The sequence below is a fragment of the Clinocottus analis genome, unplaced genomic scaffold, assembly GCF_023055335.1.
Source record: "Clinocottus analis isolate CAN_PGR_092001 unplaced genomic scaffold, fCliAna1.0.p SCAF_9, whole genome shotgun sequence".
Lineage (NCBI taxonomy): Eukaryota > Metazoa > Chordata > Actinopteri > Perciformes > Cottidae > Clinocottus > Clinocottus analis.
In genome coordinates, this window is record NW_027176251.1 from 1445001 (window position 1) to 1567500 (window position 122500).

A 122500-nucleotide genomic window follows, 5' to 3' on the forward strand; every position below is an offset into this window, starting at 1 on the left:
AGATTTTTATTTTTGACGTGGTGACGAGTTTCAGATGTAGAAACCAGGACGAGCTGGCCCTCTCGTTGCACAGAAGCTGTTTAGTGGCGTCTTAGCGGTTTCCTGCTTTAGAGTCTCTAGACACAGACGTACTTTATGGAGTGGGGTTTGCAGGCTTTAGGACCCAGCGTGTAAATGGACCGCAGGTCCTTTTCGTCCAGCGGGTGGAGCGCAGCGTCCAGTAACGTCTCCTTTAACGGCGTCTTGATTCTGTCTTTCAGGATGTTCCTTAAACTGAACTGTGGTAGAGAGAGAGAGAGAGAGAGAGAGAGAGAGAGAGAGAGAGAGAGAAAACAGACAACACATTTAAAATGAGGATTGAAATGGATAAGTGAGATGTTTGAAAACTAAAATGTGCAGCGAAGCTTCAGAGTTAAGAAACATGAACTGTGTGGTTGAGTGTATGTTGCGCCAAAATGTAGAGCTTTAAATGCTCTGGTATGGAGATGCTTACATGCTCTGCATGTAAGCATTTAAAGCTCTACATGCTAGAGCAATGCTAGAACATTTAGAACTTTAAATGCCTTTAGAGTTTTAAATGCTCTACATATTAGAGCATTTAAAGCTCTAAATACTCTACATGCTCTAGCATATAGAGCATAGACCATGTAGAGCTTTCAATGTTTCATCTGCTTTATATGCTATATATGTGTGCATGTAGAGCATTTGGAGCATGTAGAGTATGTAGAGCATGTAGAGCATGTGGAGGGCGTGAAAGCTGATCCCATGACTCACGTAGCTGATGAGGAAGACCAGCAGGGCGAGCATCATCACCACGCTGGCGAACAGGACCAGGAAGGTGTCCGTCAGCGGCTTCTCCGGCGAGCACTCTGAAAGAAGTCGCTGCAGGTCAGACGTGCACGGACAACACGATGAGACAACAGACTTCACTGTGTGCACAGTGCAGCGCTGCATAGTGCACGTCATGCACGGAGCAACACTAGGGTCAGATGTTTGTGCAATACTGTTGTATCTTTTATACTTTTAATTACTGTTTTACTTTAGGTTTATTGTAATGTTGTGCGTGAGGAGGACTTTCACTGTACAGAATAACTGTTATCTGTGCATATGACAGCAAAATATATTAAAGTGTATATATATATATATATATATATATATATATGTAATATAATATAATAAAACATATTTTTTATATTCTTGAGGGCTTTAGTTGAGGTCGATTTAGCCTTATCTTTTCACCAGCTGCTGACACTCGGAGGTGTTGTTGTTCTGGACTTCATCCTGAGTAATAACTGTATATCTTTATTCTCCAAAACATCACAACATGTTTCATAAACGTGGCGCTCCACGTGTCTCATGACGCTCAGGAGGATTTGTGTCACCAGAAGCTGTTTTTTAAACGTCGCAAGAAAGTAAGGAACTCTGTGTTAAAATATTAGATTGGAAAAGAAGTTATTGATGTTTTTAAAAAAGCAGGTGTGCTTGACTGGAGCTTCAGCCAATCAGAGAACTGAAACCAAGAGTTTATGACTTTTATCTAAATTTAAAAGTCATGGAAATCCATTGGTCAAAATGTGTATAAACCCTGCGTTGACGCAGGGCTGTATAAACTTTTAACCACATTTTCATGACTTTTAACTCAATTTCCATGAGCGTATGAACCCTGTGAACTGGTGATAAACTCTTTAGTTGTGGGTGTCTGCAGCATCTCACCTCTTAGTGTCAGGACCACCTGGCCCTCCCGGTTCTGCTCGCCCACCGGCGCCGCCATGTGGCAGGTGTATGCGCCACCGTCTGTGCACGTGACGTTGGGCAGGAAGATGTCGCGGGACTCGTCCAGCAGCTCCACCTCGCGCTGCACGCCGCTGTACCACCGCGTCGTGCCGTTGGGCAGGTCTTTGGCCAGGAGGCCGCTGAGACGGGACGCCGGCGGCTCTCCGTCCTGTGACATCATCAGGTGACATCATCAGCGCCGCGTTACATGTACAACTACGACAGTAACAGTAAGGGTACTTTCACTGTTATGTTACTTTATACTTCTATATATTGTGTAATACATAGAATTAAAAAAAGAAAATAGGACGATGAATGTGGAAATAATAAGAGATATACAGATAATAAGAGATACATATATTTGTTTTAATATAAGGACAAAATGTAAGAATAAATAAAGGAAAGGAAAATGTGAAATATTCATAAAAATAAAATACAAGAATAAATAAGTAAATATATAGATTTTTAAATAATAAATAAATATTGGAAATAAAAAAGAGAAAATGATAGAATATCATGATGAATATTATTTTTTTAGAAAATAGAAAGAGGAATAGAAAAAATATGAATGAATAAGTTTTAAATGGGAAAAAGAGAAGATTAATTATTTATTAATTTCTGATTTTTTTCTCACAATATTTGATTTATTCTTTTCCTTTATTAATACAAATCAATCAACTAATACATTATTATGTAATATTGCAGATTAAGATGAATCTTAATTGATCACAAGTTTGTAACTTGTAACAAAGTACTTATACACTATGGTACTTTTACTCCATAAAAAGTACTTCTTTCAGCACTGACAGTATGCAAACTTCTACCACCACTGATGAAGGCAGTATTCAGATTATTTACTCAAGTACAAGAATCAATCCTACAATGAAATACTGCAACCAAACTAAAACTCATAAGCTGAAAGTAAAATCAAAAGTATTACATCTCAGAGACTTTTACTTTTCATTTAGATGCATGTTGTATTGCAGTAACATGCAGAATTTGTAATGGAGTATTTTCTAATGATTTGTCTACTCATACTTAAGTATTTCTCCCAGCTCTGAGTAGTAATACCTTTTTAAATACTGACTAGTAATACCTTTTTAAATACTTCCTTGTTTTACTTGAACAATACATAAAGAGCACAACTATCATTACATGTTAGGCAAGCTGTTTCAAGTCAAACGGAAACAAGAAGTGAAAGCATTATTTTAAACAAAGCCACCCACGCCTATCACGCGCATGCACACTGTGGAACAATGGAGTTCACCTTGTACCACCGCACGGCTCGGTACTGGACCCCGGGCCGAAGGGCAGCGGGGCACCGCAGCGTGCAGTCCGCTCCGAGCACGGCCTCCACCTCGAGCTGAGCCTCCGCGGCCACCGTACCTGAGCAGAGCCAACAGAGGAAGGTTAATTATAGAAGTTTAGAATAACCGCAGACAGGAAACTCCTGTTGTTGGCACATCATGTATAAGTCATATTTTAGATTGAGTTAATTCTAGAGCCCGAGAATGAAGCTAGACAGGCAATCCTTTCTTTTGTTACACATTTATACGTCATATTTTATATCGTTTGGTCTGTTTAGACTGAACTGCACCACGACACGAAAGAGACACTTCCTCGTGTGTGAAAAAGAAACCGATACTTTGCATTAAATTACTTCAAAATGTGTGCAGTCGGCAACAATAACAATAATGCCGCGCGCGCGCGTGTGTGTGTGTGTGTGTGTGTGTGTGTGTGTGTGCTTAACAATAACAATAATGCCATGTAAACAGGTAACAAATGCAATACATGTGTATATATATATATATATATTTTAAGCGCATTGTGGCAGTCGTAAGATACAAATGTCGTAAATTAGTCTACTTACTAAAAGACAGCAGCAGAGCCAGGATGATATCTGCAGACTGCATCATGAGGAGGGTGCTGATGTCCAGATGGTGTGTTCGTGACTTTAAGTCTTTGTGACCTTTTATATTTTTGGAAAATGAAAGAGAAACAGGGACTTACTTTTATGGCAGAGGAGGCGGGGCAATTCGCAACCGAAATACTTCAAGCACTGTACAGACTCAAGCAAATGGGGGTGGCGGTTTTTTGTGGGGGTCAGAATGAGTCGAAAATGGGGAGCAAAGGCATGTTTCTGTTTTTTTAAAAAGCCATTGGTGAGAAGCGCAGGATCGATTGGAGGGAGTAGGAAGGAGGAGAGGGCAATGGCGAGGCTAAGGAATGAGCATACAGGGCTGAATAGTTGCCTCTACGTTATTAAAAACACATAATGATGGGAAGTGTGAGATCTGTGAGGTAGAAGAAACAGTGGAACATGTGTTGGTGGTCTGTTGGTGGTCTGAGATATGAGCGAAAGAGAGAGGAACGTTAAGTAACGGTCTCAGAGAGATGGGAGAGGGAAGTATTATGCATGTTCTAAAGAAACACTTCAGTGATGAATGTTGGTAAAGCATATTGGAATATTTAGAGGCTACACAGCAAATGAACAGAATCTGATACGGTAGTCTTTCATTTAATTTTTTTTTAAAATTATATATATATATTTATTTATTTATGTATATATATTATTTTTTTATTTTTTATATTTTAATGTTATTTGAATGTTTGTTTGTCTGGGATTCGTTGGGGTTAATATTATAGAAGTAGTTTCTTAGTCCAGACTCCAGATTAGAAGGTGGCGGTAATGCACCCGAACCGCCATAAAAGGCAAGAGAAGAGGAAGAAGAAGAAGAAGAAAAAGAAAATTCTCAACTACCATGTGGAAGTACAATGGCATTGATCCTTCTCTCGTTCTTTTTGGTAAGTTTGCAAACTTTCCAAATCCAGTCCAAGTATTATTATTATTATTATTATTATTATTATTAATATTATTATTATTGAGTTATTTTGTACAGTGTCAACTATCAGTTTAAAGATCAGTTTAAAACGAGAGATCGCATCGTGTTGAATCCACAATGACGTCCTCTAGTTATAACGTCACTGCGACAATATGTGTTCACCTCAAGCTTATGTTACATCCATCTTATGTTATTTAATTAACTATGTAATGTTGGTGACAACATGGTGTTTCATTTACATTGACATTTAAAGGTTAATAAGTATGTTAGTAAAGGTTAGAGTTACAGTAAAAGCGGAAGTGGTACTTTCCCCGGTGCTTCCTGGTAGTTTCCCAGAATCAGGTACTGTTGACCTGTTTGGAAATCCCCGTCATGAGGAACATTGTTGTCATTAAGTACTTAATTTGTTTATTTCTAATGATCACATGCTTTGTAAGCTCACGTCATGCTTGACTAATAAACTACAGCAAGTTCTGGAAGTCTCAAACAAGCATTTCTTTCTTTTATGTTGACTGTTTGTTTTTTTTAAATATTAATTTGAGGGGTTTAGTTCTCATCAAAACAAAAGATAAAAGTAGATTTTAGTCCACAAGTATTTATTTAAAAAATATTTTCTATTACATTTTTTTAAACGTCGAGATAGAAAATTAAAAGGTCTTTGAAAGTTGCATTAATAATGTTGTTTCTTCAGTGTCGGCCACTCTGGCATCCGTGAGCAGCGACTCCGGGGTGATGGAGAGCAGCGACTCCTACTCCTGCTGCAAGGATCCCACTATTACCTTCGACCAGAACTGCGCTGCCATGTTCACCATCGACAACAAGGTAAACGAAATGTTACGTTCATGCAAAGAGCTGCAACATCCAGACTACTTCCAACTAAAGAGCCATTTCACTTCATTTTATGCTCTTTTGTTCTATTATTCTTCCACGACTCGTCTTCTTTCATTCTTGAGGAAATAAAACATTCATTTTCAGTCTTTTCTTTGGCTATTTGTTCTGTATATTTCTCCTGAACTCAACCAAAGTCACCAATACTTAACGCCTCATTAGCACATTTAAACATTCCTGTCATAAAAGCATGAAACGAGAATCTCAAACCTGCATTGCTTTACATATTGTTCACATTTATGTTCTGGAAATGAATGAAAATGAGCGCATTTTTAATAAAATAAAGCCTAGTTTTCATATTCAAACATAAACATTTAAAAAAACTCAGTTTATTTTTGTATAGCCCAAAATCACAAATACAAGATTTGCCTCGTGGGGCTTTACAATCTGTACACATAACATCCCTGTCCCAGGGACAGGGAAAACTCCCCGAAATAAAGAGAGTATAACCCTTTAACAGGGAAAAAAGGGGAAGAAACCTGAGGGAGAGCAACAGCGGAGGATCCCTCTCCCAGGATGGACAGAAGCAATAGATGTCATGTGACCCGAATGAGCAACGTAACAGAGTTACAGCACATTACATGAATATGACAAAAACATTCATATAATAAGTAGTAGGCATAGACCATGATCCAGCCACTAATTGTGTTCCTTAAAGTGATGAACTTGAGATGCTTCATGGTTTCTTTCTTCTCCCTTTTATTAAAAACAGGACAAATGATCAGCTCTTTGTGTTTTTTCTCCCGGCAGCCGGTCGCTTCCTCCGTCACCAGCGACTGCATTGCTCCGTGCCAGAGTATCGAGTCCGGCCGCATGACGCTGGACCACTGCGTCAACGGGACGCTCATGCTGGTTTACTCTGAGGTGCGACGCGTCTGGATGTTTAAATGAACTCCTCTTTCTGTTTGAAGCTCCTAAATATTCACACTGAAGCTAAAGCTACCGGCTTGCAGGTTAAAGATAAATCCAAAGTACTTATACTCAAGTAAAAGTAGTAATACCACAGTTTTGATCGAACAAAAAGGCAGTATTTTCAATAACGTATTAGGTTAAAGATTTGTAATTACAAATGGAGTTTTGCAGAATAGCGAGAACTTAACAGAAAAAAAAAGATTTTGATCTAAACTTCTCTGAGCTAAATATTGTATATATGTTTTTTCTTCTTCTAAGGAAACACTTTATTAAGGTTACATCAATTTAAGTAGTTTTTTCCCCGTAAATGTACAACTTTGTGTGTGTGTGTGTGTTGTCAGGGGTCGGAGGTGACTAAAGAGAAGAGGATCTTCATCCACGGCGAGCCCTGCTCGGCTGATTCTATGAGAAACAAAATGGCGGCTGGACAGCGGGGTGAGTCTCGCTGTGTAAACGTCTCTGAGGGTTTTCAAATGGATTAAGCGGGAAAACAAAAAAAAAGTGATGGAGGATGTTTTTGGGGGGATTTTTATATTTGTTTTGCCACAACAAGATCTGGGATCTTTTATTGTAACTAACAACAAGAAAACTGCAGAAGACGCAAACAACGACCTTCACTTTAAGGTCACAACGACCGCTGGGCGCCGTGTTTCACACACATAGTAGAATCTGTTTGAGTGTCTCTATCTTTATAATATCTCCACTTTCTTTACTCTGATGTCAGACAGATCTTTCTGACTGCATTGACAAAAACACTGATTTTAGCTCTCAGAACACAGGAGCTGCTCTCCTGTTTGTTTGTGCTGTTGTGTATATTATATACACTACCGTTCAAAAGTTTGGGGTCACCCAGACAAATGAAAGTTCTCTTTTTCTGGCCATTTTGAGAGTTTAATGGAACCCACAAATGTGACGCTCCAGATACTCAACTAGCTCACAGAGCCATGGTGTTACAGTGCAACTTGTTGAAAATCAATGATTTTTGTTAGTTTTTATACAATTCAACAAATCAAGTTGGTCGAAAAGTAAAACCTGTAATTCATCAAATTTGAATATTGCTTTGTGGGCTTTGCGGTGGGAGATAACTTCTTTCATTGAAACGTTTGCTGCAGGGTCGGTGGGTTTGCTGCTGCTGGCTGTCGGGATCGCTGGATTGTTCGTGATCCGCTGAGTCGACAAAGTTCTTACGATCTTCGGTGGTGTTTGTACGTTCAAGATTCGGGATACTTCCATTCGGTGTATTTCGTTGCCTCCCTGTCCGTCCTTTGCACTTTACTCTTTAGTTGTATAAACACTACCTCGCCATGCAGTGCCATGCAGATGTTGTTATCAGTGCATTTCTTCATATATTTCTTTTACCTAAAGAGAAGAAATATATTAATCTGCATTTTTCTTCTGCTAAAGCTTACACTCTGTAGTATTAATTTCTGTATGTTCTGTCTACTGAAAGGGCTCAGACACAGTATTTAGGGAAATATCGTGAATGCAATTACACTAGAGCTTCTTTCAGGGCTGTATTTATGAAGAAACTCACAAAAAGCAGTGTTTCTAAGTTTAGCAACATATTTATTAGAACTTTTTCATGTATAATTAACGGTTAGTTCCAGACAAAAAGTTTTAATCAATATGAAAACACACCTACGAGTCCGTTATGACTAAATGTTTACTGCACTGCCAAAGCCTGAATGAATACAGCCACTGATGCCTTAAGCTAGCTGCGTGTTAGCGTACGGTGAGCTGGCCAGCTAACGTGATTTTGTAGGGCGTATGAATCAAACAAAACTTCTCAGAACATTTCTCGTGTCACGCATTTTAAGCTTTTCAAGTGTTGGTCGCAGTTTTAAACACGTGAGCTCAAACAAAAACTTTGTGTTTAAATAAGTGAGGCAACCGTCGTCTTTTTAGACGTCAGTCTGCTGGGCTTGAGTCCATCCAAATGGCGTGAAGGACAAACAATAAGACAAACGTCATCCTGTGATCAATGATTTATTGATCCCAGTCAGGAAAAGAGAGAATTCTCTCTCTGTATTTCAAAAAGGAAGCAGCGACAATCCCGCTCTCTCCATGTGAAGGTCAGGATTGTTTAAAGATGCTGATTTTAAAGGTTTATTGAAGAAGTGTGCATTAATTATTAACAGCCCATATCGAACCTCAAAGCACTGAACGAAAGTGAAGCAGGAACTTCTGACTGGAAGCCGAGGTTTTTTCACACATGAAGGCCAGTAAAGAAAATACCAACGAGGGAAATAGTATTTTAAGGTTTATTTAACTGCTACTTTTTAAAGTCTTGGAACAAATCGAAAGTCGAAAGCTAGATTGGGAAACTGCTGCAGAAGAGAAGTTGCAAGTAACTCAATGTGTGCTATAGTTAGAAACTGTTTGCAAATCATTTTAGTGATGTTTTGTTGTAGGTTTTTTTATCTGCCAAGGTGCTGACAGAATGTTTCAAGTTTACGGCATTCACTTGTTTCTCTTGAGAGTTTGAAGGAATGTTTATTTACACTATTTATGAGAATGTGATTCCTTCTGAATGAAACATAGAATACCTTTTTAAATCTTTATAGTCAACATAAATCAACTGACAATGAATTTGGACTGTGATGTGTGAGTCCTTTTGTGTACTTCTTTCTGTTTTCTTGTTACTTTTCTGTTTTAAAAAAAAAAGCAATAAAGTCTTGAAAACATTCTTTGCAATCTGTAATATTTCTTTAAATGAATGGAATATTTAATTTACAATGCCATGAAAATGTGAATATTTTGCCCAATTTGTATCAAAGATTTCCACTCAAAATTATTTTTCTGCTACTATGTGAAATTTTTAATTTTTTCAGAAGCTAAATTTAAAATCCCTCATTTTTGCTCAATTACATCTCCTCCACAGCGATGATTTAATTTGTACATCGGTCTTTGTCAGCTCTGTCATCTAGTTAAAAATTGTTGATGTGACAGCCATCAGCAGCTGATCTCAGTGGGATTTGAACGATGATTACAATTTAAAACTTAATTAAATTAAATAATGGATACAAATGTAATTATTCATTTAAACTGGAGTTTATTTTCTCAGGAGTTCAAAACAAATATTCATACTTTTAATACTTTGCAGTTCTAAATCAGAGTGATGATGTCACTTTGAAACATACAAAACAATGATCAGATTACTAGTTTACTAGCCAGATAATCATAAAAGAAGATTATTTAAAGATTCAGAAGTCTGGAACCGAAATATTAAAAGAACAAACTCTTTCAAACACTTCAGACTGAAGAAAGACAAAACTGTCAGTTTATCTGAAACATATTTCAGCGCACAGCACATGTTGTTGAGATACTTTACAAAATATTTACATCGCACTTTTTCTTTTTTTTTCATTGTGACTTTTGGGGAAACTGAAAATAAAAATAAACTGAAGGAAGAATGCAATGGTGGGGAATCCTTCAGTGGTTTCATAAAATTAAACAAACATGTCATTGTTCCTGGTCAAAGCTGTAAAAGTCTTTTCTAGTTTCCCTTTTCTTACGGAGCGGAGTCCCGCAGGGCGCGACACTTGGTCCTCTGACATTTCCAATGGAGGGTTGAATCATTTGCAGCTTTTAAACAAACTATTGTCTGAAATCTATTTCATTCTTTAGAACCTTGAAGTTGCCACCAGTTCAATCTCTTGACGTTTTATCTCACGGAGGTTTTCAGGTCTGTGCGCTGAGCGGTCCTTTCACCAGGCCCTGCTCTTTACGCGCCACCGGCGCATGGATGCTGCAGTCCCGCGCCTCGCAGAAACCCGGCACCCCCGCAACCCCGAGCGCGCCGGACTGGCCAACCGCACCGGGGAAGCCGCGGGGGCCTCGAGGGCCCTCCATGCCGGTTTTGGGTTCTGCTGGGTGACCCGGCAGACCTGTGGAGAGAAACATTACAACAAAAAATGTATATTGTACATTCTCAAAAAAGGGAAATTATATTAAACAATTTGTAAAGGACATAAAGTGATGTAGAATACAGGAATGATCAGGTAGGAATGCGTTTTATTTATTTTCTCTTGGGATCTTATGATTTATAAGTACCTTATTTATCTTACTAAAAAATTAAGATGTGTCCAATCTGTGGTGCAATATAATAACTTGCTTCCTATCAAAATAATAACACATTTTCAAGGTTTTTTTTTATCGTAAATGTTTTGTTCTTAATTTCACTTCTTCCATTCGGTCCAATTTATAATATTCAAAATGTTCCTGTCCCATAAAATACACAAAAAGCAGCCCTCACAGAAATTGATTGAGTTAAATTGAACGAAGCTGAATCATGAAAAAGTAATGGTAAAAATATGTAAAAATAAGTAGCAAATAAGGGAGCGTCGCACCTCTGGGGCCTTGTGGTCCGTCGGGCCCCGCCAGGCCTTTACCTGGATCACCTGAGCTGCCTTTAGGTCCCTTTTGACCTGTTGACCAAAGACCAGAGAGCTGCATTCAGGATGAACAGCTTCTTTTCAGGTTGGAGATGGAAAACAACGTGTTCAAAGTCTTCTTTTGCTCCCCAAATTTAGCGATTTTATTCCCCCTTGAATTACTGATTTCTTTATTGTTCCAACGATAACTGTGTTTGTATTTACAGACAGTTTATTCATTTTTGACAGTTCATTTAGGGCAAAGATCAAGGACACAGATGGAGTAAATGCTGTTAATTCAAAGGGATTACATCATCTGAAAAAACATGACATAGAATCTTAAACCCATGAAACATGGAGGAGAGGAGTGTGTGTCGTACCTCTGTCGCCCGGCGCTCCTTCCTGCCCCTCCAGGCCTCGGTCACCTGGAGACCCTCTGGACCCTCTCACACCGGCCTTCCCTGCTCTGCCCTGATTGGTGGAGCAGTGATGCTTTAATTAAAGTCCATGAAGTCTCACACACACACACACACACACACACACACACACACACACACACAGAACTTACAGATTTCCCCGGTGGCCCCGCCCCCCCAGTGGCTCCTGGCGGTCCGATGAGGGTCCGGTTGTTGACCGGGCAGCCCTGGGAGCACTTGGCCCGGATGGAGGAAGCGTACTGGGAGATCTGGGCTGTGACCACGCCCCTGCAGAGCTGCAGGACCTGCTCGTCCGTCAGACCGGGACCCTGCACGGAAACCACTGGGTTACCTCCTCTGAACCACACACACACACACACACAAACCACGAGGTGTACCAAACCATATATTTCCCTTGTAGATTACTTATGATGTTCAATACATCCAAATACAGCAGTTCTTTACTTTTCTTCCTAAAACAAGCTATGATTTACAGAGTAATATAACCATCGCTCCGTCTTCAGATTGGTTTTTACTGCACAAAGTGTTGCTCACAGAGGGCCCCGGGACTCCTTTGGGTCCGGCTTGACCTCTAACTCCGAGGTCACCGATGGCGCCGCGCTCTCCTCTGGTGCCGGGGACGCCGGGCGGTCCGACGGGGCCCGGGACGCCGACGCGGCCGACGCTGCCTTTCGGTCCACGCTGTTTAAAGTTGGTGAAAACAAACAAACAAGTAAACGTAAAAACCCCACCAAAGATCAACTTTATTTCACACTTTTTATTTTCCTTTTGTGTGTGTGTGTGTGTGTGTGTGTGTGTGTGGGCGCACACCTGTCCTTTATCTCCACCATCTCCCTGGCTTCCCTGTAAGGCGACAAGTAGAAGGAAGTAGCTCGTTAGTGAAGGGAACAGGAAACAGGAAACAGGAAACAGGAAGTGAAATGAGATGACAAGTTTTATCATCAGACCTTTTGTCCTTTAGCAGCTGTAGGGCCCTTTTTCCCTGCTGCACCCTGCAGGGAAAACACCAACAACAATATGTGGTGAAAGAGGAACAGCTGACGGCTTCCTCGAGTTACGTCATTAAATAAAGTCAAGTTGTTTCCAAAGAGATTCACACTCTAACAATAACAATAAATACAACGTCTGGACTCACCGTGACTCCGTCGGGCCCCGTCTCCCCTTTGGACCCCTGGGAGAAATTCATGTTGTGTTACCTCATGTCATCATAATGAAACATGAATATCAGAGTGCATTGTGGGTCGCGTTGAGCTCACCGTCTGGCCTGGCAGTCCCTGTGATCCCTGCGTACCCGGCACTCCGGCATCTCCTCGCTCTCCTTCGGCTCCCTGTAGAACCAACAGACAGAAAAACACTGATGACGGGATTCATGATGAATATATATATATAAATATATATTTAAAAAAATATTAAAAGAGTAGTTAAGAGTATTTCAAAGTATTTCAGAGTATTTAAAAGCATTTAAAAGGTCATTATTGTGAGTGAAATCAGTTCTCATCTGACAACAAGTAGGAACAAAAGAAGGAACTCAGTTTGACAGATTTCTGTTTCTCTTTTTATAATGTTAAACTATAAAAATAATAATTCATTTACTTTCAGGATATTGTCTTTTCTCGCTTGTTTTTGTGTCTTTTGCTGCAGAAAGGATCCTGATCATCATTCAGGAGGAGACCCGAACACAATGTTTGTCTCGTTCACTTAAATTCATGTTTCATTGTTAGTTTGTAGTTTCTCCGCCTGCTGACTGTCGGCCGTCCCCTCGTGTGTTCAGGTAGCGACACGCTGCACCTGTGAAACAACTCTCGCTCGAGTCTGGAATAAAACCCGCGACTTCAGAGTCAACTCACCACGGCGCCCGCTCTGCCGCGAGGACCCTTCACGCCCGGATCCCCCTTCCCGCCCTGCAGAAGAAGAACAGACGCCATGACGCTCACCTTTCAAAATAAAACTACATTTCATGTTCAAGCCGGTGATTTTCTCTCAAAATGAATCTTCTGTTGGATAAAGAGGAGAAGCGATTAGTTTCTCTCATGATTTTAACTCAGAACTGACTCAGAATCCTGAGATCAGACAGGAAGCAAAATGTATGGGCGAGCCAATGACAATGGAGAGATGAGGTCATTCATCCATAACACAATAGATGACTCGCTGGAAATGTAAAATCCACCCAATGAATACAAAATGCTTCAAATTCTTTCGCTGTGAGACGAATGAACGAAAAGCTGAGTGATGTCATTGTAACACACATTTCCTTTCATCTCCATATTGACACATATTTCAACTGAACCAGATAATAAACTGACCACCTACATTTAATGTTGGCTATATTTACAATACACTTTACCGTTGCTTAGACAGCAACGGTAAACAGGGGGAGTACTCTAAAAATAGTGATCTTGATTTTGTTAGGACACTCCTGAACATCACCACTGTCCCTTTAAGATATGAGTGTTTCTAGTTGCCGCTGAACTGAAGTAGACATTATTAAAAGCATGAATGTAATTTCCCGTGTGGAAATGTTCGGTACCTTATATCCAAACTGACCAGGTTCTCCCATCACGCCCGGGACTCCAATGGGACCCTGAGGAGGACCAACAGCAGGGTGAACACAGGAGCAGGGGGGCAAAGATGGCAGACAGAACCAAAGATGGCCGACAAAAAAGATGGCCGACAGAACTCTAATCAACTCACGTCTTCTCCGGGCTCGCCGTCGCTGCCCGACAGGCCGCCGAACCCTTCACCGCCCTGAGAGAGAAGAAGGGAAGAAAAGGCAACTTGAGATCAAATCATCCAATCAGATTGAAGTGTTTTTCATAAAGTTTGTTTCTGACAGGTTTTGCTTTCTGTTATGTCTTTGGACTTCAATGATTTAAAGTCTCTCATTCAATCTCTCTCTCTCTTTCTCTTTCTCTCTCTCACTCTCACTCGCTCATCTTCATTATGGTATTTGACCTTCTCTCATCACAGGAACTTTCACTTTTTGTTTACTTTTACTGCAGTTTTGGTTTCATATTGAAGTATGTTATGTATTTATTAATTGTTTATATGTTTATATGTTTTTATGTTGATGAGGACAAAAATGCAACAAGCTGAATAAGTCCTCTAAGCGACCAAAAATACTTTGGGAAGTTTTCATGTACTTTCTGTTCTTCCCTGGTGCTGCCCAGACGAGTTTCAGCAGAAAACACTTCCAGTATCGAGTTCTGGATGTGTGTGTATCATGCATTTTAAAGATTCCTAAAATTCAGAAGTGGGATTTTTCAGCCGTGTACCCAGCATGCAGTTCAGCGGGGTCAGCGCTGGCTGAGTTATTTCTTGTTGATCCTCTCACGACCGAATTAAACTTGAATATAAATACATCGAGACTCTGTGACACCAACGAGGGGTTTCACAGGATGATGTCATGAAGAAACTAAAACACACACAAACACACACTGAACGTACAAACACACACACACACAGACAGTATGAATAAAGTAAGTGTGTGTACCTTTGCTCCATTTGGTCCAATGGATCCCGGTTGCCCACGGTAACCCTGAGGACCACAAACATCCATAAATGAATAATAATAACATATAACCATCAATAAAGGAGGTTTTATTAAAAACAATAAATAATAACATATTACCATCACTAATACGTCTCAGGAGTAATCGATAAAGAAGTTTTATTAAAATCAGTAAATAAATAATAATAATAATTTCTCGAGCACCAAGAACAACTCACCAACATGCAAAGACATAAAACATCCCATAATAAACAATATAAAACATGATATTAGAATGCTTGAAGTGACTCTGACCTCACAGCTGAGAACTTTATGATTTAAATCTTTAAAGTCTTCAAAACAAATAACAATTGTAGAAAGTTTGATAGTATTATTATTAATAATAATATTTTATCTCTGAATAGACTCACGGTGTAACCGCTGTCGCCGTGGTCACCAGGAAACCCTGGAGCGCCGATCTGCCCCTGAAGGGAAAAGACTCAACGTCACTATGTGACTGCACTGTAAAAAATATGATTTATTAATATTAAATATACATATTGTCAATATGTGACTGCACTGTAAAAAATATGATTTATTAATATTAAATATACATATTGTCACTCTGTGACTGCACTGTAAACATATGATTAATTAATAATATTAAATATACATATTGTCAATATGTGACTGCACTGTAAAAACAATAGGATTTATTAATATTAAATATATATGATTTAATTCACAGTAATGTAGTAAAATCAATAGTTTGGCATTAATAAATATGTGAAGAGCAAATAAATAGGAATGGATACCAAGGTAAATAAATAAAGATGCAAATTAAACTCAAATATACATTTTGTCAAATTAAGTCAATTTGTTAATTTTTTTAGAATATTGATTTTGTGACATTTAAAGTCATAATCACTTAATTAGTTCATTAATTAACAAGTTATTTGTGTTATTTAATATTTTACCTTCAGTCCGTCTCGTCCCTGAGGACCCTCATGGCCCCGGTCCCCCAGAGAGCCCTGAAGACACAACAAGTCAACAAGACAACAAAACAAAAAGTCAACAAGACAATAACAACAACAGGTCAACAAAACATATATTATAAAATTATACTTTACTTGTAGATTATTATTCAAAATGTAGCTATAAATGTTCACAGAAAAAAAGCTTTAATTTACAATAACGAAGTAAAATAAAACCTAAATATCTTTCACACTTTCAAGAACAATAAAATCTAATCAATGAATATGAATAAAATTCAGCGTGAGTGTTTGGGGCTGGTCTTCACCTGGATACCTGGACCTCCCTTCGGTCCTGGAGACCCAGCGCCACCACGAGGGCCCTGAAATATAAATTATAACAAACAAGTTCAATAAATAATAAACTAACACTGATTTTACATGTTATTACTATAAGCGTGTTATTACTATGAGTGCATTATTGCTATGAGTGTGTTATTATGAAGGATGTTGTTTCCTTACAGTCTCACCGGGCCCCCCGACTCCCCCTCTTGGTCCCTCCATCCCGACGTCTCCCTGTCAACAGGAACAAGTCACATGTTGATTAACCAACTGCTCGCTTCATATACAAAGCAGTAATATTTATATTTAATATCTATGTTTAATATTTGACTTTAGGATAAGTGTACCTTCAGGCCCAGCTCTCCGTGGTCACCCGGGTCTCCTGTTAGTCCAGTTTCTCCCTGTTAGAAACAAGAGAGATATTATTACTGAAGAGGAGGAGGAGGACAAAGAGGAGGAGGAAGAGTAAGAGGAGGAGGAGGAGGGGAAGAAAAAGAAGAAGAACAAGTAATTTAAGTAAAAGTATCAGGATGCAAAATGTCTCCTCAGACATACATGTTTTATTATAATATAATATGTGTTTTTTTTAATAATATACTATGATATCATACATGTTTTATTATAATATAATATGTGTTTTATTATAATATAATATACTACACGTTTCATCACTAGCAGCTGCAGGTAGTTAGTCTTCAGCTCACCATGGCGCCAGAGAAACCCGACGCTCCGTCGTCTCCATCGGGTCCAGCGTCGCCCTGAAAGGTCAAAGGTCGAAAGATTAAAGGTCGAAAGGTCACACAAGTTTGTTTACTTCATGTTTTCTTGATGTTGACTAAAACAATGACGTCCCTACCAAGTTGTGTGTTTTGATCCTTTTAATAAATATATAAATGATCATATATATATATATGTGTATATATATTATAAAATAGACATATCAGTGTTGTGGTCAGGTGTTTACTGACCACTGGTCCGGTGTCTCCTCCTCTGCCCCGAACCCCTTTGGTTCCCTTGTAGCCCTAAAAGTAAACATGTAAACACAAACAGAAGGAACCTCGTTGTGTTTCAGGTTCTCTCTTTGAATGAAACGCAGTCGTAGTGTTTGGTTCTCTCAGGTTCTCTGAGGCTCACCTCTCGGCCTTGAGTTCCCGGCTCACCGGTTCTACCCTGCAGTCCTCTGGATCCCTGACAAAACATACATGTGATAAAACCGTAAAATAGATTAAACAATGAAACCAATCCATAGGATAAAAATAAAATAATACATAAATAAAATAAAGTAATTTAGTAAAATACTTTAGTATATCATTAAAAGTCATAAAACCAATAAACTAAGAAATCAAATCAAATGTCGGTACCTTTGGTCCCGCGAAGCCAGCGAATCCGGGTTGTCCGGGTTCACAGTCGCACTCGGTCGGCGCTTCCGGTCCGAGCGCCGCGTCGGACCCGGACTCCTCCGAGGAGTCGAGGTCCGGTCCCGCTGGAGGGTAATGGACCTGGACCACGAGAGGGGAACCACACTAAATACACACTGCTGATACTGAGAGGAACGCTGCCTGGTCCTGAACCAGTCTCAGTGTAGTCCTCAATAGACCTCAGTGTAGTCCTAGTGGTCTATAGTCTCAGTGTAGTCCTGGTCCTCTACAGACCTCAGTATAGTCCTGGTCCTCTATAGTCTCAGTGTAGTCCTGGTCCTCTATAGTCTCAGTGTAGTCCTGGTCCTCTATAGTCTCAGTGTAGTCCTGGTCCTCTATAGTCTCAGTGTAGTCCTGGTCCTCTATAGTCTCAGTGTAGTCCTGGTCCTCTATAGTCTCAGTGTAGTCCTGGTCCTCTATAGCTTCAGTGTAGTCCGCTAAAGGGCCCTAGTGCTGAAAGGGGGCCAGTAGAGACCTGCATGGTCTCTGTGTCCTCCTTGGCGTAGTGGGACTCGGCGGTGGTGGCGTAGGGGAAGGCCTCCTCTGTGATCATGGTGACCCGGGTGGGTTCTGGATCGTAGGGGTCGTAGTCCGCCTCCTCGCGCCGCCGGTCCTCGTCGTAGCTGTGGGTCGGCTCGGGAGGATACTCTGAGGGGACGAGAACGAGGGGCAACATTTAGACCTGATCCTAGTCCTGAAGGATCAGAGGATGTTTAGGGGAGAGGTGGTTTGAGGTAATTCATATATCTTTTCTCTGCCAGACTCCATTGATAAAATCTGTGATTTTTACCTCACAGAAGAATGCCGTTTCTGGTCCACTGCTGCCTCCAGTGGTGAGTTTGTGGCATTGAGTGACTTTTGTGAAACCAAAACTAAACCTTTTGAAAACACCGATGTCACAAAATAACAGAAAACAAACTAACAGGTGGAGGTGGCGGGAGACCAGCGGCTCCGTGTGGCCTGGAAAGTAAAATGAGTTGTTTTGTCCATGGAGCCTGGTGTCACGGTGCTCACCTGGTCGAGGAAAAGCTGAGCCGTCGTAGTGGTCGACCGCGGAGCCTTCGTAGGTGTGTTCCTCACCTTGAAACATACATCAGTCAAAATTATCTTCTATCTTTTGCACAGATACAACTTCATTTGCATATATTCAGCTCTAACAGAACATCGTTTCAAAATTAACAAGAAGCAACTTTAATTTTCCTTTTTATGGAATCAGAGCTGCAACGATTAATCAATTATTAAATTAATTGATAACTTTGACGATGAATGATGATGACGGTGATGATGATGATGATGATGATGATGATGATGATGATGATGGTGATGATGAAAGTACCTGAGTGTCCAGAATGTTCCTCCTGGCAGAGCGACGACACAACGAGCAGCGAGAACACCAAGAGCTGCGAGAGGAGCGACGCCTGTGGGGGAATAATACCAAATATACCAGTTAATATCATATTTTATACCATATACACCAGTTAATATCATATTTAATACCATATACACCAGTTAATATCATATTTAATACCATATACACCAGTTAATATCATATTTAATACCATATATACCAGTTAATATTATATTTAGTACCATGGTATTAAATATGATATTAACTGGTGTATATTTATATACACCAGTTAATATCATATTTAATATCGTATATACCAGTTAATATCATATTTAATACCATGTATACCACTTAATATCATATTTAATACATTTCATTCAGTAAAGCGCAGCAAAGTGGTGTAAAGAACAAAAGTGTTTCGGTTGCTCTGCGTCTCGTTTCTTGAGCACAAAGTCATCCTGACCTGCAGGACCTCCGGGCCCCAGAGGCGCTTACAGTTATAACGTTGCTGGGTTCCAGCTCGGTTCAGTATAAAACAGCTCGTTTCTCAACATGCATGTATGTATAAAACACATATAAAACATATAACATATCCACAGAGACTTACACTAAGTGCTTTCAACCGTGAGAACAAACAAAGAATTAAGAAAGTATGATTTCTTCTAGAAAGTCAAACTACAAAGAGCTATCAGTAAGAGATGTTTAAGGGCTGCTAAACTGCTGCTTGCCTTATTTCCCTTAAATAAAACATTTAATTGAAGCTTATAGAACACATATGTATGTATAAAACATATATAAAACATATGTGTAAAACATTTACGGGAAGATCATGATCAGGCTGTAAAACTTGAGATCTTAACAGACGTCTGCTGACCTTTAAACTGCTCTCAGGCCTCAGTGATGGTTCAGTTATGTTGGCACATGAACACACAACAACATAACAACACAACACAACAAAGTTTGTTGTCACTTTTTGCAAAAGTAAAGTTTCTCTTCATCGCTCCAAACACTTCATTATATATTTTTTGCCTTTCCACCACAAACATATATTTATATATATCCAGAAATAAATAACTACAAAAACAAAATGGTGTGGTTTGCTCCGTCCTTCTTGTTGTCGTTTAAACATCATGTCTGAGCGTTAACATCTCTACATGAACCTCTCATCCTCATCCAGTGAAGGACTTCTCTCTGCTCGCTGGACCTCCAGCACAGATCTTCTCTGTGAGAATCTGTTTCAGGTCAGTAACTTGAACTGGACTCCTGGTGCTGCTCAGGGGACCACGAGCAGAACAAGACCTGCAGGAGCCCCAGACTCCTTCAGCCGGAACCAGATCCCTCTTACCTTGTTGCTGGGGGGTTCCATGGTGCTGCAGACTCCTCAGACCAGATCAGGTCCTGCACAGAATGCCTTCAGGATTCAGACTTCAGACCAGGACCAAAACCAGACCTGATGCAGCAGCTCTGCTCACAGCATTATCCTCGGTCTCCTCTCTGTCTTCTCTGTCCTCCCTGTCTCCTTGCTCTGTCTCCTCTGTCCTCCCTGTCTTCTTGCTCTGTCCTCTCCAGGATCCCTCAGGTTCCAAGGCACTGAGGGGATCCTCTCTCTTCTCTCTTGTTGCCGTTGTTCATCCCGTCCTCCATGTCGGCGTCTCGACAGGGTGAGAAATACCTGAAGCCAAAGATCCGCTTCATCAGAGGGTGGGGAAGAGAGGGAGCGAGAGAGAGACAAAGAGAGACAGAGAGAGAGAGAGAATACCCCCCAATGAATCCTCACCTGAATGTTCTCAGTTCTAAACCCTCTCTAACTTTGTTCTGCTTGACTTTATCAGTCAACCTTTGCAGAGAGAATGACCACATGAAGTTAGTATGATTACAGGTATTATTAAAATGATGACCTGCACACTTAAAGTAGAGTTTATTTCTCAAATGGATTTCAGAATAAAACATTGCCAGCCGCAAGATTTCAAAAACCAACAATTCAAAATGAAAAACTTTCCAAAGTTTTACACACACACGCACACACACACGCACATGCACGGCCACACTTTGACCCCGTGGTGGACGCCAGCCAGCTATGACACTCCTGTCCAACATTCCATGTGGTCTGTCCTCGAGAACCACTCCCAGCCAATCAGGCAGCGGCGGGGGCGGGGCCTGTTCAAGACTGGCAGGCATGTCAATTTAAAAAGCTGGACCCTTTAGTTGGGTTCACAAAACTTTATTTCTTTCCAGAATCCCCTCGTTGACGAACTTAAATTGTTTTGACGCGTGACGTCGCTGAACCGGCGAAGGCCACGGTGACCTTTTGACCTCTTCTGACCGGACTTCGTCACTTCTCCTTCTCTTTATCCTCCCTCTTTTTCTTCTTCTTCTTCTTTCGGTCGTGGTGGTGGTGGTGTTCGTCTGGGGAGCCGGAATCCCTGAGAGGATCCCCGAAGCAAACAATGAGAAAACATTAAGAAACGAAAACATTTTATTTACGTTTTCAAAGCTGCATTCTCTCTCCTGACCACAAGGGGGCGACTCCTCTGGTTGTACAGAACTTTATTTACGAAATGATGGTCATTCAGAGTCAAACAGATCATAAAGCAGGAGATGCTTTAGGGCATCAAGTCCACAAACCCAGATAACTTCTCACCTCTCTCTCTTCTTCCTCTTCTTCTTGCTCTCTCTCTCTGGGCTTCGCTCACGGCTGCGATGCCGGCGGCCTTTAGAGAGCAGAGACTCTGACGACGCCGATCGCTTTTCCTCCAGCCGCCGCCTGACGGACAAACATATGATTATATATAATTTATATATTCAATCCTCCGTAGGCGCTTCTACGGCTCAGACACCCGGTGCTGTGGCATCTATAAATAAACACACCTGTGGGAGGAGAGCTCAGCTCTGGTGGACTGCTGCTCTTCCTCTTTCTCTTCTTCCTCCTCTTCCTCTCTCCACTGTCTGCTGAGCTCTCCTGAGTGGACTCTGATCACCTCTCTGATCACCTGCAGGGATCAATCACTTATCAATATTCATTATTAATCACATTTATAGAGTCAATAATAAGGATACAACTGTGTTGTTTAAGAGTGTGGGTGTGTGTGTAAGAGAGTGTGAGTGTGTGTGTAAGAGGGTGTGAGTGAGTGAGTGAGTGTGCGGAAGAGGGTGTGTGCACGTGTAAGAGGGTGTGTGAGAGTGTGTGTATGTGGAAGAGGGTGTGTGTAAGAGGGTGTGTGTAATAGAGTGTGAGTGAGTGAGTGTGTGTGTACCTCTGTGTAGGACTTCTTGGTGATGTGGACGTTCTTGGCTCTGTAGGACTGCCTCCTCCTCTTGTAGTCTCTCATCTCCGCCATCAGCTCCAGGTGAGTCTTTGGCTCGTTCTGATCCTCGTCTACACAACAACAACAACACAAACATGTATTAAACCTGCAGGAGGAGCATACGACGCACACCCCCGCAGCTGGAGGGTCTCTGCGTCCTCACCCTTCTGCAGCTTGGACACCAGGTCCACGTAGAGGTCTTCATTGCCGCCACAGGCCGCCTCCCCCCTCTGCACCGCATGCTCGTACAGCGCCAGCCGGTCGGCCACGGTGAGATCACACACGCTGCGCTTGTGGTTCTGAGGAACGTCCACCGGCTGGCCAGAGTACTGACCTGCAGGGGGGAATAAGCTATTATTCCATGTGTCCAACTATTTGAAGAGAGAGTTTTTATCTGATACCTGTTGATTAATCTAAATAAACCTCGAGCGACATCTAGTGGCTGGAGAGAGTAAAGGTTCTTAACCGGATGTTGTTGTCGCTTTCTGTTATGTCTTTGGACTACAATGATTTAAGGTCTCTCATTCAATCTCTCTCTCTCTCTCTCTCTGACGCGCGGACACACACCTTGCCAGAAGACTCCCTCCATCCTCATGAGAGGTGCAGCGGCCCTTGCCTGCAGGATCACTTGGTGCTGTGTGGATTTGTCTGATGAAAAAATAATAAAGTGTAAAGTTCAGTGCAACCTCGATGACTTTGAGCTGGAATCAGAGGACGCGGTCCTGAAGGAGGACTCACCCATCGTGAAGCTTCTGACGCTGTTGCTGTTTTCGTAGCACACAGAAGGGTCGCACATCTCCGCCTGCAGAGGAGAGACCACACACATATTGATCTCTTCATGATAGAAGAGTGTAAGTGTGTGTACGTGTATAAGTGTGTGTGTGCGCTTCACCTCCTCCTCAGCAGAGTAGCCCATCTTCCTCCGGCTGCAGGAGGCTTTGTGTCTCTCCATGCTCGTCACCGGGACTCTGTGGTCTGCGTCGTAGGGACACTGCACCATTGCGTCCTGAAACAACATATAACGTTACACCTTTACTCAGCATTGGACTTCTAGTCCGTCCATCCATCCATCCATCCATCCATATATATATATACATATATATACATATATATATATATATATACATATATATACATATATATATATATATATATATATATATATATATATACATATATATATATATATATATATATAAACACAATATTTATTGACATATACATTAGTAACGTTACCCGGTTGTAGTTGTAGTCCATGGACCATCCCAGCGCTTCAAACATGGCGTCCAGCTGTTTCCGGGCGTCTTCCGTGAAGTCGTTGAGCTCCTTGAGGCGCTGCAGCCGCTGCTCAACGCTCTGCGTCTCTGAGGACTCCGACATGTTGAGGGTTCAGGTCCCGACCCCGATACTTCAAGAAGAGCTGCCTCCAGATTCTCTGTGTTCTGTTTTCACTGCGCTCCAGGCCGCCATCTTTTGCCCGACGTCATGACGTCAGTCACGAGGTTGGCGGTAGAACAGAAGCGATGCATGCCGGTAGTTGAAGTCCACTATCACGTTGTATTATATTATGTTATGCTCCACTATATTATATTATAATATATTATATCATGTTATGTATTTTATGTTGTGTTATATTATATTATGTTATATTATATAATATTATTTTATATTATATTAAAATATGTCATATTATATCATATTATATTATATTAAATTAAAACATGTTATACTATATTATGTTGTATTATATTTTGTTATGTTATATTATGTTATGTTATATTATATGTCCATTCATTCTATTTTATCATAGTAACAACTATTTATATTGTTTTGTCTGTTACTGTAACTCTCAATGTAACTCTGTTCACGTCCTCTGATCTGAGAAGAGAGAGGTCGTGCAAACATGTTCCATCAAACATGAACTACACTGCGACTCTGTGACTTCCTCCACCACCTCCACTTCAACCATCAAGTTCCTTCCCACTGCACGAAGCAAACACATATTTTGTTGGTTCTCTCTGTAGTGCAATTACAGATTCACGATTTATTATTATTATTATTATTATTATTATTATTATTATTATGATCATTATTATTATTATTGTATGATACATCTTTCAGTGTATAGATCAGAGGTGCAGGAAGAGTGGAGGCCAGGAACCGTGCGGCACCAACGAGATAAAGGTAAATAGTTTCATAATTGATGGTTCAGAAACAATGTGGAACCAAACCATCAGCCCTCGACCAATATAATAAAACGTTGGTGAGTGAAACTGGTTTAGCAAGTCAAACTGGTTCCCCTCAGACCAACGAGAACATTTATCTTCTCATCAAACATATTTTAATTTATGCAAACACCTCTGCCTGTGGATGTTGTCTTGACTCAAAAAGAAAAAGGGATCGTTTAAGTTCCCTGATTAAGGACACTGCCACACAAACTGAACCCATATGACACAAAAACAATGAACTCCTCTTTAGTCTCTAGAAACGTCATGAAGTACTTTGACAAGTCTTAAGCTTAAAACCTGTAAAACTTCTCAAAATCTAAACTTTCATGAATCTTTGCAGGTTTTGATTCTGAGCTTTTATTAGACTATTCACGATGACTGAAAGCAAAAGATTTGCTTAGATGTTTTTTTCTCTTTGGTCCTAATTTATTTATTTCTTTTGTCCTTAATTTTTTTATCCCTAATTTCTTTTTATTTGTGGTCCTAATTTTTTTTTTTTTTGGTCCCTAATTTTTTTTTTTGTGTGGCGGGAATGGGCTTCCATATTTTTTTGTTGTTGTCATATATATGATTTTTTTGGTCTCACAATTATAACTCTTTTTTTGTTGTTGTAAAATTGAGCTTCCAGAGTTTCATTGTTTTTCATAGTCGTAAAAAGCTTTTGAAGCCAGCTGCGATCCCATTGGTCGACCTGAGATCACGAGGTCTCTCGCTGCCAATCAGAACGCAGGAAAGGAAACAGCCATCCGGAGGAGCCAACATTTTCTGTCTTTTTCCTCCCGGAGTCTGGTCGCTTCACCCTTGGGGTTATATATACATTTGGGCCCGCCTCGTTGTTTCTGGCTAATTAAAACCTTTTTTTTGTTTGTTTAAACATATCATCTTTCTGTTTTGTGTTTGTTTTGTTTGCGGTTCCCTTTGCAGACACGCCCCTCCGAAGAAGAACCCTCTAAATACAAGAACCCGCGCTACATTACGCTACATTTATTACACCTTTGTTACACTCTCGTGTATTTTACAGATGGCCTATCCCGGATACGGGGGTGCTCCCGGTGGAGTCGCGGTAAGAAAGCGATAACATGTCATAAAATATCAGTTTGCGGACGAATATGACCACCGACCCGGGACAGACTCCCTGTGTGAAGAATGCGGAAGTGGGTCTCGATACATACAGCAGTACTTAAAGTATTATCTTAAACTGTAACAACTCCTCTGAAGGTATTTAACACATTTAGTGCAGTTTAAAGTACAATACTTGACTGAGATGTAGTACTATATTAATTAATTAATTAATTAACAATGTCTATTGTGTTTTCTAGGAAACTTTCTAGCAAATGTGACAATTCAGTTGTTTGCTTGAAACTCTTGTTTCACCAAATGATTTAGCATTGAGATGTGTGTGTTTGTGTGTGTACGTGTGCGTGTGTGTGTGTGTGTGTGTGTGTGTGTGTGTGGGTGTGTGTGTTCTACCACAATAGAGTGGGCTGAGTAAGGGTGTGTGCATGTAGAAAGGGTGTGTGTCGGTGTGTAGGAAGGGTGTGTGTGTCTGTTTGCGTCTGTAGGAAGGTTGTGTGTGTCTGTCTCTAGCATGTGTGTGTGTGTTTATGTTTGTAGTAGGGGTCTGTGTGTGTCTGTAGGAAGTGTGTGTGTGTGTGTGTGTGTGTGTGTTTGATGAAGGTGTGGCTTCCCCCCCAGAGGGAACATTGTAACCTGATCAGTGCACTGATCAGAGTCCTCTCAGTGTTCAACATGTGGACTCTGTAACATTCTGGTGTTGATTATCTCCGAGTGAAGAAACATGTAGTCCGGATAATGCTACACTGTTGAGCTCTGAGATTCCTTCAAAGACTCACATGTTGCACAAACCACAGTCGTGATTCCCCCAGTTAGTCAACAGGAACACAATTACAAAAGGGCAACAAAAAAAAAACACTTCCTGACCATCGTTTCATCAGGTAAACTCACTTTATTGCTCAATACTGCGTTAACTAAGGGAAAGTAGAAATACCACATTGTGGAAATACTCTACTGCAAGTAAACATCCTGCATTCAAACACCTCACTGAGGTGGAAGTAGTATAATTGTACTGAGAACATGTTTAAGTATGCATTCAAACCCTCACTTCAGTAAAGGTAAATAGAAAAAAGTAGAAGCGTGAAGTTACATAAAAGAGGAAATGTTCAGGTAAAGTACCTCCGATGTTGTACTGAAGTACAGAACTAGCACAGGACAGGAAATCTGCATGCACACTCGGATAAACATTCATCTTCAGAGCTTAAGTTAAAATAACCAATCAATCACCTCCCACTAACTGTTACTAACACTCCACTCAACTATCTTGTAGACTTTGTTGTCTCTCTCTCTGTCTCTCTCTCTGCAGCAGGACCCTCTCTATGGATACTTCTCAGCTGTAGCCGGACAGGTAATCCCCACCCCCAACATGCTTCCCATGCTTCTCTCTGTGCAGACTGCTGTTGTCTAACTGTACTTCCCGTGTTCTTGAACATGTGACAGGATGGACAGATCTCACCCGAAGAGCTGCAGCGCTGCCTCACGCAGTCCGGCATTGCGGGAACGTACCATCGTAAGAGCACCATGCTTTTATGAAGTATACACCTGTTAACCTCATGCTAGTGTATGCAGTACACAGCATACAGTACACAGTGGCCTGTTAGCCTCATGCTAGTGTACACAGTAGCCTGTTAGCCTCTTGCTAGTGTACACGGTGACCATCTCGTCCTGCAGGTAAAGGACTATTATCTTATATTATTTAATGCCAACTTATTAAAGAAATAGATATCTGGATAAAATACAAAATCATGTAGTCAGGTGGACACATCATGTAGACACATTTCAATCCTAATTTATATATACTATATTATATACTTATAATATACAAATCAGCGGTGCAGATTGGTCAGATTATTTATCAGTAATGCAGGGTGTGATTAGTTCATTGTGTTCATTGTGTTTCTCCTTCACAGCCTTCAGCATGGAGACCTGCAGACTGATGGTTAGCATGCTAGATGTATCCTTCATGAGTCAATACTGGAGTGAACGGCTGCAGGTTGCTGGTGTCCTGCATGCTGGCTCACTAAAGCTGAGTTCATACGGTGATAAAGACACTATTTACTTGTGGTCTACAAAGATGGACAATTGGTTTAATAATGCTTTAAAAATCTGCATTTGAGTAAATATTTAGCAGCTAAATCAAATCATTTACAGGATATTCAACCTTTTGTTTCTTTATAACACATTTAATACTTGACTTTCTTTACAAGATATGAATAAAGCTTCAGACGTTGAATAGCAGTAACACTTGTGTGTATACTCTAGACCCAGCACGGTTAGTGGGGCAAGAGAACAGAGTTTGGTTTCCTTATTGAGTAACAAAATGAAATAAATAAACAAGGATGCATCTTTACATTAGCTTAACCTTTGATGGACACTGTTATTCCACCATGCAGCTCATACAAATCAGTACATTACATTTAATTTATGTAACACTACTTAATACTACGTAAAGTGAGTTGAGTTGTGTTGAGTTGTGTTGTGTCCTTGACGGTGTCGCCTCAGAGGGACCATACCAACTCTATGGGGTTCAGTGAGTTCAAGGAGCTGTGGGCGGCACTGAACGGCTGGAAGAACACCTTCATGTCCTACGACCGGGACCGCAGTGGGACGGTGGAGGGCCACGAGCTGCAGATCGCCTTAACCTCCATGGGTACTGGCCCTTTAACTCTGACACCTCCATGGGTACTGGCCCTTTAACTCTGACACCTCCATGGGTACTGGCCCTTTAACTCTGACACCTCCATGGGTACTGGCCCTTTAACTCTGACACCTCCATGGGTACTGGCCCTTTAACTCTGACACTTCCATGGGTACTGGCTCTTTAACTCTTTAAGAAATAGAATAGACATAAGAATAATAGACAAAACAAAGTTTTTAACCTGCAGCATCTCGCTTTAATCCGTATTGCTGGATACACGTAATGTACAGCTGTCAGGGTTTGCAGAGTTAAAGCAAATATCAGGGAGCGGCTCTCAGTTCTTTCTCGTGTCCCCGTGCAGGTTATAATCTGAGCCCTCAGGCCCTGGGCATCATCCTGAAGCGCCACAGCGTAAACGGCCAAATCGGGTTCGACGAATTCGTGGGCTGCTGCACAAAACTCCGTGCACTGACCGGTGAGGACACGAATAAAAAACATGCATGAAGTCTGAGGGCGCTTTAAATAAAAACACCAAAGTTTAGTCAATGAAGAAATGCTCAGTGATGATCTGGGTTATTTTTTTCAGATCAATTCCGAAGAAGAGACACGAGCCAAACTGGCACGGCTTCATTTCGCTATGACGATGTAAGTTTCCACAACTTTTCTAAAGCTTCACTGTCTCTCTCCTGCTATCAAGACCAGCGGTCCATCACACCTGTCCATCACACCTGCACAGGTGGACGTCTGCTAGACAGCTGAATACTAAACATGGATAGAAAGCTTGACTTAAGCACTGAAGTTCAGGGTAACAAACTGTAGCTGTTCATGTTTATTTAAGCGCTCGCGACAAGTAAAAAGTGTCACGGCTAGTTTCTAAACACTTTTTTTTTTACTTTTAAAAAGAAGGCTGTGAAACCGCTTTTTCCAGACATGCACAACTTTTGTTTTTGACTTTACAGAGTTGTATCGAGCCTCCGATGCTACGTTCACACCAAAAGCGTCGAGCTAATTTTAGATACGTTCCACAACGTGTACAAAGCAGAAATAGTGGATACATTTTGTTTTCAACGTTTAGCAGCTAAAGAGAGATTGTGGAGAACAAAATGGCTCCTCAAGGGCAGCGGATAGCGCACCTGTGTTCATCAGGTGGACAAAGACATGACTCCAGTTGATAACCTTGCTGTTGGATGATATAGGATGGAGTCCTACAATAATATCCATGTCTCTCTAGTTCATCCAGGTCACCATGGGCATATGAAGAGGAGGGGACTCGTCACAGGGGCCGCGCCGGCCCTTTAAAATCTGCTCATAGCATAGCAGCATTCATACTTATATATAATTTTTTTTACTGCTAACTCATTGTTGTAAAAAACAGATTTAAATGTCACATTCCATTTTACGGTGAACTTTAATGTGTGTTGTAACAAACTGATGGGACTATGATAACCACTGTGTTGAGCTGCGTGGAAGAAACCAATAAACATGTTTATCAAACTAGCTCCTGTTCTTTACGTGTACTCCCTTGAAATAAAGTTTCCATTAACATTTTGGTTGTATTTCATTTCACTTTGAGTCTCTTGATCAAAGTGAAGTTTTGACGTTTTGGTTGAAAAATAATAAAGAAAAAGGTGAACGATCATTTTACCAAAAAATGGTTTTAATGAGAATAAACTTTACAGAAGTCTTGTACGAGATATGAAAATACACAAGCACACAAACAGACTAAATATAAACTGCAGACGTCAATGATGAATGTTCCTGAACTTTAAGATGATTTTAAATGATCCCACATACACGGTCCATACAGCTCTCAACACGTTCACTACGGATCTCTCCTCCGGTTTGATCTTCAGATTATCGCTGACTTCATGAACTGAAAAGAGCAGAAACACAGTGAACTGTAAAAATGAATCGGTAGGAAAGTTTAAATGTGTTTAAATTCTCATAGTACGACTGGAAAAGTTGTTTAAACTAACATCCATTTTAATGTCTAGTACTTTAATGTGGAGCCAGTTTCAGATACTTTGTGTACTACTGGGTAGATTAGAAGTATTATACCTTTGTTTTAATGTAAAAAGTAACTCATGAGTGTCAAATAACTAGTAAATAGTACACTAATTGCCTTTGTGATTGTAGCACAAGTACAAAGTAAAAGAAACTAGAAATACTGAAGTATAAGTATGTCCTAGTCCTTATGTATTATTTATATAATATCTCTTAATGGCAGACTTTATTTCTTTTCAGTAGTTAAATGATAGTATTGTGTACTTGTACCCACTATTTGTGGGTCAACTTACAGGTAAATGTTCACAGTTTCCCTAAAGGTTTGAACTCACCTGCTTGAAGGAGAAGCTGGCGACCCGGCAGTCACACGGCAAACTCAGCCGGTGAGCCTGGAAACGCTCTGACACGGGGAGCAAATACGGAAAGCTTTTAAACATCTGTAAATATGCAAAATGATGGATGGATATATGGATGGATAGATAGATGGGTGGATATATGGATGATTAATGGATATATGGATGGAAGGATATATGAACAATTGGATGAATATATGGATGGATGGATAGATGAATGGATGGATGGATAATTCTATAGATGGATGTATATATGGATGGATGGATGGAGATATGGATGGATGAATATATGGATGCATATATGGATATATGGATGGATAGATATATGAATGGATGAATATATGGATATATGGATGGATGGATGGATTACCTCTGAGGATCTGAAGTCTCGTCAGGACGCCCACAAACTCGTCGTAGTCGATTCCTCCCTCTGAGTGGTTCTGGTCCCACAGAACTCTGAAGGTCTCGTTGTCCAAATGGAATTCTGCTCGATGACGACAATAAAAAAGCAAATATCCACAATTGAATCGAGGTCGATTGAACTTGCCGCTCAGTCGGTCTCAATGCCTCCAGAAGTAATGTGGAGGAAACTTCTGGGCTGCTGACTAAGAACATGGCGTATTACCGTGGAGAGACAGAGCCTTTTTCATCTGTGTTTGGGTGACGACGGGAGGGCTCCGCCCCTCGTAGCTCTCCACATACTCCCTCCGGAGAACGGCCACATGGTGCTCCAGTTTAAAGACCTCCACCACGTCCAGGTCTCTGCTCTTGTCCACCTGAAAGTGCCGGTTAAAGAGCTTACGATGAACCGAAAGCATGTCGCTCGACACCTCAGACGGAAGAACCAAAGATCGAGCGTTGCATCCGGTGGATTCAGAACGAGTTCGGTACCTTTTGATTGAGACACGTTGTCCACTTCGAGGTGTGAAAACTAAACACAAAGCAGTGAAGTTGCAAAGGATACGTCCATGAGAGTCAGCAGCAGGCGGGCTGTCTTGAGACTTAGTGCTAAATTGGGGAGGGTAAATTAAAAAAAAATCACTTTCTCATGCATATGATCAGATTGTTTTGCTAAAATTAGTGGAATAATAAACTGACTTTTGCCACGGACAGAGTAACCCCCGGCGATCAGCTTCTTGAGAAGTCCTTCAGCGTTTAACGTCTTGGAAACAAGGACAAAATAAAGTCAGATGGAGAATCCAGCAACTCTAAGTTAGCTTACTTAGCTTAGCTTGATAATTCCTACATGCGCTCATGCAGAAAACAAGATGAACAAAGTCAACATTCATCTGGATCCAGCAGTGTGCTTTCCCACACTGTGACGTGAGTGTTTCGATGAAGCGTTAAGTTGTGAATTTGTACTTATTTAGCAACTAGCTAGTTAGCTTTTTAGCTTGATAATTCCACCATGCTTTCATGCAACAAAGTAGTCACTTATCTGTTGACAGCAATGTGCTTTCCTATGCCATTTATCGAGTAGCTAGTTAGCTTGTTAGCTTGATAATTCCACCATGCTTTCACTGGTTACAGAAAATGAGATTGAGAATAAGGGTTATATTTTGAGAATCAATCAAGAGTTTTTTGTCATAAACACTTACATCGGGCCTGCTGTCTTCCTGTGAAAGACAAAGAAAAGGATTTCATGTAAAGAAAGATCAGCAGAGAGGAGTCTGATCACTTCCATTATCGAGCTTCTTCCTGTTCTCCTTTCCATTACTCACTGAGACACAGTTGTCCTCTGGGAATGAGTTGCACTGCAGCTCCTCCGGCCAGGAAACGTCAAAGCTGGCCATGAAACCCTCGCAGCCCCGTTTGGCCCTCTCACAGAAAGACCTGCAGGGCCGCTGCACTTCCCCCGCCACGCAGGGGGGGGCGTACACCGTGCACACGAACAGGCGTATGTCCACCGTGCACATGGTTTGCACCATCGCGTTGAAAAAGGACATCTTGGCCACGGCTTCCCTCTGACTGGTGTGTCCCAGCAGATTCGGGGACATGGTCTGGTTGTAGGACAGGCCCTGGCACATCGGAATGGTGATGGGATCGCAGATCCCGCCGCTGCTGCCCACTCCGTACTGCAATGAGACACGGCTCGGTTTTCTGTCTTTTCACTGTGGCAACACCTTGGGTGAAATGCTGTAACTGCACAATGTTTGTAACTTTATTTCTACAGAGCCTTAACCAAAAATATGAGATCGGTCTGAAAGATCGTCGGTTTACATGGAACAAAAAATCAACGCCCCGTAAATATTGAAGTACAATTCACATACTTTTTTTTTGCTTATGTTGCTTTCACACCAAAAGAATTGCGAATTATTGGCAGGAGTAGAGCGCAAATAGTTGCGAAAAAGCAAATTTTCCAGAAGCATCCTGGTCGTAAACGTCGGTTCATCTCCCAACGAGAGCAGACTCACGTGTTCGCAGGACTCCGTGGTGAACGCTTCACACCTCAAGGAGTCCGGCCAGCGGAGGCCGAACTTGTTCATCAGGGGCTGACAGTCGGACAGGGCGCGCTCGCAGACCGTTCTGCAGGGAGGCCGAGCGGTGCCGGACACGCACTCGGGGGTGTAGACGGAGCACAGGAAGGGCTTCATGTGGGTGGAGCAGCCCAGTTTCACGAGCGGCGCGAACTGGAACACCTCGGTCCCGGCCTCCTCCTGGGTGGCGTGGCCCAGGACGTTGGGCAGGACGGTGTCGGTGTAAGAGAGGTCTCTGCAGAGCGGCACGCTGATCACCTGACACGATGCGCTGGGTGTCTGAGGGGAATCCACACCGTGAATCTGAAACAACAGAGACACATTTTTTTATTTATTCAAGGACATCACATGAACGTCTCAAAAGAGAGCAGACGCACGCCTTCACAGGACTCCGTGGTGAAGCCGTCACACCCGAGGGCTTCGGGCCACTGGAAGCCGAACTTGTTCATCAGGGACTCGCAGCCGGCCCGGGCCTGCTGGCACAGCGCCCTGCAGGGCGGCCGCACCGCGCCCGCCACGCACTTGGGAGTGAAGACGGAGCACAGGAAGGGCTTCAGCTGGGCGGAGCAGCCGACTTGTATGAGCGGCGCGAACGTTTGCAGCGCCACCCCGGCCTCCTGCTGCGTGGCGTGGCCCAGGACGTTGGGCAGCACGGTGTCGCTGTAGGAGAGGTCTCCGCAGAGCGGCACGCTGATGGGCTCACACGATGCTGCAGGAAGGGGAGGAGTTACACTGACCTCCTGACCCTGAGAGGAGAAGCACAGGTCAGGGAGCTTCTGGGCTGAGACCTCACAACCAGCAGGAGCCCTCAGGAGGAGGGAGAGCTTTAAAATGACTACAAGTACACAAGTTACAGGTACACAAGTTACAAGTAAACAAGTTACAAGTTATAAGTAAAGGTAATGCAACTCAATTGAAAGTATTAACAACAAAATGTAATTAAAGAATCAAAAGTAAGTAAAACTACTACTGATGCTAAATGACCTCTGAGTGTTTTGTACATAATTTAGCATCAATATTATATATATATATATATATATATATATATATATATATATATATATATATATATATATATATATATATATGTATATATATATATATATATATGAAATATTGTCAAGATATTTTAACTTCGTAAGATTCTGTTACAGTATTTAGTTTAACTTGCAATGCATAAAGTACAATATGTTCCTCTGAATTGCAGTTTCAGGATAAAGTAGCAGACAAGTAAAGAATACCTCAAAAGTACCTCTAAATTGTACTCAAGTACAGTACTTCCAACCCTTTAAACGTTGGCTTAAGGGATACTTCATAATAATATTATTTGTTGATCACAAGTTGGGAATACAGACTCTGAATCATCTCCTTCCGTCTTGCAGCAGAACTCAAAACAAACCCCTCAAAGCTGACCGATGACCTCATCCTGCACCAACCTGCACGCAGCTGGCGGCGGGCAGCGCGTCGCAGCGCAGCCTCGTGGGCCAGCTCAGCCTCCGGGCCTTGAGGACGGGGTCGCAGTCGCTCTTGACCTTCTCGCAGAGCGACCTGCACGGCTTCATGCGGCTGTTCTCCTCCGAGCCGCACTCGGGCACCACCACCCGGCACATGACCGTGGCCACGCCGGGCGAGCAGCCCGTCTCCACGATCTGAATGATCTGCTGCAGCGTGTAGCCCGGTGCTCCGGTCGGGTGCGGGGTGGAGGTGTAACCGAGGCCCTGGCAGGGGCCCGGGGCCACCGGCTTGCAGGGCGCCCGGCCGTGCGCCCGCCGGGGCGACAGCAGCAAGACAAAGAGCAGCGACAGCAACCGCTTCATGGCTTCTGGAGGGAGCTCACGAAGGCTGTCCGGAGGGTTTGAGACGGTGAGGTGGAGCAGGAGTCTCTACACACTTGTGTGCACTAAAGGAGCAGCACACTGGTCTCAGAGCAGCAGCAGCAGCAGCAGCAGCCCTGTATGCTGAGAATCAAGTCAACATCTGGTTGTGATTGTGTGTGTTTCTGTGTAACCTTGAGGGGGGCCTTCGTTGCACAAAGGCTGGCACCAGAAAGACTTATGGGGGGAAATAAAGTGTCAACATGTTGGGCTTTTCAAAAAGAGAACTGCTTGTGCAGTTCCCTCGAGCTTTTTGGGTTTCCGTGAACAAAAACATTGGATGCTGTTTTACCGTAAACAGGATGAGTTGGTTTCAATAAAACAGCCAAAAAATATTAGTTGACTTTGTAACGTTCCATGACAGAGTCCTGTTGCATTGAGTCGGGACGCTTTACTTCCTCACAGCATGACACCTTCCAGCCCTCTGGCCCGTGTTTATGTGCTGCATGTGCAAAGGATTGTGGGTCAGAAAACATGCTGGTTTGCAACAGGACATCCTGGAATGTTTGGCAGACTATATGTTTTGGGACATAGTAAGTAGTCAGGGTTCATGCACAGTGACCAATGGATTTCCATGACTTTTCCAGGTTTTCCATGAGCGTATGGATAAAAACAAAAGCTCACTCCGAGTGAATGGAATGTGAATGTATTTATTGACAGAAAGTTTGAACACTTGTAGCACAACAGGACAAAGTATTCCTCATGAAAGCAGGTTTAAAGTAACCGGAAGGTTTTTAGCAATAAGATTCAGTACGTTGTGTTGTTTCGAAGCAGCTGAGCGGCTGCGTCTCCAACACTTAATCCCAGAATAAAACATTTAAAAAAAATAAATATTTGCTCCACCGAAACATTAAAAAAAACGTGAATCCACCAAAGTTTCCACTTTTGTCCGGCGAGATGCTCTGGAGCCCGCTAGCATCACAGTGAAGCTGCTGCAGGCAAAACAAAAGGAGGAGGACGACCTCGCAGCGGTGACCTGCGTCCAAAATGATTGCAACTTTTCTGCAGCCTGTTGAGATGCGTACAAAACAAAGCAACGGTCAGCACGACAACGTCCACTTCTCATGCACAACGTTAGCGGCTTGGTGCTCTGTTGCGTCAAATGTTGAGTTCCCTCTCCAAGAAGAGAGACTTCCTCCACGGAAGAGCGAGCTTCAGGGCTTCATGGCCACTAGCACGAGGTTCCTCGGGGAGAAGTCGGGGTGGAAGAGAGGAAGCAGCTGGCTGTGCAAACCTGAGGAGAGAGAGAGTGATGAGGGAGCCGCTCGCTCGCCGCCCGCCCGCCGCCCGCCCGGCGCCCGCCCGGCGCCCGCCCGGCGCCCGCCCGGTGCCCGCTCACCGTTCTCCTGCAGGTAGATCATGCGGTCCAGCAGCACCAGCGTCTCCACCGCGGGCGCCAGCAGCAGCGCCAGGCTGAAGTACACCACCACCCGGCCGCGCTGCCGCAGCATGGCCTCCACCCGCTCCGGCTCCAAGGGCGGGCCGGGGGTCAGGCCAACCCGGGCCAGACCCAGCCGGGCGTACCTGAGAGGGGACAGCAGGCTGACAAGCTGTATGACTGAACATGCTTCATAACATGCCAACGCTTTCCTGCATTGTGTTTATTGTTGCAGATGTCGATGCTTCAGGTCGTGATCTTTCTAAAAAGGTGCATTATTAGTCTGTGGGTTGTTGTTACGAAACCGAACAATACTTTTTTAAACGCTGGGAGCTCTCCTCACGCTGGATGTTCATAGTTATGATCAAAATATCTTTTAAAAGTGATTTTTTTTGCAAATATAGATTTTCCCCCCAAGATTTTGCTGAACAAAAACCTACAATAAACACATGTATTGGGATTGGTTTGAGGTTGTAACGTGGTAACTCACTCTGTAAAAGGCAGTAAGTGAGCGTTCTTTATGGTCTGGATTCCCGCCCTCCTCAGATCCGGCCTCACGGCGGCGATGAGCGTCTCCAGCGTCGCCCGGTAGCAGTGCATCCCGAGCGCCGCGCCGCCCTCCCTGAGGCGCCGGGTGTATTCCTCCACGGCGTGACACGCCCCCTCCCTGGCCTTGTAGGAGAGCCCGTGGCCCGGCAGCGCCGCCACCCAGCGGCTCATCGGGTAGCCGAACTCCGAGGGGTCGGCGACCCGATCCCGGTCTCCCGGCTCCGGAGCCGGAGGGGAGGGGCTCCCCCTGGTGGTGACCTTCATGTAGCAGCACGCCACGGAGGTGATGCCGCGCACGTGCGGGCAGTTGACGAAATGGCGGAGCAGCGTGGCGCTGAGGTCGCCGCAGGCGTGGAGGCCGGTGAGGACAAAGTCCGCCGGCGGGCCTCGGGAGGGAGTCGGGGCACTTTCGTTGACACGTGGTTCTGCGGCGCTCAGCTGCTCGATGAAGGACTCCCATGATGCTTTGGGGTTTACCCAACCGGCCACGTGGCGAGGAGGCGACTGTGACGCCAGGAGCAGAGAGGAGGAGTTCTAGGAGGAGGGAGGAAGATTCATGTGAACTGGTATTGATAGGGGAAGAAGAGGAGGAAGAAGAAGAAGTAGTAAAGGAGGAGGAGGAGGTTGTGAAGGACGAAGAGGAGGAGAAGGAAGAGGAGGAGGCAGCGACCTGTTTCTGCTCCTTCTCTAAAGCCAGCAGTAACTCTCCGTCATACTTGGTTGCTGTGGCGACCAGGCTGCGGTCCGCCTCCATGGCGGTGACGGACAGGCCGAGCCCGAAGGACAGGAAGCGAGTCAGGTGACCCTGAGGAGGAGGAACACACTCACTGGATGAGGATCCATCCGCCGCTGAAAATAGTCCCAACAAACGCACGGCGTCCTGTTTGTTAAACACTGAAGTGTTTTTAAAACTATTATGACCTTTTATATATTAGATATCTGCTGAGTAATGAAATGTGTTAGTGTGTGATCATAACACACGCTCTAAATATGCTCTATATTTTATGTTTTTTATTTATTTTTTTCCTTCATTTCATATTATTTATCAGATTTCATTGATAATAATAATTTAGGAATATAGAAGCATTTTGACTTTTTCAGTCTTTCTGTTTTGTTCATTATATAGAATAATATCCTATTGCACTGATTGACTGAATAAAACATACACACACAGACAGACAAACACACAAACAAACACACAAACAAACAAGCAGACACACAAACAAACAAGCAGACACACACATGTGACAGGTGAGAGGTTACCTGTCCGGAGCCGACGTCCACCACATGGCTGCAGTCAGTCTGCTCACAGAGCTGCTTCACCAGCTGGAGGAGAGGAAGAGGAGGAGAGGAAAGAAAGTGATTCAGATCAATTTTCTCCTTTTTCTGTGACTTCCTGTCGTGTGACATCATCAGTCTTGAGGTAACGAGCTCACAGCTTAAAGAAGGTTAAAATTATTATACATTAAAGAAGGTGAAGGTACCGAGCCCAGCTTGCGGATCTCGTGCTGTTTCTTGGGTTTGACGTGTTTCCTGAAGACGTGTCCCAGCAGCGAGCTCTGACTCTGGTTGTCCAGGAACTCCTCGGGCTTCACCGAGCCGCCACCGCCGCCGCCGCCGTCGCCGCCGCCGCCGCCGCCGCCGCCGCCTCGCTCCCGCTGGCACGCTCTGGGGAACGCCAGAGCGTGAGCGGTGGCACGAAACGCCAAGAGGGACAGCGGCCACACCGAGGGATACCTTTAACAAGGTTCAGACACTTTGTGACCAGTGGGTTTTCATGACTTTTAACCAAATTTTCATGACTGTAAACCAAATTTCCATTATGTTTGACCACATTTTCTTGACTTTTAACCACATTTTCATGAGTTTTAACCAAATTTCCATGATTTTTAACTAAATGTCCATGAGCAAACGTTGTGAAAAATCTGTGTGTAAATAGTACAAAGTATAAAAGTGATAAAATGTAGTATTTAAACTAACAATGAGGATTCAAAGCATACAGTAAACCTTAAATGGCAAATGATTGAGACAATAGTTTGATTAAAAGAATAAACATTTATATAGATGCCTTATGTATGCCTGCTTATATGTTGAGCCTCTTTCTTTTAAAAGCATATTCATTATTTCAAACTCTGAGTAAATGAACTTCATGAACACATGCAACACATTTATGGAACTTTTATTATTATTATTTTTTTAATGACTTTTTCCAGGCCTGGAAATAACCATTTCAAACTCCATGACTGTTCCAGGTTCTCCATGAGCATATGATCCCTGATCCCTGTTATCGTACCTCCTGTCTTCATGCTTGGGATCCAGCAGCAGGTCTGCAACCTGCTGGTACGTCAGGTCCTGCAGCACCGGCTGCCAGCTGGTGGGCAACGAGTGCCAGTGATCTTTGGAGAAGAACTCCTGTGGAGAGAATAAGAATAACAAGGTGGCAGCTTATCAGAGAAACCACAAACCACATCATTGGCTGTTGATGCAGGTGTTCTACCTGAGGATAAACAACTAGTATTTAATGGAACCAGATAACTGTTCACATTGTATTTCATTAAAATTATGAAAAATGGCCGTCGCAACATCCTTGAGCTCACGGTGACATCTTTAAAAATCATCCCAACATATGTTAACATTATATATTAATTATATTATAAATATACATACATTTTTGTTGAATGTAATCTGAAATAAAAAAAACACCAAAGTCTGGTTTCATATGTAGTTCTATGCTGAACTTTATTTATTCAAACATGAATTAATATTTGAATGCTTTGGTTATTTCCTCTTGTGAGCAGCACAGTTTAAACCAGTTTAACCATCAGACCTGCTGCACTGGCCTCGATACCGTGCGTTATGCAATGACAGTTAACAAATAGTTATTCTGTCTGTATATCGAATATATACATTACTGAGGATGATTTACTGTTTCTACTACTGTTTTATATGAATTATTTGACTTGTTTTGATCTTGTTTCTTTTTTACTTTGTCTCAAATTTGCACGGATCTCATACAAGATTATCTTATCATATTTCTTTATTATTTTTTGACTGTGAAAATGCACTTAAGTTGTATCCAACGCACATGATTGGTGCAGACAATCTACACAACCAAGGACGCTCTTAAACAATAACACGTGTGGTGTCATACAATCTTCAGTTAATCGATAAGTAATCGATACGCACAATGATGTAAGAGTCGGACAGGTAGTCGTACGGGGACAGGAACGCGGTGAGTCTCTCCGCCAGCTGTCTTTGTTGTTCCGCTGAAAGGCTCCATGTAAACATCTCCACTTCCGGGGGCTAGCTGGGAGTTCGGCTAGCTAGCACATAAGATAGCATATAAGGTAGCTGAGCGAACTGAAAGAGGGTTTTTACCGGATAATGTGACTCGTTCACTCTGCGTTATGTTTCTAGTTTAGATGAAGTCGGTCGGAACAAACGCACAAACCATTAAGGGGCTTAACTTCAGTATTTATGGAGCAGATTCTGTAGTTTTCATTTTGGAGAAAATGCGTGTTGTGGTTTAGCATTAGTTCACGTGTGGAATGCGTTCAAGTGCTTCCCGTAAATTACACTACGGGAAGCGGAAGCTCGAATGTATGTTACAATTATTTAATTAATTACGGTTATAAGTAGCCGAGCTGGAGTCAATATCTCTATGGTGGAGATCAATTTATTGAATTCTCAAAAATTAAGACTATTTGTTGTAGCGTAATTGTATTTGGTTGGTGTTTTTTTATTGATTAAGTATTGATTAATTTGACTTATTGCTCTTCGTTGATTTGTGTTTTGAGGTTTATTAGTTATCGACAGACGCCATGGGAACAAAATTAAGTCAATTTATTTTATCGTGATACAATTATAATGCGCTAAATACACGGTACAACCAGAACCATGTAGAATACACGATCACTGCTCATTACAATTACCGGCGCTGTCAATAAAGGCAGCACGACCCCGGAAATTGACAGTTGGCGAGCAGGAAATAACGCGCGCTCCACAATGGCTGCAGCAGGTCTGTTTTTTGTTTCTTCCTGTTTCACAAAGTAGTTTCCAGACATGTTTCTCGCAATGAAACACGCCGCCAAGGCGGCTCGTGCTCAGAAACGCAGTTTTTTTACGTGGAGAGACGTTAATTTCCGGCAAACCGCTCGCCGCGGAGTTGGCATAGTAACCGCAGGCAGCACGCCGCGAGCTAAAGCTGAGCGGGTGGTTAACGTCAACCCCACAGCTACTGTCGTAAAACCTTTTAGTCGCGTCCTTTTATATCCACGAGCTGATTTTAGACTTTAGTTGTGGATTTAACTTGTTTGTTCGTAGTTTTGCGTCATCAGCTCGTAAATAACTTGCATAGAAATGTGGAAGATGGAAGCAAATGTTTTTTTTCTTCATGTCACATACTCAAGCGCTGCAATTTTGTACAAATTCGAGGTATTTGTTCTTGCTGCTGTATACTTTTACTCCTGTTTCTCAAATACAAACATTGTACGACTTGATAAAAGCACACACGATACTATTAATAATATACAATTGTTTGTTGACTATATTGATCTATTTTTGAACTATGTTCATTGTTTGTTTCTATGTTTACTGTTGTTTACTCGTACAATAAACAAATACATGACAAACAAAACAGAGACGGGAACATTTTACTGTATTCCTGATGTAGAGTTTTAATGTGTGAGTATGCCGAACATGTTATCTGTAGTTTATTTATAGAAACTAGTTGTTTCCCCTGATACAAGAACACACAGCTGTTTTTGTTTGTGGGGTTTTTCTTGTGTTGCATGATGACATTATATTACCCTGAATACTCTCACACTTGAGTACACATTTCATTGATGTGTACTTTTACAGGGCTTTTAATTGTAGTGAAATATTTTCACAGTACTTTTACTGAAGAGAAGTTTCTGAATCCAGTGATGACCTCGTTACTGTGATGAGAACCTCTTTGGCTTGTATGGTCATACAAAACATTTAATAAAACCCTAATGAGGAATCATTGATATGGTGAAGCGTTCAGGTGCCTCTCGTAAATTCATGAGTTTGATCTCTTTTTCTACTTTTTTTGTTTTTTTGTTCTTCTGCTTCTTTTCCTTCTCCTCTTCATTTTCCTTTTTCTCCTTCTCCACATTCTTTTCCTTCTCCCTCTTTTTCTCATTATTTTTCTTCTCCTCCTCCTCCTTGCAGTATAATACAGTCCAGCTAGTGTCGGCTGATACAAACAAGACAACAGAGGGTGAAGAGGTGTTGAGGAGCTCCGCGTAAGCAACTCTTCCCTGGCTTGCATTTGAGGGAAACGTGACCTTTGACCTCCACACGTCTCGGCGACCATGTCGGACATTTCGCTCAACTTGAGCTACGACGCTGACTCTGCACGGCGGCAGCGGCCTCCAAGAGGGAACCGCGGGCGGGGCAAAGGGTTTCACAACAGGACGCACGCTTCGGAGCGGCGGGGCCCGCCGCATGGTCCCAACCCGGCAGACCACGGACACAACCCCACACACCACGGACACAACCCTACACACCACGGACACAACCCGCCTGCGTGCCTAAACAGTTGCCTGCGTCCTCGTGGCTCCGCCGGTGCTTCGACCTCGAGCCACAAAGCCTCGCCGTCCGCGCACCAGCCGCCTCCATGCGCCGCCAACAACGGAAAGCCGGCGGGCAGGAAGCCGGCCGCCGCTGCCGCTGCTGCCGCCACCGCTGCCGCTGCCGCTGCTGCCACCACCCACCGGCCCCCATCAGCTTCAAGCAACCACAGGCCTGCCGTTGCCACTGCCGCCGCCACACAGACGTCGCCGGGGATCCCCACCAAGTACCTAGCCCTGGACTGCGAGATGGTGGGCACGGGGCCGAAGGGCAGCATCAGCCAGCTGGCCCGCTGCAGCCTGGTGTCCTACGAGGGCGACGTGGTCTACGACAAGTTCATCAACCCCTCCGTTCCCGTCACCGACTACCGCACGCGGTGGAGTGGCATCCGGCGCTGCGACCTTGTCAACGCCATGCCGTACGCCGAGGCCCGGAAGGAGGTGAGCGGGTCGTTAAATTTAAGAAACTAGTAAAAAAAAAAAAAATACTTAAAAAAAAGAAGTAATGATGACGTTACGTTTTTGAATAGAAATGTGGATGTGTTGTCTCCTGTCGGCAGATCCTGCGGCTGCTGATGGGCAAGGTGGTGATCGGCCACGCCGTCCACAACGACTTCAAGGTCCTCGGGTACTCGCACCCCGCCGCCCTGACCAGAGACACGTCCCGCATCCCGCTGCTCAACCTGAGGGCCGGCTTCGCCGTGGCCGAGGTCGCCTCGCTGAAGAGGCTGACCAAGGCCATCTTCAACCGGGACATCCAGGTAAATCCCTGTGAAGAAAGTTCTGCCTATGTAAATGCAGCTTTGCCCCACATTAAAAAAAAATAATTGAAGCTCCGCCCAATGTAATTGAAGCTCCGGCCCAGGTAAATTAAGCTGCGCCCCAGATAAATTAAGGTTTGCCTAGCTTTAATGCAGCCCAGCCCCATGTAAATGAAGCCCCGCCCACATGAAGGAAGCTCCACCCATGTAAATGCAGCTTGAATGCAGCTCCGCCCACTTGAAGGAACCCTCAGACTAATAGTCAACAATCAAGCGTTAGTATTACAACTACACAGAAAAATAGTATTTTCTACAACATGTGGTGTTTGCTGTCAGATCCAAGAGCCAATCAGATCTCTGATGTGGCGACACCCAGGCGTTTCCCATCATGCACTGGGCCACGCAGTCGGTGGAGAGCTGCTGCGGCCCGTGGCTCCAAAATCGGCAGGCTGCCTCACTCTCGTGGGATTGTCGTGCATGACGTTAGAGCGAGTTAGGACCAAGTCGGATACACAGCTACCCAGCGTGCATTGTGTCGGCGATCGATTCTGATCAGGACTGGCTCATCTCGAACGGACCTATGGTTTCGGCTCCCAGCTGACAACCTCTTTAGTCCCGCCCCTGCTGCTGATTGGATAATTGTTAGTCCCTTAAGCAAGTGTTTATAAAAAAATAAATAAAAATGTGCCCTCTCTTGTGTCCTCAGACCGGGAGGAAGGGCCACTCTTCTGTGGAGGACGCCAAAGCCACCATGGAGCTCTACAAGGTGGTGGAGGTGGAGTGGGAGAAGAAGCTGGCCTCCAGGCCCTGCTAGCGCCCCCCGACCCGAAGAGACGACGTAAAAATAAATCGGGTTCGAGTCAAGGTTTTTTTTTCGGCGTGGCGGGTTCTGTGGTTTGAAACCGAGGAGACTTTAACCGCCGGAGCAAAGCCTCTCTCGCGCCTGTCGGCCCGGACGCGTCGCCCCGGCCTTCAGCTTCTTTCTCAGGGTTTTTTTTTTTTTTTGCATTGTGTGTTTTTAAATGGTGCTTTTTGCCACCAGGGGGCAGCCATGTCTTAATACCAGCAACAAAACTATACCAATTTGGAAATCACTAAAAGACCTCACTTTGTCAGGTTAGATTTTGTTGTTGTTTTAGAGTTTTAATTATCGTGACGTAAAGAATTGAAACGAAATGCTGCTTTGAGCAACCAATGATGTTTTTCAGGTTTTTTAAAAAAACAAAACAATCTTGGGTCTTTTTGTCCTACATGTAACTTTTTATAAATGAGAAATGGTTCTTCTGTTGCGTTCTTTTATCATGTTTGAACCTTTTTACGAAAGGATTTATTTCAATGTACACGTGAGAAAACTCACAAATATATTCCTAGAAAGAAATGTTATAATAGTCCCATGCAGTACACAGTGTTTGAGCTGTAGTTCCTGTGTCTAAAAGTTTCCAATATTTTAAAAGTTAAAGCCCCTAAAAGGAGCTCTGTGGTACCTCGATGAGTCTTAAAGAGACTTTTACTGCACCAGCACCAGGCCTCCTTCTGACCTCCAGTCAGTTCATTTTAATCTGGTTTTTAAATATGTGCAGTCTCTTTTGCAGATTCAGTTTGGTGCTTGGACTCTAAATAAATCACTTCCACACCAACGTCTTCATGTGTAAATGTGTGTTCTTGTCTTGCATTGTGATGACTCTGAACGTCTCGGCGGAGTTTCTTTGATCGGTTGTTTTAAAGTTAGTTTGAGATTAAAGAAATATAGCTTAGGTTTAGTTAGGTTCATGCAACAAAACAAACAGCTAGGTTTAGGGAACTAAACCAGAAGGCTAAGTTTAGGGAGCTAAACCAACAGCTAGGTTTATGCAACTTAACCAACAGCTAGGTTTAGGGAACTAAACCACTAGGATACAACCACATCATGGTGTCCATATCGTCCTGTCTGTTGGACTCGTCCTCCCTCTCGTTCACCAATAGTCTTCTTTTAGGGACTTCATGGCGTACATAAGTTGCTTTGACAGTTGCTTCATGCATTTTATCGTCAGCCCACACGAATAAAGCTCCTAGTTCACTTTCCTTTCCGGCTCCTGCTGTGACGCGTTTGTCCTGAAAGGTGAAGCCGCTGTTTCCCTGCTGTAGATTCTACACCTGCTCATTAATTATACAGCACGCCATCCGTCCTGGGAATAGCCGCAGAGACACAAACTGCTGCAGCAGAGAAGCTTGTTAAAGAGGAAACAACACCGGCGATGACTCACCGGACCGCTCATGTTAACCCGGACACCACTGGGGCTTTTCAGGAAGAGGGGTGAAATTTCGGGTTTGTTATTTGTTGGAAAAGATTCAACAAAATCCTGCAAGTTTCTGGAGAAACATAAGAAATATAAATGTGGTTTTAAAGCAGCTACACTGCAAGAACATCTGTTATCAGCTTATCGGTTTGGCTCCTTATCGATACTTTCATGTTTTCTTTCATTTTGTGAGGAGAAAAAAAGGCAATCAAGAAAATAAACATTTCTTTATATTCTTGTATGTAATCAGTTTTTCTTGAGCAGCAAAACAAGAAGTTGTAAAATCTTTACACCTCATTGGTTATCCCTCATATTATGTGATCAAACAGTGTATGACATCACTAACGTGCTGCGAGCTAGAACAACCGATCGCTCACCTGTTCGACACTGCGTTTTACTCATTTAGAACCGATTCTCTATTCGTAAAAAAGTTTTAAAAACTGTCAAACAAAAAGCCTAAATGAAGTTGTCAGAAAGTGTCTCGGTTGCAGCTGCAGGATCAAACACATGAAAGCCCTGCGAGGCCTTCAGGCGTCATGTGAAGCCCTTCACGGGACCTTTAAACCCGCCAGCCTTTTTTGTGTTACAGACCAAATATATTGCACAGCAACATATGATTTAAGTAGAGATTATCCCCCTTTACTGCTTATCCCTCCTAAATCTCCTTGTGCACAGCCAATAATGTGAATAATTTGATTTGATGCCCACTTATTAGCTCCATAAGTAAAAGTCAGAAGCTTTAAAAAATCAAAAGAGGCTTTGGATTTTCTCCTGCGGGCTTGTTTTGTTAAAAAACCAAAAACAAGTTAACAAATGAAAATAACAAACATCTTTCGGCTGAGTGATGCTTTTTTTGTTTGTTGATCCTTTAAGACCTAATGTTGAATGCACTGACACACATTGTACTTCAATAACTATTCCGCACATTTGAAAAGAAGATTAAAAGTGTTGACCTGCTGCATCAATAAGTTGAACATGAAAGAGCGCCGTCGGTCTCATTAGGCAGCACGATATGGATTCTATGGGTTTCATTTCCCAGCTGGACTCTGCAGATTATCTTTTCCATTCACACGTCATGTTAGCATTAGCCACATGTGCATAATTCAGCTTTCATTGCAAACTGCCGAGTCGTTGTGTGTTTGTTTGTCAATGTTTAGCACATAACAACTCCATGGCGTCTTTTTGGGACACCAGTTAGTGTGTACATATGTATCCGGTGAGGTTTACTAATGTTTTAATTCACTTTTTGGCCACGTCCAGTGGGCATTCGTCACACACATGACTCTAGCATTTCACGGTTAGCGATACTAGCTGATATTAACAATAACGCATCGGAGGTTTGAAGCCTTGAGTTTGACGTTTTTGTTGTTGCCATCTTGTTTTTTTTGCAACCGGTAAACAGGAAGTGACCATATAAAGACTGAGAAGGAGCGACTTAGAGAGAGACCTGTCAATCACCTTGTAGCCCGCCCCTAAAGCCTCCTCTGCTTTATGGTCTGTTTGACTCTAAATGACCATCATTTACTAAATGAACATCATGCTGTATTGAAGAAGACTTGAAACAAGAGATTGAGACATGAACTCATGTTTACAATGTTTACTGAGGGAATACATCAATAGAGAAGTAGAGTCATTTATATAGACTTCTATACAACCAGAGGAGTCGCTCCCTGGTGGCCAGGAGAGAGAATGCAGCCATAAAAAAGTCAGACATTGCAGCTTTAATAGTGATTTATTCATATATGTATGATCAAGGTCAGTGCAGCATACCTCATTAAATCAACTCTGACTAGTTTGGAACCACTTTGTAAAAATCCTCTTGACACTTCTTTTGTTCAGCTCTCAGTTCTTCAACCTCAGCAGGATTATGATGTTCCAGGCTGAAGGAGGAGGAAGAGGAGGAGGTGTGATGTTTTAACGCTGCCCTCATCCCAGGTCCTCCTACTCTCTCCTCCTCCTCCTCTCCTCCTCTCATCACCTCCTCTCCTCTCGGCGGTTTCGGTTTTCGGACGCGAGTCAGGAGGCAGCGTCTGTCTGTGTGTCGCAGGAGGACTCGGACACGCGGACCCACGCACATCACGCACCGCACGCGCCTCACCTGCATGTCCGGAGGCTCCGCGAGGACACGAGCTGCTGGATGCGCGCGAGAGCTGAGCCCGAGGAAGATGAAGTGAGTCTCTGACTTCTGTTCCACATGATGACTTTTACTTTCAGCTCTATTCATTTGTCTTTACTCTTTAAAGTGCAGTCACGTGATCTGTTGACGCACGTGGTCACATTCAAACCCTTTGACCTTTCACTTGTTCATAGTCCAGATATTATAAACCCCAATCAAAAGAAATGCGTGATTGAGTTGCATGTCGGGAAATGAAACAAAACACAGCATTTAGTGCTGCAGCTTCACTGTTTGCTTCCACAGACATGAGCATCAGTTTTATATGAGTTGTGAGTTATGTATGAGTTATATATGAGTTATATATGAGTTATGTATGAGTTGTATCTGAGTTAGTGATGCAGGAAGGTACAAATATACAACACAAGTAAATAAAAACATCTTGAAATCAAAGTAAGATTGTACTTAAAGTATCAAAAGTATTACTATTGTTATTATTATTAATGCATTAAATATGTAATATTTTAATGTTGTGGCTGGTCGAGGTAAAGGTATTTATGACATTAAGTTAATGCATGAAGTCTGCAACAAGTGTCTTTAGCTGTGAAATGTAGTTTAAATCTCTATATTGTCCTAAAAGTTGCATCCAATATGAATTCTCAGGTCAGTACAAGTACCTCGAAGTAGCTTTTAAGTACACTTAGTTTGTTTTAGTACAGGCCGAATCAGGACATCGAGAGATGAATGAGATGATCTCCTTTAAACGCACCAGGAATCCTCCGAAAACTATAAAACTATAATACACATGATGAAGGTGTATGGGATTTATATTGAAGCAGGTCACTGAGGACACAAACTGTATGTGTCTAGCATAAGGCTATAAATCTAAATATACAGGCTTTAAATCTAAATCTAATCCTTTCAGTTTTCATGTGGCGCTTTTGTTAGCTTTGCTCGCTAACTTTAGCTGTAACTGTAGCATGGCATCATGGTGGCGTTAGCGAGCGAGCTAGCTGACTAACGTAAAGAGACGTAATTAGTCGATAATTCCGACTTCCAAGAAAAAGTCTTCATGTAACTGATGTTTTGTATGTCAAGTCGTGAACGGCATCAGTGACCTTTAAAATGAGCAAGAGAATCCATGTAGGTCCAGAAAGGAACCGAGGGGGACACCTGTCGAAAGAGACGTGAACTAGTCCTCTAAAAAATCTCTAAATACAACTTAAATATAATACAATTGGATAAAAAATTTGAAAAATAATCATATTAAAAGAACAGAAACACAGGCACAGTCTTCTTCTTCTTCTTCTTCTTCTTCTTCTTCTTCTTCTTCTTCTTCTTCTTCTTCTTCTTCTTCTTCTTCTTCTTCTTCTTCAGTGAGTCACATTGTAACAAAAAGTATTCTGTTGGATGAAACATGTTTGTTGGCGTCCATCACTATTGTCACCATGACAATAACCATGTCTTTATAACCGGCGCAATGAAAGACTAAATAGTTGCACAGCTGAGTTTAAATGTTGTGTTTTGTAGTTCAGGTCTAAGATGTGCACTGGAGCCAGAACCAGTGCTCCCATTAAACACACTGGTGAATGACAAACGGGCCAAAACTCTCACGAAGCGGCTGAAGCTCTCCAAGAATGTAGTTCACCCCCTCCCTCCCTTCCTCCCTCCTTTTATCCTTCCCTCCTTTCCTCCTTCCCTCCTTCCTTCCTCCCTCCCGCCCTCCTTCCCTTCTCCCTCCCTCCCTCATTCCTTCCCTTCGCCCTCACTCCCTCTTTCCCTCCTCCTTCCCGCCCTCCTTCCCTTCTCCCTCTTTCCCTCCCTCCTTCCTTCCCTCTCTCCCTCCCTCCTTCCTGCCTCCACTCCTCTCTCCCTCCTTTCCTCTCCCCTCTCCCTCAGCCTCATATGACCTCTCCTGGCTCACCGGGCGGTCTAACATTGTCTCTTGGCCTCGTCGCCTTTTCCCTCGAGGTGAAGTCATCGACTGTTCAGCCACTTGTGATGCCGGTCCGTCCCGGACCGCCCAACATCTCTCTCTCTCTCTCTCTCTCTCTCTCTCTCTCTCTCTCTCTCATTATTTATGATATAAAGGGAGGTGTTGACGGTCAGCGTCTCTCCTCCAGGTGAGCTACAGGTGTTGCTATGTGATTGTGACGCTAACGCTTCCTGTTTGTTTGTTGTTTGTTTGATCTGGTAAACGGTGTTTCGTCAAAGAACAAGGCCGAAGTTGGAACGGGCTGGACTGTGTATTCATTTTTAATGTCTCAGTCCGTTCTTCGCTCGCTGCTTCTTTTCCCAGCAAGCAGACAGGAAGTGAAGCAGAAAGGCCTGGAGGTGGCCGGGCGGCTCTCGGGTTCCTTCTCCCCGGCGCCGCTGTGAGGAAGAATCTCCTCTCGCCGCCATTTGGACCTTTTCAATGTCTGCAGCTTTCGGGCGACATAAAGGCTTTCTGTTGTTGCGTCACACAGCCGGTCAGAAGAGAAGAAGAGAAAAACAGGGTAGAGAATAAAAAGTGAATCTAGTGTGGGATGAAAGGAGCGGTCATAATGGTATAAATCTAGCGAGGCTGGGCTCCGGTCCGACCCTCCGGGGAGTTTGAGCTTCTGAGGGAATCAGGATTCGGCTCACGTCCGGCAGCTCCTGAAGTCTGACTCACAGCAGCTGAAGCTCCAAGGACACCGGCGGTCTGAGAGTCTGTTGTTCAGCACCTTTCTGTGTTCAGTCGGGAGGAGAGGCAACGCTTCTGCCACGGACTCCACGTTTATTCATTTAGGGGATTATTGATTGAGCTCGGGACCCTCTGGTGCTGCTCATCGCCCGTTGAGTCCAAGTGAGGAAGAGCTCTGTCGTCACGTTAAAGTTCATCCATATATTTTGTGCAAAGAGCTGAACGACATGATGAAGCTCTGCCCCCAAGCACCATAGCTTGTTTATTCAAAGTTTATTTGTATCTAAATCGCATCAAATTCGTCGCAGTACTTCCAAATATAAATATATAAAACACAAATACATATAAATATGTATATCAGTGGCGGGCCGTGGTTTTTCTACCTGTGCCTTCAGTGCCGTCTGAGTCATTCTAGTTTCTAGGTTCTAACTTTGAGCTGCTTCTTCTTCTTCTTCTTCTTCTTCTTCTTCTTCTTCTTCTTCTTCTTCTTCTTCCATGCGGATGGAATCCAACATGAAGTGCATTAGGTGCCACCTGCTGCCGCTGCACCACCGACCAATCACAGCGCACGTTAACACAACGAAACGCACGTCCAGAACGCTAGCAGGCCATTCTCCATGGAGTTTAACCCGCTCTCTGTTCCACAGAGAAACAGAGGTGAAATGTAATTGGACGAGAGCATTCCTTAACCAGGTGCCGAGCCGCGGTTTACAAATGCCGCGGTTTAAATGTTTGATGAAAGTCGGCTGCGTGCATTCTCTGATTTTGATGAACGGCTCAGAGTGTGAAGTCAATAAAGTGTTTTCGCCTCTTCGGTCTCCACTGAGCTCATAAATCAGTCTGTGTGTCAGCCGGCTGGCGTGGGAAGTTTTGCTCATTAGGTACTTTAACTTAATAATTAATTATCTTCAGAGAAATAGTCAGAAAAATGATGAGAATACTGCAATGTGACAATAAAGTCCTGAGTGCGATTACTCATTGGATCTGTGCACGTAGATTTTGACGCCGGTCTTGTATTTTGATTTATTTCGACCTCAATAAAATGACAGCCCGGTCCCGAACACTCCTGCTCGTTGACCTCTTTGTTGTTGACATAAACTCCAGGTATCACATGTACCTCTCCCTCCCTCCCTCCCTCTCTCCCCCTGCAGGCTGGATGTCTCTCTACCCGTGCTGCTGGCCGCCGTCTGGCTCCTCGTCCTGCCGTCGTCCTCTAACGGCCACCAGGAGTCAGGTACGGACACCCGACCCTCCAGCGCACACACGACCTCTGACTTTGAGGTTTAATGGTTTCCTGTCGGTCACTGTGTCTGCTGACGCGCACTCTCAGGAGGACGCTGTCGAGGATTTCAGGGAACAGAAACAGACGTTTCAACTCTGCATCCAGAATATTGACAAGGTTTTATATGTGTGTGTGTGTGTATGTATGTACATGTATATATATACACTGTGAGTAAGTAAATCTCAAGCTGTGGCTTTAATGAAAACACAGCCAGGCTAGCTGTTTCCCCCCCGCTTCCAGTCTTTATGCTAAGCTAGGCTAACCGCCCTCTCCTCAGACGACTCGAAGCTCCTGCAGGTGTCCATCCCCGCCGGCCCGCCCGTGGTGGCTGTGCTGGGCGGCGCCTTGACGCTGCCCTGCCTGGTGTCCCCGGCCCACCCGCCGCCGTCCCCGTCCACCAGCGGGCGCCGCGCCGTGCTGTCGGCCCCCCGGGTCAAGTGGAGCGTCCTGACCCACGGCCGGGACGCGGCGGAGATCCTGGTGGCCCGCGGGGACCGGGTGAGGGTCAGCGAGGCCTACAAGGGCCGAGCCTCGCTGCTCCACTACGCCTCCTCCCCCGCCGACCTCACCCTGCGGCTGGAGGGCCTGAGGCAGAACGACACCGGCTTCTACCGCTGCGAGGTGCAGCAGGGCCTGGAGGACGCCGACGACGTGGCTCAGGTCAAGGTCAAAGGTGAGGTCGATGTTTGAGGAATCTAACAAATCAGTGAAGGAAGATAATAAGCCCTTGGGTCCACTAATTAGTTGTTATTCTACAGCTCATATGACCTTGATATGAATACCAGACAATAGTGTCGTTGATGTCTAATGAAACTGCTTGCCTTTAAAAAGAAAATTAAAAAAAAAAGATTTAACTTATCTTTTGGAACTGACCGTCTCCTTCGTCGTGTTTCATCTGACGCGCTTTCAGACGAGTCTGGGGACCAATGAGATCGCAGGACAAAAAGATCCCGTCCTTGAACTTGTTGTATGTTGTGTGCAAAAAACTAAATCGGAAGCTTTCAGATAGAGTACATTATTCCTGTCTGAAATCTACATATAATTGAAATACTCAAGTGAAATTAAAGTAAAAATTAAAGTACTTGAGTTAATGTGTTTTGTTGCACCTTTTCACCATGTGAACTTCTCTTTATCACTATAGGTGGTTGATGAAAACAATTGTGTTTTTGCAGAAGTTTGCTTCAAGCTCTCGTAACTTTTCGATAGTGACCTGCATACTAAATCCCGCCCCCCCCCCCCCCCCCCCCCCCCATCCTCCTGCCTCTAATGACTCTTTATTGACTTTTTATTTTTACAGGGGTGGTTTTTCATTATCGCGACGCCTTCAGCCGGTACGCCTTCACCTTTGAGCGAGCCAGAGAGGCCTGCGAGGAGATCGGGGCTGAAATTGCAACTCCGGAGCAGCTGATGGCCGCCTACCACAGCGGATACGAGCAGTGTGATGCAGGCTGGCTCTCAGACCACTCAGTGAGGTAAGCACCGGACGGAAAAAAGGATCAAATAGTCTCTTAGATATTTGTTATTATTTAGCGTCATGGTTTGCGGTCTCTTCATGTGAACAGAAACATTTCTCCCCATGTCAGAAAAGAGCTCAAACCAGGCAACAACCTCCGCCAAATAAATTAAGTCCATACTTCATTTGTTGAAGCTGCATTTTCTCTCCTGACCACCAGGGGGCGACTCCTCTGGTTGTATAGAAGTGTATGCTCTATGTGTTAAAGCTGCATTCTCTCTGCTGCCAACCAGGGGGCGACTCCTATGGTTGTATAGAAGTTTAAAACCGCCAATAATATAGGTGGTAATAGGTGTCTCAATGCTTTCTGACATTTTCTTACACAGATATCCTATCCAGATGCCAAGAGAGCGTTGCTTTGGTGACATGGACGGCTTACCCGGAGTGAGAAACTATGGACTGTTGGAGCCGGATGAGCTGTATGACGTCTACTGCTACGTGGAGGATATCAACGGTACACCAAAGTGGTTTTGATTAACTAAAATTCAATATCATCTTACAAGAGATCATGAGAACTTGACTCCCGTCTCCTTGTGTGAAGGTGAGGTGTTCCATGGCTCCGCCCCCCAGCGCTTCACCTTCTGGGAGGCCAAGGCCTACTGTCTGAGTCACGGGGCCGAGCTGGTCACCACGGCCCAGCTGTACGCGGCCTGGAACGACGGACTGAACCTCTGCAGTCCCGGCTGGCTGGCCGACGGCAGCGTCCGCTACCCCATCGTCACCCCCAGGGAGCGCTGTGGTGGAGGCGAACCGGGGGTCAGAACTGTCTACCGCTACAGCAACCAGACGGGCTTCCCCGAGGTTCACACTCGACACGACGTCTACTGCTTCAGAAGTAAGACAACAGTCTTGTATTTCAGTCTCCTGGCTTGTTTTTGTGCGTCCCAATGACCGAGATCAAAACCTCAAAGGGGTTACAGGATGAATCTTAGGGGTCTCGAGATCAAAATGATTGCAAACTTTGGTTATAGATTGCTATTTGGTAAGATTTAAGGTTGACATTTTTTATTGGACAATTACGGTCACGTTGCCTCTGAATCTGTTTGGCTCCTTTTTATTGAGAGAAACTGACATCTATAACCAAAAATACTACAATCAGTCTCCATAATGTTGAAGGTGCTCACTTGTTTACTCAAATGAAGTTCTTTTTTAAACTAAAATCCTAGACATTATACAGATAACATGTTGTACCTTTTGCTCTTTAATTCCAGGCGATAACGGCGCTTACACAGAATCTCCTCAGGATTTTCTTTCCACTGAGCCAGAGGACATTGGCCAGGACATTGTTTTCTTAACTAATCCTGGAGAGGAGGAGTACCTTATGAGCGAGGCAACAGCACAGGAAGGTGACGAGGTCCAACACGCCCAGACGGTCAATCCTGTAAAGCGACAACCCGTGGAGGCTCAGCCCCCGACGTTGAGCTATGACAAGGAACTGTTGTTGACAACCAAACTCCATCAGTCCGTCACTCCTCCAGCTGAGCACCAGGAGCACCAGGAGCACCTGGAGCATCAGGAGCATCAGGAGCATCAGGAGCATCAGGAGCACCAAGAACATCAGGAGCACCAAGAGCACCAGGAGCACCAAGAGCATCAGGAGCACCAAGAGCACCAGGAGCATCAGGAGCAGCAGGAGAATCAGGAGCACCAGGAGCACCAGGAGCATCAGGAGCACCAGGAGCACCAGGAGCACCAAGAACATCAGGAGCACCAGGAGCACCAGGAGCACCAAGAACATCAGGAGCATCAAGAGCACCAAGAGCATCAGGAGCACCAGGAGCACCAGGAGCACCAAGAACATCAGGAGCATCAAGAGCACCAAGAGCATCAGGAGCACCAGGAGCACCAGGAGCACCTGCCCATGGAGGAGGACACCTGGGAGGTCTTAGAGAAGGCCATCTTCCCAGAGTCCCATCAGTCTGCTCCTGAAGAAAAAACAGATCATGAAGAATCTCACGCACCTCCAACCACTTCTCCAAAGGCCAACGGCGTAGGAACCATTGATGAAGACTCCACTTCAGCCACGCCTGATGCGGCAACGCCAGAGAGCAAAGGGCCCTCAGACCACTCAGAGATCTCAGACCCATCAGACCACTCAGTCCACTCAGAGACCTCAGACCCCTCGGACCATTTAGACCACTCAGAGACCTCAGACCCCTCGGACCATTTAGACCACTCAGAGACCTCAGACCCCTCAGACCATTCAGACCCCTCAGAGCATCATACTTATGTGACTGAACGCCCGGATGCAGCATCTGTTCACACAACACCTGGACCCGATGCTGATGAGCTGCCCAGCAGCTCTCCAGAGGTTTCTGTCTTACAAGAGGACCACACTCCAGATGTCCACCTGGAACTCACCTCCGAAGCACAGCTTGTCCACTCGAGCACCTGTAACTGTGTTTCTGAGCACCCAGAGGAGGCGACTACTACATCGCCCCGCCACGAGGAAACGGACGATCGCGCCACCACGCCGTCTGTTAATAACGGCACGTCTGGGAACCAGCCAACAGAAGAGTCTGGAGGGGAGAGTGTTAATCCTCTTCTTAATGAAGAACCGGAAAACTTTGTGACTCCAAGTTTGACTGGTATGGAAACCACTGCCACCGTTGAACTGGTCCCCACCTCCGGTAAGTGTACAGGGAATACTGAGAGTAGGATGTTCTTGTTTCCTCCATTGCTTCTGGCCCTGTGAGGGCGTACTTTTGAATGCAGGACTTTTACTTTTACTGTGGTATTGCTAATCTAAGTACGTCTTGCATCACTGCAATCGGGACATTTCAGCACATTACATTAGCGTGTGTGAGCACAGTCAAACAAGAAGGCAAACTTTATTATTGCACTGCAATTTTCAGATATCCAAACCAAATCAAATTTGCTTGGCGGGTAGAAGGGTCAGCGGATGGATCAACCTCGGAGAGCGTTGTTCGTGGCGAGAACTTAGCATAGATCAGTGAAGCCACTTCCGTAGTTATTTTAACAAAAAAACACAATCTTTTCTTAAACCTTTGGGATCTATTGTCATTGTCAACAAAATACAAACTGTTTTTCCTACGAAGTAAGGTGAGACTACAAAAACAAACACAACAGAAGCTGTATTTCATGAAAAGTGGGAGGAGTTAATGCTGTGCTTAACAAAAACCTTTGCCAGAAATTTTGCCTCCCGAGGTTTCCTTTAGACACACAGCCATTTATGAGCTTATGAGGATGGAGATGCTCGGCAGGTCATTGGGGATGCCGATTCCCAGGAACTTAAAAGTCTGGGACTTGCATTTTATTGTATTTGACTTAGAAAAAGATCGATATCATTTACGACTACCCTGTTTCTTCGCAGCTCACGAACCCACCCCGGAGCTCCTCGGTGTAACAAGGGAGTCGTCCATCCCCGTCAGTCACGATGACGAGGACTCCAGTGGCACCTCGGAGGATCCGACCAGCCAGAATGGACCCATCTATCCTGCAGAACCCCCCACAGTGCAGGTCATCGCGGTCACAGATGACTCCAGCGATTCGGTCACGGTTTCGACGCCCTTTACATCTGGAACCCCACCGCCGACTTCCGCGGACGTTGAAGGCGGTGGCCCCCTGGAGTTGACCACCTTGTTGCCCGAAAACAACACTTCGTCAGGGGCCGAACCATCGGTGGTCGTCCTCCAGGACAGACTTGGACAGGAGGTGTTGGGAGAAGGCTCCAACGTTTTCCTCAGCGCGACTCAAAATATCACACACAGGGATGATCCGGTGGGGGTGGAGCAAGATGGCGGAGAGGGATCGGGTGATGCGTTGGGAGAAAGCCCAGAGGGAAAACCTGGACTGCCGTCAACGAATCCAACTCTCTTAACGGACCACACCGACGACGAGAACGCCACCGATCCGCCATCAGATGTAAAGATCACGTTGATTCCTCATCGGACCCTCACGCTGCCCGGTTGGGAACCGGAGCCTTCTTCCTCCACCTTGCAGGAGTCTCGCTCCGATCTGGAATACAGCGCCGAGCCTCCCGCTGCTGAGGACGGCGCCGACGTCTTGAAGGAGCAAGAGGTCATGACTCAGACCAATGCCGGCAACGTGTCCTCAAACGTTTCGTTTGGTTCGTCTGAAGAAAAAGGTTTTCTACTGAAGTTCACTCATTCACCTCCCGTGTGGGGTTTTGTGGTCTTTATACTACCAGGTTTATAATTAGTTGGATAGGACCATTTGCGTTTTCACATGCAAACGTAGTTCTCAACCGGTCTTCAATCTGTAACCCCGCCGCCAGGTGGTGCCAATTCCTACACACAAGGTTCTTACAATCATGGAAAACCTGGAAAAGTCATGGGATTTAAAAATGGTTATTTCCATTTTCAAATATATTTTCCTTGGGAAAAATAAAACCCCAAAAGTGTAGTAAAAATCCTGTAAATGTGTTATATTCATGTGTTCATGACGCTGATTTATGCTGAGTTTGAAATAATGAATGTTTATTCTTTTAATCATGGACATTTGGCTAAAAGTCATAGAAATTTGGTTAAAAGTCATGAAAATCCATTGGTCAAAATATGTGAACTTGTTAAGACGGTCACTAGTGCTTTTTTTTTGTTACTGTCTATAGAAATAATCCTAATAATCCACACTGTCTCCAGAACATGGATCTGAAGGAGGTGAGGTGGAGGCCAGCACAGATCCAGGTAAAGTGTGCACGTGGCGTCCGGACGAGGAGGACGAGGAGGACGCCACCGGTCCGCCACTCACCGCCGACAGCAGCGATGTGACCGCGTACCCGCATCACTCTGCCATGGCGGCCTCCAGGCCGGCGGCCGCGGTGTCTGCTGCCAGGAGAAGTATGACGCGTGTCTGTACGCGGAGTTAGAGCAGTTTTTTATATGCACATTTATTTAGTGAATTATTGTTTTATATATAAATATAAATTATATACATATATTATTCAGTATTTTGATACAAATGTTACATTGTCTCCCTCACGTCCTGAGCATCTAATAACGGAGCACAGGGTTCCTGGTACCTGATGTATCAGCGCCCTCTGCTGGTGACTCCGTGTAAAACATTGTTATTAATCAGGCGGGAGAGACACATAACACAGATGATAAACTTTTTTATAATAACTATATAATAATCAATGTTGATAAAAGTACCTCTGTGAATTTGCAGGACACAAAAAGAATCAAGTTTAAAGAAATATGTAATATAATTTTGAGTATTTTTCATACTTAATGTTTAGTACTAAAGTGTAAGTATCTATCTATCGCTCTAGCTATTCAGATTCATTAAGAATATAGTAAGACTGCATAAGATAAGATAGAACTTTACTAATCTAAAGGACATTGTTGTCCCAGAGTTTCATAACATAACAATATAATAAGGAGAGTAAAATATAAACATACACAAATAATATAATAACAATTATTAGGTGTTTAAGAAATACATCTGACACTAGTGCAAAAATAATTAGGTAAATAAATAGAGTTAAAATAAAATACAACAACAAAGATTAAGAATATAAAAAGTATAAGAAGTGATCTACAATAAAAAAAAGGCATATTAAACGAGATAATGTTGATTATAGTGGAAAAGTATGGAGTTATATTTGACGAGGATACTATTACACATGAAACTGTCCGTGGCAAACACTGGGTAAAAGAGATGATATTAGGTTATTTTCGGGTCTCTTCTGAGTCGTTTTGAAGGAGCTTGTGAGGTTCTCTCTCTTCTCCACAGCGGCGGCCTCCTGCCTGGAGAACCCGTGTTCCAACGGGGGAACCTGTGTGGACGGGGAACCGGCGAGGTGCTTCTGCCTGAGCGGTTACGGGGGAGACTTGTGCCAGACAGGTTCGGAGGCCTCTACTCGATGAGCACGATAAGTGTTGGTCCTGCAGAGGGACCCTCCTGCAGGGAGACCCTTCTGCAGGCAGACCCCCTGCAGAAAGACAGACCCCCTGCAGAGAGACCCCCTGACCACCCCTTGTGTGTCTTTCGCCCCTCAGACCTGGAGCTGTGCGAGTCCGGCTGGGACAAGTTTCAGGGCTTCTGCTACCGCCACTTCTCCAAGAGGCAGAGCTGGGAGGCGGCGGAGCAGCACTGCCGCCTGAGTGGAGGACACCTGCTGTCCGTCATGACGCCCGAGGAGCAGGACCACGTCAACGGTAAGAACCCTGAGGAACACCATCCTCCCGGACACTTTTTTGTAATCTGCTTTATGTCGTCTGTCGTTCTCAGACAAATACAAAGAGTACCAGTGGGTGGGACTGAACGACCGGACCATCGAGGGAGACTTCCGCTGGTCGGACGGCAGCCCTCTGGTGAGCGTTCGCCGCTTTGTTTTCGGCTGCTGAGAGTTTTTTAATTAAGTAACCGATCACTTCTTCTGATCGATCATGTCGGTCCAAGTCAGTTTTTTGTGTGTCGCTCTTTCTCTCTCCGGCAGCTTTACGAGAACTGGTACCGCGGTCAGCCGGACAGCTACTTCCTGTCGGGGGAGGACTGCGCGGTGATGGTGTGGCACGACGGCGGCCGCTGGAGCGACGTGCCGTGCAACTACCACCTGTCCTACACCTGCAAGAAGGGCGTGTGTGAGTTCCTTTTGAAGGACTTGTTTCTTTATGTTTCCTCTGGTCCAAGAGACAACAGCCGGGTCCACACACATTCTGACCGATGGCTTTTCCATGACTTTAAACCAAATTTCCATGACTTTGAACCAAATTTTCATGACTTTTAACCAGATTTTGATGACTTTCACATGACTTCAAACCACATTTCCGTGACTTTTAATCAAATTTCCATGACTTTAAACCACATTTCCATGACTTAAACCAAATGTCCATGAGCAAACATTGTGTGAAATCTGTGTGTAAACAGTAAAAAGTGATAAAACGTAGTATTTAAACTAATAATGAGGATTCAAAGCATACAGTACACTTTAAATGACACAAATGAACTAGAGCCAATAGTTTGATTGAAAGAATAAACATTTATATAGATGCCTGTATGTATGCCTGCTTATATTTATGAGCCTCTGTCTTTTAAAAGCATATTCATTATTTCAAACTCAGCGTAAATGAACATCATGAACACATGGATATAACACATTAACATGACCTTGTTGGGGTTTTTCTTTTTTTCAAAGACTTTTCCAGGCCTGGAAATAATACATATTTTAGAATTTCATGACTTTTCCATGTTTTCCATGACCGTAAGAACCCTGCAAAGGTTCCCTCTATTGTTCTCTGTCTCGCAGCGTCCTGTAGCGAGCCGCCCAGTGTTCCCAGAGCGAAGGTGTTCGGGAAGAAGCGGCTGCGTTACGAGACCAACACCAAGGTGCGGTACTACTGTGAGGGCGGTTATGTGCAGAGAAGGAATCCCGTCATCAAGTGTCTGCCCGGCGGCCGTTGGGAAGAGCCTCAGATCACCTGCATCCCCAGTAAGTGCTGCTTAGCACGAGGAACTAACTTAGTTAGGTTCAGGTGAAAACATGTGTAGAAGTTTAAAACCAATATAAAACTGTAAGTCATAGCGTGTTTCATGACAGAAAAGAGCCCCAATCTGCTGTATTTGGATGTATTGAACAACATAAGTAATATACAAAGGAGATATATGGTATGGTACATGAAAAAAATCCAATAGGTCCAATGGGCCCGTTGGGGCTATTGGGCCCAATGCGACCTCGCCTGAATGTTCTCTGTACTAAACCCTCTCAATCTTTGTTCTGCTTCACTTTTTCAAAGTGTTAAAAGTAAAGGCTTTAGTTTAAATTGAAGTTACTACAAGGACCTTTAATTTGGCAATAATTCTGGCGCCCCCTGTGGACTAAAGTGGTACTGTTTCTGAGCCCCAAAATGCTTTAATGCTTCACCAAAGTCTGTTTACAGATGTTACAGAGTATTGCTGCAAAAGTGCAGAAAGTTGCCTTTTGTGGCTGCTTCATAACACAACCGTGTTTACATGCAGTTGGTGGTTGAGTTGCATTGTGGGTAATGTAGGCGCCACGTATGGAAGCGAATGAAAAAAGGAAGATAATATCCTTCACTTGTCTGTTTGCTTCCCGCCTGCAGCTCGTTCCATGGAAGGAGACGCGGTCACCTCACTTCCTCACCAGCAGGAGGTCACGCAGAAAGCGGCACCGCTCTTCTGGGACATTGCGTGGAACGTCTGAAGCCAACCTGCCTTTTAGGAACTAAATGTAGAATAATAATAATATTACACCTCGTCTTTTCCCTCTTTTCATGTGTTTCAAAGGACCTTTACATCCGTTAGGAATCTAATCTTTAATATTTTTGTCACGTCGAGGCCACAATTCGGCCAAATCTGGAAAACTTTTTATTTTGTTGTTTTATGATCCAGAGATTCCTGGATAACACATGAAGACATCAGAGAACTGATTTTATGCAGGAGGACGCGTTTTATTTTATGAAGCTAATTAACAAAAAGGATACGGAAGCCTAAAGTTCATAGATTATACTTCAGAATAGTTAATAGACTACTGAGCGATTGTTATATTAAACTGTAAATCATAGCTTGTTTTATGAAAAAAAAAGCCCAAAACTGCTGTATTTGGATGTATAGAAACACCATTAGTAATATAGAAGTGGAATATATGGTTTGGGACATGAGCAAATTCAAATAGCAATCAAATAGCCCCAGTGGGTCCAATAGGTTTGGGCCCAATAGCCCCAATGGGTTCAATGGCCCCCCAATGGGTTCATTGGGGGGCCATTGAACCCATTGGGGCTATTCGGGTTCATGAGAGCTGCTAGAGGCCGTCTGATGAACTTATTTTACCATAAACTCTGTTTACTCTGGCTTTAATTGCTACCAAACATCTTGTTTCCACCTGTTAAAAACAACATGTGATCTGTTGCTGGATACATTTACTGAATTTTGTCCTCATCGAAATGCAAAACATTGTTTTTCATGCACTGATCAAGATTGTTTTTTTTCTTCTGTAGCACGTCTTTTTTTCACACACTAGATTTATTTTATTACTCTGTGTGTTTGCGTCTGTAGATTTCTACTAAAATCCCCATTACGTAACGCTTCATTTGCATATTTAAACATAACATGTCATAAAACTGCATAAAAGTACACTACACAAAAAATCATAAAAGTTTCATGGTGATATTTATGCTTTTATTTCTACATATATTCTGAGGGTTTATGTAAAGGGAACACATTCATAGCCTCATTTATACTACATTTATTAATACACTTTTTTTTTAAATGAGTGTATTCCAGCAGCAGGTGGAAGTGCAGATGAGCTCACACACCTGAGGAGGAGATCGCACGCACCTGAAGCCGGATCTCTCGTGTGTTTCATGTCGACTGAACGATGGAATGGAAATGTGCTGAACATGCTGATTTTTGTTTGGTTCCATTTTATAGATCTTCTGGGATCAATAAGGGAAAAACCTTTATTATTTCTATGATAAAACAATGTCTCATCTGCTGTTTCTTTTCCTGTTTTTAAAGATGAAGTCGGCTCTGTGTCGGTCACCATGAAGGTGATGTGAAGTGATGATCCAATGAAGGCTTATTAAATGTACATGTAGAGATAATTAAAAATAGATCCAAATAAAAAATAATAATAATTTTGATTAAAGCAGAATTGTGACTGTTGTTGCGTGTTGATTTGACTGAAGAACAATTATCGCATTAAAAATGTTTGTACACATCTGTGGCCTTTGTCACGATCACGTGATCGACAGCATCAGATCAGATCAACAATATTTTACTTTATGGCAGATTTAAATGTTTTAACACCCAGAGTCACCCAGCCAGAGTTTCGAGAAAAACAATTGTCTTTTTTAAAATGTAAACTTAATTATCTTCACAACCACAACGTTTATTAACTTCTTTTAAAGTGCTACAATAATGTCTCTGTGTGTCTTAGTCTCTGTGTGTCTTAGTCTGTGTGTGTGTCTCTGTGTGTCTTAGTCTCTGTGTGTCTTAGTCTGTGTGTGTCTTAGTCTGTGTGTGTGTCTCTGTGTGTCTTAGTGCCTGTGTGTCTTAGTCTGTGTGTGTGTCTCTGTGTGTCTTAGTCTCTGTGTGCGTGTCTCTGTGTGTCTTAGTCTGTGTGTGTGTCTCTGTGTGTCTTAGTCTGTATGTGTCTTAGTCTCTGTGTGTCTTAGTCTCTGTGTGTCTTCGTCTCTGTGTGTGTCTCTGTGTGTCTTAGTCTGTATGTGTCTTAGTCTCTGTGTGTCTTAGTCTGTATGTGTCTTAGTCTCTGTGTGTCTTAGTCTGTGTGTGTGTCTTAGTCTCTGTGTGTGTGTCTCTGTGTGTCTTAGTCTCTGTGTGTCTTAGTCTGTGTGTGTCTTAGTCTCTGTGTGTCTTAGTCTGTGTGTGTGTCTCTGTGTGTCTTAGTCTGTGTGTGTCTTAGTCTGTGTGTGTCTTGGTCTCTGTGTGTCTTAGTCTGTATGTGTCTTAGTCTCTGTGTGTCTTAGTCTGTGTGTGTGTCTTAGTCTCTGTGTGTGTGTCTCTGTGTGTCTTAGTCTCTGTGTGTCTTGGTCTGTGTGTGTCTTAGTCTCTGTGTGTCTTAGTCTGTGTGTGTGTCTCTGTGTGTCTTAGTCTGTGTGTGTCTTAGTCTGTGTGTGTCTTGGTCTCTGAGGTATTGAAAGACATCTTGAAGTGAACAAATACAAATCTTCAGACTCAAGTTGTATCTTTAAATACGCACCTGGACCATTTATTGGCACATCAAATCTCTGACATGGGACCACATTTTGCTTGAATAAATACAATTGCATGTCATGAATTAAACAGATAAACCAGTGCATCCTTAAAATAAGTTATTTACAGAGTTTTAGCATCGCCTTTGAACGAGTTCGCAGGAAGTATTTTGGTCTCGTGTTAAACGAACAAAATGAACCCAACAGCTTCGACTGAACTGTTGTTAGTCGACGCAGAAACGTCAACACGTTATTAGTGCAAGAGCGATGATTGTGTCACATGTTTTACACCATTAACTTTCATTCTGCCGGTTCCTCTATTAGTCCAAGTGGTTTGTTGCCTCCCAAATAAAAAAAGACCAGTTTCCTGTTTCACCAGCTAATAATTTCTCAAACGTATACAAGCGTCCTGGAAAAAAATACAAACGTATCTGCATTAAACACATTTTTTGGATCTCAAATGGAATCACGGCTTTAAGAAGTGTATTCACGCTTCATTTCGGGGCTACCTATAGCAATAGGCGCCGTACAAATGCATCGTCTTGTCGGGGAATCCAAATGAGCGCACCCCGGCCTCGGGGATGCCGCCGCAGTGCTCCCTGGGGCTGCTGATGGGAAAGCGCACGCTGCCGTCCCTCAGCCAGCCGCCGTCGCACTGGTCGTAGCTTTGGAAACGCCAGGCGGAGTAAAGATGGCCGACCAACGCCAGCTCGCCGCCCTGACGCCGACAAGCGTCTCCCGCCTGCTCGAAGGAGAAAGACCCCGAAATGTAGGAGACGGAGCCTGTGAGAGGAGGAGACGCATCAGGGTGCTTTACAGGGTTTTCATGCAGTCATGGAAAACCTGGAAAAGTCATCATGGAGTTATGAAGTAATTAGAATGAATTATGTTTGGTCCAAATTACTGTATTTCTATTCAATTTTTTTTTTAAAACAGCGTTCTTATGGTCATGGAAAACCTGGAAAGGTCATGGAATTCTAAAATATGTGTTATTTTCAGGCCTGGAAAGGTCCTTGAAAAAGTGTTGTAAAAGTCCTGTAAATGTGGTATATTCATGTGTGAGTCATTTAAGGTACAGTGTATGCTTTCAATCCTCATTGTCAGTTTAAATTCTACATTTTATCACTTTTTTACTGTTGATACACAGATTTCACACAATGTTTGCTCATGGACATTTGATTATAAGTCATGGAAAATTGATTATAAGACATAGAAAAGTAGTTAAGTCATGGAATTTTGGATGAAGGTCATAGAAATGTAGTTAAAAGTCATATAAATTTGGTTAAAAGTCCTGAAAATATCGTTAAATGCCATGGAAATTTAGTTAAAAGTCATGGAAATCCACTGGGCAGAATGTGTATGATCCCTGGCCTTGGCCTCATTTTTTAACTCCCATGTCACATTTTGGGTGTCAGTTGTCAGTTTCCCTCGAGCTCACCAGACGTCTGGGAGGTGAAGCAGAAGGCGTCGAAGCGATCCTGGTTCTTATCCTTCGGCCCGTAGCTGCGGATGCCGGGGAGCAGCTCTCCTCCGCAGGCGGGCCGAGGGTTGACGATGGGGTAGTGGACGGTCCCGTCCCGGAGCCAGCCGGCGTTGCACCAGTCCAGACCCTCCGTCCACGCTGCAACGAGGAGACACGCCGGCTTTAAGAGAGCTGACATTTCCTGCAGAGAAAAACACGAGCGGAGGCGCAGTACCTCTGTACAGCTGGCTGTACGAGGCCAACGCGCCGTCCTGCTGAGCACAAATCTCCGTCGCCTCGTGGAAAGTGAATCTGTAGCGGCCGCTTTCACTCTGATACGGGAACACCACGCCTGCAAGAAGGAAGACACGTGTCAGTGTGTGTGTTTCTACACTCGTACTGTATCCTGTCCTTCACCAAAAGACGTGATTCCCGACCTTAAACCTTAAAGCCCAGCTAGTCTTTGCCCGCAATGTTCTGTCGGTGTGGGAACATTTAAAATACATTGAATAAAACGGTAAATTCAACATTTTTGAGAAGACACTGTGCTCCTTTTGACTTCAATTCACCAAGAAAATGCAAAATAGTGAGCTGATTCGTGCGTTAGCCATTTACGAAAAAACAAACAAGGGTTTGCCAGATGATTTGTGTTTGTCAGAGGAATGATCTAGTCTGGCGTTCTGTATGACATTTTGGTTTTGGTTTAAGAAATAAGTTGAAGGTAGCAGCACAATCGCAGTCAAAAATCATACAACCTTGCAAACAGGCACATAACGCTCGCGGACGTTTGTGCTTCGCGTTAGCCAACATAGCTAGCTGTCAAACCAAACAGTCTTACAGGCTGTTTAGTTTAGATTTCTTCTGACAACTTTAGCTCGTAAGTTAGCTACTAGCAAACTAAATGCTAACTTGATGCAACCTTCCATCCAGCATCAAGTACGGCTACGAATCTGACTAGTTTTCGGGGGGATTTCTTTCCTGCTAAGAGCGTGAGGTTGGAACAAAATGGCTGCCGCGTGAATATGCAACACAGTCTCACGGCAGTTTGTGAAGTGCAATCTATTGGTTTTGTGTACTAGGGGCAAGAATATATTGTTTTTTGTTGTTGCTCAGAACGACTTTTTTGGACGTTAAGAGCAAATGTTAGGTGAAGGAAAATATATTATGCTTATCCTTAAAATAACTACATTGGTTGAAAGTTTGCTCTGACCGTTGCTTTGTCACATGGATGTATTTAATACGTAAGTCCTGCACCAATAGGGCTCCGAATTAACTTCCCATTGATATTTTCATCCTCAGCAACGCAGATTAAAACAAACAACTCATGCCCCTGTACAGGAAACCAATACATTGCACTTCATGTCTATTCCATGATACCGACATGGTGGATTACCTTCAATCCTCAACGTAACGACAACGTTCTCATCCTCGATGCCGTTGATGAGCTCGCAGCGATACACTCCGCCGTCTTCCAGCTCGAGGTCGCGGAGCAGCAGGGAGGCGTCCATGGTGTGAGCCTTTGGGAGGGAAGCGCGCGGGCCCAGGCGGCCGTACCGCTTGAAGGCGTGTGCATTTGATATCATGATAATGTTCTCCTGACCGGCGTGTTCCGGGTCCAGCTTCGTCCATTTCACTTTGTAGTGGCTGGGTCTGGTCCTCAGGATGCACGGCAGCGTGGCGTTTCTACCCCTCCGGGCGACCACGTCGGCGTGCACGAGCGGCTCGAGGAGGTACTTCAGCTTCTTGGGTCCTGCGGGCCAAATGGGATCCAGGAGGGAGTCAATGGAGTCCCACAACCCAGAAATGAGGCTTTTATGTCTCTAAACATGTTTCCATTAATGCGAAGTAAATATAAAGTCATTGTGTGTATGACTCTCTGGTGTCAACCTGTCAATCACCTTGTAGCCCCGCCCTTAAGCATCCCCTGCTTTATGGTCTGTTTGACTCTACCATAATGTACTAAATGAACATCATGCTGTATTGAAAAAGACTTGAAACTAGAGATTGAGACTCATGTTTACAACGTTTACTGAGGGAATACATCAAGAGAGAAGTAGTCATTTATATAGACTTTTATACAACCAAAGGAGTCGCCCCCTGGTGGCCAGGAGAGAGAATGCAGCTCTAACACGTGAAGCGTAGACTTCTATACAAGCAAAATAGTCGCCCCCTGCTGGTAACTAGAGAGAATGCAGCTTTGACACATGAAGCATAGGCTTCACTCGCCTGCTGTGACACTCACAGGAGCTTCTCAAACAAACAAGCACAAAAAACAACAAAAACAAAACTTGAGTAAGACGTTTTATGTTTGTTCCTTCACACCTGGCCAATCAACTTAAATGTGTTGGACACGACAAGATGCGGGAGGAGCATCATCAGACAAGCTTTTCCTCAGATTACCAAAACCTCAGTCGTCATCTTTTCTGTGTACCTTCTCTGTTGGAGGCGTAGATAGCTGAAGAGCAGGCGAAGCAGCTGGATGTTAACAGAAGAATGACAGCGGAGTTCATTATGAAGGAAGTCTTTCTGTCAGCTCCTGCAGTTCATAAGGAAAAACAGCAGAGGTCTGATTTTTAATGCATTAAACTATCACACTTTCTCTTTGCTCTGACATTACATAAAAACTTGTCTCAAACATAACAAACAATTCAAGCTTTGCTCTGATATCAGCAATCGCAAAGGAAGAGAAATAAATAAAAACCTGTGAGGTTGTGAAGATGTCCGATCATCCGCCTGCGTTGTCCCACATGATGATGTTTTCAAATTGCCTCGAGTCCCTGATTCTGGTTACTTCAACGAGTCTTCATCCCTGTTGGCGCTTCCTTGAATGTTCAGCTGTCATACTGGTTCACCTCCCTGCCCCCCTCTCCTCCTCCTGCCTCTCTCCTCTCTCCTCTCTCCTCCCTCCTCTCTCCTCTCTCCGGTCATATGGTCCAGTCTGCTGTCAGCAGCGTGTGAACAGGATTGTTGTCCTCTGCGCTCCAGATGTTGACGACCAAATGAAGGACTGAGACGCCGTCTTTGTCTCTGTGTTGCTCATTCGGAGCGGAAACAACGTTTAAAAATAAAGATTTTGACGGAATAAAAAGGTTTTGAGTAGTTTCAAAGGTTTTTTTGTTTCCACAACTGATTTTTAAATGTGCAACATTTCTACCCGTATGACTGTTGAATCAATCTTTTATTTGTAAACTCTGCAACTGCACTACTTAATTAACCTTTTGGAAACCTCGCCAATTTTAAGTCCCAGCATGCCCCATTCAGACAGCATAAAATACGTAATTTTTCCATTTTTGAACCGAACGACACGTTTTTTTTGACTGAAACTCCTTCCTAACAGACCAAGACTTTGTTTTATTGGTATTTTTGTTGCCGATTCTGATTCTTTAGGTCCTAATCTTTCCAAAAAGGTGTCTTATTGACGCTCCAAGAGGCATTTTTGGGGAATCTGGCTCATATCATGCTGGATGTTCATAGTTACGATCAATATATCTTTTAAAAGTGATTTTTTTTACAGACATCATTTTTTTCCCCAAGACTTTGCTGAACAAATACACACAATAAACACAACTATTGGAATCAATTTGGGGTCCTACGATGACTCAAACACAGGGGAAAGGAGGTCTGGAGACAACATTGGTTCCAGAGTGTTCAACGGGTTAAATGAATGAATATCTTAACTAATAAATGTGAAATGCTCCCGTGTCAAACAGCTTCTTGTGTCATGCGGTGCGTTCGTTGATGAGCCGTCACCAACAAACCTGCCTGTGTTTTCTAACCTTTCCCAGAAGGGCAGTTGCCAACGAGGACTATAGCGAGCATTCATCCATCTTTGTTGTTGCCCACAGGGCTCTGGGGGCAGTGGGAGAGGAAGCCGGGTCGGCTCCGGTTCCCCCACCACCGAGCCGGGGCACAAGGGCCGCATTGTGACGGTCACGGCCTCCATGCGGCGACAGCGGGCGGCGGTCACACAAACACCGTCCAATGCTGAAAAAAAAAGATGAAATAATGGGATTCTTCTGTTTTGTTTGTGCTTGCGTTGCCTCTCCATTGTGCTCCGTCATCAATGGGACTCTTTCTTGGCCTCCAATTAGTATTCAGAACAGACACCTCTGGGTGAAAACTGTCTCTGCAGCACCATCCATCCATCCATCCGTCTGTAATTACGGTTGCACTGTAAATGCACTGCGACCCAAGACATCACATGCAAGTAGAGAAATGTGAGCAAATGAAGAGCACTTCTTCATCACTTTGACGTCACGCGTTTAGAAAAGAAAACACAGCTGAAAATGAAGAAATATATTCACCAATTTGACACAACGCCAAAACAAAATGTACTGCGAACACTGAAATCCTGCAAATTGTACAGAATAAAGTCACTTTTTTTTCTGTGTGTGATTAAATTTGCACGTTGATTGAACTCTTTCACACCCAACGCCAACAATACGCAGAGTAAAAAGCGTATTATTTACTTGATCTTTACATTTCTTTGCACCTTGAATCAAGTCACTTTGTGGTCGACGGCAAACTTGATTACACTTTTCAACCTTTCCAAAGGTCAATCTGTTCACTTAAATCCGTCACAAATCCACATCACTGCAGACATGAAGTCCTGTTCCTGAGTTTTTCCACGTATTCGTGTCATTTGCTGGGAGCCTTGAAGGAGTACTTTGAGAGAAAGTAGTTTTAATTCTTTGTTTTCAGTGTTTTTGTTTTGAATTCACAACTTTCCCCCCACGCTTACGGCGACTGGACGATATCAAACAAAAACTTCCTCCTCATTCTTTTGTATTTTTTCTTTTCATCTTTCGTGGGACCGGTCCATCTGCCCAGTGGCGGCTTTTGTCTTCTATACACAATCACGTTTATCACATGCATGTCTCGGATATTTCAGCGCGTTATTATTTTCATAGGTATGTACATACACACCTCATGCTTCATTCTCTTCTCTCTTCAGCAGCTCTTCATGTTGGTGACAGAGCAGCAAGAAACGTCGCCCTCTGCTGCCTGCAGACTGTATAACACTGTATAACCACTGTATGTATAACACGGTAAAATATATATATACATATACATACATACACATATATATATATATAGTGACGTCTCATGGCTGTAGTGGCCACACCATTGAAATTGTGACATGTTCTAGTTTTAGATTACACTCCTGAATCGTTCACATTAATTTAAATCAGATTACTCTCGTGCATCCTCGTCTTCTTTTCAGCAGACCTCCGTGCCGCCACAAAGAGCCATCAGTCTGGACGCCATGTGCCGAACGACTGAACGTCGCCTCGGTTCCACGGTGCCAGATGAGCGAGGCCGATAACGGGAGCAGGTCGGGCCGGCCTCGAGCCCTGAGGCGTGACTCCGCCGACAAAAAAAAAAGGTTCAGGGTGACGAAGGCCTCGTGGGTCAAAAGGGCGTGAGCGAACATTTCTAACATTCCCACAGACGGCTCCGGCTCCCCGGAGCCCTCGCTGAGAGCGACAGCTTCCTAACGCGGTGACAGATTTGCCTTCCACGCGCTTTAAAAACTGAAAGGTTCCTGACAGCTGTCTGACCGAGGGGTCACCTGTACCCTCCCTCCTTGCTATCCATGCAGGTGCATGCAGGTACCTCTCTGTTGTCTGTGCATACCTCACATGGAGCCTAAATGGAACTGGATTTCACCTCCGACCCTTCAAACAATGCGTTGCATTCCTTTCCTCAGACACATGCGTGAGATCGTGTCGCTGATTGCGATGGAAATGGTCTCCTGGGTTCTTTGTGTTTCTAGAAGAAAATACAAGCAACGTCTCCAGAGGACTCCTTCGTTAGCGCGCTACTCTTTCCCCAGCTACATTTAGGAGTAATGTCCCGCTATGAATGCTGGGAAAACACTTCATTTAAATCCATGCTTTTGAAGACACCAAGTTTTTATTTGCATTTTTTCTACGCTGCAGAGTTATCTGACGGTCATGTGACTCTCGGCATCTTTTAAACATTCCCGTGATGCGCCGACGGGCGCGTTGACATGTGACTCTCTCCGGTCTCATAGCATGCTCGTCACCGATTGGCTCATATTCTCTTCTCCTGCGGGTCGTCAACGCTCAATCAATTCAAAGCAAACTGCTCACTTTGACGGCAACAGGAGACGCGGACGTTTGACCTTTTGTCCTGATTTTACTGATGGAGCTGAAGCTCTTCTACCGATCACTTACCAGCGGAGTTGTTTTTGTAGCATGCTGATCGTCTCTCAGGTAGATATGGATCTGAGCGCAGAGACATACATCTACATTCCCTACCTGTCTCACTGTGTTCAGCCTGGAGTCCTCACTTTGTCTCTGCAGAAACTTCAAAAACAACAATGTGGTTTCTACATCTCCTCCTCAATTAACAAGGATACTTTTTACATCCTTCTGGGGGGAAAAAACATGATCATGTCTGTCAGAAATACAGATATATTTTGATCCGAAGAATGCCATTCCTCCTGTAAACTTCACTAGAGGAATATCCCCTGTTTTAATCACTTTTTAATGTCTAGTATAACTGTGTAACATGATGAAACAGTGTGAGACAGAGAAATGTATCACAAACTGTCAATAAACTGCTTCTTTCAGTAGAAATAAGTCGTTACGTCAACGTGAAACTTTTTCTTTTCTTTTAGTTTCATGAAGAAACGATGATTATGTGAAGTAACGAGAAAAAGCTTGACGTTACAACAAGAGAAGCTTCATTGTTGAAACATGATAAGATGGAAAATGAGAAACTGACAGTTTTCACAGTAAAATTTGTGAACATTTTAGGATCTTTATTCTGAAAACACGTATCGTGATCTTCTGGATAAAATCACATATTTCTGCACACACACAATCTGTGTATTGCAGCCCCCCTTATACCCCCTCCCCCCTCCAGAGCAGCATAATGGCTCCACTGTGCATCAGAGAGTTTAGTGTGAAATACCTGTCCAATGTCCTGCTGTGTTATCTCCGTGTTGCGCAACAGGCAGGTGTGGACCTGCACTTATCTGGTCTCATCTGGTTCCTCTCGGGGCCTCCGTGCTGGTGCTGCCGAGGCCGCCTCCCGCCTCCGATTGGCCGATTGAGTTATCGGGGCCCTCAGGAGCCGGCCTGCAGCGCTGATGGAGCGACAAGAGGCTCCCGCTTCCACAGAAGAAAGAACAAATACTTTTACATTGCGGCACGCACAGTGTCAGGTGACACCACCGACAAAATATTACTCTATATGTTTCAGAGTTTTGTTCTTTTATCTTCTTTTTATTAACTCAAACTCATAAGAGGAAGACTTATGCAGGTTTTTCTCCACAGTAAATGCTCTGTTTTGACCAAAAGTCCTGTTTTCAAAGCATTGACCTCACGGCATCAAGAGTCCTGGCTTCTGAAAATCTGAATGGTTAATGTACACGCACTAAATTCAGATTATCTCCTCAACCACAAGACATGTTTGAATAATTTAAAAAGCTGTTGCAGTGTATCGTAATACTGAGTGACCGTCCGTTAGCTGCTTCAATAAACAGTGGAGGTTTAACCTCACTGAGTGCTTTCTATTGAAGACAGTTATTTGTTTAACTTTGCCTGTTGTGTGCTCATATCATGGAAACACGTGAAGCTGTTGAAAGAAACAGTTTGACTAGAAATACTCGTTGGTAGGATGTCTGATGCATCATGTATACTCTTTGTTCAAAGTAAGCCCAAATAACAAACACTATCTGAATCATTTCTTTCCACCTTTTACAACAAAATAATATATAGTTCCACGTTCTACATAATAAAAAAATCCGAATTATGTACAAACATTTTCTTGATGAAAGAGATTTGAATCTACAAATTGCTCCGCTTTCTGCAAATGACCAACCAACGCAGGAATGAACGTTGCAGCGCTTACGCTGCGATGTGAAGCATGCGAGGAATTGTTCAGCGCAATCTAACATCTGACATGAGCGGACGCATCACGGGGACGCGTCGTGTTTCTGCCATCACGAGACTGATGCAAGACTCCAGGCGTCTTCTGGCATTCTGCAGGATCACAAACAACTTGAAGGTCACGGGGTCGTGTTTAACATTTCTAATGATGCATTTCATCGCTTTTTGTTGTACTATAAAATATCACCGTGTGGTAATATTATCTCTGCAACCTTTGGATTTGATTCAGTGAAGTTAAATATTTTTAGTAATTGAGTTAGTGCAGATTTCGTGTACCGTAGGTTTAGGTCCGCGAGAGCCAAAAACGCCCTAACTTTCTTCCTGGATCTTGAACGCCTCTGATTTATCTCACAGTCGATTTGACACAATTGGTGGATTCTGAAGGTTGTAAACTTTCCAAAAAAGGTGCGCGAATCATGTGTGGCATCAAGCTAGGGATATGAAAATTGATATTTCCATAACTTGGCGAGCTCCCTCTCGAGTCACTTTCTAACATTTCTAATAAAGCTGCAGCTGTCGTCTCCTAATTTTGTAGCCAAACTTACTGACACTTTCTGTGTTTGGTTAAGATACAAACCGAGAGGTCAGAGGTCATTGTCTGAATCTGTGGCCTCCTCAGCTTTTTCCCCTGCAAGGTTGCACATGCACATGACCAGAGGTGCAGCGGGATTGGCTGAGAGGCTCAATGTGGGAACCTCAGCTCGGCTTGTTGATTCAGGGTGGAAGCTGCAACTGTCGAAGATGAAGCGATGTGGATCGAGAGAAGCTCGAGAGAAAAAGACCTGACGAGACTTGTCGGGTGGTTGTGGCTCGAGGGTTTTTGCGATCCAAAATGTGGGACTCAATTTAACGGGTTTTCCTCGTCCACGGCAGCTGCGTGAGTCAGCCGCGTGGACACTTGCCATCAGCACAGCAGTGTAATCTGAGATTTCAATATTTCAAACGGAGATGATGACTTTTATTGCTTCATGATGAAGCTGATTTGGAACGAATTAATGCTGATAAAAAACGCTCGTAAAAAATATATATTAATGGGATCCCTGCTGGTACAAAACCACGAGAAGGTTCTCTTAAAGCGACAGTACGCAGCTTTAATGGGCTTCACTAGCTGTGATTGAAGGGAGATTGTTCATAGTGACAGTTTAAGTTTTAATAGCACAGAGGAAGAAGAGACATCTGGCTTTTCACTGTTGGTTTTAGTGAATTTGCTTTTTAAGTTTTTAAGAGCAAGAAACTCACCGAACACACAGATTCATCCCTTCATGGTAAGATACACGCTCCGAGTGTGAGTGGATTGCTGGACATGGAGGCGACACGTTGGAGGCTGGTCAGACAGGATGCGGAGCAGACCGACTTCAAGGCTTCTCTTTGACGCCTGTGCTCCCAAACACCTATAGTTTAAATTCCCCAAAACCACAACATAACATTCCTGCCATGCAGGTCTGTCACCTTGCTGGAGAAAGAGACTCAGTCTCTGCTGATGGAGGACGCCGATACGTTTGTGAGTGGCGTCTGTTATCAAAGCGCTCGAGCAGGAAGAAGAGGAGTGAACTTAACCCTTCAAAGATCGGCCTTTCAGATGAAACCACGGCCTTTTTTATCATCCCGTTAGAGGCACGGCCACACCTGCATCCTCTCCATGGGACTGCAAGGAAAAGTAAACAGTCTCAGCTGTTGTGGTTTCCTTAACTCAGTTGTGTAAACCTCTCAGATTGGTTTCACCCAGCTCGCGTAGCGATGCGGTCGAAAAATAATTCACCGTAATTCCGTCGAGGGACAGAAATAAAGGCGGTTGGGTACAAAGATCAGCCATCTTTCAGCCGGCAGACATCTTTTCCTCAACCTAGATAAGTGGGATTTATTGCCTAAAACTAACTAAGTTGTTTCCTGTGAGGACAGACGTCACAATCAGTTCTGCAACATACATCTTCATATGGATAATACAAATCAATAAACTATTGAATATGAATAATAAACTCCGAGAACAAAAAGAAAAGTAATGAGACTAATGCTGTGATTATAATCTCGTTAAAAGGGGCGTGGCTTATGAGCGTCGCTTCTCTCAATGAAAAGAGTCGGTGAATTTCACCAACTGGTCTGATGTCACGTTACCGTTTCCTCCATCCACCATAGAAATAACCACTAGTTCTGCTTCATACTTGTTGTGGAAGTCCTACAAATGTCTGAATATCAAACTCCATCGTGTCTGGGTTCATATTATTATCCGTAGTCTAACAACAGCGTCTGAATGAGGGTTAGGGTAAGGGTTAGGGGCCGCCATCAGCGCTGCTCAGGAGGACCAGCCGCAGTTTGATTCAGCGGTGACGACGGGCGGAGCTTCTCAACGCTGATTGGCTGACGCAACTCAGCGGAGTTAGGGTATTTGAACTCACGCAAAAGCTTTTTTGCAACTTATCGCGTCTTTGCATTGACTTCACATGGAATCTGGTCTGGTTCAATTTATCCTTACAAGCTTTCGAAAAAGATGTTCCCAACTAAAACTGCTGACAAATTACTTGTACAAGAAAGTTATGATGTCAATACCATAAATTATTTTGCATTTACTGTCAAACACGTGCAGATTGTGCGGCAGCTGTGACTGAATGACAGCCAGTGATCGACCTCGAGTGAGAAGTACTCAGCCATTAGTATCGAGTGAAACTCATATTTACACTAGTTCTTCTCATATAGTTATGAATTGATTGAAAGTGAGCAAAAGCACTTCAGTCCACCTTAAAAAGTACAGTAGCCAGGGGGGGCGGGGCTAAAAGTGCCTCTCATGCATTATTCATGTGGGAGGCAGGTCCAGTAGGTGTGAGCCAGTAAAAACACATGTAAAGCCAGCTCTGGTGTCTGTCTGTCAGATGCTTCTTCTTTTTCTTCTCTCACCCTCACACACACACACACACACACACACACACACACACACACACACACACACACACACACACCAGCCTCCTGTCTCTGCACCGAGGACACTGTGTGTGTGTGAGAGAGACAGAACTTTTTTGAGCTGGATCTTTAAAGCCCCTCTCATCCCCTCAGCTCAGCCTCTCCTCAGGAAGACCATGACGGACGTGGCAACCAACATGCGGCTGAAGCTGCCGATCACCTGCTTCATCCTGCAGATCATCCTCATCATCCTCTTCGGCGTTCTGGTGCAGTACGACCAAGAGACGGACGCCAAAGCGTGGCACAACCAGAGTCACTCGGACTATGAGAACGACTTCTACTTCCGCTACCCGAGTGAGTGTCCCGTGGATGTGTGGAGGTTCAGGGTCAGAGGTCACGGCGAGGCCCAAGGGGCTTTGGTTCCCAGCCTGCGTCTGAACGTAATAACATCCTTTAGATGTTTCTCAAGAGCATCGGCTAGTAACTTGTGCAGTAATGTTGCAGATTGTGTTTGTGATGTACAGATGAGCTTCATGGAGCTTTGATCACGTTTTTTAAATGGGGGAATACAGCTAATGTATCAATTTGTCCGCAAAAAAAAGGCATTGACTACCATCCCATAAGTTATATATTTATTTATTTAATTACAGTTTTTTTCGTTTGCTAAACGACAGCAGGCACGACTGGAGTCACATGTGCAAAACTCTAACTCCAGTCTGCACAGCAGCAGTTCATGTGGACCAAACTCTAGTTTGTTTTTCATTGCTTGAACACAGTTTTCAAAACTCTACACACTTATCCCATGACTTTAACCACAACCCGCACAACACTGTGGATTTACAGCACTTTGTTCAAATGCTAACACACTGCTGTCAAAACTGTGAACACACATTCAAAACAGAATAGATTTCAGCCTCGTGCCTTTCAAACACTGCTGATTGCCATTTCAGCTGGAAGGCTAAGCAGGTGTCTTGTTTTAGACTTGTTAGTGAACACACACACACACACACACACACACACACACACACACACACACACACACACACACACACACACACACACACACACACACATATATATTACAGTATATATAGGTAGAGCTCAGAAAGACTCATTTTGGAAAGAATGTCACTCTTTTCTTTGAAGAAAATATTACTTTGTATGAAGTCACTGAAATATTTCAAACTGTAAAGATGAACAGTTTGTATTTTCTGTGTTGGTGTTTGATGCTAGTGTTTTTACTCTGTGTGTTCTGAGTGACAGTGTGTGTTATCTCAGTGAGGGTTGTGCATAATGTTTGGCTGCACTAAACGTGTTTAAATGTGTTAAGAGTTGTGTTGCTTGGAATGAGTTTTGCAGGTGATATGAACTGTTTAGCTCAGGTGACTGTTGGTAGTGCAGACTGTAGTTAGAGTTTTGCACATGTGACTCTAGTTGTGCCCGCTGTCGTTTAGCAATCGAAAAAAAACTGCAGCCAGTCGAGAAATGTTGACAATATTTGGGATGTGTTGAATGTCGACGTTACTGAACCAAAAATGTGTTTCATAAATATATTTCATATCAGTCTCAGATTACGCCTGCAGAAACGCACAATAACATTGGTTTATGTTGTGAAATGATTGGTTAGCTTTACGCAGCAAACTACTCTGTTAAGGTAAGAAAAAAGTAGCAATGGAACAAAACAATGCAACAATGTATCAATGCAGCATCACAAAACTTAAAAACGTAACAATGTAGTGTAACAATGTAGTATAACAATGTAGCAGAACAATGTAGCAGAACAATGTAGCAGAACAATGTAGCGGAACAATGTAGTGTAACAATGTAGCGGAACAATCTAGCGTAACAATGTAGTGTAACAATGTAGTGTAACAATGTAGCAGAACAATGTAGCAGAACAATGTAGCAGAACAACGTAGCGCAACAACGTAGCGCAACAACGTAGCGCAACAACGTAGCGCAACAACGTAGCGCAACAACCTAGTGCAACAAACTAGCGCAACAATGTAGCAACCTAATAGAGTATATAAATAACAAATGCCGAAAGCTGACTTTCTTACGTATTGTTACGTAATGTTACGTAACATTACGTTAGAAGAGTAAAGTCAATGTTTATTTTATATATATAGTTCACAAGTAAACAAACAGCAGCTTTTACATATATATCAAATATCAGTAAAGTAATGTAAAAAAAAAACGTCAGGTCGCTTTTTCTCACCTTAGAACTTTTGTCTTTTGGCGTTTTGGCATGAAATCTTTCATGTGTGTCCTTTTTAGCGTTGAAGAATAAACAATCCCCTTTTACTGTATGTTCCTAATAATGCTAAGTGAGTCTCTCTAACACTGACATGCTTTCCTCTTTCACATGCTCTCTCAGTGATTTTTACAAAGCTGTAAGTATGCCCCTTCAACTCATTCACACATTCAGGGTACTGATTGTTACCTCGTCGTCGTTCTGTGGGAAGAGACGAGAAGCTGCTCAGCTCTAATTGGACGGGTCCCATTCTTTCTGAGCGAACATTTCACAGAGATGTCTTCCAGTCCGCTGCCGTCCCACAGAGGCCGATCCGTCGATCATTAACGTCCTGATTTATGTGGATTGATGGTGTAGAAAATCAAGCGAAAACACAAGGTGTTGATTACTGGCCGCAAGATGCTCATTACAGCTTTCAGAAAACACATTTTCTATCCTGTGAAAATGATTGTACACACAATTTCAAGCTGCTTTTCTGTAGTTTTTTTTAACCCTAATCTTTGGTATGATCTGCCTACAATGACTTCATAGCCGTGTAGTGTGATTATGTGTATCGGTTGTGACAATTTGCGTTGGATTTTTATACTTCAAATGTCAGAAAAAACATTTAGAAGACGACATCATCGAACCACATGCTTAAAAGATGTGTGATAATTATCAAAAAGCAAAATACAAACCGTTTTATTTGCAAACAACAACATTTAGTTTACATTTCTCAGTTAATGCTGTTTTCAGTTGTGACAAAAAGTCATTAACTCAAAGTTCCACCTTAAGAGGTCAACAACTTGAGGGCTGGTGGGCGTGTCCTAGCTCCTTAGGTCTAAAGTTAAGCTGGGCGTCTCCCTCTTGCCCAGGTGTGTGTGTGTGTGTGTGTGTGTGTGTGTGTGTGTGTGTGTGTGTGTGTGTGTGTGTGTGTGTGTGTGTGTGTGTGTGTGTGTGTGTTTCAAATTCAAACATACTTACATACAGTATGTTCGAATTTTGACCGTTTTCAGCGTTCATGTTTTCACTCATGTCGACATGATTCAAGTGCGAAGAAAAAATAATTCACAAGATATTATTACAACAAACATTGTTTTGCCTGAGAAATAATCTGCATAAACATGTTTTCTGATGTTGCTGCAGAGACACAACTTGCTAACACGCATAATCAGGTTGTGAGATCTTCTAAAAGAAACACGAAATTCAGGTTCATGTCGAAGCTGCAAACATGATCCAGGAAGAGTGGTTTGAATGTGGAAAGAAGAATTCACAAAGCGAAGATATCGCTTATTCACAGGTTTTAATTAAAGCTCTTGAAGGGAATCAGCAGCCTCTTGGTTTGTCATGCAGACTTTGATGTCTTTAAAAGTGTGACATTTGACCTCTGGGCCTGAGGTTGACCTCTGACATACCTGTTTTGAAAGTGCGGTATTTCAGAAGACTCTTAAAAGGAAAAGTGTGCAGGATTTGGAGCTGTGGTTGCAGATTGCAACCTGCTGAATACCCTGCAGCACGTTTCTCTCTTACCAGTCTGCAGTGATGTGAGTGATGTTCAACTACGTGAAAGTATCTCTCGAGAGCAAGTGTTTGTTCTTTACCCCTGGTTTTACACTGATGAAAACATTATGAATATCATATTCCCAATTTGCTAATGGATTCCCTGAAATGCTGCACACTGGCCCTTTAAGAAAAACTACCTTTTTGATTGTGAGAAAAGTGTGTTAAGCTGTAAAAAAAAATATTTTGGCCAAGAAATTGGTGGATTTTTACATTGGAGATTAACACTGGAGTGATAGCTGCTGGAAATGGGCCTCTATACACCGATGTAGGTATTTCATTATAAACCAGACGTTTCCACCTAGAATAGTCATTTTCCACATTAAAAATGTATAGTGTGTATTTCTGATTCATTGAAAAAAACAGTGCTTTTCTTTGAAATATAAGAACTTTTCTAAGTAACTCCAAAACCTCTGACCTTCAGCACAGACGTTCGTGTTCCCCAGAGGACGAATCATCGGTTCATCTCAACAAGGTGCAGCCGAACTAAACGACCTTGCCTGTGGCGAGATGAAGGTCAAAGCGACCATTGTGAGCAGTTCGTAGAAGACAAGATGTCTCCAACTATTCAACCGAGCCCGTTTCTTAAGACGTTATGAGACAACGGCGTCGCTCTCCAAAGCAGCCATTTGTCTGAACGGACTATTTCACACAGAAGGTCACAGAGGGTCTGAGGTTGGAACAAACAACGGCGCAGAGTTTAAGGTCCAGTGGGTTTTAACGGCATAGTGGGACAATCTTTAACCCGACACCTTCGCTCGCCGTCACGGGAGATGGAGCGGCGGTCGTCTTTCATGTTTTGTGTTTACGCAACCGCCATCCGGCATCCTCACACGCACACCTGGGCTGAAACCTGTACAACACACAGACGAGTTCACAGGCTGCTGGTTATCTGAAAGGCGGCCTGTAAACCCGCCGTGCGGCGGTGGTCTCAGTCGCTGTGTTGTCTGTCCTCTGCGTCTCTGTGAGATAAGACTGGCGACTGAAGATATGCTCCACATGTCTCCCTCATGCGGGTTCTCCATTAAATGAAGTTCCCAGACAACTAAACTGCTTTCTCAATTACCCCTTAACCTTAACCTTTTTTTAATGGTGAATTATTGATAATAACATTTATTTACAGGCATTTAAAGACTTTTGGGGAAAATGAGTTGTTATAAAATCACTTTACATATGAAAAGACAGATGTCTTTATCTATTATATTTATCTGCACATACTGATAATTGTTCTGAAAATCAGAACTGTTCTAAGATATAATAACACTTTGAATGATTATCACTAAAGATCTGAGGGTCACTGTGCATGTCTGGACATTCATTAAAAAATGAAAGACTTTTGTTCCTTTCACTTATTGAGGGAACATATAAATCTCTCTCATTTTGTGTAAATTCTTGGCCTCAAAAAATCAAAAACTTGAGCAAAAATTACAATTTTCGCCCTAACCGATCAAACCAAATGAAACCAAATGAAACCAAATCATTCATTAAATAGATATCGGTGCATGCAACTGGGCCAAAATGCCAACGGGGACTCTGGCAGCACAGTCCAGGTCCCCATTGACCAGTTGTTATGTAACTGTGCTGGTTCACAGAGCGACGCTGTGTTCAATGACAAAAGCCCTCCAGGGACTCAGCCATTGGCAGCAATCAACTGTTTTTGTTGGAGGCTTTTGGAGGAGCAGCTCTTATGAGGTTGATCTAAATGACTCCTTTAGCCAAAAAGCTTTTCATTGAAAAAAAGTCTTCGAACAAGTTGGTGAACATTTATTGTTCACCTTTTAATAAGTATCACAGTAATTCATCATCTTTAAGTCAGAATAAAGGGAAGGTAGTATTGCAATAATTGTTTTTGATTGTAAACAAACTTATCATTTTTTGTACTAATGTTGCATTCTCAAAGGTAAATGAAAAGTTACATTAGAGTCAATTCGAGGTATAATGGTCAATTAACCCATCGGTTAAACGACAAAAAAGTACGGCAATTCTTTTAAAGCCAAAATGACCTAAGATGACGCCCAAAAAGCAAGTAGGCCGTTGTTATTGTACACCAAATGACTTACAAATTGTCCTTAATGGTGAAACATTTAAGATGGTCATCTATAGAGAGTTGAGTTTCATCTGCAATCAATCAGTTATCTTGCTTGTATGTTTCTTAGGGGAGTAAAACTAAAACTAAAACGTTGTGAGGACTTCAAAGTAGTGGGCCCAGGACGCAGCCCTGTGGAACTCCACTTGTTTTGGTCGATCTGCTACGGACACTTCAGACTTCTGGGTCCATGTTGCCTCTCCAACACATAAAATAAATAACAATAAAAGGCCACAAGTAACACAAGGCACTGGTCCGCCAGGCCCTCCACAACCTCTGTAATCTCAGCCGGTGTTTATCTACCTCATTTCAGGTTTCCAGGACGTGCACGTGATGATCTTTATCGGCTTCGGCTTCCTCATGACCTTCCTGCAGCGCTACGGCTTCAGCAGCGTGGGCTTCAACTTCCTGATCGCAGCCTTCTCCATCCAGTGGGCCACGCTCATGCAGGGCTTCTTCCATGGCATGCATGGAGGCAAGATCCACATCGGCGTGGAGAGGTACGTGGTAAACACGCTGGCCATCTATGAATGCATGAATGCCACTGACACGTAAACAACAGGCTGGACAGGTTGCTCTACTAGTTGCCTTTCTTTTGGTCTCTACCCTGCACACGATACTCTTGTGATGTTTTCTATCAAACTCTGTGTCTTTTAGCATGATCAACGCAGATTTCTGCACCGGCGCTGTGCTCATCTCGTTCGGAGCTGTTTTGGGTAAAACCAGCCCCGTCCAGCTGCTGATCATGGCGATTTTCGAGGTCACGCTGTTTTCTGTCAATGAGTTCGTCCTGCTGTCCGCTCTCGGGGTGAGCTACAACAACAACAACGACAGATATAAACTATGGAAGTAATGAGCCAAAGATGTCCATGTGACGTCTGTTGTGTGATCTGCAGGAGGGTGAGAACCGAAGATAAGAAAAATGTCTTATCGCTGTCAAATATATCTAACTTTTTCTTGCAGGCTAAAGATGCAGGAGGCTCCATGACCATCCACACCTTTGGAGCCTACTTCGGCCTCATGGTGACCCGAGTCCTGTACCGGCCCAACCTGAACAAGAGCCAACACAGGAACAGCTCGGTGTACCATTCTGACATGTTTGCTATGATCGGTAAACCGAAGCTTTAGTTTTTTCGTTTTACTGCCCTATAAGTGTGAATTATCCACATTGCTGTGTTTCATGTTGGTCAACAAGGCCCATTCCTTCTAAATGTAGCCCCTGTCCACTCCCCACAATAAACTCTCTTATAACAAAGCGGACCCCACATTTGATGCTAAAGCTAATGTTCTTTTTTGCGGCATGCCCCCTTTTCCTTCACCAACTCATAACATTTGAAAGTACCTATCAGCTGCATTATCTTCCTCCCCTTGTAGTTTCTAGGAGAACTTGCCTCATAAATTGCCAATCATGTGGTTGTTGAGGTCTTCGTGGTGATTGCCGTCCATTATGGGTGGTTGAGAAAGGGGTTGCCCAATTTTCCCAAGGCACATTATTACGAAATATCAATATCTCAATGGTGGAAAAGCCCATTTGTCTAAAGACAAAACAAACTGTTGTTCCAAGGGCCATCCACAAATACACACAAACAAATGCACATGGCTAATTATTATGCAGAATGACAGCAATAGTTTTGATACCCTTTTAACCAGGATTTACCAAATATATTCCTCACTTATTCATCACATCTTTCATGTGCAACACAAGTAAACTCAATGGATGACCATGAACTCCTCCCAGAGACAAATGGCCTTCCCAATTTTAGATTTCTTCTAGCCAATAACTGTCACACTGGCTGGAAAACATGTCGACCTTATGCATCTTGAACCTCTTCTGTAGCAATGAACCCAACTGAATGCTGCTGTGCTCCTCAGGCACCATCTACCTGTGGATGTTCTGGCCCAGCTTCAACTCGGCCGTCACGGCTCACGGAGACGACCAGCACCGCACGGCCATGAACACCTACTACTCCCTAGCGGCCTGCACGCTGGCCACGTACGGCATGTCCGCCATCACGGCACACGACGGCAAGCTGGACATGGTGAGGTCACTGCTGATGTTTTTCTTCATGTATCAAACCATATATTTCACTTGTATATTACGTACGGTGTTCAATACATCCAAATCCAGCAGTTTTGGGGCTTTTCTTCTCGTAAAACAAGCTATGATCTACAGTTTTATATACCAATGGCTTAAACTAGAGATGGTTTGGTAACATCCTGCAGGGTGGATCTTATCAGAGTTCAAACTGGTGACAGAGTTACTCAAAAGATAAAAAAGATGGTGGATGTGTTACTTGAAGACAAACACTCCACCCTCCCAACATAGAAAATGTGCGTTGTGGTTCATTCCCACGGAAGCTCAATCAGAGTGTGATCGCTGTCACCAGTTAATCATCCTGCTATGCAGGTGGGACATTCCTGTGCTGATAGTGATCAGAGAGGGAGCGTCGTAGAAAGGAGTGTCTGTAACCTGTACAGCATAGAAACAAGCCTCTAACGCCTTTTGCAAAGTTTTTTTTGCAAAAGTTTTTTGCAACATTTTTTTGCAACGTTTTTTTTTTCAATGTTTTTTATGTAATTATTTTTTGCAACACTTTTTTGGCAAGGTTTTTTTTGCCAATGTTTTTTTTCAACCTTTTTTTCGTAATATTTGTTTTGCAACGTTTTTTTTGACAAAAAAAAAATAATTTAACAGGTTTTTTTGCCAAGTGTTTTTGCAAAAAATTTTTGCAAAGTTTTATTTTGCAACATTTTTTTGGCAACATTTTTTGTTGCAATGTTTTTTATGCAACTTTTTTTCCAACATTTTTTTGCAACATTTTTTTTGCAAAGATTTTTTTTGCAACGTTTTTTTCTTCGCATGTAATTTACTCGTGCAAAAACATTACTGGCACAAAAAATTTACTCGCGCAAAAAATTTACTCGAGCAAAAAATTTACTTGCGCAAAAAATTTACTTGCGCAAAAAATTTACTTACGCAAAAAATTTACAACGCTTTTGCTGTGAACGCAGCATAAAAAAATAAAAGCACAAGTACTCAAATGTTAATATTTTGAGGTGAAAAATCCAAGATTCTGTATCACAAAACCTCCCATGAACTGTATGTATTCGCTCCACATGCCGGCGTCCCGGGTGCAGAGAGTTTCAGGCTTCTCTTCTTCCTTCAGGTGCACATCCAGAACGCCGCGCTGGCTGGTGGCGTCGCCGCAGGAACCGCCGGTGAAATGATGCTGACGCCGTACGGATCCATGATCGTGGGGTTCTTGGCCGGCATCATCTCTGTTCTGGGCTTCAAGTACCTCTCGGTGAGGAAGGTCCAGGTTTCAGGATGAAGACACGAACGGTTCTGATTTAATTTAATATTCAACTCCTCCTCCTCCTCTCAGCCCATCCTGGAGGACAAGCTGAAGATCCAGGACACGTGTGGCGTTCACAACCTTCATGGCATGCCCGGCGTCCTGGGCGCCATCGTGGGCGCGGTCACCGCTGCCGTGGCAACCACAGACGTTTATGGAAAAGGGTGAATGTTTACGATGCTTTTGATGTTTTGATGTTGTGTTCAGAGTGTGTGTAGAGTTTGTAGAGTGTGTGTGTGTTTGTGTGTGTGTGTGGAGTGTGTGTTAGTCACAGATGACCCCTTTGAGAGATCTCTGCTGTCTCTCGTTCTTGAGTCACAAACATCTCTGTTGTGGTTGTTGTCGTTGTCGTCGTTGTGTTTCTCAGCATGAGCGACGTGTTCCCCGACGTGGCGAGCGGAGACATCGAGGCGTCCTTCCAGGGCGTCCGTCAGGCCATCTCCCTCGCCGTCACTCTGGGCATCGCGCTGCTGGGCGGGCTGATCGTCGGTAGGTCTTCCTCTTCATCTTCCTCACTCAGTGCGTTTACATGCTGGTAATAATTCGAATCTTGCTTTAGTCGGACTATGCTCTCTCTCGGGGCAACTGCTGTTATCCGAATATACATGGCAGTGAATAAATCGAATCATTGGCCGAATGCATGTCATATCCGATACGACAGGTGGCGCTGTTTTCATTACATGTAGTGGTGATACAGCCATCTCCGCTTGACCTCTTCACTCTTCATAATGGAGAGAACCCCGCTAGCTTCGGTGGTTGTCGGGGAGCTAGCGCAGAGCAAACAGGGAACTAGCAGCAGCGCTAGCTGGCTACATCAGGGAGCTAGCAGAGACACCCAGCGAAGGTAGTATCGGCTCGTAACCCGACTTTTACGTTTGTTTGTTTCTGCCGGCCGTGACAACTTATCGTCTCTTTCGACTTCCGGGTCACGACCTGGGAGGGCGGGAGGGAGGAGGCGGCGGGATCTTGAGCATGCGCACAAACGCATTGTCCAGTTCCGATCCGATTCAGCGTATACATGCAGCGTTATTCGAATTATCAATCGAATCGAATCGAGTTATCCAGGGGTGTTAATCGGATCGTAGTCGGACCGCAGTTATTCGAATAAAGGTGTTTACATGAACTGGATAATTCGATTTTAGTCGGACTAAGCCAGTTATTCGAATCCATGTAACCGCACTGACTGATGAAGAACATTTGATGACACAGTTAAACAAAAGAGGTTAAACCCGGGTTTAAAATGGCAAAAAATAAATAATAAAACTAATAGAGTTCACCTGGAAACTTTCCCAGGTGATAACTTATAATAAGAAAATAGTTTTTGTGTTACACAAGTTATAAATGAGGTTATGAATGTGTTGTGAACAAACGCCTCTGCATAAACTCAGAATACTGGGAATATCTGTAGGACTGAAAGAGTAAAGTTGTATAAATGTTTTCTTCTCCTTCAGGGTTCATCTTGAAGATCCCCATCTTCGGCGCTCCTTCAGACAGCATCTGCTTCGAGGACAACATCTACTGGGAGGTGAGTCACCTTATTACACCTTTATTACACATTTAATACACCTTATTACACATATATTACACCTTATTACACCTTATTAGGACCTTTATTTAGTGACAAACTACTTCTCTCTTTCCCAGAATTGTAGGAAATTAGTCGGAAAAACTAATTGTTGTAATCTTTCTTATTATATTTTCTAATAGTTTTCCCTCATGAGTCATAGTAATGAACAGGAGAAACATACACACTGTTCAAATAGTTCTTCATAATTAATTTTGAGTGTTGCATGAGAGCCGACGACCACACGGTGGCGCAGTCGCACCAAGATCCACCTGCCCAGGTGCTGGAGCTGTCTGACCACCAGGGGGCGCAAATGCACCGCAGCCTCCTGGATGATGTCATCTAGGTTTCCCCCACAATATATATATATATATACATATATATATATATATATATATATATATATATATATATATATATATATGCAGACTAGATTTTTTTGCTTTTTCTACTATAAAGACACGTTTTTGTTACAAAGGAATTTAATGAAAATAATTGTATCGACTGAACTTAATTTCTACACATAAAAGATCAATTAAATGTACAAAACAAATATTATCACAACCGTTTAAAATGTTTTTGTCCCATCATTCAAAAGAAAAGAAGAATATATTGATTTCTGTCCATTTTCTTTCTTAGACCTTGAAATGATAAATTATTCTGACAAGCGGCTTCTACGTCCTGTAGAAAACAGACGGTGATGAATCGTGTTTATTCTGGAAAGATGCAGCGATGCTGCAGAAGTACAAAGACCTCACACTCGCTCTTCTGTCTGTCTCAGGTGCCGGGAGAAGAGGAGAGTCACGGGGATCAGCTGACGGCCGTGAACACCGAGGAGGCCGAGAAGCTCAACAGCTAGACGCACACACACTCACACACACTCACACACACTCTGAGCTTCTTACGTCCCGATGGCACTGCAGTGTTAAACTCATTCTGTTGTAAAACAATATGTGAATAACATACAGATTTACCAGCATCGTGTTCACGTCAACTGCCAAAAGTTTGTTTTTACGTGTAAAAAAACCTTCAATTCTCATGTTGTACTCTGCAGACGTAGAAACACACACTCAGTGTGCAGGTTGTGCAGCGCTGTGGCCACTAGAGGGCGAGGTGGAGTCGTGTCTGATGGTTCCTCCTGAACGATAAACCAAAGACAAACGTTCTCCTCCAGAACCAGAACCTCCATCCAGTCTGAATATGAAATAAAACATTTAATTTTTTTTTTTTTAATCACTGTAAACCAATTATGTTTTTTCCTTAAAAATATGGGATTTTATTTTGTTTTGTAGGTGTTTATCTCCTAATACTTTAGGGTTGGGATTTTATTAAACTGTGTATTATTACATAGAAATATCAGTTCAGTACCTTTTTATATGAATTGTTTGTTGGAGCAAAAGATAGATTTTTAGATTTTTTTAAACATTTTCTTGCCTTTAACTGATTGGATGAAACAAAAATTAAAAAAAATATTGGATTTTAAATTTTGGCAAAACAAATTGTTGTGTGTTTTGTGTTTTGTCTCATTTAATACAAAAGTGTATTAAGAGGTAGTTTAAAAAATCACAATGTTAACAGAAAGAAACAACAATTTAAATGAAATAATTGATCATTCATGTTTTTGTTCTTTGTCCTTCGTAAGTCGGTCTCAGGATTCGTCACGTGACTCATTTCCTAAAACGACTGTAATCACGCCGCCTGATGACGAGACCTCCAGTCCTTATTAGCGCCTTGATGCCGGTGGAGCAATCACAGAGGGAGGGGGGATGCCTCCGCTCGCAGGTGGGGTTCCCCACATCCCCCCGCCTCACTTACACGCTTTCACTGTCGGGGGTCAGGCGGGTGGAGGGAGCCGGGCTCCTCCTGAGATTACGGGCTCCTCAGGGCCCTCGTATGGCAGGTGATTCATGCCACGAGGAGGACGTTTCATTCATTTCACCTGGAAGAAAAAACACTTCTCTCATGACTTCTGAACCACATTCAGTCTGAGCGAGAACATGGAGACGAATATTTAGTCATGAAAGATGATCGACCACAACCACAGTAACAATGTTCAGTAACAATGTTTAGACAAAATGTTCAGAACATTTTTTACTAACAATGTTCAATAACAATGTTTCATAACAATGTTTAGAACAATTGTTACTAACATGTTCAGTTTTTTTCATTGAATCTTTAAATAATTTCTTCATTCATTGTTGTCAATGTAAATTGGATAGAAATCATGACTTCACAATCAGAGCCTACACCAAGATTATTTTTCTTAAAGGGATTCATTATAAGAATAAATATCTCTTAAATCATCAGTTGAGCTTTTCATCAAACAAACAAACTCACGCTTATTTATTTTGGCCTCTTTCCTCATAATGAATTCTATTAATATCTGGGCCATTAGCATACCTTAACGATGGGCTTCCCGTGGCACTAATCGCCCCTCATACCGGGGGCCCCTGCAGGCTGCGGGGGGCCCCCTCGCCCTGCTGACGGCACCTCGGCGTGAACGACCGCCGCGGCCTTTTCCCAGGAAGCAGGAGACAGGTGGACAGCTGTTTACTGAATGGCTGCTCGCTTGTGAAGAGCTTAATTGAGCTTCATAGGGCTAATTAAAATGCAGAGAGAAAATATCCATGATTATGGTAATTATTCTATTGTCTAATGCGTCTTCCAGAGATGAGCCTGTTTGGCATCGTACCTGCAATATGTTGGAGGCCCTGGAAATATAACAAATATAGCTATGTATCGCAAACTGCTGTAATTATACAGATGAAATGCTAATTGATTTAATGTCTGCTGCTTAAGATCTGCTCTGCAGTGAGCTGGTGTAGCAACAGCTGATTAAAGGCTGCGGAGCAAAGTGGCTTCTCACCTTCGGCCCAGATTATTATCCAGATAAAAAGTAAGTTTAGTGTCTAGAAAACTCAAATACTGGATGCAATACACATGACACCGTCTGGATCAATAAAGACAGAAGAGGGAGAAGATGATATGTTTGCAATCTGATGCTTTTTGCAATTTCTTTTTTTTTTGGGGGGGGGTTAAAAAAATCAAAGTGTGGAAAAAAACTCAATCAACTTTTATTTTGAAAATCCAAGCTGCAGCTGCAGTGTGTCACAAATATTTGTTTATGTCATATTTTTGTGTGTCTTTCTTAAAGAAAATCATGAGAGTAACAACATGACGTGTAACATGTGTGCACATGTCCTCTGAACATTTTCATTACATTCAAACAGATTTGTGCATGTGATTCAACAACAGCAGCAACATTCATAGATTTATTTATTTTATCTATAAAAAACTCTCATCCTGTCGTTACACACAATTTCCCTTTTTCCTTCAGTAGGAGATGAGGTGTAAATCCATTACGCTCTTGACCTTTTTCACCTCGCTTCTTACCTTCTTACCTCGTGGCCCTTGAGCGCGGCGCGGTGGGCCCCGGCAGCTGGAAGCCTCCTGCGGCTCGGCCTGCAGCGGCTCGGCCTGCAGCTTGTTGTCGGTAGCGGCGCTGTGGAGCGGAGCATGAGGAGGTTAACTCCCAGAGGGCCTCCTGGTCCCCGAGGGGGCGATTACATCACACTTATCTTTTACGAGATGTTCTTGACCTCATGACCTCGACGTTTGACCTCGAGGGTCAACACCAAAACCTTCTCTCTGTTTTTTAATGCATTCCTAGTGTCTGTTACAAAAATATACAACACAACTGTAGCCCAACACTCTCGTGTGGCTCTCAAATGGAGCCACGTCAAGCAAAAATCCTTTTAAAAATAGTTTTTTCATTAATATTAAATAAGACATAAGTGCACGTTCATAAACTGAACTGTTTATATTCTATATTTAATCAGAAACACACACACACACACACACACACACACACCAGCAATATGTTACGCAACAAAGGACATATATTTTGCCAGGGTTTTAAAATCCTCCAGTTAGCCAAACAAAATCTGTAAAAGCACCAAACTTCATGTTCTTGTTCCGTAATAATCTCTTAATCTCATAATCATCCCGTGTGCTCTACACATCAACACTCTGCTGCTCATCAGAGTTCATTCAACTCTTCAACAGTCGCTGACAAAACGCTGAATCACCTCTGCAATCAACTCTTTTTCATCATCATCATCATCATCATCAGTGAAGAAAAGATGTAAATATGGAAGTGTTGCATGTCTAGTTTTGAAGCTTCGTGGGCCCCGCGTGGCGTTCAGGGTCCAGTCAGAATCTCGGTTCAGATCGACGTCCGTAGGCTGAGAGGTTTTGACTGACGGAGGCCGGGGGAGGGGCGGGACTTAAAGCAGGAAGTTGTTCAGCTGGAGAGGCTTTCAGCCACTTGACCGACGGGGAAATGGCCTCCAGCGCTCCACGAGGACTCAGGAGGGTTCACTTGAGTCTGCAGCCGCCGAAGGAGAAAAGAAGACCGAGACCTCCATCGTGAAGGGAGGTGTAGAAAATGAAGGTTTTGAAGCGTCTTTACATAATTTGTGTATTTGTGTTGATGTCGATGAGACTTGAGGACGAACAGGAGGAGGTTGTGTATGCTCTTTCTTTCTCTGTGTTTTTCATTTCCATCTCCCATTAAAGATGCAAAGAGGTGACACATTATTGTTTTATTTACAGGTTTGTGTACCATTTAAACATCTATATTTCATCTTTATGTTCTAAGTCAATGCCGTAATTTCCCCTCTTCAATGTCTGTTTTATATCCAAAATAAATAAATTGTTAACCAAGTAAGCGCACACGTTGTTCCCCTTTAACACAAATACCATCCAGAAGAACATGTGATCACACCTGTTCCTCTAGCAATCATCTCTACCTTTAAACCTGTGAGGTTATTATATCATGGGGCCTTTCATGACCGTAGGAAAACCCACATTTTAGACTCTTTTAGAAGCTTTTGCAATTAGTAAGATCTGAGGAAATCCTTTTCTCCCACTGCTGCGTGACCTTTGTGACAGCGAGGGATCACAGCCTCTAATCCTCTGGAGGTCTGAAGGTCTCTAACAAGGCCTCCCCCCGGACCCATTACCACAGGAAGAGCCAACAAAGGCCGTTATTACACACTCCTTATGAAAGACACCGGGGGGGCTGGACAAACGAGCACTGACCGACACACACACACACACACACACACCTCCACCATGCCTCCAGCAGCGAGGTGCGTGACTCAAAGGGGGCGGGGCTTCATGGCATGTTAATTGAGTGAAGTGAACCCATTGAGGAGCTTGAGGCGCAACGGGGCCGAGTCAGCGGCTAACGGAGTCACGCTAGGCTAGCTGGGAGAGAGAGAGAGAGAGAGAGAGAGAGAGAGAGAGAGAGAGAGAGAGAGAGAGGGAGAGGGAGGGAGAGAGAGAGAGAGAAAACATGAACTCAGTGTCCGTGAGAAGAGTTTAAAGGATGTTAAACATGAAATGCATCTCTTTTCCATGTGAACTCAGCTGTTAGAAGTTTTGTGTTTTTCATTTGTTTAGTTGTAACTTCATTCCTCATGAGAAGTCTCTCCAGAGAGCGAGTGGTGCTTCAAACACTGAAGGAATCCTCAGTCTTATTGTGTCATGAAAATAAGGCTCGTAAAGCCTGATATCCAAGATGACTTACTGAACAGGGCCTACCGGGCACAAGCCCAGGGGCCTACAGGAGACGAGCCCAGGGGCCTACAGGAGACGAGCCCAGGGGCCTACAGGAGACGAGCCCAGGGGCCTACCAGGTATGGGCCCAGGGGCCTGCAGGGCACGGACCCAGAGGCCCAAAGTGTCCCTCTCCCCTTACAAAATGTCACTTGAAAGGACTAAAATTTACCAAAAATAATTAATAAAAAGAATGCAGAGAGACACAAGATAACTACAAGAAACATAATACGAAACAACAATAAACAGACACAAGGCAAGAGCAACTACAAAGACACACAAAACAACTTCAAATAGACTCAAAACTCAAAACGACCACAAGGAGACACGTGAACACACGGCTGTAAAGACACCGAGTCTCTGCCTCGTGGAGGAGAAAAGTTGGCAGTTTGTGAATGAAGTGGTGAAGTGTGTGTGTTTGTGTGTGTGTGTTTGTGTGGAGGTTTAGGGTCAGTCTGAGGCTCATCTAGCGGCCTCCATGGTTTCATGTTCCAACGCTGAGAGACTTTTCTTCAGAAGTCTCTGACTACATAAACGGATTTCCTTTATTTATTATATTTCGTTCCCTCAAGCGGAGTCACGTCCTCTCGAAGCCACGATCGACTCAACAACCTGCAGGAAAGCCCACAGAGAGGAGCCTGATTCAGTCAGAGCTAACAGCTAACAGCTTATGCTAATTGCTCCCCCTTGCTAAGTCTGCGGTGTGTAAACTGTAAGTCGTTTTGGTGAAAAGCGTCAGCTAAATGAAACGTAATGTAAAGCTGTTAGCTAATAGCTAACAGCTAATAGCTAACAGCTAACATTCTCTCTCTTTGACGTTCTGTTGGAGCTCCTCGTCTCCAGAACAGATGGATCAGACTCGTAATCGTCTCCGGTTCTGCAGAAAAAAAAGAAGCAACTAAAGGGATTGAAACTGTGTGAAAATCTCCAGCGGTTTTTTATTTATTTTCTAAAACGATGAGGGACTCGAGCCGTCCCGGGTCGTTTGGCTCCAGATCTGTGCACATGCCATTAAATTATGAATTCAGACCGTCATATTTTGGTCTTTAAGCCTTTAATATCTGCGTTTGAAAAGGGTCCCTGAGGGGGGGAATGGCAGTGTGTGTGTGTGTGTGTGTGTGTGTGTGTGTGTGTGTGTGTGTGTGTGTGTGTTCTCATCAGCGAAAAAGACAGAAAAGACGGCTCGCTGCTGATAAAAGACCGAGGAGGGAAAAGAAATCCAAGCGCGATCAAAAGAGACGGCGAGAGGGGGAAGAGAAAAAAGATGGAGAGGAAATGCGTTAATTAACGAGCGACTAATCTCAACCAAATTAATAACCGGGTCATGAATGTGAGGAAGAGAGGGATGAAGAAGAGGAGGGGGGGATAAAAAGAGGAATGTAACACGATGTCTCCGGGTTTCGCCGATGGGAATTTGGTCCCTGTCTTCTCCCCATAACCCCTCCTAACCTCTCCCATTCTCCCGCCGCTCCGATCACAAACCCTCTTTGTGGCGCTCCTTCAAAAAAAAAAAAAAAAAAAAACCTTTATTGGACGCCAATTTGCATCAAGGCAACAAGCAACAACACTTCTTCTTTTTCTTTTCTCTCTTCTGTGGGATCGGACGGCGGCGGCTCCTCCCCTATGGCAATGCAATTCTTCTTGTTTTAGGACACACACACACACACACACACACACACACACACACTGGAGCATACGTGCAGGGTGACATGACGATGAATGTGCTTGTTTTATGATTCCCTCGGTGCACATACTGCACGTTTGTGCTTGCACACACACACAGTCGTTGCTCATGCATTAATAAATGAAACACACACACACACACACACACACACACACACACACACACACACGTAATTAAACAGGAGGCGCTCACACAATACGCTTTTGTCTTAGCTCATGGCGAGGGGAGGCGGGGCCGCATATTAATTAGGAGGCCACGGGTGTGAAAGCCAATCAGGCGTGTTGAACAGATGACACACCGGGACAAATATGGCACTACTTTTGTGCTCTCGTCCCACCGCTCTCCCACGGTGGCGCATGGATACGGGTGCAGCTTCCGTGGGCCGTGGCACTGTGCCAGCGTTTTTTTTTGGGGGGGGGAATGTATCAGCGGGAGCCGGCAGGGGGAATTAGCTCGGCCTGAACAAAGCGACGGGGCGGCGTGCGGAGATGGCGAGAAGATACAAAGTCACCACCAGTAGGTGGCGACGTAGAGCCGATTGCGTGACCATCTTCTTGTTCCTTTCCCCCTGAGATCCTCAGAATGAGAGTTCGAGCGCGTCAATGGAAAGGTATGTTTCTGTGTTTCGGACGACGTCTTTATGGCGAGGAGAAGAAGAAGAGACGTCACCTGGGAAACCCGGCGCCGGGGGAAAAAAAACACCCCACAATGAGCCTCCGTTTGTCTCCATTGAGCCGGACAAAACAAAAACCGTTAGCCGGAGATTTAACGTCAGGCGTTTGGTTCCGAAGCTGGACACATCTGTTTGGTTATCAATAACGCCGGCGGCTCTTTTTCTTTTTCTCCTCCTTCCTCCCATTCACGACTCTGTGTGAGAGAGAACAATCCGGGTGTTATAAATCAGCGAGAGGGGAGCGAGCCAGCGAGCGACTGACAGGCCGAGCAGCGCCCCGCCGCCAGGGCCACCCGGCTCCTTTGACGAGGCCGTTCCCAACCTCCGTGTCTTTGTTTTCCTCTTTTCTCCTCTAAAGGCGCTCTGTGGTTTGTTCCCCGTTTCCTTCACCTCCTTTTTTTTTTCTAAATTCGTGCCTCAAATGCGTCAATTGAATTTGTCTCATTCGGTTAATCTCTCCTGCTCTTTTCTCCCCCTTCACCTCCTACATCCCTTCCTCTTTGCCAACTCGTTTCCACCCTCCCTTTTTCTCACCATCCCTCCTCCCCCTCGCCCTCTCTGCCACTTCCTCGGTAAAGGGGGCACTTTGCAGCTCCTGTCTCTCTCCATCTCCGCCGTTGGCACTCGGTTCTGAGCGGCCCGGCCCGGTGTGAGCCCACGCCGGCCCGGCGCCACAAAGGAGCCTTTCTTGTTCCCCCATCAATGGCTTCCATTAACGCCGGGCCCTCTCGCCTCTGGAGGGGATGTCAGGCTTCCCGAGATGGCACACAGAGACGGCCATTAAGAGGCAGGAAGCCCGGGGGCATGGGGCATCATGGGAGCGCTGCCAGGGCCGGGGGGAGGGGGGCGGGGGCAAAGAGGGCATGAGGCGGCGTTTTGTGTTCTGATATCAGGCCTGTGTGTGTACAGACGCCAACTCCCAAAGGGACACATTTATTCTGTGTGTGTGTGTGTGTGTGTGTGTGTGTGTGAGGGTCAAGCTACTGCAGACGTTTAGTTAACACAACTATTTATTATGGTTACAAATATAACAATGTTTTTTTTTTTTAAAAAGTGGTTCTTTTAATTCACAAACACAATATTTTGTCGGTAGTTTATCGACCGACAATTTATCTGGAAATAATTTAGACTCCACATGGAATCCTTCGTTCCTATTGTTAATATTTTTCTCACCTTTCTGCGGACAAAACTGCCCCTCCAACACTTCCATATTTAAATATATATCCAAAATAACCAAATATGGAAGACCCATATCTTTGGGAATATCACTGTGTAGACCGACAGTTAGTATACACACACACACACACACACACACACACACACACAGCAGCCGGAAGCCTCTTGGCAGTCCGCTCTGCCTTTAACGCTGACGTCTCTTCCAATAGAATATATTATATTCTCTCTTATCTTTGGCGTTAGCCGCTGAGTCAGCAGAAAGGGAAACATAGCGTTAGCATGTTTTTACTCGTGAGCCCTCCAAGTCTTGCCGTCGGAAAGAGACGTCTCTTTCCTGCAGTTTCCTTCAGAAGACTTTTCTTGCAGAGAAGCTGTTGTAGGCTCTTGTGTCGTAGAGGAACCGTTGGTTGGGTTCATGCAACAGAACTTGTTGGTTTTGAGTAAAATCACAACGACAATGCAACTTAAAACATAACTGGCGTAAATGAACAACAGCCGACGGTCGTTCCAACGCTACAAGCGTAACAAGGTTGCAGCGACGTCACTGATCAGTACTTTCTGTTTCATTTAGTGTGTCTTACCTCTCCTCTCGTTTCAGATCACTTTCTGCCTTTGTGTGTCTGGTCACTTGTGTCTAGTCACCTGTGTTTAAACCCTGTGTATGCCTGTCTCTGTTTAGACCTCATCCGGGTCTCCTCGTGGTTCACCGGTCGTAACAATCCGACATGATCTAATGATGGGGGGGAGGGAGGGAGGACAAGTCTATTATCGGCCTTCAAAGTCCTTCAAGAAAGGAGAAGTCCTGAAGGAAGTGGCAAATACAGAGTGAATGCGGCGCAATATGCTTCATTGGCCCAATTGTGGTCGCATTGCTTTCTTCCCCCCTCCCAACTACACCACCAGCCCCACCAGCAGCAGCACCAGCAACACCTGCTGAGTCACGTGGATGCATTTAATTTGTGTCTCCACCACGAATGATGCTCCTAATTTACTTTCCATTGGCTTTTGTTTTCATGCTGACCTCAGCACAAAGTTTCCTGTCCATGAAGACAAAACCAATAAATTTCATGGACTACTGGACCAGATGGTTCAGATGGTCCTGAACCGTCACTCTGGACCACCACTGAGATGTTCGGTGTCTCCTGATGATAAGCGACAGATCTCGTGAACCAGCGTCCACAACCTTTATTTTGAGCCACGAACCGGTTTTTGTGGAATATTTTCAGCGTGTTGTGAAAACTCTGTTTTTTGTTTTAAGGTGAAGAATTCAAGAGTCCTGGAAAGCTCAAGGTTCAATCCCCCAAAGAGGCAACAGGTGGTTACACACAATACAACACACTTTGTCTCCAGCTTGAACAACAGGCTAAAGCTGCACACGGTAGCTGTTGGAAGGAAGATGGTGGAGCTCTTGGAAGATGGAGCTTTTGGATGGTGGAGCTGTTGGAAGGAAGATGGTGGAGCTGTTGGAAGGAAGATGGTGGAGCTGTTGGAAGGAAGATGATGGAGCTGTTGGAAGGAAGATGGTGGAGCTGTTGGAAGGAAGATGGTGGAGCTGTTGGAAGGAAGATGGTGGAGCTCTTGGAAGATGGAGCTTTTGGATGGTGGAGCTGTTGGAAGGAAGATGGTGGAGCTGTTGGAAGGAAGATGGTGGAGCTGTTGGAAGGAAGATGATGGAGCTGTTGGAAGGAAGATGGTGGAGCTGTTGGAAGGAAGATGGTGGAGCTGTTGGAAGGAAGATGGTGGAGCTGTTGGAAGGAAGATGGTGGAGCTGTTGGATGGTGGAGCTGTTGGATGATAATCTCACGTGTTGGTCTGCAGGATCCTGCGTGACGGAGGCGATCCTCCGCTTCCTGCTTCTTGGTCCAATCGGGAGACGCACCCGACTTCAAAGCAGCGAGTTAATCCTCATGTTTAATCAGGATTTAATCTGAACGTCTGCTCAGCATCGTGCGGACGCGCGATATGTAACATATGCGGGGATTAAAAATGCCGAAAAAATGGGAATGCTAATGAGAAGGTAATCAAGAGGAAGAGGGACTAATATGCAGATTCACAAACTGGCTGTGGGATAACACATGAGGACATTTTATTTATCTTATTTACGTGACGGTTTGACTCACACACACTTTGTGGCTTCACGTGAAGTTCGTTCATTTTACAGCGGATAGTTTCACCAAAGGAAAGCGCCCACTAGAGTTCATACACCGCTGCTGGAGATAATGAATCCGGTTTCACACGCGATGAATAATGCATGTTATCCTTTGATTGACCAGATGATTCAAGTCTTGCAGAATAAAAGAGGAAGAGGAGGAGGAGGTCCGCTGTTCTTCATCTCGATTCTATCAAAGTCCGAACTGCAGGATAACGTCGATGAAGAGATAAAAACTGAAAGTGTGTTTCACAGCCGGATGTCTCTTCTTCCTCTGAGATCTCCATTAAACACTGAGCCTCACTGTTATTCCTTCATCATCATCATCATCATCATCATCATCATCATCATCATCATCATCATCATCATCATCATCACACTGTATTTTTGCAAAAACTCACAAATGTGGATTCATCCGCCGCTGAAAGTAGTCCCAAAACCAAAGCACCACTGTCGCCTCCTGTTGGACCCGACGGGCCTGAAGCTGAGAGACCAGAGAGAGGAAGATGACGGACCAACATATTGATGTTTTATGTTTTCAGACGACAGGAAGACACACAAACAATATTGTGTTACAGTTTGTTAGGAGCTGATTGGATGGAGAGAACAGGAGGACAAACACAGTCCAACAACAACAATAAAATGAAAAGAAATGATTCTCAGGACTTATTGTTTGATGCTTTGCCTTATGGACTGATTCCTCCTCCCCCCCTCCTCCTCCCTTCCTCCTCCTCTTCCTCATCCTCGTCCTCCTCTCTGGCAGCTGTTTGTTTACGCGTTCCCACGACTCCGTGCCAATTAAACACGTCACTCCGTCAGCCGCTTGTCTTCTCTGATTAGACACCCATCAGCAGACAAGAGAGAGAGGGAGAGAGAGAGAGAGAGAGAGAGGGAGAGAGAGAGGGAGAGAGAGAGAGAGAGAGAGAGAGAGGGAGGGAGAGGGAGAGCAAAAACACGGAGGCCCTCTTCTGTTTTTATAATTAAATATGATCATGTTCTAACAGTCTCAGGATCGTTTCCACCACTTCCGTTGTGTGTGTGTGTGTGTGTATATATATATTTATAATATTGATAATGATTGAATCCCTTCATGGTATAATAATAATAATAGTAATAATAATAACAGGTCATGGAGCTTCTCTTCATTTAAGTGAACTAATGAAAGAAAACCTTTGTTTGGAGTCGTGATGTTCGCTCCTGTCGAGAGGAGACATGTTAAAAAAGGACAGAACAATTTGTTTAAGCTTTTAAAACATATATTTAATAATGCATGTGTTGAGGCCTTTGACTTTTTAAAAGCAGCTGAAAGAGGACCTGCGAGATGAAAGCTCATGTTCACATAAAGGATGACGTCATCACGAGGCATCGATTCTGGTCATGAAGTTATAATAAATAAATGAAAAACTGAATCGCAGGAAATTTAACTTTCAGGTTTTATGTATGTTTAATTTATGGATACAGTGAATTTCCGGCTGATCCCGATGTCATAAATATATATATATATATATATATATATATATATATATATATATATATATATATATATTATGAACGATAAAGTGAACAAATTATTTCTTCATGAAAAAGGTGTTTATTAATTACATGTTATTTTTGTAACCAACATGGCTGCAGGTCATTCTTCAGGCCTCCTCCTCTTCCTCTTCTTCAGGCCTCCTCCTGATAATAATGTAAAACAAAATGATAACGATAATAATAATTATTATTAATAATAATAGTAATAGTAATAATGATAATAAGAATTATAATAAATATTGTATTCTTTTGCATGTTTACTTATTGTAACCTTGACCTGAAGCAGAGATAATGACATCATTATGCTTAAAAAAATAATAACAATAATATTTTTGAGGTGAAAATGTTTTGTCAGTGAAACCCAATTTTGTAATAACAATAACAATAATATCGTTTTAATACGATGATATTTATGAGAATAATCAGAGATGCATTTACTGTTTCAGTGAACTCATATTAGATCAAACAGGAAGATTAAACATGAAAATTAAACATAAATACCGAAGATAAATATTAAACTTAAACATTAAACATGAACTTTAAACATTAATATTAAACATAAACATGAACTTTAACATGAACAATAAACATTACACATGAACATTAAACTTTAACATTTATAATAATTGTTAAACATAAACATTAAACTTTAACATTTAATAATTCAAATTAACATAAAACATGAACATTAAACTTAAAGATTAAACTTTAACATCAAACATAAAAATTAAACTTAAACAACATTTTATACAAATGTTTAACATAAACATTAAACTTCAACATTTTATACAAACGTTAAATATAGACATTAAACATGAACATTAAACATAAACATTGAACTTAAAAATTCAACTTTAACATTAAAAATGAGCAATAAACAAAACTATTATACATGAACATTAAACATAAACATTAAACATGAACATACAACAATCATTTTAACAATCATTAAACATTTAACAATCATTTTAACATTTAACAATCATTTTAACATTTAACAATCATTTAACATTTAACAATCCTTTCAAAATCATTTAACAATCATTTAACATTTAACAATCCTTTAACAATCATAAAACATTGAACAATCCATCCTCAGGTTGTTGCTTTGAGCCGTTTTCCTACAGAAAGCATCAGATCCTCACAAACAAAGGCTCCCTCTGTGCTCTTCAGGTGAACTGGTGCATTTTGTAACGTATGCTCCTCTCTGATTGGCTGTTTGGCTTTGTCATTCTCACCTGAATGGAAGAGAAAAAACAGAATTTAAACCGTCCGGGAGCAAAAACTGACCAATCAGAAGTTCAGCTCTGAGCCCGTGACCAGAGAGTGGTATCACATGTTGTATGTTGCACGGACTCCTCTGCAGGTGACGTTCATTATAACCACCACGCTATCCATGAAGGTCTCCCTTCTCAGCCCGGGGAGGACGGCGGCGGCGGCGGCGGCATTACCATGAGAAAAGCACCTCCATCCCGCTGCACTTATTCGACCTCTGACCTCCCTTTGTGCCACCCAGACAGCACATTGCTGCCGTGGCTGCGGCGGGTTCCCTCGCTGCTCCACTGCTGCTTTGCCTGAGCGGTGAAGGAGGAGAGGGGGGTCTCGTGTGTAATAGTAAAGTCAATTCCCATACACCCCCCCCCCCCCAACCCCCGTCCCACACACACACACACACACACACACGCTCCCACACTCCCACCAGACAGGCTGGAGGACTCCTTCTCAGCGGCCTTTTCTTTGCCGCCCTGCTCCCCCTCCTCATGTCTGAGTTTTAATGAAGAGAAGGGCCGAGGTAGGACCAGGATGGAGGGGGCGGGGCCGCGCGGGCCGAAGACTTATATATACAACTATATATAGCTATATATATATAGATGTATATATACAGCTATATATAGATATGTGTGGGTGTGTCTGGCTCTCGGAGGCGTAATCCCACAGAGGAGAAGCGTATGCTCCATATTACGCAGCGCTGGTCGCATTAATGGCGTCCTCTGTTTTTTGCCGCCAAAGCCTGGGAACGCCTTTGTGCCATATGCTAATCGCCCGGCGTCTGCTTCACACACTCTAAGCAGGGTTTGATTACAACAATGTTGTGTGTGTGTTGTTGTTGTTTTTTTGCTGCCTACAGATATGAGATTGTTTTTAAACCAACATCTTATTATGATAAAAACAAAGTGGAGAGGGAGATTTAAAGCTTTAACAATCTACTTCTCTCTGCTTCTCTTGGACAAACACAGCACGCATCTAATTTAATTTGTCTGAGATGTTTCCAGCTGCAGATGTGTAAATATCAGTCTGTATGTTACTGGTTGAGAGTAAATGAAGATGACTCACAGAAAGAAATGAAAAGGTTTCAGGTCCGCCTATAAAAAATCAGGATGATTATTAGTTTGAAATGATGCAGCTGTAAAGTCCAACTCTAACAAACCATAGCTCAACATGTGAACATTCAACATGTGAACATTCTCTCTACAAAGGTTGACTTTGATAAAGTGAAGCAGAACAAAGTTAGAGAGGGTTCAGACGAGGTCATCAAAATTTGCATTGGGGAGCACTTGTGACATTTGGGCACATTTTATTTTTCTCATGTACCAAACCATATATTTCACTTGTACATTAATGATGGTGTTCAATACATCCAAATACAGCCTTTGTTTTCTCATGAAACAAGCTATGAGTTACAGTTGTAGAAGAAGAAGAAGAAGAAGAAGAAGAAGAAGAAGAAGAAGAAGAAGAAGAAGATGAAGAAGAAGAAGAAGAAGAAGAAGAAGAATGCAAGATGCAATTATATCTATGGATAGATGGATGGATCTATATCTATGGATAGATGGATGGATCTATATATATAAATATATATATATATATATATATATATATATATATATGTATATATATATATATATATATATATATATATATATATATAGTATATATATATATACATATTTAAAATGTTTTTGCTCAGGTGAATCCATTAAACGGCGCTGTGTTGGTGTGTGAATGGAGCTAAACACACACACATTACCGTGTGCGCCCTCCCTCTTTTCCTTCGTATGCCCTTCTTTGCGATCTCTCTATCACACACACACACACACACACACACACACACACACACACACACACACACACGCACGCACGCGCGGGCTGAGCGGTGGTGTAATCCAATCACAGCTCCTGAATGAAAGGAGGAGGAGGCGTTCATGTGGATTAAGGTGTACAACAGCCGACCTTCTGCGATCAAATAAACACGTCGCTCCCAGGAACAGGGCCTCACGCCGGGGCCCAGGAGGCCCCTGGGGGCCCTTCTGTGGCCCCTGGAGGGCTGTCTGAGGTCCCTGGAGGCCCCTGCTACACAACACCTCTGTTAACTACATGTCAGCTATTTCTTTGAGAATATATGTTGTATTCAGGATGAAGGGAAAAAAAAGATTCAGCATTTTAGATCAACTTGCGACGTCTTCCTTAAAACAGCATGATGTTCATTTAATACGGTGTAGTCATTTAGAGTCAAACAGAACAAAAAGCAGGGGATGCTTTATGGGCGGGGCTACCAGGTGATTGACAGGTTTTCCATGTTCCATTTTAGAATCTTCGTGAAAGTTAATTGTAACATTCTGATTCCGCCAAAACAATTTTTTATTATTTAGCGTTCTGGATATCGTACTAAGCTCCTCCCTCTCGAGTCACTTCTGGTCGCAATAGAAACCAAGATGGCCGAAATCATATCGTCTCGATGTCAACACTGTCAGTTTTTTTTCCAAAAGCTCTTATAACGTGGCACTTAAATATGAAGAAATGTATCTAAGAAAAATCTCCACTTTGACTTAGAACGTGACGATCTTTCCTGTTTCTGGCCGTACGACCCGATGACATCATCAACCATCCAAAAGACTTAGAATAAAACCGTCCAATGGGAGCCCAGCGTGTCGGTCAGCGCCCCCCTCTGGCCCCGCCGCTCTTCCTTCCGGCCCTGTGATTAGGGGCCCTGTGCTCCGGGGCCAGCAGGTGATGCAATTAGCTGCAATTATCTGAGGCGGCAGGAGGAAAAACTGCAGAGACGAGACGACGCCAGACAAAAGCCTCCAACGTCGATGAAGAGAGGCGAGGAACAGACGACTTGTGACGCCACATCTTGACATTTACAGCCGACAGAAATATCTTTCATTCCAAATAATAATCACAGCAACAACGTGATGCTGCATTGAGATAAACACAATGTTTCTATCGTGTGTTGGTTTTGAGTGTAAATGAAATGAAATATTTTACTCGAATTTTCATTATGAGAACGAGAGAGAGACTTGTGGTTCTGTTTGGCCACTAAATATGTGACAATAAAGGGCACAATGCTAATCCTGCACTTCTCACACGGCTCCATAAGTGTGTGTGTGTGCGTGTACACGTGTGTGTGTACACATGTGTGTGTTTGTGTGTATGTGTGTACACACGTGTGTGTTGGCACTGTGTCGAGGACAAGAACAGAGAAAGGGAGAGCAGGAAATGCAGATACACATACAGAGAAAAATTAGAAAAAATGAAAAGCGTGTTCAGGAAAACACACACACACACACACACACACACACACACACATAGCCAGTTGCCAAGGCAACCAGGAGTTAGCATGGAAGCTGTAAGGAGAGGTGGAGCATGACACCAGTCTGACAAGCTGACACCTTGTGTGTGTGTGTGTGTGTGTGTGTGTGTGTGTGTGTGTGTGTGTGTGTGTGTGTGTGTGTGTGTGTGTGTGTGTGTGTGTGTGTGTGTGTGTGTGTGTGTAAAGGTGATGCAGTAATGTGTGTTGTTGTGCATATTCCTGCTGACCCGTAATGAAGGGGAGAGCAAATAACAACACATGATGTGTCCATTAACCGCCGTCTGCTTTCCAGCTTCACTAAATAGAATAATGAGATGTCGCTTTATGGTGATGTTCCCTCATCTCTATGTTCCCTTATCTCTATGTTCCCTCATCTCTATGTTCCCTCATCCCTATGTTCCCTCATCTCTATGTTCCCTCATCTCTATGTTCCCTCATCTCTATGTTCCCTCATCTCTATGTTCCCTCATCTCTATGTTCCCTCATCTCTATGTTCCCTCATCCCTATGTTTCCTCATCCTTATGTTCCCTCAATCCTATGTTCCCTCATCTCTATGTTCCCTCATCTCTATGTTCCCTCATCTCTATGTTCCCTCATCCCTATGTTCCCTCATCCCTATGTTCCCTCATCCCTAAGTTACATCATCTCTATGTTCCCTCATCCCTATGTTCCCTCATCCATATGTTCCCTCATCTCTATGTTCCCTCATCTCTATGTTCCCTTATCTCTATGTTTCCTCATCCCTATGTTCCCTCAATCCTATTTTCCCTCAATCTTATGTTCCCTCATCTCTATGTTCCCTCATCCCTATTTTCCCTTATCTCTATGTTTCCTCATCCTTATGTTCCCTCATCCCTATGTTCCCTTATCTCTATGTTTTCTCATCCCTATGTTCCCTCAATCCTATTTTCCCTCATCCCTATGTTCCCTTATCTCTATGTTCTCTCATCCCTATGTTCCCTCATCCCTAAACTACATCATCCCTATGTTCCCTCATCCTATGTTCCCTGAATTTGATGTTCCCTAAACCCTATGTCCTAGACACAAATATCAACCTAAGTTTTACATTCAGTGGGTTGAAGCTCTTTAAGAAGCAGCAGCAGTAAACTTCACTGTGTTATTTTAAATAATCGCTACAGAAATAAACCCCCCTGTAGTCGGTCGTGGTTTGAACCGATTCCCAGCTCCGGTTCAGATATCCAACTCCTCGCTGAGACGTGCCACAGGTTTGAGGGTCCGGGGGGGCGGGTGGCCGGGGGACCGGGGGGGCGGGCAGCGGGGGGTCGCCTCGTGGACCCGCTGTGGTTCCTCTCGTCCGTTTGAGGGAGACAAAGGACACGAGGACACACATTTCCTCCCCATTAACCTTCCATTGTTGCAGAGGCTGGAGAGGTGACGGGGGGTCAGAGCGATGTCGTGTTTAATGGGGTGACGGCGGTGGTCCGCCTGACCTCTGACCTCCGACCTCTGCCTGGTCTCACAAGGGAAAACAAACATATGCTCTTCTTCAATGGGCTCCGACTCACGAGGGACAACTTGTGGGGTTCCAGTTCATTAAATGGATTTGAACTTTGGCTCCGTGGTCAAGATTAGTCAGCGAGGATGTGACGCTGCGCTCAGACGCTCTCGGGCCAAACGCACCGACGAGCCGTCTCAGTTCATGTTGGGCACCGTCGTGAACGCAGAGTTACTTTCCTTCTGATACAGACTCTGGTGACGGATTTACAGCAATCGCAGCTGTAAATTCAGCTCTTTTTTCATCACAAAAATGTTGTTTAATTAACTTTTCCCACAGAGAAATGATCGATTATGTCAGCGTTGATTTGAGGCTCTGCAACGAGACATCAAACTCAAACATCTCATTATTTTATCTGAACACACTTCAACATTTTGTTTTAACTCCCTTGAAGTAACATATAACGAATGGAAGTGAATGGGTGGCTAATGGTAATGTAACCAACAAGGTGCTTTTCACAGTTATATTTAACCTTTCTCTATGAAGTAAAGTATCTATTTATAACTGACTTTGGACTTTTTTATCGACAAATCCGGATCAAATGCCAATGAGGATATTCAACATATTTCATTACGAGACCTTTTCACCAGGAGAACGTCGACTGTGCCCGTTGTGTAGCGAAATGCAGAACGTTTTGTATTTATCTACGCTTGTTACGTTGTTCCGTTACGTTGTTTCGTTACGTTGTTTCGTTACGTTGTTTCGTTACGTTGTTTCGTTACGTTGTTCCGTTACGTTGTTCCGTTACGTTGTTCCGTTACGTTGTTTCGTCACGTTGTTGCATTATGTTTCATGTGTCTGTCACTGAGCTGTTTCAGTCTGACTTGCCTCTAAAGATCCTTAGGGACAAACAAACGGGACAAACTGTTACTGTCATGGTGTTTTACGGTATTTTATCAGAAGAAACTGTCTCCTCTGGACCAGAAAGGAGCATTTTCTCTTCTTAGCAGTCTCATTTGATGTAAAAAATATGCCACAAAGTCCCTGAACATGTCCTGTTCTTACCCAACAACCTCCCACAGCCCTGGAACGCACCTCCACACGTTGCTCTGACGCGGCCGCAGTGACACAATGCTGCTCAGCGGGTCGTTGTTGAGCGCTCGGTGGGCGGGGCGGCGGCGGTTAAATCGCAGACACTGACAGTCGCCTTGAACTTGACCTCTGTGAGGTCCCCTTGACCTTCAGCTCCTTTCCCGTGCTCCTCTGTGCCCTCGGCGGCGGCGGCCATTGTTGAGCTGTCGCATTAAATCTTCAAGCCCCTCCCCTTCCAACACCCAGGGGGCCGAGCTGCTTCTTCTTCTTCTTCTTCTTCTTCTTCTTCTTCTTCTTCTTCTTCTTCTTCTTCTCCTTCTTCTTCTTCTTCTTCTTCTTCTTCTTCTTCTTCTCCTTCTTCTTCTTCTTCTCCTTCTTCTGATGAATCTGTTGAACCTCTCCCACACTTCAGCTTCCACTTGAACAGGATTTGTTTCTCTCTGGATTCTTGCTTTCCCAGGAGCTCTGCCCTGATTCTGTCTCCATCATTGTTTATAAACTCCTCTTTTATTTTTGTCATTTCTGAGAGATTTGTCGCCAAAATTAGGATCAAATATGTGCCGCTGTCAAAGGAGACGCGTTACATTTATTGATTTAGTCAAAACACTTCTGTGGTGCGAAGAAACCACCTGGTTTCTTGCAGAGCAAGAGGAGGAGGATGAAGTTGAAGAGGAGGAAGAGAGGAGCCGAGTGATTTAATCTGCTAATTTTTCTCAGGTCTTTTAGCTGTTGACAGGCGAGTGTAATGGTCCTTCAAGTAATGGAATCAGCCACTCAAGCAACACACACACACACACACACACACACACACACATTCAGCCACAGAGAGCACGCCTGTTTTGCATATGAATGACATCACCGTAAAGTTTCTGGCGGGTGGGCGTGTCAGAGGAACATGATGACATCACTTCATTCCTCACCAGACTTGAAGGAAACATTTTTTTTGTTCTTAAGCCTTCTTCTTCATCACGTGAAGACTAAAAGCTCCCAGAGGCTCGTGGGTGAGAGCGGACGGTTAGCTGCACGCCGGCGTCATGATGACGACGACGACAACGTTGACGCGTAAACGTAGCATCAGACGTCGCCGTGGAAACACAAAGTGATTCACAGGTTTTTAACTCAAGTGACTGAAGGTCTTTGAACACCACAGACACACACACACACACACACACACACACACACACACACACACACACGATGGTGGTTCGGACGAGCACCAGGAGACCCGCTCAGTTCCGTCAATTCGTCCTTTTTTTTAACGCTTGTGATCTAATCTGAGCGACCTTGATGTCCCCGCGCCGCCATCTTGGAATCTGACCACAGCCATTTTGTGCTTCATGTCGAGCGTTGGCCACAGCCGCACGATTCCTGTCCTTCAGCGCAGCAGAGGCTTTTTGTTTTGGTTTCTATGACACAGACCGTTAATCCAACATGGCCGCCGTCGCTCTCCGGCTCAGTTCACCGAGGCCCCCGGAGGGCTCCGGCTGGTGCGACTCGCCTCTTGGCAGCGTGACAAAAAAACACACCGTGAATCAGATTATGAGGCGCCAACAAACACCGCGGCCCAAAAGGGGGGAGTCGCCGCTGGACGCTTAGCGCCGGTGACAGGATGTAATTGCGGTGATTTGAGCACGGAGCTGCTGTTTGTGCACCACAGCCCGGTTTCAACACACCGTAAACAAGAAGAATTACACGAGACTTCATCATGAAGGATGAGGGTGTGAAACCTGTGCTGTAAGAGGGTCACATTTCATTTGTGTTACAGTGCGGTCGCTCTCTTTTACATGACAATGCTAATGGGTTGCTGCGTTGGTGCGTTCGCCATATGTGCCGCCGAGACAGCAGATCAACCCGTTCTGCACGGCACACGGCGACCTGAGCCACATGGATCCTGCGTGAGCCTCTTTGTTTTTTTGGGGTATGGGTCCTGATGCATTCTGGGATTTATTGCTCATCCAGGAACACAGCGATGAGGTCGGGGCTTCTTTTCACTAGCAACGCTGGTGAATACATAAAAAAAATGAAAACAGGACAGTTCCTCTCTTGCAGCTCGATGCCAAAAAACACTCCAGGGAAGTGAACCCGCGTCCCTCGCGGCACTTCTGGGAGGTTGTTTGATCTCTGGAAGCCGGGGGTCATCTTTTCATTTGGCTGAAAAGATCACGTCGGAGTCGCCAAAGAACAGGGAAAATCTTGATTTATTTTGTCTTTTTTTTTCTTTTCTAACCGTGACAGGTTCTTACATTTATGTACCTCGCTGAGTTACATCACGATCAGTATTTTTTATAGATTGAATGATTTCCAATAGAAGAAAATAAAATATGAACAGCCACTTCTCTCCCGTTGTTTTCAATGTAAACCTTTATTACTATTCCAACACGGATACAAGGCACATGTGGTGAACACAAACAACGCTGCTCATTAAAAACTAAAACGCTACCAGATATGATCTGCATTTAAGGAAAAAAGAAAGAAAGAAGATCTTAGTGCAAACCGATTTAATTATTTTAGACCACAATTCAGGGTTTTCGTGCCCCTGGTCTTTTTTTCTTCTTCTTCTTTTCGGCTAAAGATTAAGAACATCATTTCAAGCTTATCCTGGCAGATAAGTAATTGTCTTGAGCACTGGGATGTGCATGATTATCAAAAGAATACATTTTCTAAATTAGGCCAAGATAGCGCCCCCCCCCCCCCCTCCACACACACACACACACACACACACACACACACACACACACACACACACACACACACTTCCCTTTGAATCAATTGCAAAAGCACTTCATAGACATAAGATTGTTTAAAGTAATATGTAAAAGATTTGCATAGATTACCAATCGTAATAAAAAAATTTGCCACTTCCCGAAAATTAATATAGAATGAATTAGGCAGCGATAATACTTTGCTTTATTGCACTTTGGCGTGCACATGTGTGTGTGTGTGTGTGTGTGTGTGTGTGTGTGTGTGTGTGTGTGTGTGTGTGTGTATTAATGTCAAGGACAGGATATTAAGACGGTGTTTGAAGCCGATGTATTTGTCACAAATCTCACTTGGCGATGCATCGCTGCAGCCGCGTGGCTGCGTAAGAGAGCGCTTGGACAGCGCTCCGTGTTCTGAGTGCACGAGGCCCGTGCACGCCCCACCGGGCCCGTGCACGCCCCATTGGGCCCATGCACGTTCCACTCGGCCACTTCCTGCTCGTCAAACACACTCTGAATCAACACTGTGTCACACAAAGTCTGCAAATATGAGTATTGACACAATTTGAAACCATGTTATTTGTCACACACACAAACAGGCACACACGCACACACACACACACACACACACACACCTCTCTTTCTCTCGACTGTAATATCTGTGTTAATGGGATTGTAGGCTCCTGAAAAAAAACAAAAAAACATTGCTCTTCCTGTTTGAAGCCCAAAAATAAGACTCCAGAGCCGATGAAAGGGGCCGCGAGCCCAAAAGAAAAGGGAAAACAGTTGCATAGAGTATAAAGACGACAGCTCACTCCTTCGCCGTTGTGTCGGCCGACACACGGAGCCGTCCAATCGCAGTGCAGTATCATTCTCTCACATTCACGTGTCTCTGAGTCCTACAGCAACTAAAACTAAAACAGGAACCGAACACAAAGAAACGCAGACGCCGACCCGACGGATGAGAGCTGAGGGAGTGAAGCGGACGCTTTCTGCTGCCTCGTGTTTGTAGAAGAGCGTCATCATCACGACCCACGCGTGGGAATGTCCTCAAGCTCCTCCCCCCTCGATAGTCCCAGGGTCATCTGATGCGACACGAGGTGCAGGCGGTGCAGGCGGTGCAGGCGGTGCAGGCGGCGTTTTCCATAAGGAGCGGGCGGGAATCGCGTGCGGCCGCTCTCCGTGATTGGTCCTCGCCGTCCTGACCCCCGGCTGCAGAGAGAAAGACGGCGTTAATACCTGGAAACACGTGTGAACGTGAGAACTGTTGCTGGGACCGTGATGGATGGAAAAAAGGGAATTTACTCTCAAGAATCTGCCTGTAAAGATCCGACGGTCTTTGAACGCAACGCGAGTGACGAACGGTCAAAGCGGTCGACTAAGATTTCAGCTTAAAATTGTAATTATTTCATCAAAATATCTTTATTCTACTTGTGCTTTTTAATAATTGTGCTCCAAATAAACAGTTTGCTTCCACCAGATTTAGTAAAAAAAAACATTACATTTTTCAGTGCAAGTCACGTGACAAAAAGACCTAAAAAAAACTTTGACTGAACTGCAGGCAGCCGAACGCAGAGAGGTTGTAAAATGTTATAGATACAAAATGGATAGATAGATAGATAGATAGATAGATAGATAGATAGATAGATAGATAGATAGATAGATAGATAGATAGATAGATGGATAGATTGATGGATAGATACAATGTAATAATATATCAATTATTTTTTAATTTTATTAGATTTCTGACATTACAACATATTTTGAAACGTGTTGTGTGATGTTTCCGTGGAGGTTCATGACTTTGAAACACTGGATAAATAAACCCTGGTGCGGCGTGGAGGTGACGGCTCTACTTAGACATAATTCTTGGCGGGGACATTCCTCGCGTGTCCTAAATCTGTGCTCGAGGTCATCGCGGCTGAAGGGATCGCGGGGCACCGGAGTTGAAAGGCCTTTTCGAGGAGAGGAGCCTGGTACGCTACGTACGAGCCGCTAACACAAAGAGCTGAGCATGTGACTCGCCCTAAGCTCGGCTGAGTTGGACTTCAAACCCCGCTCGGCAGCTCAGACAAGCAACTTAAAATATCACGACGGGGTCACCGAGTGCGGAGGGAACCGGTAACGCGGCTTAGCGCCGCAAACCAACAACCTCCATCGTGCTAATTAGCATCTGAGCTCGGAGCTATTAGCGAGTGGCCGCGCTAGCCCCGTTGTTCGGGCAGCGGGAGCACTCGGGGCCAGGGAGATGTGTGTGTGTGTGTGTGTGTGTGTGTGTGTGTGTGTGTGTGTGGAGGGGGGGGTTTAGTGGCATAAAGGGCAGTTTCGGGTATTGGTGTCGCTTTGAGTTATCGGCATCACGGTCTTGTTTTGTCGAGAGGGCTACAGTGAATACGCTTGTTAATGGTAAATTTACAGCCCCAGCATGTGGCCTAATAAAACCAGAGGATAGAGGGGATGATGAGAATGATTGGGATTTTGTGTGTGAGTGTGTGTGTGTGTGTGTGTGTGTGGGGATGAGGAGGAGGTGGAGGTGGAGGGGGAGGGCGGTAAGAGAAAGGGAGAGAGAAAAGTGGAAGGCGCCGGTAATTAAGAGTCCAAAAGAGTGTGAGAGGCGCACAACGCTCAAAGCAAACTTTGAGGCTGGATTCCTCACTTTTTTATTCATGCACCCCCCTCCTCCTCCCTCTTCACGCTCTCCCCCTCGCTCTTTACTCGTCTCCCCCTCACCCCTCATCCTGAATGAATAGCTATCACGGTGCTGCGGTGTCCCGTCCAGCCCCCCAAAACAAGCCCTTTCTCTCCCCGGCTGTGAATGGGGAGCCGGATTGAGCAAACAGTCGGGCTGTCAGCTCAATAGGAGGTCTGGCCGTGAACTTCAAGTCCTTCCCAGGCCCCCGGCCTCACATTGGAGGTGGGAGGGGTTGACGGCGGTGGTGGTGATGGTGTTGGGAGGTTGGTTTTGCAGCCAGACTTTTTTGGGGGCCCCCTACATGCCAATGGGTGAGAGGGAATAGAGAGGGGGGGCTGCCACAGAGGTTCCCAAGGATGGTGCTCCTGCTGGAGTGATGGGGGCAGGGTTCCCCAGCTGCCTCCGTCTGGGCAAGGAGGGGTGCTGCTGATGGGGTTTGTAGACGGGACAGTGTCTGCTCCCCTGCCAGAGCTCCTCTACACCCTCACACACACACACACACACACACACACACACACACACACACACACACACACACACACACAGATCCAGACACAAGCTGCCGGCCGTGGCTCCCCGGCCCTCCCAGGCTTCTCATCGTCTCATTAGCCGACGCCAGCCACTCCGCTGTCTACCGCCTGCATTGTTTTGGGCTCTGCATAACTTACACAGTAAATTGAGGATCGGCCCCCTTTCGCTCAATCCACCACCTGTTTTTTTTTGTTTTTTTGCAGAGGCCATGATTCGTGATTAGTGCGCTTTTTTAGGGGGGGCGGTTGGGGAGAGAGGAAGGGGGGAGGGGGGGGGTGTTTGACACAGTTACCACAGCACTTCTGTGCGTCAAAAATAGAAACGCAGGAAGAGCTCGCCACGACCTAATTAGAGCAGCGGTACCGCTCCGGGTTCAGACCGTGTAAATAGTGGAAACCGGTGGAGTTAAACACTTTTTGAAAGCTCGACCCGGGGCGACCATCCCCCTCTTCCTCCCTCACCTGAGCACCACCGGTGTCTCTGTTGGAGGTGCTGGCGTCCTCCTGTAAGCTAGCGTCGGCATTAGCGTTGGCATTAGCGTTGGCATTGGCGTTAGCGTTGCCGTTAGCTCCGCACCACGCGCAGACAAAAGCCGCTCTCTCTCTCCGCTGCGAGCACAATGGCATACACTGTTTACCGGCCCCCTTACCTAATCGGGCACCGGCCGACGCTAATTTGTGGGTATTTTGGGGGGTTTAAGCGTTTTTTCTTAAACTTGGGGAGCTTTTCCCGGTTGGGATAAAGCGGCGGCTTAACGAGGAGCTCGGGAGAACAATACTCGACTTGTCTGAGCGCCGACGGCCCTCCGACACTCGCCGCTCGCACAAAGAGGCTTTTCCAGCACCGAGACTCTATCGAGGTCTCTCCTCCACCTCTCTCTCCTCCTCTCTCTCTCTCGCCCGCTTTGTGCTGCTTTCCTTATCTGCTGCAGTGCTTCTGTGTGTGAGAACGTGAACAGCGGTTCATGAAGCTCATCACTTTGCACTCGACAGACGTGCCCGGCTCGACATCGTTTTTAAGGAGTTCAAGAAGAACAGAAGAGGTTGTTTTTTTTTAGCTTTTTGGAATGAAGCTAAAAGTCAGAAGCAGACTGTAAAAACTATTTAAATAAGCGTTTAAAAACTCGTCAAAATGTAGTGCATGAATCTCTCTCCACGGAGCCGTGCATTGCCGCACTCTGTGATTGTCCAGAGGGCACGGTTCTCATCGCGTCTCCAAAATGGCCGCCGCCGCCATGTCGGGGACGGGCACGAGAATTCCCAAACGTGGAGAGAAAAACATTGCGCTTCGGAAAAGGACAGATGCCCACTGAAAGCCTCCTGAGAGAGAGAGAGAGAGAGAGGCATTGAGAGCAGTGATTTAATGTGAACGCACATACAAAACAAGCCCCGCCCCCTCCTCTTCCCATCCCCCCAACCATCAGCGCATCTTGTGAATCGTGCAATTAACAAACACATCCGAGGTGATTAAAAAAAAAGGCTTTCGCTTGCTTGGAGAAAAAGGGAGCGTTTGGGGTGCGGGGGGGATGGAGGCGAGAGGAGGAGGAGAGGATGGAGGGTCGGGGCGCCGCCACCGCCAAGGCAGAAGGATGCGGCGCGGCGGGCGCGGCGGGTTCTCGGTGTGTTTTTTACCTGCACTGTGACCGCCGGTCTTCCCACTTCCATTTCATGCCAGCGTCGCTCTAAGATGGTGGCGCGGGGCTGCGTCTCGTTGTACAGGAAAAAGGGGGCAGGAGGAGGAGGAGGAGGAGGAGGGAAGAGGCGATGCAGAGGAGGGCGAAGAAAGAGGGAGAGCAGAGTCAACAGAAACCCCTCCTTCTTCTTCTTCTTCTTCTTCTTCTTCTTCTTCTTCTTCTTCTTCTTCTTCTCTGTTTTTCAGCCTCCTTTTTGCTAGCTTTCCTTCCGTTGTGTGGTCGCTGCAGCCTGCACAGAAAACACGTGGAAGACGAAATCAAGGAGAGCAAGGAGGGAAAAGGATAGTTTATCCATCAAAACCACACACACACACACACACACACACACACACACACACACACACACACACACACACACACACACACAAACACCTTTTCATGTCTGTTCTCATGGTACAGTCTGCCCCCAAGCATGCAAATGACTTTCATTATGCAAATGCATGCAAATCAGATCCAACCATCTGAGAATCAAGGGTGGGAAAGGAGAAAGAAAAAAAAGAACTCGACACAGAGATTGAATGAAAGAAAGAAAGAAAGAGAAAAAGGGAGGGGGGACAAGAGAGAAATCCTCTTGAGTGGCAGGAGGCGGTAAGTTAGGTAAATGCTCCGTGGAAAACAACGCCGCCGGCCCGGTCGGACAAACACGATTACCTCCTTTTATCGCGTCTACGACTTAATTTAAAGAAGAGATGTCATTCAGCAGCGTGACACGTCTGCCTTTTGTAGCGAAAGGCTTCCACTGTGTAAACACACAGCGGCTCAAACTCAAGGACGACCGACGCCTTCCCCGTCCTTTGAGCAATCGCTGGAAATAATGCAGCAATTTTTTTTCCCCAGCATTTGGTAGAATTGTAAATGGCCGCTGTTCGACAGCAATGTTTACGCTCGGCGGTTAAGCTAACGGAGAATCTGACGTAAATCCCACTGTGGCGTTGTTGTGCATTTCCTAACAGCTGACTCAGAGTCTCGCCGTAGAGGAGGCGCCGTGTCCCTACGTGCAAAAAAAACAATAAGCCGGCCGAGGCTCGAAGCTACTCGTTAGGAGGCTAAATAATAGCGGCGCTAACGGCTAATCAGGGGTTATTTTTAATTGCTTTAAATCAGCATCTGTCTTTTTCCACACACACACACACACACACACACACACACAAACACCATCCCTCATCTCACACCTGCCCGCGCGCTAACCTGCGGAGCCTCGAACCAAAGTGCGGCACAATGTAGCCAGCTTGCCAGGTTCAATGTTCACTGGCAGGTGGAGGTCTGTACCTCGCAGGTTTATAGCCGCGCAGTTCGTGAACCCGTCTATTCAGAAGGAAATCAACAAAGAAAGCTGACTAATCGGCGAACAGAGCGCCGCTGTCTGATTCTGCTAATGCTCTGAGCCGCGGCAGAAAGGATCCTCCATTAGCCGGCGGAGGAGGGAGCCGGCTTTTGTCTCTGGGTGTCAGTAGGGGAAGGCTGCGTCTGAAATTGGAATAAGGTGGTAAAAACAGGGGTGACTTGGGAGTGTGAGAGAGTTGGGGTGTGTGTGGAAGGGTGGGGGGGGGGGCAGTGGAGGAGAAGGACTAACAGGGGTGGGGTGCTGCTGAATGGTGGCAAACCTCTCCTAATTGGCACTTGACATTTTTTTTTGCCACTGGCACTGGAGTGGGCCAGCTTTCAAGCCCTCTCCGGGTCCTTGTTGCAAAAGTGCCTTATGCAAATACAGGCGAATGGGCTCTATTGTGAAGCCTCCGATATTAACAGCTCACGCAACAATGGAACTGTGTGCCCGCCGTGTGGACTCGTAGGTGTGTGAGAGAGCGAGAGTGAGACAATGGCCGGTCTGAACGGACCCCCTTCATCGGATGCTTTGCCAAAGTCATTTTGCCAGAATGGCTCCTGAGGGCCCCGAGCCTCTCGGTAAAAAGCTTTATTAACGACTGGAGCAAACAAAACGCGTGCTCTGTTTGGCTCCTGTTTACGCTGCCGATGAATGGCTCGATTTATAGCGGTCGGAAATATACTGACGGAGCGGATAGAGAAAAAGGCGATCGCTTGTTCTCTTTGAGAGACGCTTCCCCCTCCTTAAAACATCACTGTCTCAGTTCTAAATGTGAAAGTGTATTCACGCCTCAGCGCCGCGTTCGCTCTCCCTCTGATGTGTCTTTCTTCCTCTGCGCGCCCACATTGTTTACCCTCGACGCGCTCCCTCGGGTGAGCGCGGCTCCACATCTAAAGATGTCTGCAGGATCCCGTTTTGGACGAGAAAAAAAACTTGGCAAATCGCTGGAGAAAATGTTGCAGAACTGAGCGACAAAAAGCCAGTGAGAGAAATGACGAAGAGGCCGGTCGCGAGGCAACTCAGCCCAACGCGCTCTTTAGACCAACACGCTCTTAATGGACGAGGCGTTCACAAAGCAAGCTCTTCGTCTTTATCTCTAACTGGAGGCCAACGCGGTGGCAGCGTCGAGTCGGACAACAGCGGTGGCCCCTCCGTGTGGTCCGAGCACAGTCGCAGTACACCTGTTACTGCCAAGTTGCCAAACTTAATCTCTTTTGTCTGGCGAGGCCCATTGACTTTTGCAACTTGGGGGGTGCGAAGGGAACGCCGAGGTCTGGCCTTTCCGGGTCTCTGGCCTTCAACGAAACCGTTTTCCAAAACCCCCATTGGTGTGTTCCGTCCAGAGAGAGAAAAAAGAGAGGCAGACAACAACAAAACCCCAAAGGGGGCAAGAATCACTGGGTCTTATTCAGAAAAGTGTCTGGCTGCCCGGACCCGGCGGGGGTGGAAGGGAGGCAAAGGGGCGCATTGTCCCCGGGTGACAAGTGGACTAGCTCTATTGACTGTAAAGTCTACTGGTGGGGACTTTGCCACAATGGCTGTTTTTCTGTTGGACACTTGGAGTCTAAATCTGCGGCTAAGACTAACCCTCCCTCCCTCCTCCTCCGCTTCTCTTTCTATTTCCAACTCCGCCATGGGACACAGGGAAAAAAGGGACCAAAAAGGCCCTGCGGTGTTTTTTTTTTTTTTTAGGATCTCTCCCCGTCTCCGTGCCATTCTGAGGGGAAAGCTAAGACGGTCTCTGCTCCGGGGTCCCCCCCGCCCCGTGTGAAGTGCTAGTGATATAACTGTGCCACACACGGAGCGTTTTGCACCATGACATGCGTCTCCCGGGGCACCGCTCAGGGTACAAACACAATCTGTCCAAGACTTCGGTTCCCATTTAGCGCCAACACTGTAACTGACACACAAAAAGGAACTTATACTTTACACGGCTCCACAACGTGCACCCGTTCAACTCATGAACGCACCCGCCGCATGCAGACGTCGCAGGTGCCCGGATGTTAGTCGGGCAACGATCATCAATCTATCTTTTACAGTATCGGATCAGAGCCTCGGCGCTCTACAAAGTCTACACTGTAATAAGAAAGAAACATGGCGTCAGCGGCTCGAGAGAGTCGAGGGAGGCAGGTGCTACGCTCCCCTTCCAGAGGTGAAACCTCCGGCTGTCGCTTCCCGTCAAAGGCCCTCGTTCCTCTCTCTTTCTGAGCTCAAATGTCACATTCAGCACCTGCAATGCAGCAGGCGGGTACCGACGGCACCGCAGGGCTCCGGGAGATTGACATTGCCGAGTGAGGTTGCCACGCCAGCTTTTTTTGGGAGGGAGGGGAATTTCACTTTTGGCCCTGCGGCAACTGTTTAGGATTTGTCCCACGTCAAAGCTGAATACATATCCGAGCTCCGGGGCGACGCTTTAGCCGTGTTGAGGCAGCAACCCGCCATGTGGAATATGTTCTGCAATTGGAGTTCAAACCGCGAGCCGTGGAAGCTGCAACGCCGTTTCGAGACCTTGGGGACAATCCTTCAACGGTCTCTCTCAGCGGGGGCGACCCTCTGGCTTTGACGGGCAGGAAGGAAATCACACCTTCAATCAGCCATCAGAGGCCTTGAGGTTGGAGATCTGATTGACCAATTACTCCTCACCATGAGCTCCGGTCAAAGGGCCTGAAGGCTGAGATTGTTCTCTTCTCGCTCATGGATCGTGTACCGGGGGGCACTTTCTGCTTGATTGCCCCTGGACCATGCCCCTCTTCCCCCTCCCCCTACCCACCCTCCCCTCTTTGGAGCCTTGCAAGCACACACACACACACACACACACACACACACACACACACACACACACACAGGCAGCATTCAGCGAGAGCCCATCGGGGCCTTTTCCACATGGAAGCACCTCACGCAACGGAGGCTTTGCCACGGCCCATTCACAACCGAGCCAACTGTCACGTCAAATCAAACAACGGCCAGGACCCCAAATCAAACATCTTTTCATGCCAGACGGAGAAAGGAGTAGGTGGGAAGGGGAGAGAGAGACAGAGAGAGAGAGAGAGAGAGAGAGAGAGAGAGAGAGAGAGAGAGAGAGAGAGAGAGAGAGAGAGAGAGCGAGAGAGAGAGAACAGCTAACTTAACAAAACTGGCTTCAAACTAATTCTTGTCTGTTCGCTTAGGTGCCGGCGGGGCGTTGGGAGGCCGGATTAACCCGGAGGGAGCGTTCTCAACTCACACAATCCCGTCCAAGTCGGAGCATATGTATAATTCATAACGCCGTTTGAGATGAAAGAGGGGAGGGGGGGGTACAATTCTTCTCACATTGCATGTTCTCTTCATGCCAAAGATGCAACCAGCAGAGCTGGAAATTCACGGTGCCAAGTGAATAAAAGCAACTGACCAAAAATAAACCTGATTAGCTAACAGGCGACTTGGTTAACCGACTTGTCAAAGTCCACACCGGCTTTGGTGAATCAGTGTGGGTCCTGTCCCCCCCGGCCATGTGATACTCTGGCTAAGCCCCTGCATGCAGTCCCCCCCCCCGCCTCACACACACACACACACACACACACACACACACACACACACACACACACACGCACACACACACACACAGGGATCACAGGGCTTATTAGATTAAAAGTGATCCTGTTGCAACAACCGTGCTGCTGTGGATCACGGCCACCGGCTGCAGGGCGACATGCACGCTGACGAGATGTTGATGGATCCACACACACACACATACACACACACACACACACACACACACACACACACACACACACACACACAACTAACACCCTACCTTCGGCATTCGGTTCCCAACTCCTTTTTAAATGTCGTCCATTTTCTTAGTTTTCTTGCAGTTCTTGTGGCAGTTCATGCTTCTTCTTTCTTTCTTTCTTTCTTTGGGTGGGAGGCGTATTTTGGGGTCTTGATGCCTTTTCAGGAGTGTAATGGGATTCTTGTTACTTTCGGTTATCTAGCTTTATGAAGAATGTACATCACTCATACAGCTAGATAACCAAAGATAACAACCAACCCCTAAGGCCACCCATCCTCTCACGTGACACGGCCCTCGCTTTGACCTGCAAGCAGAAGAGGAAGTTGGTGATACAAAGATGAATACACGTCTTTTGGCTCCACAGGATTCAGACTAGCATGTTATGGAGAGTTAAAATATATAAAAATCCCCAAAGAAAAAGCAGCAGCTGACGCCAACTCTGAACAAAAGACTTTACTCTTCTGCGTCTGGGCTTTATCTTCTTCTTCACTTACTCAACCTCCAGCGGCCCTTAAATGTCCTGACCCCTTCACTCTGCGACGTCACCCCGCCTCCAGCCGCCTCGGCCAATCGGAAACCTCCCCTTGTGCACGGAAAGCTTCGATTGGTCCGCGAAGCGAGGCCTCTCCACATCGAGAACTCCCCGAAGCCAAACAATTAGCGAGAGGCACCGATACAAAAAATAAATAAAATAAAGTAGTCGTCAAACCAGTTCTAACCGGCCACGGCGCCAAAAACCCCTCCCCTTCTGCGGCTCGACGCCCGTCCCCATGGCGCCTGTCCCCGTGGCGGCCCCGGCCTCACCCGCTGGCCGGCTCCATAGGAGGGCGATGGCTTCAAACGCCGCCCCCCCATCGCGGCCCAAATGCATTTTTAAATTAAAAGATCCCGACTGTTTGACTACAAAAGGAACGGGTTTGTCTTCATTTACATTATCTGATGCCAACAAAAAAAAATGCGCTCGGGCCCCCGGGCTCGAGGGCTTTGGCGCCAAAGCGAAAAGGACGGAGGACGCAAACGCCGACCGTGATGTCATACCAACACGCACACGTGAAGCAGGCGTCGTAGAGGTTTCCTCATCACCAAAAAACACGGGGAAAAGATGCAAAACGCTCAGGAAACTCTCGCTCACAGACAATGCTGCAGCACACACTCCCCTCACACGCTGTGGCGGCACATGGCACGAGGCCCCGTCTAATTAAAGCTGCTCTGTGTGCCCAGATCCCCGTGGTGGCAGGCTCCTCCCCCCACCAACACCACCGCCAAGTAGCTACTGAGCGCAGAGGGAGAGATGGAGCGATACTGAGGGAGAAGGAGAGAGACAGAGGGAAGGGAGGGAGGGGGAGGGGCACAGAACATTCTCGCCTCCATCGTGAACCTGAACACTGACGAGTCCACCGGCAACGCGCTGGCGTTAGCAGAGACAGCTACATGCCTGTTAGCTAACGGCTAATCCCTGTGCCATTGTTCTCCCTCCATGTCACCCTGAGCGCTGGGTTTTCTTCTTCTACTCTCTAAAACTATGTAGGGTTTTTAAAAAAGGTTTTCACATGAACATTGATCTTCATCACATTGCTTTGTTCCAATCCACAACGACAACATGAGAGAGCAGAACCATGCCCCAGCTCCCAGAATGCTAAAGCACCGGATCACACACACACACACACACACGCACGCACACTTATTGTGCAAACTTCCACATGTTTAGATACATAATTGCAGACAATATCAGAGAGGAAACCAGGCTTACACACACACACACAGACACACACGCACACACACAGACACACACACGCACACACACAGACACACACACGCACACACACATATTTGTGCAGCTGCAGTTATGAATGTAAAAAAAATATTGCATGTTTTCTTCATAAATAATTTAGATGAGCTAAAAAATACAAAATATGAAAAAATCTTAATCATTAAATACAGAAAGGTTTAAATTATATTAGAAGAATATTTTAAGACATTATTAATCTACATTTTGAGAATCCGATATTTTTTAAATATTATGAAATCGTTAAAAAAAACAGTTTAATTCATTGTCTCCTGTTAAAACCTCTTCAGTCACTTTGATCATCAGGAATTCATCACAGCATTATTTTTAAATGAATGACGCAATAAATATTAAGATGCTGTGAGCTTTATGGCTCAGATGTATTTCCACCATAAAGAGAAAGATAATTACATGCACTTATTCCCCATCACCATTAATAGTGTCTTCATTAACACTGACTTCCTGCATCTTCTGGCTCTCAGCACACTGCTCACACTGTGACGTCAGAGAATGAAGCGTGTTTTAAATAGTCTGAACCACGAGAAGTGAAACCACGAGAGCCTCTTGTTACGTTACACCTGAGCTCTCTCTCTCTCTCTCTCTCTCACACACACACACACACACACACACACACACACACACACACACGTCCAATCAGACTGTGCTATTGGCTAAAACGGTTGTGACGTCAAAAAATCCGGCGCCTCTAATTGGAAATAATTTCATCGAAGCTGCAGAGCTGAATTATCAAGACGTCTCTAACTAATTACTAAAAACCAAATGATAATAAATAAATAAATAACATATTTAATTTCACACCATTTGAGGAAACGAGTGGAATTATCTGATTGAATGCTGCGTTTTGAGGCAGAAAGGCAATTACGCACGGCTTTTACGCGCAACAAAACCTATTTTACGCGCAAGACCAAACGACCAAACTATTTTAAAAAGGTGTAAATGTTAAACGTGTCTTTGTGAAATGAAAAGAATGGAGGAGGCACAGGTGACTGTGGGCCTCACACACACACACATACACACACACACACACACACACACACACACACACACACACACACACACACACACACACACACACTGGAGTGTGTGGAGCTGATTAGCTAAAAAATTACGATTTGTCGAAATCACTTTATACATTTTTTGTGTGTAAAAGTACACAAGTACCGAACACCTCTGGTATGATATTAATTGTACTAAATAATTGCATAATATTTGGCATCGTGTTTTTCATTAAAGGTCTTTAACTCTGTTTGTGTTTCAGAAACCACGTATTAGAATACGTGTGGACGTATTCTACAACACGTGGAACTCTGCTCCTCCTCCTCGTTGCTTCAAAACTATTATATTATTACCTCAAAACTCCCAAAATATCCACCGTGACTACGGAAGCCGGTGA

General features: G+C 44.3%; 10 protein-coding genes and 1 long non-coding RNA gene across 17 annotated transcripts in view; 4 read left to right on the plus strand and 7 right to left on the minus strand.

Moving 5' to 3' along the window:
* Window positions 1-3922, minus strand: part of cd83 (CD83 molecule) — a 5737-nt gene extending 1815 nt beyond the window's left edge. Inside the window, exons 1-5 of the mRNA XM_068569024.1 lie at window positions 3644-3922; window positions 3041-3159; window positions 1714-1942; window positions 775-869; window positions 1-278 (exon numbers count right to left, since the gene is read on the minus strand). The exon at window positions 1-278 is cut by the window's left edge and continues 1815 nt beyond it. Coding sequence (XP_068425125.1) covers window positions 117-278; window positions 775-869; window positions 1714-1942; window positions 3041-3159; window positions 3644-3689 — 651 coding nt within the window. The 5' untranslated portion in view covers window positions 3690-3922 and the 3' untranslated portion in view covers window positions 1-116. The remainder of the gene's footprint in view (window positions 279-774; window positions 870-1713; window positions 1943-3040; window positions 3160-3643) is intronic.
* Window positions 3923-10097: 6175 nt separating this feature from the next.
* Window positions 10098-20158, minus strand: zgc:113232 (uncharacterized protein LOC541546 homolog). The gene is made up of 25 exons (XM_068569681.1): window positions 20138-20158; window positions 18706-18862; window positions 18459-18524; window positions 17920-18092; window positions 17388-17525; window positions 17161-17214; window positions 16995-17048; window positions 16731-16784; window positions 16374-16427; window positions 16207-16260; window positions 15691-15744; window positions 15145-15198; window positions 14717-14761; window positions 13918-13971; window positions 13754-13807; window positions 13074-13127; window positions 12483-12554; window positions 12362-12397; window positions 12174-12218; window positions 12037-12069; window positions 11761-11907; window positions 11358-11534; window positions 11170-11260; window positions 10766-10843; window positions 10098-10303 (listed from the first exon to the last, which is right to left on the minus strand). The coding sequence occupies exons 1-25, from the start codon at window positions 20156-20158 to the stop codon at window positions 10098-10100; spliced, it is 2025 nt and encodes a 674-aa protein (XP_068425782.1).
* Window positions 20159-20806: 648 nt separating this feature from the next.
* Window positions 20807-23582, minus strand: snrnp48 (small nuclear ribonucleoprotein 48 (U11/U12)). Its single transcript, XM_068569016.1, has 9 exons — window positions 23334-23582; window positions 22990-23103; window positions 22836-22899; window positions 22665-22745; window positions 22261-22431; window positions 22047-22168; window positions 21661-21782; window positions 21434-21556; window positions 20807-21215 (listed from the first exon to the last, which is right to left on the minus strand). The coding sequence occupies exons 1-9, from the start codon at window positions 23475-23477 to the stop codon at window positions 21125-21127; spliced, it is 1032 nt and encodes a 343-aa protein (XP_068425117.1). The 5' UTR covers window positions 23478-23582; the 3' UTR covers window positions 20807-21124.
* A 1483-nt stretch (window positions 23583-25065) lies between these two features.
* On the plus strand, window positions 25066-29582 carry sri (sorcin). Of its 2 annotated transcripts, none has more exons than XM_068569026.1 (8): window positions 25066-25388; window positions 26706-26747; window positions 26840-26909; window positions 27310-27353; window positions 27902-28049; window positions 28399-28512; window positions 28624-28682; window positions 29269-29582. In XM_068569026.1, exons 1-8 carry the CDS (start codon window positions 25347-25349, stop codon window positions 29293-29295), a joined length of 546 nt encoding a protein of 181 aa, XP_068425127.1. In that variant the 5' UTR covers window positions 25066-25346; the 3' UTR covers window positions 29296-29582. The 2 variants fall into 2 exon arrangements, with proteins under 2 accessions (XP_068425127.1, XP_068425128.1); XM_068569027.1 differs by having other exon boundaries at window positions 26709-26747.
* A 147-nt stretch (window positions 29583-29729) lies between these two features.
* LOC137780778 (uncharacterized) lies at window positions 29730-34745 on the minus strand. Its single transcript, XM_068568989.1, has 11 exons — window positions 34308-34745; window positions 33249-33617; window positions 32809-33174; window positions 32116-32469; window positions 31993-32010; window positions 31493-31556; window positions 31359-31402; window positions 31020-31170; window positions 30765-30878; window positions 30374-30441; window positions 29730-29910 (listed from the first exon to the last, which is right to left on the minus strand). Exons 1-11 carry the CDS (start codon window positions 34686-34688, stop codon window positions 29887-29889), a joined length of 1953 nt encoding a protein of 650 aa, XP_068425090.1. The 5' UTR covers window positions 34689-34745; the 3' UTR covers window positions 29730-29886.
* A 634-nt stretch (window positions 34746-35379) lies between these two features.
* On the minus strand, window positions 35380-40225 carry mettl25b (methyltransferase like 25B). The gene is made up of 8 exons (XM_068569006.1): window positions 39859-40225; window positions 38966-39084; window positions 38157-38409; window positions 37936-37998; window positions 37343-37477; window positions 36614-37206; window positions 36085-36269; window positions 35380-35979 (listed from the first exon to the last, which is right to left on the minus strand). The coding sequence occupies exons 1-8, from the start codon at window positions 39958-39960 to the stop codon at window positions 35900-35902; spliced, it is 1530 nt and encodes a 509-aa protein (XP_068425107.1). The 5' UTR covers window positions 39961-40225; the 3' UTR covers window positions 35380-35899.
* On the plus strand, window positions 39776-43891 carry isg20l2 (interferon stimulated exonuclease gene 20-like 2). Of its 3 annotated transcripts, none has more exons than XM_068569017.1 (4): window positions 39776-39904; window positions 41866-42707; window positions 42827-43027; window positions 43734-43891. In XM_068569017.1, the coding sequence occupies exons 2-4, from the start codon at window positions 42009-42011 to the stop codon at window positions 43839-43841; spliced, it is 1008 nt and encodes a 335-aa protein (XP_068425118.1). In that variant the 5' UTR covers window positions 39776-39904; window positions 41866-42008; the 3' UTR covers window positions 43842-43891. The 3 variants fall into 3 exon arrangements, with proteins under 3 accessions (XP_068425118.1, XP_068425119.1, XP_068425120.1); XM_068569018.1 differs by having other exon boundaries at window positions 39868-40019; XM_068569019.1 differs by lacking the exon at window positions 39776-39904 and adding an exon at window positions 40533-40690.
* Window positions 43892-47299: 3408 nt separating this feature from the next.
* bcan (brevican) lies at window positions 47300-62485 on the plus strand. Its single transcript, XM_068569682.1, has 15 exons — window positions 47300-47473; window positions 51236-51318; window positions 51644-52039; window positions 52664-52838; window positions 53206-53333; window positions 53421-53714; window positions 54091-55509; window positions 56214-56987; window positions 57502-57714; window positions 58595-58705; window positions 58861-59019; window positions 59093-59175; window positions 59301-59445; window positions 60111-60293; window positions 60925-62485. Exons 1-15 carry the CDS (start codon window positions 47406-47408, stop codon window positions 61023-61025), a joined length of 4332 nt encoding a protein of 1443 aa, XP_068425783.1. The 5' UTR covers window positions 47300-47405; the 3' UTR covers window positions 61026-62485.
* A 1057-nt stretch (window positions 62486-63542) lies between these two features.
* hapln2 (hyaluronan and proteoglycan link protein 2) lies at window positions 63543-67834 on the minus strand. Its single transcript, XM_068569014.1, has 6 exons — window positions 67698-67834; window positions 67428-67532; window positions 66390-66746; window positions 65232-65348; window positions 64973-65155; window positions 63543-64317 (listed from the first exon to the last, which is right to left on the minus strand). Exons 1-6 carry the CDS (start codon window positions 67723-67725, stop codon window positions 64040-64042), a joined length of 1068 nt encoding a protein of 355 aa, XP_068425115.1. The 5' UTR covers window positions 67726-67834; the 3' UTR covers window positions 63543-64039.
* A 7986-nt stretch (window positions 67835-75820) lies between these two features.
* On the plus strand, window positions 75821-88067 carry rhbg (Rh family B glycoprotein). Its single transcript, XM_068569010.1, has 10 exons — window positions 75821-76164; window positions 82003-82189; window positions 82347-82497; window positions 82653-82800; window positions 83562-83728; window positions 84857-84994; window positions 85076-85209; window positions 85413-85534; window positions 86497-86570; window positions 87391-88067. Exons 1-10 carry the CDS (start codon window positions 75987-75989, stop codon window positions 87466-87468), a joined length of 1377 nt encoding a protein of 458 aa, XP_068425111.1. The 5' UTR covers window positions 75821-75986; the 3' UTR covers window positions 87469-88067.
* Window positions 88068-108929: 20862 nt separating this feature from the next.
* Window positions 108930-122500, minus strand: part of LOC137780801 (uncharacterized) — a 15104-nt gene continuing 1533 nt past the window's right edge. For 3 of the 4 annotated variants that reach the window (XR_011077172.1, XR_011077174.1, XR_011077173.1), the window contains exons 2-6: window positions 122457-122500; window positions 119559-119604; window positions 119322-119457; window positions 114140-114430; window positions 108930-110497 (exon numbers count right to left, since the gene is read on the minus strand). The exon at window positions 122457-122500 is cut by the window's right edge and continues 76 nt beyond it. This is a non-coding gene — a long non-coding RNA (uncharacterized lncRNA). The other variant, XR_011077171.1, reaches the window with a different exon arrangement.

Bases quoted from the DNA above. Each gene is read 5' to 3' on its own strand.
- snrnp48 (XM_068569016.1), bottom strand. From the start codon at position 23,477: ATGTCGGAGTCCTCAGAGACGCAGAGCGTTGAGCAGCGGCTGCAGCGC. The intron at 22,746-22,835 runs GTGAGTCCTCCT...TTTTTTCATCAG, and splicing joins CGTCAGAAGCTTCACGATGG to ACAAATCCACACAGCACCAA. The intron at 21,783-22,046 runs GTACACACACAC...TGATCCCTGCAG, and splicing joins CCAAGAAGTCCTACACAGAG to GTGATCAGAGAGGTGATCAG.
- rhbg (XM_068569010.1), top strand. From the start codon at position 75,987: ATGACGGACGTGGCAACCAACATGCGGCTGAAGCTGCCGATCACCTGC. The intron at 82,801-83,561 runs GTAAACCGAAGC...TGTGCTCCTCAG, and splicing joins TGACATGTTTGCTATGATCG to GCACCATCTACCTGTGGATG. The intron at 85,210-85,412 runs GTGAATGTTTAC...TGTGTTTCTCAG, and splicing joins ACAGACGTTTATGGAAAAGG to CATGAGCGACGTGTTCCCCG.
- zgc:113232 (XM_068569681.1), bottom strand. From the start codon at position 20,158: ATGGAACCCCCCAGCAACAAG. The intron at 11,261-11,357 runs GTAAGTTCTGTG...TCCACCAATCAG, and splicing joins CGGGGCCACCGGGGAAATCT to GGCAGAGCAGGGAAGGCCGG. The intron at 10,844-11,169 runs GTACGACACACA...TTTGGTCAACAG, and splicing joins AGGAGCGCCGGGCGACAGAG to GTCAAAAGGGACCTAAAGGC.
- LOC137780778 (XM_068568989.1), bottom strand. From the start codon at position 34,688: ATGAAGCGGTTGCTGTCGCTGCTCTTTGTCTTGCTGCTGTCGCCCCGG. The intron at 33,618-34,307 runs GTTGGTGCAGGA...TTCTCCTCTCAG, and splicing joins CCGCCGCCAGCTGCGTGCAG to GGTCAGGAGGTCAGTGTAAC. The intron at 30,442-30,764 runs GTAATCCATCCA...TCCCCGTGTCAG, and splicing joins GAGACTTCAGATCCTCAGAG to AGCGTTTCCAGGCTCACCGG.
- mettl25b (XM_068569006.1), bottom strand. From the start codon at position 39,960: ATGTTTACATGGAGCCTTTCAGCGGAACAACAAAGACAGCTGGCGGAG. The intron at 37,207-37,342 runs GTCGCTGCCTCC...CCCTCCTCCTAG, and splicing joins TAGAGAAGGAGCAGAAACAG to AACTCCTCCTCTCTGCTCCT. The intron at 36,270-36,613 runs GTGAGTTACCAC...GTCCCCTCTCAG, and splicing joins CACTTACTGCCTTTTACAGA to GTACGCCCGGCTGGGTCTGG.
- hapln2 (XM_068569014.1), bottom strand. From the start codon at position 67,725: ATGATCGGACATCTTCACAACCTCACAG. The intron at 67,533-67,697 runs GTTTTTATTTAT...TATGAACTGCAG, and splicing joins ACATCTTCACAACCTCACAG to GAGCTGACAGAAAGACTTCC. The intron at 64,318-64,972 runs GTGAGCTCGAGG...CTCCTCTCACAG, and splicing joins CTTCACCTCCCAGACGTCTG to GCTCCGTCTCCTACATTTCG.
- bcan (XM_068569682.1), top strand. From the start codon at position 47,406: ATGTCCGGAGGCTCCGCGAGGACACGAGCTGCTGGATGCGCGCGAGAG. The intron at 52,040-52,663 runs GTGAGGTCGATG...TTATTTTTACAG, and splicing joins GGCTCAGGTCAAGGTCAAAG to GGGTGGTTTTTCATTATCGC. The intron at 58,706-58,860 runs GTTCGGAGGCCT...TTCGCCCCTCAG, and splicing joins GGGAGACTTGTGCCAGACAG to ACCTGGAGCTGTGCGAGTCC.
- isg20l2 (XM_068569017.1), top strand. From the start codon at position 42,009: ATGTCGGACATTTCGCTCAACTTGAGCTACGACGCTGACTCTGCACGG. The intron at 42,708-42,826 runs GTGAGCGGGTCG...TCCTGTCGGCAG, and splicing joins ACGCCGAGGCCCGGAAGGAG to ATCCTGCGGCTGCTGATGGG. The intron at 43,028-43,733 runs GTAAATCCCTGT...TTGTGTCCTCAG, and splicing joins TCTTCAACCGGGACATCCAG to ACCGGGAGGAAGGGCCACTC.
- sri (XM_068569026.1), top strand. From the start codon at position 25,347: ATGGCCTATCCCGGATACGGGGGTGCTCCCGGTGGAGTCGCG. The intron at 26,910-27,309 runs GTAAGAGCACCA...TCTCCTTCACAG, and splicing joins CATTGCGGGAACGTACCATC to CCTTCAGCATGGAGACCTGC. The intron at 28,513-28,623 runs GTGAGGACACGA...TATTTTTTTCAG, and splicing joins AAAACTCCGTGCACTGACCG to ATCAATTCCGAAGAAGAGAC.